Raw genomic sequence first — 111,683 nt, 5'->3', positions numbered from 1 at the left:
GATTTTGGACGTTTTGCCGATTGTCAAAAGTCGCGACTTTGATAGCAAAATATACTTTTCCCACAATTAATGTAATTTTACGTGGATTTATCTCGTCAGCTAGAATGTTTTAATTGATGTTAAACTATTTTTATTACTTGGTAATTAAAAATGCTGCAATCGGCACCAGTGATGATAATAAACACACTTGATTGTCATATTTGTTCGCGTGTTTGAAATTAGATCATAAGCAACAAATTATATTAGAGCTTGAAAAATTGCCTATTAAAATATCTGAATTTTAATATTATTATCATAATGAATACAAATCGCGGCAATGTATGCCCCCAATGAACGCCATCGTTATCAAGATAGACAAACAGTCAAACACTGGATGTAATATAAAGTTTTAAACGTCAGGCGTTGCTGGGAATAATGTTCAACCAATTAATCATCTAAATACCCAAACACTCATTAAAGGTTCATTATTTCCCATGATAATTATCTGCGCCAGAGAAGGCAGTGAGAACGCAAAAATATTAGCACTGACTTTTTCAACAATTACAAATATCAGCCTGGCATCAGCATGTACGTCACAAAATAAAGTTTCCACGAACAACTTCTCTAACTAAATAATTACGATGTGAGACACATCTTGAGTTATGAAAAAAGCCGAGATTAAGACCTATATCGAAAAATTAAATCCCAAAAAGAGGTTAGTTTCTGTTTCGCTCCAGAATTAAAACGCGCATCCTTGAGTAAATATTACGCTAAACACCGCTCTTTTTCTTAGGTTAAAGAGGTGACCTGCGCTCATAACACCCTAGCTTCCTCGTATTACCAGAAATAATTTGTGTCGCTCAGTGAAGCCAGCACACTAGACAGGCTCAACAGCGACACACACCTCCGACCCTCACTAAAACCGCCATTTTGGAAAATGACTGGCGCCACCTATAGTTAGTTGGAGCCGCGAATAGCTATTCGACTCGCCTGGTCCATCTACCTGAGTACGACTTTAAACCTACGAATCCCTACACGTGTTCAACTACTTCGTGAACGGCAAGGCATCTTCGACGGGTAACTACCTCCATCAGGAGCAGGAGATACGCGGCGAGCTTCCCCACAGGGTTCGCCAGCCGGGTCTTCAATTTAGAAAACAATCCTCGGAAAGGTTTTATTGCGCTTCCTTTAGTGCGACTCGACTCTCAGTAATGCAGAATTTTTAGTGTTTTTACTTGCGTGCTTTGATATTCAAGGTGTCTCTCCTAAAGCACCGTGCACCTTGCATTTATAGGTACCGTGATGGTCGATCGTTGTACGGAGTGTTTCCGTCGAGGCGCCTGTGCTCCGGCTCTGCGTTCTCGCGTTTGTCGCGTTGCGCCATTTGTCGGCAGCACATCGAATTTGGGTTAGGACTGTCTGCCACTGTCGTCGTTCTGCGATCGCTTCGGCTTGGCGGCGTCGGTGGCCGTCCCTCACCTCGAGATATTCAAAATAACTTCAGCTATGACGTTTTTGTTAGCGCCGGTACGCTTCGGTAACTTAGAAATCACGTTGCTGGGGCATTTCCAGAGCACTGCAGCTTGCTAGTGAAACAAGAGTCGCTGCGCACACACCTAAGCACACATAGGAGGATATTAAGTATTTTTCTCCTCCCGTCACAGCGGCCGGAAGTGACGAGCAAACCCTCTAAATAAGTATGCAAAACTTAGCTTATTTTTTCGATCCGAAAACTACGGATGTATTTTACCACAAACACCCATTATTTGTTTTACGTGCTACAATTATTGTCGCTGAGAAACCCATGGCGTGGAATATTGTGTTCACCTTCCAATGGCTTGTTGATTCGTCCTTGGGCATTTTTATTGGATAATACCGCATTCTGATTGGTTGCTGAGCGATAATGAGATGCTTGGTATCCACAACCCTCTGTGCTTCTTAGGCCGTCAGTGATCACCTTTAGCTGTTTATTTACCCTAATGATACTTTCATGAATTATTTAAGAGCGCTAAGGACCACCGTGCAGTAAACCGCATACCACATAATTTCGCAGCTCCGCACCTTGGTTGCTCTTTCCCGACCAGCTGCGTTTATGCCGTTGTCCTATGCCTGATAACGATCTTTCTTCTCATCTTCAGCTCTAGTATTATATACCGTGGCTGCCAAATTTGATCGTCGTGGCCGCAACATTAAGTTACGCCTTAAAAAAAAGCACCAGAGTCTTGAGTAGTACGGCAACGTCAAACAAAACAGTCAGAAAACTTCCTTTGACTGCCAGGATAAGACAAATAAGTCGCAAAACGCACTTTATTCAAAAATAATACTTACAAACCACGACGCGCAGTTTATTTTCCCGGCGGTTTCACCTTATTGGGTGTACCGGCGAAACAACGGTTTCTCTTTGGAGGTCACCGTCACAGTGGCTGCAATACACGAGTCATTTCGTAAGCCTCTCATCGGCCAGAAGGAGCGCTGAAAACGACACGCCACAGCGTACCTTTCGACCGCGTTTTTGGCCTTTCGCATTCTACCGCTGAGAAAAGATGCAATGGAAATCGAGGAGAGGGCGATGACCGTTGCAAATTCATAGTTTACTTCGTTTTACCGTAACTGGACAGAGCGCGAAAGCTACGGCCTCTTCGAGCCATAAGAGTGACGGAGGCGAAGCACGATACAGCCATTACCAAAGGTGAAGGGTGGAGGGAGCGTAACACAAGCAGTTGAAGAAAAGGGGAAGGAGGAACTCGGGCTCCTCGGACCCCCTTTTGTGCGCCCCGGACTTCGCGTTTTTTGCCCCAGAAGATTGGGCCATCGTTCAAAATGCCTACAAAAGCGGCTTTGCTGTCTTGCCCGTGGAAGGTCTTGACAGCAGTGCGCGCAGTCAGTCAGAGAGTATAGTCAGGTGTAATATAATATTTTTATTCATTTGCACCTATATCGCGCAGCGGGCATTAGAGTAAAGGGAGGGGGGGGGGGGGCAGAAATTGTAAAAAAAAAGCACAGAAAGAACAGCAAATAATAAATTACGAGACTGGACAAGATTTATGCACTCAAAACCAGACTTGGGAAGTAATTCGTTATTTTTTTCAAGTAATTTTGTAATTGCCACGTTACTTTTTTTTAAAGTAATTTATAATGTAATTTAGTTACAAAATATTAGTAACGGATTACTTCAATTACTCGTTACTTTTTAAAAATATGAGCATAATAAAGTAACTGAAGCAATATGAGCAGAACATTCAGCAGCATAAAGAGAGCAAGTTCAACAAAATAGAAAACATCAGGAAGGAGAGAACAGCCGAAAAGAAAACACGATTTTTTTGTATGACCGGTCACTAGAACCACTAGAAAAACGGGCAAGGCATGTACAAATATACGAAAGACAAAGATCAAGTAAACAGCGCCGAGTAGGCTCTCTGTCGCCTTCCACCGCGTTTTTTTTTTTTTTTTTTTTTTTTTTTTTTAATGCGAAAGCATTAAAGAGGTACGAAAACAAAACGCCAGCGCTCATTTTTATATCTTTAATGTGTTGCATGTTGCAGCATAACCTCGAAGATACCAGTCTTTTGTTGAAAGGCACAGAAAACTAATTTTAAAGATAATTAAACGATCTTTCAATGTGCACCTGGTGGATGCATGGGGAGACTATTTGGGAGGTAATCTAGCAACGTTGGGGAACTTGCTGCGTAGTCATGAAGCAGCAAGTTCCATCGGAGCAGCGCCGCTCTTTGGAATTCAACATTTTCCTTCATAGCTTTCCTCAACTCACAAAACGCGCATTGTACCAAACCCTCGTTTGTGCACCCGGGCAGAGCCATTGTTCCCCTAGAAGATTAGCCCGTCGCTCAAAACTCGGACAAAAGTTGCTTTCCCACCCCGTTCACCCCTAAGCTGACAGTGCTGTGGGAGCTACGTGCTCCTTATGCCAGCCTTGCGCTCGTCACCCCACGGGTACTTCGAACGGCTCGGTTGATTTGACACCACCACAACGCTGACAACCCCGCCAAGGGCAAAGCTCATAACAACGCCAGCCTTGCTACGTCACAAATCCGGAGAATATTTTTTTTTTTTTTCTGTTTTTGTTTGCGCCGGATATCCCCCACGACGCATCGCGCTCTTCGTTCGCTTCTATTCAAGCGCTTGCTCGAGTGCACCGTTTGGAACGACAAATACAGCCAGTCGTTCAAAATATAAACGGGCGATTATCATTTACGGCTATCATCCGTCGTGCTTGACTCATTTCAGAACGAAATTTGAATATTTCAGTTTCTGTTTCCGTAGCCTTTTAACTAAATTTATGACGTCAGCTCTCATCGAGCGAGCTGACGTCATCAATTTGAAGCGCGAAAACGGCACCTGGTGTCCCCGATTCCAAAGGAGCGAAGTAAAGCTGATGGATTTCGTTTTCAGTTCCATTGACTGGCGCGCGTCGACGGGGCTCCCATTGGCCGCTGCGCTCGTCAGTTTCCACGACCGCTCACCCCATGGCGCTGCGTGTCCATCAACGCACCGTTAACACGGAGCGTCCAAGATCAGCGTGCCCAGGGGAGAACGCGCGCTGACTGGGGACGAAAAGTACGCAGCAGACGAAAAAGGGAGCAGACGAGCGGCTTGCATGCTTTCGCATTGACAACTCATAAATGCTTAAGTGTACTTCGAGCTTTTTTCTTTTCTTTTTTTCTCCCAGGCAAGAGAAAGCTCTTCCTGTTTGTTTGTTTTCGTCTTTTACACCGTTTCACCCTTTCCAACTTCTTCGATGTCTCCCACCACCTGCACAGACATCAAACGCGGGTCCGCACCCCCTCGATTCGCGGGTTCGACTCGCGTAACAGACGATGTAGCCTTGCGCGAGGAAGTGGAATTCTCTTTGTCATTGACGTGCACAATTTTATTCTAGCATGCTCCTGAGGCACGGCTGAAAAGCGCCAGGCGGAGCATCCTCTTCGAGGGCTTGGACGACACTTCTTTTGGTTTACTTGTCTAGGCATGGTGGTCGAGTTCACTCCTCACTTTCTAGGCGGTGGTTAGGCCGTCTAAGGAGTGCTAACAGAGAGAGTGAGCGCGTAAATGTGGTGTGATCCTCTGCTGTTTTGTGAGACCGATGGCCACTGCTTCTCTCGCTCTCTGCCCTCCCCTCCCTTGTACTCCACGCATATTGGTATGAAATTGGGAACTGCTGAACGATCGATAACCCGTAGCCACCACTTTTTGTCTGACTGGTCGAGTTCTCGGTCATCAAGTGTCCGTCGTCTCCATGGCCATCTTTAATGAGATGATCAAAATTGAGAGCATTAAGAAAAACTGAATCCTAGAATTTCAGTGCATATTTTGCTTGCCAAAAAAAACGCATTGTCATCAGCAAGAACAACAAACTTTAACCTTAGAAAACACGTCAAGGTAGGCTGGGACACTTGCATTATGCAATGGCTATACATTGTAACGTTAGAACCAAAATTTTCGTTTCTTGTGAATAGCAGGCGAAACAGCCAAGTCAAAAGGAAACTTTCGTAAATCACTTCTTTAGCACCGAAACTCGTAGCGGAGGTAGACGCTGCTACTGAGCATGCGCACCGCTAGCTTTTTCTGCACAATTCCGGGAATCATTTCCGGAGGCCGTAAGCTAGCGGGATGGCGGGTCTGGTTGCAGCTTTCGGTTCCTTGTCAGCTTACTGGGGAACTGAGCGCGCCTACACTATTTCTCTTAAATGCAATATTTTATTTTTACAAGGACTACCATAATACGTGCGTATGAGAAATGAAAAGTAGTGTTGCAGAACATTTTTGAAAAAGTATCAAAACTGTTTCTATTCCTTTCTAAATAAGTGTGCGGACAAAGTAACATGAAAGTAATTTGTAACGTAACGAGTAAAGTAATCCGTTACTTTTCAGCGAAAATAATTTCTAACGGTAATCTATTATATTTGAGGCTCGGTACTTTATAATTGTAATCTATTACAGTTGGAGTAAGATTGAAGTAAGACAGCGCGCATTCAGCGCCAACTCCTTTACGAGCGCTTTGGAAGCCCCCGTCCGAGAGAACGCATGCTCATCGGGCTGTCGACACTTTCGCGCTTTCGCGCTTCACCGAGGGAGAGGGCTGCCGCCGACGCACCGAGATACCGGATTCGCCAACACACCAGGGGCGGACGTCTTCACTGTCTTGACGGGTTTCCAGGACGATACATGGCGGCAGTCACGCCGCCCAAATAGGGTGTCCACATGTCTGTGTGTCACAGGGTGAAAACATTCATCGGCGCCTTGAATGTGCTAGCGCGTGATGCTCTGGCGCACTCGGTGCGTGACTTGGGTGGTAAAATGGCGTCTATGCATGAGCCAAAGCTACGCGCTTGAGTTGAGTGACATGGGATTGCGCGCACTTCAAAATGCATAAAAAATTATTCGGCGGAAAAATTGCTGAAATGTCACCACTCAAGCAAAAGCGCTGCGTGTGTATGAAGGCACTCACTCCCAATTCAAAGGGGAAAACCTCGAGACAGCGTGCATGAAGCCGTTTCAAATATGCAAAAGCCGTCGTCGCTGAGGCTGTTGGATCGTCGGAGGTCCTCCAGGCCGACCCGCCCAAAGTCCTATCAGCACCCACGTGGCCTCAACGCTCCAATGGAAGCGCGGCGACCCCTTCCTAATCGTGGACGCTCCTCCGTCGTTCGACATATCGCACGACGCGAGAGTGAGATGCAGAAATATATATGCACACAAAACAGTTAGCAATACACTATTAAACGATGATCAAATATAAAGTAGAGAAATAAAAGCTAGATAACTATGGTTCTTAGGAAGATGGAGAGGAGGAAAACCGAAGTGCAGAAGCGGACGATGAGAGCAGGCGAGCAAAGGGAAGACGAGGCCTACTATATAGCTGGGGTCGTGAGTACAAAAAACTATTAGTACAGCGAGGTCTGTACAGAATGTACCTGAAACACGCTCTTTTTTAATATTGAAAATACAAAAACATTGATTTTGGATATCAGTACAATCTTTTATTTCAATTCGCTTTTCTAGTGAGACCGCTGCTGACGATTGTACGCCTTTGGCAGCCGTAAGGGAGTTGCGGGAACTCAGGATCGCTAAAAGGACCTTAACGCTAAATGCCATTTGAGTTGCCGTGTGGCACTGCTTAAATGACATTTACGCTAAAGATCCTTTGGCGTAAAGGTCATTTTAGGTGTCCGCCTGACAGGGGTATTACAGTGCGTCGCTATAGAGTGCTCAGAGTCGGGCTCATTCTTGGAACATTCCCTCTCGTGTTCACGCAACTTGTCGTTCGGGCAACTGCCCGTTTGCCCGATGTAATCCCCACCGTATGTCAGTGGCCCGGAATATACGCGTCCCGTCGCGCAAGCGACAAAGCCTCTCGAATGGATCTTTGAGCACTGCTCCCTTGGGGTCGGGGGATCATTAACCCGGCGGCACAAGGCACCCAAGCGGAACCTGCACGAAAAACGACATCGACGTCGTGCCGTCGTGCGGTGGCTTTCAGACGGTGCGAGGTGTTATGGTGGTAGGGCATGACTGCGAACCTTTTTGGCCGGGGCGGCTTTGCGCAGTCGGTCGGGGGCTGAGATATTAGAGATTTTATTAGGGGGGTGCTACTCAGGTCGCGTAAGTAGCCTGCTTTGTGAAGCCGAATGAGCTGAGAGTTTAGACTGGAGTGAGAAAGGTGGGAGTATGATTTCGTGCACGAATATGAAAGGACGTTCTTTACAATACGGGATTTTACAGTTTTTGAATGATGACTGGCGAAAGGCAGCACCGACTTTTGGGTGCGCCGCTGGAAGGTCCAGCAGACTCCAGAAGGGGTGGAGGTCAGTCGCAGATCAGGTAACTGCAGTCCCTCAGTGCACGGGTCCTCTCTCGTAAAAACGAGTCCTTGGAAATTTCGCGAGAACACCTGCTCTATGGAAGCGGGCGACACACACGGATCGTGGGTTACAAAATAGTCATTGACGTAGTGGAAGATGTGGATTCCGGGAGCCACAACACCAAGCTCTCTCTGAACAGCGCAGTCCACCACCGCCATGTAGACCTCGCTGAGGGCTGGGACCAGGCAGGAGCCAGTGCAGACCCCGAACCTCCGCCTGTAGACCTTGCCGTGATATTCAACCACGGTTGACTGCAGATATAGTCTGATGAGATAAATGAATAAGTCGATGGAGACACCAGAAGAATTTTTGAATTTGACCAGTCCGGATTTGGTCGCAGCCTGCTCAACACAGTCCATGAGTAAGTCAACATCGAGGCTATAGTACATGTCCTTGACGTCCAACGAAAAAAGCGCGACGTTGGAGCCCGACGAGTGCAGGTGACGGAAAGTCGGTATCACGTCAGCGGAACCACTCACTCGGAAGGGCTGTTCCAGGGGGACGGCCGAGATGTGTTTTTGGAGGTAGAGCGCCGAAAAGGCTTCTGCCAGCAGCCCTTTTCAGAAACAATGATCCTTAAGGGAATATCCGGCTTCTGTGTCTTGGCCGTGAAGAACACGCGCAGCTATTGAGAAGAAGGAGCTGACAACCTTGCTAAAAGGGACCCGGGCTGGTTGGCCTTGCAGAGTTTTTGGCCTCGACTGAGAGAAGCAATCCAGATGGTCTGTTTTTCAATGCTGTGAAATTTTTGGTGAGAACCGCGTCAGTTTTCTTGCTGAAGGAGGCATCACTCATAGCGACAAAGGTTCCAGTTTTGTCCACTTCCACTAGCTTAAGTTTCGAATTTCTCAGCTCTTCAACAACCTGCGGGAAGCCGATCTTGGATGGAGGTGTTCTTCAGTACCTGTGCACTTGCCGGGAACCACTGCCGAGTAACTCCAGCAGAGCAGGGTCAGGTATTTTTGACGCAACCTGGTGTAACGCCGCCAGGTGTTCAACTCTAGACGGAGCACAAGCAGGGGCAAACTTCGGCCCGTTTGATGGAACGGCTTCAGCGTGCGGGGAAAAGGGCTGTCGGATAGGTTAACAGGTGGATCCAGCTTGCAGGTCTGATTACTTCGCTTCTCAGCTGCTGAATTCACAATTACACGCCTTCAGGAGGACTCCAGAAGTAGACGAGCCGATCTGCCAATAAAGGTATACGACGGGTGCGTGGCAAAGTTAACCCCGAAGATGGGGATCATGAAACCGGGGAGAGACCTCTCCAACATCAGGATGTTTTGCAAAATCTCGTGGCGGGTGAGTTGCATGAACCGATAGTTGGCTGCCCAGCGGGTGGGGAGGAGCCCACACACCTGGTGCACTGGAGGATGGGTGATGTTTTTGCGCATGTAGAGGCCGAGGATCCTCCGGCGAAGGCATAAGAAAAATAGCTAGGACATGAATATCGAAGCTTGAAGGAACGTAGATGGGTCAAACTGCGGGGAACTAGTGCCTCTCATTTGTGGACGTGACATAATAGCTTGGACATGATATCGAAGCTTGAAGGAAAGTGGATGGGTAACCAGTGCTTCTCATTTTTGGACGTGACATAATAGCTTGGACATGAATATCGAAGCTTGAAGAAAAGTAAATGTCTTGTCCGTCTTTTTGCTTATTCTTTCTGATAATTTAGTCAAGAAAGAAAAGCTCCCCAGAGAGTGTCTACAAACCGCGCGCCTCTCGTAGAATATATTAGCAGTGTGAACGTTAGCAAGACGTGGCAGCTCGCAGCGTTCACTCTGATACGTACATCTTACGGTGAAACGTGGTATAGAAAGGTGTTGCGAGCGAATTCCACGGGTATACTTTCTGCACTGTATACGTTTCTCCAAAAAAATGCGTCTGTTTTACTGAAGGTTAAATATTTCGTGCGTTAGAAACATTCATTTTAGAACCAGAAACCAGAGTCTTCAGAACGTAAAATGCAGCATTAATGAATACAGTTCGAAACGTCCCTTAGACAAATAAGCGCTATGCGGACTTTGTTCGGTGTGCCACCGGACGGCACACACATCTAGAATGAACAAATTGAGTATGTGTTTACGCTGTGATTTCTTCTACATTCACTGGATACTGGGGGAAGTAGTGCCAAGCTCCCCGTTTAATCGCCATTTTTATTCGAGGAATGAGCTGATTCTTTTTGTCCTCTTCATTCTTGATTGGCCCATCTAAATTCGTTAGTGACGGGTAGCTTTATAGAGACGTTTTTTGAGTACCAGGATTTTGCTATCCACAACACAGGCCAAACAACCGTGCATCTTCGTACCACCTCCACATGCGGCGTTTCAACGATTAGAACCGTTGAAAAATAAATTGTACTGTCCTCAACTACGTAAGAAAAGCAATACGTTGTAACAGACATCTGGAGAGAAGCATGATTGATAAGTTGATTGAATCCACACTGCCGGAGAAGCCTACATTGGGGAGGAGCGCTTTCAGTGCGATGACGATCCGTGGCGATTTTAGTACGACTGGTTGAGAACGACCCTTTGGAAGTTTCGAATATATGAAAGGACAAAAAATGACAATATTAGGCAACGAGGTTTTGGTTGTTTGTGTGTTAGTATCTCTTTGTGTCCTACTAGCTGATAGGGTAAGGCGGTGGCAATACTTTCCCACGTTCCAGTGACCTTACTATGTACTACCCAAAGAGCTGAACGCGAGGTAGGAAATATCTATATGCGAATTCAGCGCGAACAGTGTTTAACAGCTGTTGCACATTAAAAAAAAAAAAAGATATTCGCTCCACATCTTGCCGCGTGTATGACTTAGAAGGGACGCTTCTATGTACACCTAAAATATTCATGTTTACCCTTACCGGGAGAGTAAAAGATAGGGAGGCCAGAATGGGGGCCTTGTCTAGTCAGTCTCACCGTAGCTCACCCCCGAATATTCTAGGTAGGATATTGTAGTAAATAAAGAGCCTAGAGCGGCTTTGACGACTCGCTGATACTCTCCCGACGGCGGCCCACTCTTCCGCCAGCGCTCGACTCTGCGTCTCCGCCTACTTCTACGCCCTGCGACGTTCTCGTTATCTTCATTTACCCCATTCGGTTGTTCATTTATTTTGGACAGAAGTTTGCCCATTTAAATGTTTACTTCAGTTCATTACCCATCGTCTCTTCGCCTTCACCCGTGACAATAGATTACCTAAACAGTAATTAAAATTATATTATTAAATCTTATCTACAATTTCGTGTTGTCGGTTTCTGACGAAATAAGGTTCTGTTCTTGAAAAGTCATTAGTGTAATCAGCAACAAGTCGCTTAGTGTTATTTGTTCGCATAAAAGTGAAAGCCTGACAATTCAGTGGCAGCTGCGATCGTGTTCATAAGTCAGTGCAGCTCCAATTGAATGCCTTAAACCCTATCATAAAACATAAACAACTTCACAATATTGGTGATGAAAAAAACTAAAGTTCTCTTTTCATTGACGTCTAAAAACGATCTTCAGCAAACGTTCCCATAATTTTTAGAACTAAAAGTGATACGTTTTTCTTCAGTCTTTAGAAACGTCATTTCTTTACTCACCGACGTGTCCTTTCTAGGAAAGTATTCAGTAAAACAAAAGAGTGCAGTGAACTAGAACAATAGAGCTTGTTCCGCACTATCTTTTGTTCATTTGTATGCGCGGGTCGACTCAGCAAACAATAGGCAACGGTGTGGAACGACTAAAGGCATACGGAAACTGAATGCTCTGGTGGTTCTAACTGAAGCCTGTCAATGCACACAGTATATCCAAGTTGCGTAGGGAGGTGGCTGACACCTCACGGCAACCGCATATTAAACGCAACCACTAGGGCGCCCTCCGTAGAAAAGGATCCGCCCATATCTCTTTGTGGCAAACCTCGCCCGGATCGTTTTAGCAGTTGCCTCGGCGAGGTCCTATTAATGACTACTACGGAGTGTGAAACAAGATATTTGTTCGCTCCAAGTCTGTGAATCACGAAGATGAACAAGTTTCGCCTGGCCCTGCTCCAGCTTGCAGTGACAGCCAACAAGGCGGAAAACCTCAAGAGATCAAGTAGGCTAATCAGAGATGCGTCTTCTGCTGGAGCCAAGATACTCTGCCTCCCGGAATGCTTCAATTTCCCGTACGAACCGAAATACTTCTCGAAGCACGCCGAGTCGATACCCGGCGTATCTAGCGAGATGTTGTCAAGATGCGCTGAAGAAAACAAAGTCTATCTCGTCGGAGGCACCCTGTCAGAGAGGGAGAACGGGAAACTCTACAACACCTGCTTGGTGTACGGACCGGACGGTTCGATGCTGGCAAAGCACCGTAAAGTACACCTCTATGACATCGACGTCCCAGGCAAAATCACCTTTCGGGAGTCGGACTTTTTGACGCCGGGCAACGCACTGACCACCTTTGACACTCCGTTCTGCAAAGTGGGCGTCGGTGTATGTTTCGATATTGCGTTTGCGCCCATGACTCAAATATACGCGCAGCTTGGTTGCAAGTTAGTTGTGTATCCTGCAGCTGTGAACACGACAACCGGTCCGTTGTATTGGAAGTTGATTCCGAGGTGTAGGGCGTTTGAAAACCAGGTTTACGTGGCAATGGTGTCGCCCGCAAGGGATGAAACGGCGTCGTACGTCACCTGGGGACACAGCATGTTGGTAGATCCGACCGCCAATGTGATACAGTCTGCGGGGGTTGGCGAAGAACTTGTGCTTGCCGACGTGGACTTCAGTTATCTGGATTGGGTGAGGAACCAAATGCCCGTGAACAACAAAAAAAGGGATGATTTGTACAAGGTGGTAAGCTGTAAAGATTGAAGAACTGACGTTTCGGTTTCCTCAAGACTGTTACCTGTGACAACTACAAGGCGGAAATGATTGGCCTATGCATTCTAGGGAGGATCATTCTGCTTCTTTGGGATTGGGCCATTTACTTTGAGCTCGTGGCGTTTTCTATCAAAGTGTGCGTTTTATGGGATATTTCTTATTCTTGAGTTGCTTGTGGTTAGTTTCTCAAATATGCAGAACAGTGAAATTTAGGCAGCTCTATGTTGCTTGTGAAAGCACATGACAGAGAGCTAGGAAGAAAAAATGAAAAAGATTATTTTCAACTAATATATAGTTTAATGAGATTTCGTTAATATTCATAATATTAATCGGTAGACTTTTTCTTTTTCTGCTATAGGTATATAATATTATAAAGGGAGATACGTTTTCTTCCTTGCTTCTCTCAATGCCTAAAGCTGTATAGTCTTGGTAACAAGGAACAATTGTCGTTGCTCATTGAAATGCTTTTTCTCTAATCAATCTAATTTTACAGTTCGATACAGGCTACTTGACGAAGAACAAAACTACCGGCTTCAAACGAAGCGCGTTTATTTTACTGACTTCATTACCTTGAGCTACTCTCCTTTCTAGGATTCCTCTTCGTTATCTAGATCCAGACAATGACTCCGTGACAGCAAATTTTCAGTGTTCAACACTCGCAGGAATGATATGTGTCTGGAAATGACAACCCGTGATCCAATTAGATGAATGTTTCACATGTTATTAATTTTGATAGAACTATAACTGTGCTTTCTTCGGATACAATGGCAGTTTCAGCAAGCGAACGATCAATCGTGCGAAATCGTGCGAGGAATACGACTTCGACCGTTTTCCTGCCGGTTACGGCGATTTCAAATAGTCGTTTCGGACACGCTCCGCGATAAGATTCTGAGCCAGCTCGAGGACAGTGGAACTTCGCGTTGCAGTCTTCTGAAGCTCGGCAACTCCGTGATCAGCACAGCCAGCAATCCAGTCTTTCTGCAGCCGCAGTCACTCTGCAGCCACAGGACTGAGAGCCTTAGCATCGGGCCAAAACCCCGGGTGTGACTCCAAGAAACCAGGCAAGACTCGCTCAAAATTAACGGAAACCCCGGTACAGAGAACCTGAAACTAGACCAAAAAACGAGACAGCACCAACACAATCACCGGCCTTCAAAGACGTCTGAAAGGAAAGGTACGTATTCAGTCACATATTATGAAGTTTTAGGTGCCATCGTAACGGGCTCGCGTCGACTCCTCAAAAGCCATCGGTTAAAACTCCCAATTTTCAACTCGGGAGAGCCTGGAGAATGCATCTGAACTCCACCATCGAGGCACCACGAATTCATGGTCGGCAACTGGCCAGCTGAAAAGAAAGGAAAATGCAATACAGTATACCAGTAAACACGATTGCAACCCCACCAATCTCCCGAGCGGACAGTGTAAAGTCCAGTCGAAATCTAGCAAATCCCATTCGACGGGATGCCACTTGCTCGAATATTGGCCAACTGAAAAACAAATAAACCAGGCAATACAGCGACAGGGAAAGTGCTTTACTTTCAAGAGCCGCTCGTTGAAACATTCGCACACTGAAAAAAAGTTCCCGAAAGGCAACTACACGGTTAAATATGCAAGCCCGCTATTCCCGGAAGCTGTGCGTGTTCGTGAAGGGAGGGGAGCACAAAACAAAAGCACAGAATATGCTTTTCCAACTTTTTATTATAAACCGGTACACATTTGTGAGGGAGAGAGATTTTGCGAAAGAAAAGGCTGCAACCTGGAACAAAACATTTCGCAGAAAGACTCGCAACTTAAAACAACGGTCCACAAAAAGAACGTAAAAAAATACGCGCAAGGAAATGCTGGGACCTCCAACAAAAAGCCAGGAAAGAAAAATCCGCAACCTGCGACAAAAAATCGCAAAAACAAAACAAAACAAAAAAAAACTCATGATCAAAGCAGGTTCGCTGCAAACAAGGATATACCTTTTTTTTTTTCCTTTTTAACTAATACACTTCAGTTGCGAGTACGGCTGTTGTCCTGTCGCAAGTGTTTCTTTCGTGGCAGGGAGGAAGAAATCGTGATATCCTCAATTAAATATTTCAGATTTATTTGACTTAATACAGATTTTTTTATTTGAATTATTCTAGCTAGAAGAAAGGAATTCATTAGTACGAAATGTATTCCTAAACATGCCAGATTGATTATCAATCCATTTGACCACTATAAACACAAAAAAGGACTAATGTCCTTTTTTGTGAATTTAATAATTTACAAATTTAATTTAATAATTTAATTTAATTTAATAAAGATAAATTTAATAAACAATATTTTATTTATGTAAACCCACCATACTAGAACAAAAGAAGCTTATTGCATTAATTAGTAGAAAACCTGTGCTTGCATTTTCTTTGTTTTTTCTGTTTGTTCCGAGGATATTCATTTTCTTGTTTTCATTGCTTTCTTCCGCGCTTTGATTTGCTTGCAGTAGCACCGGACGTAACTTACAAACGAATTGCAGCGTAGAAAAAAGCTCGATATTCTGATTTGCTCAGAATAGTTGTCCACTTGAATCTTTGATTTAAATAAAACAGAAGCGTAAATTGGAAGTATCAAATGATAAAAAAACAGTAAATAAAAAGTATTTTGGGGTGTTTTCTGCGAGAAAGCTTTAACTTAAATCATCACAGTAAAACTGGTGATATAGTTCAAGATTTATATTATGACTTGAATTATCTTGATTTTTATTCTCCAACCCGTTTTGTAGCCCTCGTGCTTTTTGTTGTTAATTTTTTTTTAACTGTTATGTTTATTATGTTAGATCCTGAAAAGATATTACTGGGAAATTCATGCGTCTTCGTTACCCGCTAATAAAGTTTGCTGTTGGCTCATCCCGCTTCAGCTACAGCCGGTTTGTTACTGCGACGTGAAAGAAAGGCTTCACTCCCATGTCGAAAACCTGCTTGCGACAAAGCAAAACATGTATCCCAGCTGCGCGAGCACACCGCGAGGGGAGTCTTTCGTTATGCCGCGAGTTAGCGTTAAATAAATAATAAATGTTGACGGTTGTTTTCACCCAGGTACTCTTGAATTTCAAATTTTGACAAACATTTTCAAGGTTGGTTCAAGCAGTTTCGTTAGTTCCTCTCGCAGAAATTTTGGTGAAAACCAGGACAGGGATTGTGCGACATACCTCGCAGCTTCCATTACCGCATGGTCGACTTTCAGTGCTCTCAGACAAAGTTGTTTTGGACTTAACTATGGCATCCCCAAGATTACTCGATCGTCGGTATACCAATCAGGGAACGGTTGTAGTAACCTTTCTTGGGCGGTCACTCTGCTCTAAAATGTTACAATGTTATGGTTTTTGTTGTTGCTTTTTCTTATATGACTGACGTTAGGAGACTTATTGCTGAAGGTCAGCAGGAGGTTGGCTTGACGGCCATTTTCTGTCTGGGAACATCGTTCGCTTAATAACTCGCCACGATCAAGAGCCTGCGCCTTATTGATTGCATCGTCTATAACTGCTTCAGGGTACTTCTGTTCTTATAATACTTGGGCGCATAATACACAATCAATTATCACCCCACATCAATTCTATACTTTCTTTTTCAACAGAGTATACAGCAGCTTCCCGCTGGCGGTACACTTCTTGACTTCGATAAAGCCTTCCACAAAGCGCCGCAATATTTACTGGTTCTACACCTTTAGAACATGGATATTTGTGTGTTTTGGTTGGATCTGAACTTTCCTCTAGCAATAAGCACAACATTTTCTTAAACTCGCGAGGAACGCCTTTCATGCGCCCAATTTCACTTTCCATTTCACTCCATGTTCAGTGTGATAAGTGCCATAAAAGAAAATAACAAATTTTCATCACTTGTACAGTACGGTTTATTTACCGATCGAATAGCTGCATTTCACCTGCGGTGAAAAACAGCTATTCGATCGTCTGCAATATATGCCCTCAGTCAACCGCTGGAGGGGACGCCAATCTAGATAAATTACTCAAAATGAACTAGGACATTTTGAAAGAAACTAAAATAAAGGTATATCCTTGTCACATATAACACACCCCAAAACTTCAGTTCGACGTGCCGCTCACGGACGTTGAACCGACGGTACCAACTTTTACGGGCGGCTTGATAGCGGAGTTGTAGAACTGGTCTCCTCGACCCTACTGCAAAACATCAGTCATGTTGTTTTTTTTTGTATTCTTTGATAGGTGCTTAAGTGTTTAATATATTATGTCGCACCGTCATAAAGCCTGTAAAAGTTGGGGCCGTCAATTCGACGTCAGTGCGTTGTACGTTGAACAGAAGTTTTGGGGAGTATTATATGAGACAATGGGTGTAATAGCTACACACTCTCTTTTTAGAGTGAATAGAATTGCAGATCCTCTTCTCCCTTTGTCACGCGGTAATTTCCGCTTATATAGACGGACGCTCAACCGCGCAGATATTGTAACCCTGCCAAGGAGTTGCTTCCGGAGGCAAGGCGTAATCATAACGGCATCCCTTGTTATTGAAACCGATGGCCCGGCTACCCCGTTTTTCCAAGAGCGGCCATGATCGAGGCGCCTCACGAAGGATTTCCTTCGTTGATAAGCTGTGGCAACCCATACATCCTGCGGTTGTTTACGTATCGATACGACTACGCTGATTCAGAGGTCTCTGCAGTTTCGCAATTCGTCGCATACATTCATCCATCATAACAATGGTTCCGATTGCGGACCGACCACGGAGTCCGCAACAGTGACGTAATGCGCATGTATTGTTCATCGGAAAATATCTGATTGGTGCCACCTGAGGGAAAACGCCAACCGTAAATAACACCTATACCGCCTCCGCTGAAAAAGGCAGCAGCCACATTTTAACTTGGCATGCTCTGAAGCACAACGTTGGACGGTGGTTCAGTGTGGTTGTTACTGGAAGTTGTCAAACAAGGCATTTTGTGCGTTCGGACTGAGAAGTCATGTCGATGAACACGTTTCGCCTGGCCCTGCTCCAGCTCGCGGTGACAACCAACAAGGCGAAAAACCTGGAGAGAACAAGTAAGATGATCAGGGAGGCGGCTTCTGCGGGAGCGAAGATGATCTGCCTTCCAGAATGTTTCAACTTCCCGTACGATCCGAAGGTCTTTCGGAAGTATGCCGAGGATATTCCCGGAATGTCCAGCGAGATATTGTCAAGGTGCGCCAAAGAAAACCGGGTCTATCTCGTCGGTGGCACGTTGTCAGAGCGTGACAATGGCAAGTGCTACAACACCTGCTTGGTGTACGGACCGGACGGTTCGATGCTGGCCAAGCATCGCAAGGTTCACCTCTTCGACGTCAACATCCCGGGCAAACTCATCTTCAGTGAATCAGACTTCTTAGCGCCGGGTGATGGACTGACCACTTTCGACACCCCGTTCTGCAAAGTGGGTCTCGGCGTCTGCTACGATATTGGGTTCGCGCCCTTTGCTGAGGTGTACGCGCAACTTGGTTGCAAGTTGCTGGTGTTCCCGGGAGCCTTCAACATGATTACAGGTCCGCAACATTGGGAACTGCTTTGGAGGTGTAGGGCGTTTGACAACCAGGTTTACGTGGCCTCGGTATCACCCGCGAGGGATGAAACAGCAAGCTACATTACTTGGGGCCACAGCATGTTTGTGGATCCTTCAGGCAAGGTGGTCAAGTCAGCTGGGTTTGGTGAAGAGCTCATTTTAGCTGAATTAGACCTGGATTATCTGGCCTCGGCGAGGGACCAGATGCCTAAGATTAACCACAAGAGAACTGATTTGTACAAAGTAGTGAGTTGTAAAGACGTGGGCTCTAACGTGGCGGCTTCGTAAAGACGGATCTAGCCCACGGCGTCTGCAAGCCGCTTCTCTCTAGCATTTGCCCTGCGTGACGAATCCAATGTAAGTAATCTTGTGATAATCACAGATTTTTGCTTTAAAGACAAATTTCGGATGTCATGTACTCGTTTTTGTTCTGCCCGTGGTCAAAGGGTCATGTCGTGAGAACAGACGTGTCTGAGAACACATATGTTCGTGTTTTAAATATTTTTTAGCTCATTCGTAGTGCACAATTTGCTGTCACACACCAATAAATTGACCGTAACACTTGACCTGGCGCACCTTGCAACGATTTTTTTATTTTTTTTTTTATTTACCATATGTTGGGCTTGTAGTATCCCCAGTTTCAGGACGGTACCAAGCGGGAAATAAGTGCACAGTGTCGACGGGAGTTAACGCTTTAATCGTTTCACGGATGTGGTGATGTCAGTGCGCTCCTGAATTTGGTCAGCAAGATAATAAAACGTTTTTGTTTAAAAATTATAATAGATATGCTTTAGTCCTCATCTTGTTTTGTAATGACTCCAGGAGTTGATCGCGCAATGTAGGTATCCTTGACAAACATCGCCATATTGGTAAACTCATGCTGAGGTGCAACGATGAGACGAAACAAGAGGGTATAAATTGGGGCAGGGCGGGCGCTGATTGCACGTTTGCAGGAAAAATTCGTGTATCGAAGAAAGTTTAAAATTGGGTCAACATTGAGGCACTAGCGATTTCAGCAGTATACGTTGCACAGCCCCTTTCTAAGAGATGCACCATAGACTACGGAAAACCTGAACCACTGCTTTTCGATCGTTCCTCGGCTGCAGAAATGCTTGCGATGTAGGTGGACCTATACATACTATCAAGATATTTTCACCCTTTAAAGGTATAAAGATGTGATAATTGAAATACACTTCTCGCTTTTATAAATGCGTTGAACATTATCAACATTCTTTGCTAATAACAATCGCACACTTGTATATTTAGATTTAAACAGATGACTATATGCTTCGTTCTAAACGGCCGATTCCATCCAGTGCTCGAAAAGCAGCCATTGGAAAGGGCGAGAGAGACAAAGAAGGCTTGTGAAAGAGGACATACTAACGTGTATGCCATAGCCAGGGGTCAGACGGTCATCATTAGTTGGGAGGGGGAGGGGCTAACAGCTGATAATTTGTGAAACCATGTTTCATCTTGGACGTTCTGGATCAGTATAACACGAGCCCACGGTCTTCAAATAAACCCTGAAAATCTGCATGATTCTCAGCGTTAATATGCTCGTCGAGTCGGATTTATCACAGTAACCCTCATTTTATACGTTGACGAAAAAAAACGGAATACTTCCCGTAATTCAAGGTAAAGTGCCAACGCGGCACTTTACCTTGAAATACGTAAAGTATTCCGGTTTTTTTTTTTTTTTGGCCAACGTATAAAATGAGGGTTACTGTGGTAAATCTGAATCGACGAGCCTATTAACGCTGAGAATCGTGCAGATTTTCAAAATTTATCCGAAGACCGTGGGCTCCGTTATACTGACCCAGTCGTCTTTCCGATGATTAACAAAAGGTGGTTTAGCCCCAACGTCCCTTCAGGACAACAGATACATATTGATATGTTCCTGTGTTTCTCCAAGCTAATTCAACCATGAGATTACATCCTCAACTGTTCCAGTGCAGTAGCAATTTCAATAAAGGCGCTGATCTGCCTCCGTGCTCTGGCATAGCAAATTTTCTTCATTCGAGTTATCGTTCAAGCACTGTGGCCCACTTCTTAAAAATGTAACCCCCCCCCCCCCCCCAAAAAAAAAAGAAAAACAATAAAAACCCTCCAAACGAACTCTTTGGAAAAAAGAATTATGTTTAAAATATAAAATGCAGAAAGTCATCACCAACAGAGCCAAACAATCACGCTGCTGCTACAAGCGCGATAAGCATCCGGCCAAGGTTTTTCGTCATCTGCACCAGTCTCCGGCAGCACCCTACAGTACTCCTTTGACACGCAGCGCCTTCTTACGTCAGCGGCCGAGGTTATCGTTGGAAAAGCCTGCGCAGTGTCGGTGCACGAAACACTGCCAAGGGCCACGGAAACAAAAGGGGGGGGGGGGGGGGGGGGGGGGCAACTGGGGTTTGAGCACCCGCTGACATTTTCCAGGGGGTGCTGGGCAATATGCTCAGAGCCCCCGTGCGTTTGGCTCAAGGCCGACTGAACAATGCCTACACCCCTCCCCCCCCCCCCTTCCTCCCTCCCCTCCGTGGTCCCGCTTTTGTTCAGCTCCGCCAAGCCACGCAATTGGCTAAGGGCAAGCACATGGCTCTCTTTTTGTTACGGCTGGTTACCCACCCACAGCAAAACCATCGCCCACGAAATTCCAGAAAAAAATTACGAAGAAAAGCAAAGTGTCAGTAAACTGCGGACGACTCAACAAAACCGAGAAAATTAAAAAAAAAAAAAATGAAAGACGCTTACAACTTCCTGTAACACCTATTTAGAGCCCAGCTCTTGAGGAGGAGGAGGGGAGGGTATGCCCCTCCTCCTCATCCGTACTCTCTCCCCCTCCCCTCCTCCTCCTTTCCCACGCGAATCGCGCGTCGTTTCGACGACGTTTCGGTGCGGTGCCAAAACGTCACATGACGATTCGGTGAAGTCACGTGACGTTTCACCACGTGACTTGCACCGAAACGTCCCGAGTGACGTTTCGGCGCGATTCATTACGGGGCGATGCGATTCATTACGGGGCGATACGAATGCAAAAGCGCCTGCCGAGACGTCGCAAGTGAGGTTTCGGCGCGGTGCATTATGGGACGTTTCCCATAATGCACCGAGTTGTTACGCTGACGCCGACGCCGACGCCGCTCAAGCCGGAAACGGGCGCCTAAAGCGCGATCCAAACCAACGCTTCTTTTTGCGCCTGTAGGTCGTGCGGCTGCGGATGTGACGTATTTTCGTGACGTCGCGCCGCTTCTTCGCTCCTTCCGGGCGCGCACAAGAAAGTTGGTTGATTTCAACTTCTTTCTCAACGCGCACAAAAACGCGCGGTGACGTAGAAGGGCGCTCCTGTGTCCCGGCCAATCGGTGGAGGGCAAGCTAGTTCCGGCTCCGCGTTTCTCGCCGTCTGGCTGCCCTCTCCTCCCCCCCTTTTATACTCTTCCAACATGACAACGCGATCTCTCTCTCTCTCTTCCTCTCGCCGTCTGGCCGGCCAGTCTGTCGCAGTTGCACTTTGCTTGTGCGCTCGTGCCGAAGTTTCGCCCGTCCAAACTAAAGCGCACGGTTCAGAGGCCAGATTCATAAAAAACCTCTTACCTACGACAACTTAGCTACGAAGTTCGTAAAGTTACGATCATCGTAAGATGAGACGAGAACGGTATTCGCAAACGCGTTCTTAAGTGAGAGGAGGAAAGTTACGACCTCTTACGGAGAAACGATGACTTCCGGTGCTGTTGTTATGGCAACGGCGTCTTCGGCAAAACGAACAACCAATTAGAGAGCTAGGCATAGTTCGGAGCACGTGGATTTTTAATAACAAACACAGGCTAACCACTCGTTGATAGACAGCTCCGTGTATGTCCTGTCCTGTCTGTGTGTAAATCTGTAGTGTTCAAGCTGATTCTCATAAACACGGGCGACCTTTCCACCACCGCTTGTCTGGGGTTCGTGTCCGTGCAGTGGTATATCGACGCTAACAGGATTTAAACGCTTCGTTGACTGCTACAAACTCGATCGCTACGAAGTCAACACAACTGTCATCGTTGGTAAAAGCCCCGTGCCAGTCGTTTGCAAAGCGACGTAGAAGGAAACAAACCGCCGCGGCGTTTCTCGCAGGCTCGGAAATGCAGGAGTGAGCCGACGTTAAAAAAGATACGTTTGAACTACGAGAGTGTCAGCAAGAGCCACGCAAATACCTGTTCACACTCGGAGCGGACGCGTGCGTTTGATCGAAGTGCTGGATTCAGACTGCGTTTCGGTAAGCGCTTCGGGACCGATCTTCTACGATTGCAACTCGATACTGACGTGACACTCGGCAAAGAAAGGTTGGACCGGCATCGCGTAGCTCCCACAAACTGATACAGCTCGACAGTTAAAAATGGCATACTAATAACAAAGTGTACATACCGTGTTGCGAAGGTAATCCATACGGCGTTTATTTGAGCTCTATATCACACAAAACAAGGAGATAGAATCGAGGAGTCCCTTTTCGACGACAGCGTTCGTCACCGCTGCCTCGGAAAACAAGGTGAGAGATGATAAGGGGAATCGGTTGACCTCTGAAATTTAGTTCAGCTATCAAACTATTCATACGGGGAGGGTCCACAAGGGTCGCGCGGGCATATTCCATTCAGCAAGCCAGCCGGTCGTGGGCAGACGGTCTTGGCCAAGGACCGCCTGAGCAATGCTGCGCCGGAACGGGTCGGAGTGCCTGCTAGGCCTATATATTCTGCGAGCTCGCTTGGTCGGTGGGATCGTCGCCTTTGTTGCCTTTTCCGGGTGTCTGGATCCAGCGTTCATATTCGTCGTGGTCGGTTTCAAGTACTTCTTCATTTCTTTCTTGCTGCTTGAAGTCGGGACGCGCAAGAAGAGCAGGTAGAAAAATAAATGTCCGTTGGGTCGTCGCGACCGAGCAACCGAGCGACGTTGTCGGCCATGTTAATTTGATCGACAGCTTCGGAGCTGTCGTAGGATTTTGTCGTAACCTGCGCAAAAGTTACGACAATTTCGTTTCGAGAATACGGATTTTCTCTCAAATTTGTCGTACGCATTTTTTTCGTCGTAAGTTCGCTTTGAGAATCTGGCCTCAGACTCAGAAAGCGCGCCCGGAAACAGCAAAAATGCCACGAAATGCGTCACATCCGCAGCCGCACGACCTACAAACGCAAAAAGAAGCGTTGGTTTGGATCGCGCTTAAGAGCTGCGCTATAGAAATAAAAGCCGGCGCCTTGGGCTTGCATTGCACAGTGAGGGAGATCTGCTCTCCTCACCTGCTTGGTCGTTTTCCTGGGGCCCTCCGATACTGCATTCGCGGATGGCAATGCAGGGGAACGCGCAGCGCGCGTTTTTTTTGTCCACCCAGCCAGCCGGCTTCTTCGTTTTGCTTCTATTATGGGCATTGTATGACGTTTCCCAAAGACCATAAAACTTTCTTCTAGTTGTTGTTTTTTTGTTTTTTTTTTCCTTGCAGCTGCGCTTTTCTTTTTTTTTTTTTTTTTTTTTTTTTGCTTTGGCGGTTTGAGCAACCACAAAGGTCGGCTAAGTGAGATGTTTCGTCCACTTCGTATTATTTTTTACTAAGTGACTTTGACTGAATTACTGGTTTTTCTTCATTCGCTGGAAGAATACCGGAACTAATGCGAACTCACTCCGAGGCGGCTAAGATATATGGCAAAAACGAATTTGCGACAACTAATCCTAGAGTGCCAAATAGTCTGCACAACACGCGAACACCCCTCGCTCCGCTTGGGGAAACTTTAACATAGTCACAGGTCCGAGATTGCACCAGTCCTGGACCGCCAAGGGCTCGGCAAGTTAAGGCTTTCATCCGGATACCGGTGACAATGGCGATGTGCGCGGACAGACGCTTACGACAAAACGTTGCAAGGTGTGCTCATGAAACGATCGCGAGTACCTTTCGATGAAACGAACTCTCGACGAAACGTCGCGGTATCGACGGAATTATCTGTCTATGAGACGTCGTTCGACGAACCGATGGCCAGCGCTCGGCAGGCCCATTGAAAGCACGGAGCTCGTTTTCGCAGCTTTTGCTGCGCTCAAATGCCCGCAATATGCTCGTGAAACATCGAAATATCACCACCAGGGTGAAGTTTCTCTGGTTTGAAAATTAATTAGTGTATATCTTCCTCTCCTTATCAAAGGGGGCCGATGTAAAGGATACAAGCGCGAGCGACTAGCCCTAGTAGGGGCTCCTACTGCAAAACATGAACAACGATGTTATCGCGGTAACCGCGGCAACTAAATCAAGGAGTTGAAGGGTCGGTTGTTACTTGCGATTGTTTGCTCTTCTTTGCTCTTCACTGCTATTTATTAGATCGGTTGCCACGCCGTGATTGAAAGGCACGATGCACGAGTTTCTGTGATCGCTGTTGGTTCATCGCTGTGAACGCGAAACCGACGACTCAGCGTGGGTTCGAAACTGCCCAGCATCGAAAACGTGTTGTTTTTGTAACCTTGCGGTTATACTTTACCTTCAGATTTCTACACACGGTTGTGCGAACCATGGTAGAAAATACAAATCAAAATGGTACAAATCGTGACTTTAAGCATAATGTAAATCGTGATATGCAAAAATAAACATGTTTTATTGCGATGATTTAAATCAAACCTTTCTTAAAAACAAAATTCCGATTATTTTTATTACCCTTTGTTTGTGACTTGATGGTTTTCATGCGCATTTATTCTGAATTTAATTTTTAAAAACATAATCGAAATAAGGTATTTCTCTGAGCAAATTGTACAGGTGAGCTTTGGTTCTACCTTCGACTTCATTCGCTCAGTTCCGTGGTCTCCTGTGCAAGCAAATTAATATGCGAATAGAGAAAACACACTCAAAAAGTGTGCGTACACGCACAAGCACGCAGACTGGTAAAGAGGGAAAGAGGGGGAAACGAAGAGAGAGAGAGATAGAAAGAGGGACCGATAGAGTCACAGAAAGGCCGACCGAGTTATAAACCTTAGGGTGATTTTGCATCCTCCAGTATATTTCTTGCTTCTTACACGAGCTTGCGGCTTCTCTTTTAAAGAACACAAGCAAAGAAACAAAAAGGCCGATTCTTTTTTTGTCTTGTACAGCCTGGATTGGGAAAGGAAGTCATAAAACAAATTTACAGCGAACAAGAAACGCCCCAGGTTTTGTCGCGCAACCGAAATCTCGGTTGCAGGGCGCGCCTTTTCAGTAAGAGGCCTCCGTCAGGTTGCGAACACTTAGGACGGGATTAAAACCTGCCCAATGGAGACTCGTAGGCCAGAGCTTAGCCTCAAAGCCACCGAGACCCTTTTTATATGTAATTTCTGCTAAAAAGTTACCGAGACGGCTATAAAACAAAATATAATCGCACCATTCCTACAAGCCATAGTGTGATTGCGAAAATATTTTCTGCAGTTGATAAGAGAAAAAAAAATTGAAGTTGCAAACACGGTGGAACTGCCCAACCGCCGGTATCCCTTTCAACGATGCACAGTGGAACGTGCGCAAAAGCACCTGTGTTTCGCTCGCAGCCTCGCGCTATAGCGCGAGGCTGCGATGTAAAATGTGAAATTCGATGCAAGATGTAAATGTAATGCGATGTAAATGTAAAATGTAAAATTCGCGGTAGATGTAAGATGTAAATGTAAAATGCGATGCGATGTAAATGTAAAATGCGATGTAAGATCTCTGGCTCGCTCACTGCGGGCCTCCAGGCATCTCACGCTCGCACATGCAATGCCATTTCTCTCACGTGGCGTTCAAAGCGGCACATGACGACAAATGCAAATCAAGCTATTCTTGAAGACGTGTCGCCAACTGTATTTGATATTAAAAACTGACAATTGCCATAACTGGATGGGAAATGTTTTAGATTGAATAGTGAACTTCACGTGTAATTTGTCGATATGTAGTTTCTGTAAAATGTAATATCAAGAGATGCTTTGTAATTTAAATGTCTCGTTACTTTGTTTAGTTGACGTGATTGCGTTTTATAGCACGATTTAGAACTTTATTTTTTAGTTAAAAATATACATTCTCTGTAGAGTTCATTGCTTACACTTTTAATTCAATACATCCAACATACCGTTCACGTAAATTATCGTGAACCTCGGGACGTTATAAATCGAGAGAAAATTTCTATCAATATGATACATAATCTAATGAAAGCTAAATAATAAACTAAAAAATAAAAATAAACGTAATATCGACACATTAAAATGTAGTAAAAAAATCACCTATTTAATTTAACAGAAATTTTATGACTGTACAATAAATAAAGTTATACACCGTCAAAAAAAAAAAAAAGCAAAACAACCTGCACGGTGGGGTTGCTCGATGAGCCTGCTCAGTAAAGATATGTGAATTTCTATTCATGGTGGAAGTGCCCAAATGAACAAATCGCATAAATATAACAAAAGGCACATTAAAAAAATAAGAACCTTCTTTTGTTAAAAAGTTTGTCATTGCGAAAAATTCGTTATCTACAAACTGTTGTAGTTGTCTTCAAAGAATTTGCGTTCATACTGTACACGTACTTCGTAACGTTACACATAAAAGGCATCATTTCATTTCTAATTTTTAGCTCTGCTTGGCCAATCAAGACATTCATCAAGGCAGACTAGATATCGGAATCAATTGGCCAATTCCTGAGCAAGTAACAAAGTCCTAGAGTTTACTGAAATAAAATGCGGGTATTGGACAAGGAAATTTACCTACATTTTAACATATCAACAACTCAAGCCAGAGACTCAAAACAAAAAACGGTTCGGTTGCGGTTACGGTAATTGTAACAAGTATCAAATCAATTTCTTTTCAGTTTTTAGGAAATGTGGGTGTTACTTAGCAAAGAAACTTATTGTGTTTTTATAGAGAAAAACCGACAGTTTTTTAGTGATTCCTATATTCCAAATATCTGTTATGGCTTAACTTCACCTTACCACAAGGTTAATTTATGTTCAAAATCAAAAAGAAAAACATGCAGCTGAAATCTAGTAAACCTAATGCTCGTTAAGCACATATTCGAACTGAACCGTGTTCCTACTTAGAACGATTTCGGGAGTTAGAGAGCTTAATGAGCATGGCTTTTGAATTGGTCCAGCAGGGAATCAACCCATCCACTACACCTCCGTTGACCGAATAAACTAAACTACTTTAAATAATTTTGGAAAATTGAGAAAATTGTGTCTTGTAAAATAAATAAATGGACATCATTTTTCATAAAGATACACGTTGAGTATTTTCTTTTTAATTTGGAAAGTAGTCCGCTTTAATCAAAGTAAGGTACAAAACACACGTACCGATTAGTATTTTTATTGGTTCCGAATTGGAACACAGCGCGCAAACGGCGAGGACCCATTGTAATCGAAGGACGTAGGACAGGGGCTGACTTTCAACTGGTACATTTAATGGAAACAAACACAACCAACCGCGGTAAACAACTCAGTCATGGTCTATCAGCGCACGTCAAGGAAGGAAATATCTTTCCAATGCAAATGAACCGATGTTTGGCTGACATATCGGTCCTCCCCTTCTTGTTTGATGGCGTTTGCTATTAGAATGTTTGATAGCAACGACTGGGAAGTGATCAAAGGAAGTCATTTTCAATATGGTCTCTTGGTGTCTGAGTTGCTTCTGGCACATAAAAAAAAGAAGAAAAGATGAACACGCAGAACCCTTGAGCTATGCATATTTTGCTCCTGCATTTTCTAAACAATGAGGGCATCGTTGGCGCAGCACGTGTTCAGCGGTGTCCATCGGTTGGTATCCTAGGGGCACCAGAAGCGGTTCTATAGCCAGCACTCATTAAACTCGTGAAATTATTCTTAGTACATGAGTGTTTTTTAGCGGTTTCACAAGCGAAGAGAGATATTCAGTGGTAGGAGGTGGAAATACAAATTTGTTACAACTCCGATTGTCACCAATATGTCGACAAGATAGTGTATACCTATTTACTAGGTAATTACTAATAACATTGGAGCAAATTACACTGAATTAATTCCTTTTTATCTGGTTTCACAATAGGGACTTTTAGCAAACGGTTACCCTGTTCCGCGTACCGTACTACCGGAGCCTTTGAAGCATGCTTTTAAGCGCGCCCCCGGGTGATACCGTGACCGCGGGGCACGCGCTTAAAAGCATGCTTCAAAGGCTCACGTGTTGCGGTACGCGGAACAAGGTGACGGTTTGCTTAAAGTCCCTAAATGTCTCAATAGGCGGGGCAATTGTTTTGAAGGACAAGCACATTCATATTTATAGTCAGAACAGAAATAGCACAGAATCTTCGTCTCCAAAACTTGCGATTGAAATTAATGCGAAATTCTATTCCTCGTGCTTTAAAACCTCCAGAATATCCTTACAGGCGCACACTATCGGAGAAACATCATTAAGACACAAAATTATGTAGCAAATATTATCACCACACTTTTCCCGGAGTTACATCATAACCCTCTGCATGCCTAATTTTAACTTCGGCATTTTTATTTTTAATGATTGTTTGCTTTACGTCGATAAGTTACATAGCCATCTCAATGAAAATTAAATTTTAGATGTTGAGGGACTTTTTTTTTTTCATTGTTTCGTTAAAAATGGCTAGTTTTTCTCTCGATTAATTTTGTCTTATTTCTGTTAGTCTGTTAAATGGCTCGTGAAACGAAAAAGAAATGCTTTTTTTTAACAGTCAGGTTGAAACACGCGTAACAAAAAATTAATTTTACGCGAAAAAGAAATTTTATAGCAATATTCACGCCACGAGATTTATTTTAAATTTTGCGCGCAATGTCCATGCCGTTACTGAATGCTCATACACACTTTCCACCTCAACGTGATGGTCATACTTTCGCTACCTCAGCGTGACGGCCAAGTTATCCACCTCTTTTCTAAGCGCCCGAAACGCCGAGTGAAAACAAGTGGAAAGGAGGTGACTACAGCTAAATCGTGTCATGCGTTGTCAATATTGCTGTAAAAAAAATTGTTTTGTAAAATTAGTTTTTTGACACGCGTGTCCTACCCAGACATTTTTAAAGAAAGTTATTTTAGGTTGTTGTTTTATTAAGAAATGTGTTTTCTTAAGTGTTTCTGGCTAGGAGGAGGAGTTTGGTGAAACTGTATAGATATGTTTATTTGCGTGCTTTTCTATTCCACATGAGATAAATGAAAAATATAAAATTGAAGTTCACTTCTACTGCCGTTGCTTAAGCACACGTCTCACCACGCACAACACGATCAACCCTCAGGCCGCACCGCAATCACCGTCATCGTGGTCACTGAATTAGTCACCTGCGACCCTAATCACATCGTAGAGGTCCTTCCTGTGGTGATTCATGATTGGCATCTGCTTCCTCACCGTCGACAGGTGATCCAAGTCCACTTCGCCCATCAGCACTGCCTCCTCGGTTCCCGCCGACTGGACCACCTTGCCCAGAGGATCCACCAACATGCTGTGTCCCCACGGAACATACGGTGTACGTTCGCTTCTAGCCGGAGACGCCAAAGCGACGTACACCTGACTATCCACTGCCCTAGACCTCTGGTGTAACTCTTGGTAGATGGGACCGACGATCGTGTTAAACGCGGAAGGAAACACCAGCAGCTTGCAACCGAGTTGCTCGTAGATGTGCGTCAGAGGAGCGAAGTGGATGTCGTAGCACACGCCAACGCCGACTTTGCAGAACGGAGTGTCGAAGGTGGTCAGTCTGTTCCCTGGCGATACTAGGCTTGCCTCACGGAAAGTCATCACTCCAGGAATGTCGATGTCGACTAGATGCAGCTTCCGGTGCTTGGCGACCACACTGCCGTCGGGGCCATAGACGAGACAGGTGTTGTATCTTCGACCCTTACCGTCGACTTCGGTCATGGAACCGCCTATAAGGTACACGCCGTTCTCCCTCGCGGACTGGGACAGCATCTCGCTCGTCTCGCCGGGAATGGTCTCCGCGGAGGCCTTAAAGCCTCGACCGCCGATGGGGTAACCGAAGCAAGCTGGAAGGCATACCATGTGGGCACCGCTGGTCGCAGCCTCCTTGATTTTCAGACTCGCGGCTCGGAGGTTTTCCGACTTGTTTAGCGTCGTAGCGAGTTGTAGAAGGGCCAGGCGAAATGTATTTGTTGCCATGATGTTTTCGAGTGGAGACCGGGAAACTGACTCGCTTTTCCAGCTATAGTGAATTCATTAACTACAAAAAGAACGGCGCACGAAGCATATCCGTCGGAAAACACAGGTGTTCCGCTGACTGGAGGACCCTTACAGCTTTGACGTGGAAGCTCAGGGCAGCGATATGCAGAGCTTCCGCTCGGTGTACAAAAACATACTCTTTTCTCTTGTTTTTTTGTGTTTTTTTTTGTGTTCATATAAAAAAATACATATTGTATATAGCTTAGTGCCCTTATTGGCTAGAATACCTCGAAGTCTACTACTGCTGTCAATATAAGTTAGAATGCCACGACGCGTGCGGCGCGCGGTACTATCAGAGCCTCCTGTCGTATACTGCTCGGTCAACTGTGACACGTGTTGAAGGCCAACTCCCCTGCTGCACCTGTTGCCCTTGTTATGCTTCCGGTTAGTCCGCTGTGCGCCGTTTCCATTTAGGTTCAACCAGAGCCGTATATTGGGTTCGACCGCAGCAGACACTAAGTTCCCATGAAGCCTCGGGCAGCGGCAAAATCGCGTCGTCACCGCGCTCATTGTCTTTGCGGGATGGCTATCACCAGCTGGACCAATCGCGCACAGAGGAAAAAAAAAGCGCATTATTGAGGCGCATTCGCTGCGCGCGGTTGTTTGCTTTAGTCGGTGATTGGAAAACGCGCAAAGGCAATAAACGCTGTGACGGCGCTTTTTCTTTTTTTTTTGCCTTGGCGAAACTTGGCGAGAAAGTCGGCGGTTACAAACGTCGCCGACTCTCGTGGCTTGCGAGCCCCGCAACTGCAATCATCAAAGCGCACCTTCTTGGGATATAGTTGCCGCTTCATTGTAGTAGATAAAAGCGAAAGAGGTATTGACCTTTCCATCGCTTATCACTCGACCGAAAAATGCTGAGTAACTGAGCTGTGGATGCAAATGTAGCGTCTGATATATACCGCACAGCAGAGCTATACAGCGCATGCTCGAAAGGCGTTCCACAGCCCAGCAGACAAAGATGGCAGCGCGGAAAAGCCGATTTTGCAAAGGTGTATAAAACGAACAAGTGGAAGAATGATGCACACCACGGAGCACACTTACAAAGTTGACTAAAGAAAATAAAAAAAGGAACATATACATCGTGTGGGCAACCTGGTGATCCCCAGCAATTCCACCAGGTTGGTCTCGCAAAAAAATCGTCTCTGGTCATTTCAGCCAAAAGAGTGGTGTACCGCCTCTAATAAAAAATAATAAAAAAAAGAAAAAGCTGGTACAGAGTTTGCACCAGAAACTTTTTGAATCCCAACAAAAACGCCGCTGACAAAAAAAAAAAAAAAGCGCTACAGAGATTGCGTTAGGGGCTTTCTGGGTCGCGGCTAGAGCGCGATGAGTCAATAAATGACTATACGTGTTGTTGAACCAGCGTTGCGTCGTGTCATACTCCGAGGCGGGCAGCAACAAGGGAAATCCTACACTGGTGCCCAACGTGGGGCCCGAATCCACGACCCCGGAATTAAGAAGCTCGTGTTCTACCGATTAAGATAAAAAAAGAAGAAAGAAAAACATCTGACTTAAGCAGCGCCAATAGTCTACGTCTTATCAACGTTACCTTAGCTCGACGATTACATACCAACCTATGACGCAGCGCCACTTAGATGCTTTCCGCTATGAAATTGAACATACGAATTGGTCTGTTATTTTTGAAGGTCCATCGGTAGATGATGCTTATAATTCTTTTTTGGACTTATATATTCGAATATATGGCAAATATTTTCCATTTAGAACCGTAAAACCCTCCAAAAACTCTAGCAAACCTTGGGTTACACCTAAACTTCTCCACTATGATTCGCACGAAAAACCACTTATATGGTCAGTTTTTAAAATCTAGGGAAACCTCGAAACTTGAGATTTTTCTGAAATATAGAAACAAACTAACAAGCATGCTGCGACAAGCGAAGGAAGATTATTACATTAATATGTTTAATATCGATGATATACGTCAAAGTGACGTGATGTGGCAAAGACTCAAAACATTGCTTAATTACAAACCACAGGTTTTTATGCCAGTTGAAATTAACATAGATGGTTGTATAATATCGGGGACGGATATGGTGAATGCTTTTAATAACTATTTTGTAAATCATAATACATCTCCTGTTTCTACTACTACTGTAAATAATGCAATTCAGTGCATGCCTTCACCCTTGCCTAATACTATATTTCTTTTTCCTACTGATGTATCCGAAGTCTATAGTATATTTATGAGCCTAAACAATAGTAGAAGTATTGATGCATACAATATACAAATAAAACCAACAAAGTATGTTCTTGATATCCTAGCACCATACCTAACTTATATATTCAATCTTGCACTCGAGTCCGGTGAGTTTCCTATCAAAATGCAGATTGCCAAAGTTAGTGTACTACATAAAGGTGGTGATTTAAATAATATTAACAATTCTAGACCAATTTCCATACTCCCAGTATTTTCTAAGCCACTCGAAAAAATAGTTTCAAATAGAATTGTCTCTCATCTTGAGAAATACCTTTTAATTACAAATTCTCAATTTGGTTTCCGTAAAAGTTATTCCACTGAGTTATCATTATTAAAACAAAAAGAAATAATATTAAAAGCATTAGATAATCACTTATTAACAGTCGGTATATATTTAGATTTCTCTAAGGCCTTCGACGAAATAAATCACAATGTCCTTATAGCAAAATTAGAATACTATGGCATTCGTGGGAAAACATTAAGTTTGTTACAATCTTACTTACAGAATCGTACCCAGTTCGTGTCGATATTTAACTTTAAATCTGATATTTCAAAAACAACAAATGGTGTACCCCAAGGCAGCATTTTAGGCCCCCTACTTTTTATTCTTTATATTAACGATATTGTGAATGTAAACCGTGATCTTAAAGTTGAGTTCATTATATATGCTGATGACACTAGCATCTTCTTTTTCGATAAAGATATCCGTACTCTAGTAACTAAATGTAATATCGTTATTGATCGTGTAGATAAATGGACAAAAAATAATCACCTTAAGTTAAATTCGCAAAAAACCAAAGCCATTTTATTTAAAAGTCAACATGCTACAGTTATAATCCGAAACCCACTGATTTTAAATTGAACAATGAAGAAATTGAATTTGTCGACACTATTAAGACTTTGGGTGTTTGGTTTACAAATAGTATGTCTTGGAATAAACATGTTGATAATCTTTCGTCTAAATTGTCAAAAACACTGGGGTTGCTCACAAAGTTTAAATCATTGCTACCTCGTTGTGTTGAGCTCCAACTTTACAATGCTTAAGTATATTCCCAACTTAATTATTGTCATCTAGTTTGGGGAAATACAACAAAAACAAATATAAATAAACTACATATTTTGCAAAAAAAAGCTGTGCGTGCTATTGCCAATGTTTCATACTATGATCATACTGAACACTTGTTCTCATTTGTTTAATATAAAACCAGTTTCAAATATTTACAGGTTCCGACTTCTTGTGGCGTACAAGAAGTCTACGCAGTTTAAAAATAAAGTTTTTGAGGAATTATGTAACCTAGTCCTTTTCACTTCCTCATATCAACTCCGCCCTAAAGAAAAATGGTTTGTTTCGTCATCACATACAGTATATTATAACCACACGCTAAATTACCAATTAAGTACTTTATTAAATGAATTATTTTTAAAAGGTGTTGATATTCATGCAATGACGCTGGCAGAGGTACGAGCACTATTTTAGGGTTGTTTTTTTAGGTACGGCTAAGGCAATTCGGATCACTGTACCATTGTATACCACAATGAATGTATTAATTTTATTTTTTCTCTTGTTTTTGTTTGATCTATCGTATGTACATTTAAAATAGTGTTCTTTCTTTCAATGTATCTATTTTGTTCGTTTTTGAAATTGCTTAGGAATCGCATGCTGTAAAGGGGGCCAGGACCTCCGTCAAGCTGCTGCAGCAGCTTTTTTTCTTGGTCCCCCGTTTCAGTGATGAAACAAAATAGAGATTTATTATATTATAATCCACAGTGAGCGATTTTAAATATGTCCCCTCGGGTGAGCGCTAACACATGTGCAATTCGTCACGCTTCATTACAAACGAACGCCTCGGATATCTCCGTCATCTTTCTGCTCTCGGTGTTCTGAGTCGAGACAATGGTGCTGCCAAACTTCGGTACACAATTAAAATTGTTGCATTGTATTGTCAAATTACCCGAGGGCGGCGATTTGAGCAAGAGATGGTGTTCCCTGGTCTCTCATATATACCATGGCGGCCCGATCTGGCCTATGTATACCCCGTCACAAAAGAAAATAATCTTATACACCACCCCTTCGCAGCACTCAATACACATTGTCATGTATTTCTTCTGACATGGCCTATAACGTCCCTCCCTTCGGCCGAATATTTCTGTCAGCTTCTAGGCCTCTCCCGTGTTCGTTATTTTGAGCAAATAAAGATTAAGATTACAAATCGGCGCACATAAACGTCGTGGTCTGATTGTCTCGGATTCCTCAAAGCGTTGCGTTTATTGGTGTTTCCTTTTCGCTGGGTACACACGAGCAAACAAAATGACATTTCAACCGGATGCTCGCTTGCGCATCCGGCAAAAAGCGGTATCCTCAATTTTTCTTGTTTATGTTCGACATCGCGGTTTTATTTCTTTCTTTTATAAAACGTTGTTGTGTTTTTTTCACAGAATCTGCGCGTGTGCAAGGGAGAAATACAGAGAGGTAAAAATGTGTGCGTGGTGGAGTGTGCAGCAGTGGCTCGGAGCCGATAACCTTAAAAAAAAAATATCTAAAAAGAAAAAGAAATCAAGCAGTCTTGTTGGGAGAAGCGTGTAAAAAGAAAAATTTTATGCGGAAAAAAAATATAGAGAAATATTGACAGCGAAAGATTTATTTGAAATTCTGCGCGCGAAGTTCATGACGTCACGGGTCATTGCGGAATGACCATCTGGGTCGTGAAGGCGAAACCGATTCACCTCTCCTCCACGCGCCCGAAATGCCGAGAGAGAAAACAAGTGGAAAGGAGATGACTACCGACTAAAGCGCGTCTCGCGCCGTCAATATTGCTATATAAATTATTTTCTTCGCGGAAAATTAATTTTTGACACGCCTGTCCCAACCAAACCGTTAAAAAAAAAATTTTTTTTTTCTTTTTAGGGGCCCTTTAAGCAACACCGAATGCTTTTCTTGAAGCGTAGTCTTCACGGCTTGAGTCACTAACAACTTATTAGGAAACGATTTTGAAGCCACACCAGTACTAGCTTAGCAGAAGTCCAGGTACGGAGGTGAAATTCTGGAGGCGCTCAAGATACGACATTTCGCAACAAAAAAAAAAAAAATAAAGAAATATCGGCTCCCGATCTCTTCATCAGGTCAGACAGTTACAAAGAACTGATTACACTTGTAATCAATTACATTTAATTGTAAATTTTTAACGCTTTAATTTTTGTTTTCAGTAACGTTTACTCTAAGTCAAAAACTATTTTTCTGTATCAATTTTATGTTTCCGAGGGAGATAAAATTATTGAGTTGAGCTTTTTTTTTTTACGTAAAAGAAGTGTTTGGAATGCCCGTGCTTCACTCGTCCATACTGCACCAACGTTGGCCACTTTTTTTCCTATCTTCAAACAACTAAAAAAATATGAACCAAGCTACCAGAATGATTAGAATGTCAACGGGCTTAACGACGTTTCGACTGACGAGCTCGACCGTCCAAACGTCGCTCGTTTTGCGTCGAAACGTAAGAAGATGACTGACGAGAACTTCGAGGAACAACTGCTGTTGAAGCTCAACGAGATGTGAATGACAAAAAGAAACAAAATGCAACTACTTCGAACATATGCATACATCTTTGATTTCGTAACAAAAAGTTAAAGAAGTAACCTGACAAGTAATCACTTACTTTATTGTAATGTTTCAATTACTTCTCTGATGCAGTAATTGATTGCTGTAATCAGTTACCTTTTCGGTAAATCTATTGTAATTGTAACGCGTTCCTTATTTTTCAGAAACGCGTACAAGACTGCCTCTGCTCCACTGTCTACTAGTCACCTCCTCTCTGTGTTCTCAGAGTCCTCCTTCATCCCTTGCCTGCTTTGTTTTTTCAGGCTTCCTTTTTCCTCCTCCTTCCTCGGAGGAACAAACGCTAGCACGACGGAGCGGATCATTAAACGTATGCTGCCAGTTTGGGAACGTATTAGCGAGTTTTAGAATAGGGGGCCCCACAGCTTTGGGTGCCCCAAACAGCATGGGGCGTCCCAGTGCGCATGCGCAGAACTTCTGCGCATGCCCATTGCGATGCCCCAAGCTGTTTGGGGCATCCAAAGCTGCGGGGCCTCCTATTCTAAAACTCGCTATTATCCGACCAAGTCTTTTGTGCTTCTTTCATTATTTCTATTTAGAATTACCAGCAAGCTCTCCTTTTAAAGTGGACTCAGATCAATGGACTTCTTCCAAAACCGACGCGCCCCATTGCGGCGAAACACCACGCCATGCACTCTGGGAACTAGTTGGCCACTCAGTTTCGGTTTCGACTGAGCAGCTTCATCTCATGCTATCACGCCGCGACCGAACGCGCTGCTTGCGTTTTTGATTATCTGACTTTTTACGAATGTACAATACACACATTCTCGAGCGATACAAAACGAAGACCGGGGCACTTTCCTTGGTTCCCAAAACACCGGATATTGTGTGTGCGTATACAAACGTAGCAAGACGTGGCTTAGTCACCTCATCCCACGAGGGCATCTTTGGGCTCAATTTCAATAATTCACCAGTGAACTACAACTGAAATTTGGTCACCTTGAGCCCTCCACATATTTTGTTTGCCAAACGTCCGCTTTTGTTACTTCATTGGGCGAAAAGCAAGCCGCATATCCTCACAGGAGTATCAAAGTTGAGCCCAGCGTTGACGCGTGAACTTTTAAGGAAACTCAATAAATTTGACCTCACTACTGCACAAAAGTTACTATGGTGTCTTCCTCGTGTCCTCATATATCTCCGACACAAATTTTATGCTGATAGAAGATCAAGTTTTTGCAAACGCTGAGATCGGCTAGCAACGACGGAGGCCCTAACAAGCGTCCCCTACTCCTCGCTAAACCTTTTTAAATGAGCTCTTACTGACGCCCAAGACCTGTGCCTGAACGGTGTGTCTGGAAATTATCTCGGCATACTCAGTCAGGAAGAAAGCAAACACATAACACATAGTATGATCATTAGCAACTGTCAAATGCGCTTTGAATGTTTTCGTTTGTTTGGCGCACCGCATAGGGGTTCGCGCCCGTCCGGCGCACTTCCGGCGAACGGTGCGACATTCTTCACATAAGTGCTGGAGTTTTGCTTTCTTTGATTGCAGGATAACTTTATGGGCATACGCGATGTTGAATATTGGTAGAATGCAAGCGGGTGGGGACTTCACTTCGTGCAGTGTTGCGGGTCAGTACAGATAAGAGATAAGAAGTATGTTAAAATTGAGCTTTTCAATGGCGCCTCCGAGTTTTACCTCGAAGTTATATTTCGTCTATGGACGCACGAAACGAAGAAACTTCCTGATCAACAACACTAATGTAAAGGTGCGAGCTCGATGTATGCATACCTATTGGTTGCCACAGCTTGTTGATTCGTCAGATCCCCGAGCTTCGCAAAGTCGAGATTCTCAGCATTGGCTCGTCCACATACCTCGGAACGCTAACAGAAAGGCTCATGTACAAAAATACAACAAGCATATGTTAAGACAAGCTATTCGTCTCGGGCTTGTGCTAAAGCTTCGAGGTCTGGCCATTTAGGTTAGTTTAGAGACCACAAATGACGCTCTCGGGACCAGAAAACTTGAGATAACGGCCGCTATTAGTCCACGCTGTGTATAATCTCTTGTCGACGTGTCGATCGAAACCGAAACCATACCACTCTCCTCCCTGGCCCACTAGTTCCCAGAATGCAAAGCGGGCCGTGTTGCATGCAGGGCTTTATGGAAGTAGTCCATTGTTCCCCTTCAGATGCGGTCAGACGTCACAAAAGACATTAGGGAGGAAGCTGGGTGCACGCTGGCCTTCACTCAAGGCCAAGGGAGCGTCGCAGAAAGTCTTCGAGTCGTTCATTGCTCAGACGTCTGCCAGCTTCAAACCTAGTTTAAACAAGCAAGTAGCCAGATTTGTACACGCCACGAACGTGTCGTTCCGAGCGGTTGAGCACACGAAGTTTGCTACACTCACGAACATGATGCGTACCGGGTGCAAGCTTTCCTCCCGGCATTTAGTAGGAGGAAACGCCTCGCTAAAGGAAATTTTCGCCGAAGCAAAAATTGCAAACGATCCCACAAAGTGTGCTGCGATTGACAGCGGTTGCTGCTGCATTCTAGAAAGGCATGTAGAAGGAGATTTGCCTTCAGACAGTGCGCTGTCTGTTTGAAATGGTTTCTACCTAGGCTTTCATTCGAATAGATGTAAGAGACGTGCTTGAGGAGATGTGTGCTATGGTGGAAATATTGTGCGAATGTTGCATGTGTTAGAGAAAAACACAAAGACGTGATTTTTTTTTTTTTTAACGTTTGAGTTTTTGTTTTAATTTGAAACCGCTGAGTTTTTTGGGTTTTTTTGCTTTAATAAGAATATACGTGACACTGCAGCAAAATATTAATTGGGCAGTCTCCTGACATTATATTAAATCACCGGGCGAAAACGAAAACAAATTGTGTATGTTGGGCGATCATTACGGTATCAGAAGACTACACAATAGATTTTATTTTTTTTGCTACAGCGTCGCATATATTTTTAATAGTCAAAAAAACGCAACTGCTCGAAACCGAAACTGGACTGGGGAGGAAGAAGAAATATAGAAAAGGAGAGAGCAAGTGGAAGTCACGTGGCTGTGCAACGTTTTTTTAATCAACGCACTTGCAGCTTTTTAGCCACAAAAAATGGCTATCATATTTATTTTTTTTAATATTGAGTGTGTGTCGTTGATGACCCACGACTTTGATTAAACTTGGTGGTTGTCTTTAAATCATAGAAAAAGGCACGTGACCACAAAAAAGAGAGTGAGGACGACTCAGGCCGGTCAGTTCTCGATCGGCGGTTTTTCGGGCAGAAAGAACACGAATTTCGAGCCGCAAAATTGTGTTCTAGGTAGTTGTTTTCTCATGTGTCATGTACAAATAAAACATAGGCGAGCATAAATACCATGTCAGTGTCCCTTAAAGGGGTACTACCACGAAATTTCGGCGCTTATTTTGGGTCTATACGTTTTCAAATGAGCAGTATCACATCGGACGCAACAATATCTTGATAAAAAAGACACGACAAGGAATTTTAAAGCAAATTAAACGATTAGCAAAGAGCACCTGGTGGATGTTGCTAAAGCCTCGTTTGTAATGCCCGACTAGGAACCTTGACAGGTGGTGATGATTACTGTCTCGCCAAGAACTATACGTGCTTTGAACCATCCCGATAGCTCTACGGCCAGCACATAAGGGAAGAGGGGAGGGAGGAATTCCCCACTCAACTGGACTAGCTCTTTTTAGGGGCGAAGCTCCTTAGGGGCTAGCCATGTCCGTATGTCCGTCTGCCGTCGGGTGCACGTGCTCCTGCTCTTAAGCTCACGCGCTCACGTGCTCACGAGCACGCGAGCACGTGCTTCCGTGCTCGTGTAGGGCAAAAAAAATAAACAACAACCGCATTTCCACGTGGTGAATGATGCTGATTGGGGCGAAGCTCTGGTGGTGCTTGTCTGCGTAGACGGTGAGCCGCAGCCTGCCGAGCCTTTCGTTCGTTTTCATCCATGTCAGAAAGAGAATGTGTGGTATGGAACGTGGTTATATACGCATCTGAGCATTTGACCGCAGCGTGACATGGATGAAAACGAACGAAAGGCTCGGCATGCTGCGGCTCAGCGTCTACGCAGACAAGCACCACCAGAGCTTCGCCTCAATCAGCATCATTCACCACGTGGAAATGCGGTTGTTTTTTGAGTGTCAAGCTTATAGATTAACCCGTCACTCAAAATTCACACAAGAGCAGGTTTGCGGTTAGTTGCGGTGGCCCGATGGCTGGCGTGCTTCGACCGCTTCGGTGGCTGGAGCGGCTAGGGCATCCTGACGACGTCACCCTCGCCGCAGCTTTACTCATCCCGAGACAGACTACGTCACGATTGCGCCGGATGTGACGTGCTCTCCGCTGGCTGCTCCCCGAGCGGTTGCCGGAGTGGGCCATTTATCACGATAAATACAGCCATCAGGCTCACGACGTGGGATTGTCATTTACTGATGTTTTGGATCATATTCAGCCTATTTCTGAACACGACGGGTACATTTCAAATTTTGTTGAAGTATCCCTTTAAAGCCTAACCAGAATTTTGAAATTGCAGTTGCTAAGGTACATTTCTAATTTAAGGAATTGACTTACGTTTTGTTGCGTGGCACATCACCTTTAACGCAAAACACTAGCTCATTAGACTAGTTTATGCACATCCAAGCGTATCTTGATTTATCCTTGAGGTGATAAAGCCATGAAAACAATTATAAACAAACGAGCATAAATATTTCTTTAATCTCCAGGAAACTTGTGCATCTACAAGTGAATATATTACACAATTGATATAGAAACAACCTTTTTGTTCTATTTTTTAAATGTTACTGACAAAAATACGCGAGCCAGTTACGAATTCATGCTTGTAAGATTTTAGTCAAATCACTGTGGGACACAAATTGAGTTTGTTTTTTTCTACAAAAGATACGATGGGCATGGATATGTAATAGTACGCCAAAACAACATGGTCGAAAAGGAAGGAAGAACTGGGCAGGACGCCCTTTGTTTTCGTCCATGTTGTTTTGGCGTATTACACCATGATGCAAAACCAACTAGCCATCCTTATACAGAATTTAAAATTGTCTTTTTTTCTCGTTTTTTTTCTTCCGTTTAATGGTTGTACAACAATTATCTGGCATTAATTTTCCATAAAAAACGCACTGCGCGTGTCAAATAACACCGCATATGGATATATCTGTCACCATACACGACCATATAGGCCATACAGTATATGCTCCCATTTGCTCCCTCATGTGGCGATATACTGCCTTTTGTTTCAGATTTAATAATATACTACATGGCCATATATAAAATATATCCGGTCCATATATGACAATTTTGCAAGGGGTTCTTACTGTACGCGGTAAATATCGCACCGACGCTGCTTCCACAGAGGTTCCTGCTTTCTCACTGAAGACAAGTGGTCCAAGTCCACCACTCCCATCACAACGGCCTCGTCGTGTCCCGCCGACTGCACCACTTTCCCCTGGGGATCCACCAGCATGCTGTGTCCCCAAGCAACATACGACAACAGTTCGTTCGTTGCAGACGATACCGTTGCCACATATACCTGGTTGTCCGCTGCCCTTGCTCTTTGAAGCAGCTCCCAGTGAAGCGAGCCCATGGTCCTGTTGAAGGCACCGGGAAACACCAATAGCTTGCAACCGAGGTCAGCGTATGCTTGCGCCAGCTGCGGATACCGAATGTCGTAGCAAATGCCGAGGCCTACTTTGCAGAAGGGTGTCTCAAAGACGGCGAGCTTATCTCCAGGTGTTATGACGTCCGACTCGCGGTGGTTTAGCTTGCCTGGGACGTCGATGTCGAACAAGTGCAGTTTCCGGTACTTGGCAACCAGCGAACCGTCGGGACCGTACACGAGGCACGTTTTGAACATGCTTCCGCCATCCTGTTCGATCATGGTACCACCGACGAGGTAAACGTTGCTTTCCCTCGCGGAGTGCGACAACATTTCGCTGGTTTCCCCCGGAACGGTCTCGGCGGACTGCAGGTAGTTCCGGCTGCCGTTGGGGCATGCGAAGCCCGCAGGCAAGCAGACCATCTGGGCTCCGCTGTCTGCTGCTTTCTTGATCGCCGTACTAGCTTTCCACATATTTTCCTTCTTGTTGCCTGCTAACGTTAGCTGCAAGAGTGCAAGGCAAAACTGGTTAGACGTCATTATAGATTAGAGATTGGGTGTGCTCTGAAGGACGAGGCTCCGATTCGGTGCGTCAAACATCTGTTGCTCTCAACAACAGATAAAAAAAATGTAGATATATTTTTTGTGTTAACAGCTGCAGCATACATGCCCCAGATCACGAAAACAGTCATCAGTGTGATGTAGGGGTGTGCAGCTTCAACGTCGCTCATAATATATACAAGGTGGTTGTTTCTATACAACTTTACAAACTGATAAAAAAAACAAAAAACATCCTCAACACGCAGGTGAGTTGCACGGTTGGGGCACGGTGTAAGATATATAGTATATATATATACAGGGTGTTTTTTTTTAAAAGCTTAACAGATTTGTTTAAAAAAAGCCGTGAAAGTTACACTTATGCCGCTTGTGGAGGTTAGTAATACGGCCTGGGGGACATATTATAAGGGGCTAATCATAACGATCAGTCGACTAATTAAGTAAAAGTCGTTAATTAACTTTTTAATTAATGAAAATAGACATGTGGTTCCAATTAGAAACTTTCTCAGCATCATCGAAAACCACTAAATCAGTAATTTTCAGAAAAACTTTGAGCGCGTGAGAAGCGTAGTAATGCACTAAAGTTACCACTCGTGGAGCAGGTACAAAGCTAGCGGTTGGGATAAGGCGCCCGCGCGATTTTTTTGTCTCTTATCTAGCCCCAGCCTTGTACCTGCTCCACGAGCGGTAACTTTAGTACAATACTACGCTTCTCACGCGCCGAAAGTCTTTCTGAAAATGACTGATTTAGTGGTTTTCGATGATACTGAGCAAGTTTCTAATTGGAACCATATGTCTCTTTTCATTATTTAAGTTAATTAACGAATTTTACTTAATTAGTCGACTGATCGTTACGATTAGCCCCCTATAATATGTCCTTCTGGCCGTATAACTCACCTCCACAAGGAGCATAAGTGTAACTTTCACGGATTTTTTAAAATAAATCTGTTAAGCTGAAAAAAACACCCTGTATATATATACAGTGTGTCACAAAAAATGTACAAAGTTTTTTTGTTTGTTTTTTTACCGCGAGAAAACAAAGCATCGCCGAACGCTCATTCTCCGCCCAAAGGTAGCGCTAGATTTCACAAAGAGATGCTAAAGTTTCAGCCCGATCCGATACCTTATTCAAAAGTTATAAGTGATTCTCTGAAAATATCAACGGGAAAATGACGGCCGACGGAGTTTTCGAATACACGGGGCTCTATAGCACCAGAAACCGGAAACGGGCAAAAATGGGCTCCATTTTCCCATTGAAATTTTCAGAAAATCACTCATAACGTTTGAGTAAGGTATCGGATCGGGCTGAAACTTTGGCATCCGGTTCTGACCTCTAGCGCTACCTTTAGACGGAGAATGAGCGTTCGGCGGTGCCTAGTTTATTTTTGCGGTAAAAAAAAAAAAAGCTGTAATTTTTTTACGACACCCTGTATGTAAGTATATATATATATATATATATATATATATATATATATATATATATATATATATACCGTGAAATACCGTGCATCCTCCTGTTTTTCAGTAAGAGCCCAACTCTAAATACTCGAACATAGGTTGAACAAAACTTCTGAAATTGTGCCGCTCACGTCAGGCTTCACCGCTTTGCAGATGGGTTCTCAGAAAAGCACCTGATGCGGCAAGGATGTTTTCCTAAGACAAATATTAAAAACAATAAAAGCAATGACAATTAATATATATATATATATATATATAGAGAGAGAGAGAGAGAGAGAAGAAGAAGAAGAAGAAAAGAACCCTTAGTGAAAACAGCAATTTAATCTTCGACGTTTCGGACGGAGTCCGGCCTTCGTTTTCTGACGAAGGCCGGACTCCGGCCGAAACATCGAAGAATAAATCGTCTGTTGTTGCTGCTTTCACTAAGGATTCTTTTCTTCTTCTATACCCACGCCTTCGGACCCCGCCACCATGCCCGTTGTATATATATATATATATATATATACATATATATAAGTCAAAGATGAGTACTGCCGGAGTTACTGATACGAAGTTTATTACGACGTTTCGATCGAGGACCGCTCTTTATCAGATGATAAAGAGCGGTCCCCGCTCGAAACGTCGTAATAAACTTCGTATTAGTAACTTTCACAGTACGCATCCTTGACTTATTAACGTTTCCCGGTCCACTGTTGTATACTTACCTTACTTCATATATAAATATATAAAACAATGGAAATTTAAATACACACATATATATATTTAAATGCCCATTGTTTTTATTGTTTGGAATATTTGCACTCTTAGAAAAACACCCTAGCCGCATCAGCGGCTTCTCCGAGCACCCCTGTGCAAAGAGGTGAAGCCTGACGCAAGCGGCACTTTTGTATAAGCTTTGTTAAACCTATGTTCGAGTATTTAGAGTTGGGCGCTTATATGTATACACCAACTCATCTCTGTGACATCACGGCGCGGTGGTGGCGCGTCGGTCGCACTTCCGGTCTGGGGCTGTGGGCAGAAGTCCCCATGGCAGACGTGTATTCCTGCGTTGCTTTGAAGGGAACCAGATAAAAACCTGCCTTCTCGTCAAAATGCCGGACCTGGGGCCGTACCAAAAGCGTCGAGAAAGGTTTGAAGGTCAGTTTTCACGTGCTTGGTTCGTCCGAGAATCTAGATATGTGCTGTGAAAAGGCAAAAGCAGACGCCGTCGGACAACGATTGCTTGGGCGGGAAGCACTTTGGGTTGAATTCACGGATACTTGCGGCCATCAGATTTATTTGTTTTGTTCCAACATGAACGCCAGAAAACCATTGTGCGGACCACCTGCGGACTACGTTCAGCGCGTCTTCAAGTTCAAACAGCCGCCTGATCGTTCGAACTGTCGTCTGCTCTTTCAAACGTTTCTGCTTGTCGTCTGCTCTCTTAGACGACGCCGGCCCGTAGACCAAATGTTGGCCCGGTACTTGCTATAAGAAGTAAGTGCAGGCCTCAAAAGACTTCAGTTCGAAGGCTGGTAAGCAGGCTCGATGTAAACAGTAAATACAAGGAAATGTTGATCATTGTTACCAGTGACCATCACTGACTTGGTATGCCTAATTGACTTGGTCCGATTCTGCTTGCGATTTTCAGTATCGACGTCGACCATCTCAGCTACGGTTCACACTTTTGCAGCCCGAGCGGCGTCGCGACTGAAAATTGCGAGCGAAATCTCATCACGCGAATCAGGTTTTAGCGTACATACTGCGGCGCCCACGCGGAATGAATCGCCACATGTCCCATTATTTACGCGAAGTTTCGCGGTGTAACGAACCTCGGTAATTTCGCTGACGCCGCTCAAGTAATCAGGCATTGCCAGGAAGACACAGAATCAACAATTCGAACGCGAAAAAGAGCAGGGGGACTCCCACCGACGCCGACAACATCACATTTCAATGGTTTATGGGCGACGGCGAGCTTCTTGCCCACACCCCCATCGCGCATGCGCGGCGCCGGTGGCGTCCGCTAGGGGCGCTCCAGTTTAACATGATTGTAAACCTGAGACTGGGGCAGGAAGAGAACACAACAGAAGGTAGTAAAAGAGGAGGCAACGTCTCAAACTCAGCTGCAAAGTTTATTTCGAACCCGCTTTATATACCCCATCTCTAACGTCGTCTCTACAAAAAAAAAAGAGAAAAAAACATGACAAGAGGACGCCGGGTAGCGGTGGTTATGCTAGAATGTGACTCTTTGTGTGAGTGTCCCACAGCCAAGGTCAAGTGTCATTGTCCTCTTGTCATGTTTTTTTTTTTTTTTTAGAGACGACGTTAGAGATGGGGTATATAAAGCGTGTTCGAAATGAACTTTGCAGCTGAATTTGAGACGTTGCCTCCTCTTTTACTACCTTCTGTTGTGTTCTTTTCCTGCCCCAGTCTCAGGTTTACAATCATGTTCAACTTACACCTGCTCGCCTGCACTCTGACTATTTTTTCGCTCCAGTTTGTTTGTAAACATGATTTGGTGTATATATACCAGGTGTTTTTGATATACATTAACAGATTCGTTTTAAAAAAAAAAAGAAAGGTGAAAGTTACACTAACGTGGTTTGTGCAGGTGAGTTATACGGTTAGAGGACAGAGTATAGTTGGCTAATCGTAACAACCAGTCGGTTAATTAAGATTCATAAATTAACTTTTTAATTAATGAAAATAGACATATGGTTCCAATCAGAAACTTGCTTAGCGTCATCGAAAATCACTAAATCAACTCTTTTTAGAAGGATATGACGCAAAGCAGTATATTACAACGTTCCGTAAGAACGTTTATTTGGACTCTAGGTTTCGCTTTCTTATCGGAGCGCACCTCTGCGCCCGCTGTCCTGCTCCCCAGTCGCTGAGAAGCGCAACACACGTGCGCTCAACTTCCCTCGATGCTACGAGGGAGGCGAGGGGTTGACTTCGCGCCGCGACCACCGGGGGGCAGGACTGCGGGCGCGAAGATGCGCTCCGATAAGAAAGCGAAACTTAGAAACGCGTCCAAATTGAGCGTTATATCCTTCTAAAAAGAGTTGATATAGTGATTTTCGATGATGTTAAGAAAATTTCTATTTGGAACCATGTCTATTTTCATTAATTAAAAAGTCAATTTACATATCTTAATTAATTAGCCGAATGATCTTTACGATTAGCCCCCTATACTATGTCCCCCTGGCCGTATAACTCACCTGTACGAACCGCATTAGTGTAACTTTTACGGCTTTTCATAGCAAATCTGTTAAAAAAAACTGCATATTATATATACTATATATATTCCTGCAAAATAACTTTATTGACCGCGGCGAACGTCAGGGCACAAGGATACGAAAAAATTAACAACTTAAGTAAAATGCGCAAACTAACCTTTAAAGTATTTTTTATTTAGCTGGCATATTTCAATTCGAGATTTGTAGCCGGTTGTTTATTTAGGCCAAATAAGTGGATAATAAAAAAAAAAAAATCTTCACGTGGCAAATCACCAAAATTCGCCCCCATGATAAATAGAAGAATTTGATTTTTGTCAAAAGTACCTTCTTAACAACCTGTTAAAAAAGTACTTTTTAACAAATGTTGTTTGTTGGCACACACGGCCGACAATCATAATGTAGGACATTTACTTCACCCCAGCAAACTCACAAGGCCAAAAAAAAATCTGTCTGAAACTTAAATAAGGCTTACCTATGTCAAATATCTATGCTCAATAAAATTACTTAGTGATGACTGTGCTATTTACCAAATAATTTCTAAAGATTCTGACTCAAAACAATTACAGCATGATATAAACTATATAACTAAATGGCGTGAACTGTGGTAAATGAAACTAAATACTAATAAATGTAAATTATTGCGTGTGGCTCGTACACCTACTTTTACTACTGCTTATGACCCTAAAAACGCAGCATTACAACTTGTAGACTCGTACAAATATCTGGGCGCAATACTAACCTCTGATCTCACCTGGGACGAGCACGTTACATACATGGTTAATAACGCCAACCGCATGCTTGGTTATCTTGAACGTAATTTATTTTAGCTCCTTTATTGTTAAAGCCTTATCTTTATAAAGTATTGGTGCATTAAAAACTTGAATATGCAGCCTCTATCTGGAATCCCGGTACTATTTCCTTAGACAGTCGCCTGAATCCGTCCAGAACAAATTTGTATGTTTCATATTGGCGAACTATAATTGCACCACTGGTATAACATCAATAAAAAAAACAGCCTACATCTTCCCAGCCTCGCACATCGCCGCAGAATCACAAGCCTGTGTCTCTTTTACAAAATTTTTTATCATAACTCTGTGCTCAGAAATCAGCTAATTGATCCTCCATCATTTGTTTCAGCATGTCCTGATCATCATCATAATGTTGCCATCACATTTTGTCACTACAACAGACTTTACTCATCATTCATTCCTAGAGTATCAAGTGACTGGAATTGCCTACTTACTACATCCCATGCATCAATTGTTGATTCCGTTCTTTTCACTACACCTAGTAATCATGTGTTTTCTTTTGCGTAATTATTGTTTTTGTGTTTTCACTGTTTAACTAAATATATTTTGCTCCTATGGTTATAAAATTTGTAATTTTCTCCTCTGTTTATATTAAAAAAAGACACCACTCGTGACTCCCCTTTGTATTGTTTTTGGCCCCGAGAGTAAAATTAATAAATAAATAAATAACAAATACCTCAGCACCTTATTTTTTTTCTTTTATTTTGAGCGGACCGGCATGCACATGAACTAAGTTTCTATGCTTGAGAACAACTCTCTGTGGCATTTTCGAAGATACGAGGAGTGCACATGTGCAGCTCAAGGTGCACAAGCTTTCAGATGAATTCACGGGTGAAAGAGAAAAACCGTTCCAGGCTAGATCATCATCATGCGGAGGGCTTTGGTAACTGAGTGAAATAACAAAATGACGAAGAAAAGACGAGGGCATGTGCTTCCTTATGAAGACAAACATATAAGAGTGTTTATAAGCAACGTCTACAATATCTTTTCCTGAGACTCATTATATTTATTGTTCACAACTCAGATCATTCAATACAGACGTTCCAAATAGGCGTCCGGACGAATATCAGTCCTTTTTCCGTCAAGCATCCACACAAACACACATGCAATCGCGAAGGACCAAACAGACGGCATAGAAAAACACACATACAATCCGAAAACTAAAAGGAAACTAAAAGCACTTGTTCGGAAGCTCATTCTTTGGATGAGGGCAAAAACAAAAAGAAACGCACGTAAAACAAAAGGGGCTGGAGGCAGCACGAAAGGGTCCTAGAGTTCATCGGTGAACCTGCTCGTATTGTGGAGGTGCTCTCCGTAGTCGGTGGCCTCACTTCCGACGAAGAGGTCGTGGTGGTCGACGATCTCGCGGATCGAAAGCTTGCCGTCCTTGTCAGTATCACCGTTCTCGAGTAAGTGGTCCGCCTCCTGCTCTGCTATCTCCCTGCGAGCGAAAAAGCATCCCACCTGTAGTCAGGACTCCAGACGTAGTACGGATAAAGCCAAACAAAATCCGAAAGAAATTTGCCGGTACTGTGGAGTGATGGATGGATGGATGCTAACACCTGTACACTTCATATCAGGTGGTAGCAATCGCCACCTAGATTACAAACTAAAAACCAAAAGCGTGACTCTCTCATTCTAAGCCAATTTCCTTCCCTTTCACGATGTTGTAACTATCACCAGGCGGTGTGGGACATCACCAGGATGACCTTTGGGGGATCAGGCAAAAAATACTAAAACATCACCCCCCACCTCTTCCCCCCGGCGAGGGAGTCGCCAATTTTCCTTTGCTCGATGCAGAACGACTAGTGTTGGCAATCTAGCGTTTTTTTTTTTTTTTAGATGTCTGGTGGGAGAAAGTCAGGTCAGCATGCATTTTTGCTTACTCTCACAAAAATTGTTTGTTCGTTCGTTCTTAGCCTGTGCCTTAAATTTAGCGGTCCTTAGCATGTTTTTACTTTTGAGTTGGCAACACTGGGAACGAAATGGGCCTATCTAAGTATGAGTGCAAGATAGATTTGTTTAAATTTTCCTTCTTCCTAAGGATCATGCACGACTAGAATCACCTACAAAATGAAAATCTTACAATACATGACAATGCATCATTCTCATGCTAACTTTCTCATTATTTGTTGATAAATGTTCTCTTCATGTGTTCGGGCCTTGTGAGGTACAAGTTTATGTGCCCAAACGTATTTTAAAGGATAGTGTGACCAGTGTTTTCTGAACTGTATATAATGAAGTTTTGCCCGAGCTGTTATATACATATATCCTGTTCTAACTGCTGACACTGTTATTTTTCTATTTTAGCATTGAAACTATGTTCACAAAAATTATTTAGTTTTTTGTCAAACCCAAGTATTGAAAACTACAGAGATGTCGTGTTAATATGAACATCTACTTCCCATCAAATATTGTCTGTAGTGCAAGTCATACATAATAATGAGACAAAACTGCACGTATTTACCTAGCTTGTTCCCGAAAGTTTTATTCATATAGGTAGAAGCTTCCTTAGGATGTCATCTGAAACATCTGGCGTTGATAACTTGTAACATCAAGTAAATATTGTGCATGGTCCCCACTAACCGCGTTTCGCAGTGTCGTACAGACATTCTCAAGCTTCACCTTAAATATATTCAAAATTATATCATTTTTTTTCCACTTTGTCTAAAAATAAGGGCTTAGAATAAAGACTCTACATATATAAAGTGTGGAACATAAATGAGTCTATGTTTATATGAGCTGGTTTCTGCAAAAAGAAGTGCATTACAATTTACATGCCGTATTTACTTGCATAATGAACACTTTTTTTTTCCCAAAAACATTTACACTTATTTGTGTGTGTGTGTGGGGGGGGGGGGGGGGGGGCACATTAATTACGCGGGGTCATATTTTTTCATTTACACACTTCGTGAAAATGTCATATTAGGTGCCAATATGACACTGCGAGGTACTGTGGCAAGTCTCCACTGATGGAAGTGCACCCACGGCTGGTTTAGAGCGCACCACGGTAGCCATGCTTTATAAATTGCAAACCTCGGGGGATCAATGGCTGAGTGGGCACACACCAGCTCGGAGCACGTAGAGCGAAAGCTCCCGCTACAGAACCCAGGATCCTGGGTTCAATCCCCACCCCTGCCCATTTCGATCTGGATGAGCATCATACCCGCATGCAGTTGTCTATCACTACTGCATGATGCACATTAAAGACTACAGGCTAGCGGTTCACTGCACCGGCTCAATTGCTCATCTACAGCTGGGAGAATCATCGCCCGTTGAGGCAGACCAAGTTCTAGGCTGTATAAACACACACACAACCCAATTTTTTAAATTGCAATTCTTTTAGGGCGCTTTCGGCGTGCCAATTGCCGAAAGAAAAGCGCCCTACCAAGAACACTTAGCACAAAGAGCAACACAGGCTTAACCGCTTCATAGGCTTAACCTCTTTCACGATTTCACTGTCCGAAAGCGAACCACAGATGACAGCGTGCTTGTTGACCTCAATGCGTCCGATAGGCAAAAAATGTCCCCGGGCTGGGCAATTCCTCGACCCAAGCTTCATGTAGTGCGCGTGCAGCTCGGTTTCAAGGTTGATCAGTTCCGCAACTCAAACTTGCAGCCATTACAAGAGCGGCTTGGCTTGGCTTGATTTGGCCTGACCGCCTGGCGGCAAAAGAATATTGGCTTGGTGGCTAGCTAAATTGGACGCAATTTGAGACTCGCGGAACCAGAAATTGGTGGTGCATCTTTACAACAAGTACCAAATATTGGTAGTCGTTGCGGACGGTGCATTCATTATGGAAGTAAATATGGTACCTTCGTTTCCTCAATTCCCTATTTCTCGCTCCCTTCCCCCCCCCCCCCCCCCCCCTCTTCCAGAAGGTGTATTTCGCAAAGTATGTGAAATAAGTAATGCAACGGGCCAATTTCGGCACTGACTGGGGCGTTTTCATGTACGTCACTCTTTAGTGTCCCTTAAAAACAAACTAAAATAAAAAAAAAAAAATTTGAAGGGTTCACAGTAGAATTTTGATACTATATGATCACAGCTTATCCGAATTTAGGGATGATACAAACTTTTCAGAATCCCCGGCCAAAGTCCCTCAAAGCAAATGCGTAACTACTCGGAATAGTATAAATGCCGTCTCAGGCCGCGGTGGATTATACGAACGAATGTGCAGGTCTCGAGAATGTAGCATACATTGTTTACGCCTTCTCTAGGAGACGATAAATGCCGTCTCAGGCCGCGGTGGATTATACAAACAAATGTGCAAGTCTCTAGAAGGTAGCATACATTGTTTATGCCTTCTCTAGGGGAAGGGGGATCACTTGGCTTCTACAGCCGTTGCAAGCGATTTTGTGTCATTTTTCTCACTGTTCTTTCTGCATACCACATACCTGAATCTAACGCGCATCTTTTTTCCGGAGAAATAGGTTCAAAAATTGCATGCGCACTAGAATCGAGCGTGACCCAAAACTGTGCTACCATATCGCCATCGACATTTCAAAATGGCCACTCCATTACGGCTGAGAAGCTGTGTAGCCAGCTCGTGTGTTTCTTGCATTAGTATCACCATGGAAGTTCCCACTGCAAAGACACGCCGCATTCACCATGATGCTGGACTCAAAAGAAAAGTGATATTGTGTGCGGAGAGCAATGGAAATCGGGCCGCATCACGTGCGATGGGTGAAAGATGCGTGGTGCATAATCCTGTCTGCCATGGTTATCAAGGCCTTCAAGAAATGCGGAATTTCTAACGCTATGGACGGCACCGAAGATGAAATGCTTTGGGCCACTGACAGCGATAAGGAGTCATCCAACAACAATGACGAGTGATGCATACCGCCCCACGGGCGCTGCACCGGACCGTCGTCGTGATGACGACTTTGCCGGCGAGAGACAGCGCTGTTCATTTCATCGCAAGATTAAAGCATTTGCAATAAACCTTTATTGTTCCAAGTTAGAAAATGTTTCATTTCTGTATCCAACCTACAAAATCTGGTGCGCGTAACAATCAAGGTCATCGCATTTTTTTTTTTTTTTTTTTCGGACCTCGAAAAATGGGTGCATGTTACAACCACGGCAAAATGGGTGCGCGTCACAATTTAGGGCACGTTAGATTCGAGTAAATACGTACATGCCGTGCATTCACATTGGTGACTGCATTCGAAAATTCGAAAACATGCCCAAGTGCGGCACTGCTCCACTAACTGTGTTGTCACGGGATTCAACTTGCTTGAATAACTCCCATTCACCTACATGCAGGGTTGCTGCTTTAGTTTTGTTGTCGCATAATAAGCCGGCTTTAGTGACTCTCTGTCGCTCGAGTGAACATGAGAAGAGACATTTGGAATCAGCAATGATTACATGATTGCCGAAGATGGCAGAACTGTCCGTCAAACAATGAACTCTTTTTTTCCTTTTTTTGAACCCACTTTCGGAAGGACGTTTATCGTCAGCCCAGCATGTGAAAGGAAACACGATTCAACATGTCTCACAAGAGGAAAGCGCTGTCCTTCAGGGAGAACCTGGAAGTTTTAAGGAAAGTGGACGAGGACTTGAAAAGGAAACGCGCAATCTTAGCAAAGGAGTTAGGCCTGGCACAGTCGACCCCCTGCACCATCATGGGTCAACGAGAAAGGATAACGAAAAACGTCCAGCATTTCGGCGTGAATGTGAAGCTTGAAGAAGTCCTATTGATGTGGTTTAAGAAGGTGACGACACATGCACACGTTTTTATACATTCCAAAAGTGTCTCCCGGGTGACATTGAAAACAAAAAAAGACCCAGAAGAAAATTTGTGACTCCTTTGGCTGGGAGTATGACCAATAAATGGCAAATATGCCTCCAGGCTCCTTTTTGCTTTGATGTATTTGTTTTGGCTTGTCCGTTGTTCATAGAAATTTCGGATTATACAAATATTTTCCGCAACCCCGTAAGATTCGTATCATCAAAATTCTTATTTGAAAAACGTGTTTTCTTTTTCTTAATTTTTTCACGAAAAATAACACTTGTTTGCACAATATCCACGCTGTTGCACGCAATTTATGTGGAGGTAGCCCGCTCTGGGCTTCGTCCAGGAACGAAGCGAGCTATGTTCCGTTTCTCGGCCCTCATTTGACAAAGAGATGGTTCATGTGTAGAATGCTTGTTCTAAAATTGTGTCTCCACTAGGGATGTCGCGAACCACCCTAGGTTCGATTTCGAAAGGTTTCGATATTTGCGAAGCGAACTGAGGTTTGATTACGAAAAATTTCGATATTTTCGTACCGACCGAGGTTCGATTTCGAAAAATTCGCAACTTTTGTCCACAGCGGAGTTTCGAATTCGAAAATTTCGAAGCTTTCACGGTTTCTAAAATTCCGAATTCGAATATTTCGAATATTTTTTTACTTCAGGTTCGATAAATTCGAAGATTTCGAAATTCTTTGTAAAAAAAAATTCGAAAACTTCGAACGCTTCGAATTTTTATAGACATGAAGTTCGAACAATTCGAAGATTTCGAATTTCTTTTGGCATAAAGTTCGAAAAGTTCGAAAGTTTCGATTCTCTTTTAACACTAAATTAAAAAAAAAAAAAAAAACTTTGAAGATTTTGAATTTTTTTTAATCCAAGTTTTCAAAGGTTGAAGTCCGATTTTCAAGTTTTTCTACAGTTTCAGTTTCAAATAACGTTTTCACGACTCACTTGTTTTCACAAAATCAAGTTTAGAAAAGTTTGGGCATGATATCTAGATTCTGCGAAGTTGGTAAGGCAATTAAATGAGACGACGAGTGTCCCGGACGTGCTAGAATATTTGCCAGTGCAGAATTGTGACCGCCAGCCCCCGGGGGGGGGGGGGGGGGGGGGGGTCTTTATCACGCAGTAGTGATTGCACGAACACACTGTTTTACGAGACTCATCCAGTTCGAAACGGCCAGGGGCGAGCAGGAGGTTGAGGCTCAGAGAAACCTTGAAGCGACCTGGCAAACTAGCTCGCCACCCCTTGCACGCTGGTAGTAATCCGATCCGGTGAAGTTTATAATTGTACTGGAGGTTTATTTTCTGGGACGGAGGAATCGCCTCGCAAAAAGCAGAAAAGCCAACACAACTCGAGGTCGAGGAGCGTTCTACCATACAAGTGGCGTCGGAAGAGGAAAAACGGGGGGAAAGAGAGTTGCGGGGGGGGGGGGGGGGGGGCTTCAGCCTCCTTCTCCCCCTTGCAGGTATTTCGGACTGTTAAAGAAAACAATACGGGGAAAGAGGGCGTGGTCGAGCTTATTTTAATCTGAAATTATTTATGCATATGTATGGCTACTGTCGCTCTTCACTGCATAAAAGGTTGCGTAGATGGTCATTGTTAGAAACTCGTTGTCAGAAGGCACTGCTCGTCACATGCTTAGTGGTTCGGAAGTTCAAAGCTGTCTTTTCGACCTAAACACCTGTGCCGATAGTAACAAAAGAAAAAAAAAAGAATAAATGCGGGAATAAAAAGCAGGAGAAAAAAAAAACTATCAAGAATTCGTCGGAAGTGTTCTATTCTTGCATATTCAGAGGTTCAGAACTTCGAAACAAGTTCTAGAAATCTTCTGCCATGAGTTAATTTATTCCTTAACGTGAAAAAACAATAAATATATTATTTTGTATTCTGCAGATGGCAATGATATGTACTGTCTGTGGTGTTAATTTAAATGCGATACCTCAAACAACTTAGACGAAAATAAATATCAAGTTTAGGTCATAATTGCATGCAGATACATGTTTGGACATTTCTTCGAAACTCACGTTGATAACAATAATCACATCTTAAGACGGCACTTACCTACGCTATACATAGATCATTCTTAAAAAAAAGTATAACATATCTACCATAAATAGCTCCGGCTGCAGCGTGCTTCAAATCTGGCACAAACGATAATCGTCAAAAACCCGTCGTCCGTCCTCGCCCCTTCGGGGATTTATTTCTTTAAACCTAAGCATGCCAGAACATTGAAATAAATGACATTGTCTTTCGTAAGGAACGCAGCACCTCGTGTAAAAGTTCCAGAAAAAAAATTACGAATGTACCCCACTACTTGAAATCAAATGAAACCGTCCAACGGTCTTTCGAAGTTCGACGAACGTCAAACTTTTACCCTATAAGTTCGAAGTTCGTCGAACTTCTGACTTTTCAGAAATCGAAAGTTCGAAACTTTTCGAATTTTCTTGATAAATAAGTTCGAAAGTTCGAAATTTATCGAATTTTTTGGTCAGTCAAGTTCGAAAGTTCGACAAGCATCGAACCTTGCAGCGCAATAAGTTCGAAAGTTCGAAAAAGATCGAATTTTTTAGCGTAATAAGTTCGACGGTTCGAAAAGCGTCGAACTTCTTAGCTTAACAAGTTCGAAAATTCTACCTCCGTCGAATTTTACGATATAGACAATTCGAAAAATCGAAATCTTTCGAACCTTTCGAACCGCTTGATTCGATCATCGAAACTTCGATTCGAAAAAAGTTCGCGGCATCCCTAGTCTTTACGCCGCAGTTTTATTAAACATCTTTTTACAGCGATAGCTGTTACGGGCTCTTCACACCACTGGAAATGACGTCTATTGTTGATGCTGTAGTTGTTGGTGTTGTAGTTGTAGGTAGTTGCTGTTGTAGTAGTAGTTGTCATTGTTGTAGTTGGTGTTGCAGGGCATCTGTCGTCTACGTTGCCAAATCCTTGAAAACGCTCGCCCGCCGCTCGCAGGAATCGAACCTGGGTCCGCGGCGTGTGAAGTCGATGTGTTACCACTGAGCTACACTGCGGCGTCAACAACCCACTCTATACTTCGGCTTTTCATAGTACCCGATGCCCGCCGCATGCGCACTCTGGATAAAAAAAATAGTCGACAAACAAAATGTTGTAGGAATGTCAAAGCCAAAAGCTTGTGACGGGAAACACACTTCTGTGCGCTGCGGAACAAGGAAGAAACAAGAGCGTTCGGAAAAGAAAGGTTAGACATCTTTTTTTGTTTTTGTAGTCTGTCCCCGATGCTTACTGCATGCGCTCTCTGGAAAAAAAAAAAAAAATAGCCGATAAACAAAATGTTATTGTAGCACTGTCAATGCCAAAAGCTCGTGCCAAGAGATGCACTTTCACGTGCTCCAGAACAAAGAAGAAACACAAACGTTAGGAACAAAATGGTAAGATGTCTATTTTGATTCAAACGCTTTTGTTCCCGCACACTATGGCGCGTGAGTGCAACGCCGACACTTAACGACTTCGTTGTGACCTGTCACAGCTATCGCTGTGACTCTACTGTGGGTTAACACACGACTGCTCGATTTCTTCATGTTTGAGAAACAATCCATTAATGATAGAGCCCTCACTGTTTTCAATAATATCACGAGATTGTCGTTTCCACTCTGGTTTCAAACAAAGACAAAAATGGCTGCCGGCATTTGCAGCTAGCGTTTTCACGCACCGCAAAGCTCGTTCAACTCGCCCGTTTTTACGAGTGCGAGTCGTTTCACTTTCACCGAGGTATTTAGAGGAAAATATCCTCAACCAATGTACAGTAATCCCTTGTTATAACAAAGTCAACAGGACGGCAAAAAAATTCTATATAGGCGGTAATTCGATAAAAGCGACAGAGCCAAAAAACTAGTGCCAGCAGCCTTGAAGGTGGACAGGAATACTGTGGAACACTTTGACCATATATTTAGTCAAACAAACCTTGGTTATGAACATCCCGTGGCAGCTTACCGAGTAAAAAAATAAACGAGTGGAGTTTGCCGATAATATCATTCGGGCATCAGTTCCCCTCAAGTACTCCAGGCATCGCAAAGAACACTGTCACCGCCACTGCACTGCACATTGTTTCGAAGCAGCCGTAGGAGGTTTTGCGTTTCCACAGACGTCGGCGTTTCCGGAGGTGCATCTCCGACGTTGCTTAGCGTTTACCCTGGCCGCGCACAAGATCTACGATCGCAGCATCCGTGGCAAGAGCGACAACGGGAACGTCCACATCGACAGGTGCGAACCAATCAAAGTTATCCTCGGTGGCTTTGCCAACACGTTTTCACACACTCCTGTAGAGATCGTTGCCGCTATGGATATCATGTGCCGGCTTGGCAAGCATGCTCGCGAGAGAAAATCCGACCTGCGCGAAGCAGTTGGCGATTGTCCATCTTTGGGTTGAAGGCGCACTTTCTCCGGCATGAGGAACTTCTCGACCCCGTCCAATATGCCTTGCTTGTTCTGGGAAATGGTGGACAGTGTCGAACAGCCAATGACAGAGCGCCATTTACTACCTCCGTTTTCCCAGTTTGCCGTTTCCCTCAGTGAAGGGGGAGGGAACACATAGGTCTCCCCTGCACCTTCGTGTGGGCTTGCTTGCTTTCGGCGCCATGGCCTTCGTAATAAGCGTGGTCGGATGCCGATACACTTCGAATAATCCAGTTAAAAATGTGTGCATTTCGGTCAAGACCACGTTGAACTTCAATAGAAGCAATAATTTGAAAAAAGCGATTCCGTTATAACAAGGAATTACTGTAGTTTGCAGCAAACGACTGTCGCAGGTACAAACCTTCAGAAGCGCTACGTGGGTGTTTCTTTCCGTAGAGGGACTAGCCTCCCTCATCATCTATTTTGCCAGATCTGGCTTGATTTGTTTGAGTGTTTTGATGCTGAATAAATGTGTCGACTCCTGTAAAGGAAGGTCCTGCTCCTCTGAGAACTATGCAACTGTCGTGATTGCGACCATAGTTTCAGTACTAAGAGGTAACCTACAGAGGTTAGAAATTTGCAAGCCATTTCACTGGAAGCTCTCAAACACTCGCCTCGCATTAGGTTTGCCCAGGTATGTTTTTGTCATTTCACTTCAGAAGGCCAATAGCTCTCAACTTTTGAGCAGTGCACCTGGCTTGCTAAAGCCAACATCCTTATGTCGCGTTCTAATTGCGCGTCATGATGCTCACCCAGCTTGTTCACAGAATCTATGCAAGAAAACAAGAATAGAAAAAAATACAGGAGGACACTCAAGACTGCTAATGTGTAGGAAGGCGAAAGCACTCATTTTTCGACATTAGTCGAAAAATGTTTTCGACTAATGTTTCTATACATATCAAACTTTAGGACATATAGGACGATGTCCTAGAGACTTCCACTAAGAATGGCATCTAGGGTGACCTCTAGGACGATGTCCTAGAGACAGACGCTAAGTATGGTGTTTAGGATGATCTCTAGGATGACATCGAGGACAACGCCAAGGAAAATCTCTCGGACATTGAGGATGACGTCAAGAGCGGCGTCTAGGACAGTGTCTAGGACAACTTCTAGGATGACCTTTAGGACAACGTCGAGAACGATGCCAAGAGGACGGCTGGGACGACGTCGAGAACGACGCCTTGAAGAGGACACTTAAGGAGGCAGTGGCGTATTTGCACGGGTGGCCCCATTTGCCTGCGGAAGCCGCCGTAGACGCAGACACTGCTGCCGATGCTGAGGCCGTAGATGTAGACGCGGTTGCCTCACAGTCCATCACACAAAGCACACAACGAGCGCAGAGGAAGTCTGAAGCGTATCTTTTGCATACGACGCTCCGGCGGTGACATCAAGCTCCCACATTTGAGCGTGAGCGGCGCATGCTTGATGACATATTTTTATGGCCATCTCCCAGGCACAACGGCGCCGCTTTTTCACGTAATGGGGCAAGTAAGGTCGTAATAGAAGTCTAGGTAAACCCCTAGGACGACCTTTAGGATGGCCTAATACGATTAAGCAGCGCGTGCCGCTCAATCATATTTGTATGGCAATATACGTCGCTTTTCACTCGATGGAACAAGTAAGGCTTTCACCTTAAAACAGAAAGGACTGCTTTATTATTTTGTGGATTTTTTTTTGTCCTTTCGGTCATTCTTTACCGCACATCGACAGACGCTGACAGACGCTTGTATTGGACTGAGGCTCATGCACAATAGAACACTAGGACGCCACCTTCATGGTCGCGTCTTGACAGCATGAAAGTGCTCGCAAGATGAGCTTTAGACGCGGGCAGAATAGCAGACGGACGCAAGCGACGGAAGATGCGGACACACTGCTTGCGTGGTTGCGTTTTACAGGCATTGCAGATCACTGATCTCTATTGCAGTAGGCTGGATCGTGCATGGAGGCTTGTCTCACTGGAGTCGAGTGGAACCACCGGCAAGCACCACTTGTTTCCAGCTAATGCATGGGACTCTATAGTTCAAACGAATAAAACTGCAATTTCTTGCCTTTGTACCATCCTATCCCGAGATATGCCCCACCCCAAAAAGATAACCCACCTTTATTTTTGGCTTGATTTGCTATTTTCTTTTAAACACCAAAAGAGAGCCAACTCCTATCAACCATGGCCCGGTGTGAATCCAGCTGGTTAGTTATGGCGGGATATGAGCAAACATTGCTGACCGGGCCATGGCCCGATCAGCAATCTTCGCTTCGTTGTCCCGCTCTGCGATAGTAAGTTCGACAAAAAAAAGACATGATCTAAAACTAGTTTTTTTTTCAACTTTTCTTGATATTGCACCGAAAATCCCACTCCTTAATTTCACCCAATCCGCTCTAGATTTTAGGTGGGCTATTTCTCAGGATACTAAGGTAGGTTGCTCTCGGTGATGAAACTTTTATTGTGTTTTATGGGAATGGCAGTTGATCACGAGCGCTAGAATACAAATCTTTTTTAAATAAATGTTTTGCGGTTGAGGGTCAAGGGTCGCGACATTGTTAGGCGTAAACTGTAATGCGGTTCCATGAGACAAGGGTTGCTGAGAGTCATGTGGAGTCGTTCGTGATCTCAAAGTCATCAGAACTCAGCAGACGGTAAGTTAGAAGGCCTTTACTAGGGACATTCACATCGTTTGAAGCACTTGCACACGGTACTTCTGGTGCAAGCTTTAGTTTTGAACTGCAGTGAGTACTTTTGTGACGAACTAAAGCTCTGACCGTGTCGTTCATTTGTTGAATGTGTCATTTATTTAGCAACTGAAGCAAGCAACACTGGCATGATCAACGGTGTGCGGCACATTTGATTTTCTTCAATCAGCGTTCGAACACTTGACGAATGCCGATTCAATCTCCAAACACCCAAAAAAATGATGGCAGCACACCATTAAATACCATACTTGGGTAGCAATTCAATTACAGTAATTGAATTACTGTAATTTAATTACTTTTTCTGGTAATTTGTAATTGTAATTAATTACTTTTAGCTAATTGTAATTTAATTACTTTCTAGCATCAGTAATTGCAAAATTTCAGGCACAATTACAATTACTTAGCAAGATTTTATGGCGCCGGGGCTTTTCCTCCCCTGACCACGGGGACGGCAGTACAGCCAAAGTGACATGGGAGAGAGTGTATCCCAACCTGCTCAAAAAAGGGAAAGGAGGAATGGGAAAGAGAGGCTAGGATAGAACGAAATGGACGGTTTTGTAAACTGTAAAACGATTTAATGAAAAACAAATGAGAAATAATTTTGTAAATGAGGGCTACATTCCCGTCGGGTTTCGTTCGGATCGCAGTTGAAATCTGTCTTTTCGTCTCGTTCGCTTCCTGTTGCTCGCGTTCCTAGGGGTGTTTCTTATTTCTCACTCCCATCAAAGGGCATCGGGGTTCGAAGTCGAGCAGGTTGGGCTCCGATGACATCATCCGGTCGGGGCGGGGAGATTCGAGGTTCTCCTTACGCGTCTTCGTCACTAATATATTCGCTTACATATTTCAGTCACAGGTTGGGGATGTTATTGTCCATGAAGTTATTCTCTTTTCTTTATGAGTTATTCATGTCTCTCTACTCTAGCTTGCCTGTTGGTACCACTTACAGTAAATTGTGCTACTCTAACATCGAGGCGAAGAAGCAGCAGGTCTCATTAACACGACTCAGCCCACCTTACATCCAACCGTTGTTGCTACATTGCTCTTCCCTCTCCCAATCCTCGTCTACCTTTCTGCATTAATTTTCATGATTTACTGTTTGCTCCAACCCCTAACCCTTTCAACCGTTTTTCAACCTGATTGGGCGAGATTCAAAAACTCTACAAACCGCGGTTCTAGACTGTTAAGGGCTTGTTTTAAAATAAAATAAAAAATAATAAATATTTATTTTTATTTATTGAGAATATAAGAATGTAGGAGTTAAGTATTCCAAACTATTAAGTTCTATAATTCATTTAACAAATTTAATAAAAGAAAAGTACAATATGTGACATTTATACAGCGGCCATATAACTCGTTTAAAGTTACATGGCCCAAGGCGGGTAGCTCTCAGAAATAAGTAATTGTAAAGCAATTGCATTACTTTTTAAAAGTAATTTGTAATTGTAACGAATTATTTTTGTGTAGTAGTAATTTTAATTGTAGTTAAACTACTTTTGGAGCAAAATTGTAATTGTACTTAAATTACCTTTTGAAAGTAATTTGCCCATGTACGTTAAATACTCGCCTTAAATCATCGCACACAAGCTTCATTGTTCCTATTTCTGCGTGTGCCTTCAAGACATGCTTGAATTGCCTGGTGTGAAGCAATGGCCGATGGTGGTGCCACTGATAGGCTCCCCATCTGCTATCTAGCCTCCCACAATAGAGATCAGTGTTGCAGATGACGATAAACGGTGGTAGAATAGCAGACGATGCTGGAGACTGCCACGCGTCTGCTCGCATGACTGGCAGGGGACGTCAAACACCAGACAAGACGGACCGGATGTCGCGAAACATACAAACTAGGCTTGTGAGCATGTTCGGCCGAGCAGCCAAGCCAGTCCAGTAGTAATGAGCTTGGCTTAGAGCAGGCCGTGGCCTCCACCAAAATTGCATCTAAAAGCGTAAATATTGCGTAAAAATATTTTGCTCCCTAAATGAAAAAAAGTGTCAAATTCCTGCCTATAAAAAAAAAAAAGATGAATTATTTTTATTTTAGTGTTCTTTTAAAGCGGGGGTTCTCAAACCTTTTGGTCCTATGGAACCCCAGGAAGCCTCAAAAATTGCTGTAGAACCCCTGCCCCTTCCCCCCTCTACATTTGCCAATTGAGAAGCAACACAAGCACAATCGTAGGTAATTTTGCTTGTGTTGCTTCTCATATATCCCCACCATGTCAATTGCAATGTCAATACAAAGTGAGATGAAGGCACTTAACACGGTCCTGCAGTGCAGCCCGCAATGTGGGGGGGAGGGGGGGGGGGGGGTGTGCAACTTGGGTGTTTGCGAAACCCATAAGACCAGCTCGCGGAACCCCTGTGTTCCACGGAACCCAGTTTGAGAACACCTGCTTTAAAAAAAAACGCTGACATTCCCCAAAATATATTTTTTTACATTATTTTTAGGAGATTTAATATGGTGTCAGAAGACTACCCAATCAATATTTTGCTACAGAGTCACGTATCATTGTAATAAAGTAAAAAAAAGGCAACTGCTCTAAACCTAGACCAAAACTGCAATGGGGAGGAAGAAGAAATGTAGAGAAGAAGAAAATGTCTGGAAGTCACGTAACTAAACTTGAACACTTTTTTTTTCTTCTTTTTTGTTGTGCGAAGCAGAAAACAAAAACAAAAAAGTCAAGCACTTTGTGCTTTGCACTTGCACGTTTTTCAAGCTCTTACCAATTCGTGTTCGTAAGGCGAGCAATGCCCTGAGCCAGGAGAAGGGAAAAAGGCTCGGCGATGTCTTCGTGCAAATCAGCTCGGCGGTCGGGCATGTCGTACGGAACAAATCTTAATTATCTTGATCGGTAAAAGATTTCTTTTTCAAAGCTATACAGATTCCCTGGTACCACGAATGACAGTTGTAAAATGGAGGTCCCACGCCCGTCGTCCGCCGCCATCGCTTTGTTCAGCCGTCCAGCCCGCAACTCAACACCTTGTTGAGAATTACACAGAGCGCTTCCAGTTCTCTGTGACACTTTCTTTTTTAATTACAGCACTTGCAGCTTCTCAGAAGCCAAAAAGAAATGGGTATCATATTTGTTTCTCTTTTTTATATTGATTGAGTTTCTTCGAAGACCTACGACTTTGATTACATTTGGTGCGTGTGTCTAAACCAAAGAGAATGGCACGTGACCACGGAGCGCGACTCAAACCGGCCAGTTCCCGATCAACGGTTTTCGGGCAGAAAAAAAAACGAATTTCGAGCCACAAATTGTGTTCTGGGTAGTTGGGCTCTCGTATGTCGCGTACAAATAAGAGCCTTGGCGAGCATAAATAACCCAGTCAGTGTCCCTTTAAGGTCCTTCGAGGGTTTTCCAAGAGTCTATCGAGCTGAGCACATACTCGTTTCCGGGGAGCAGCCAGTTGAGTGTTTCCTGCTTGTCGAGCTTCTTGTCCCCGTTGCGGTCGTAGTCCATCTCGAACCTCTCCTTCTCCACCAGGAACTGCTCGCTCGTCAGGGGCTTGTCAGCGTCCTCCGACGCAAACTCCTCCAGGGACAGGTAGCCGTCCCGGTCGGCGTCCTTCTTCTTCATCGTCTCCTCGTACAGTATCTGCATCGCACAAAGTGCCAAGGGGTTTTGACGAAACCTTTCGCGATGTTGCCACTATTAAGTATACCTGCTGGTCAAGTCAGTGCCTTCAACCACATCAACAAAAACAAAAGAAACCTTCTTGAAGTACAACCACGAATGCAATTAGTTAAACCAACGCAACCCTTGAACGAACCAGGCCCGTGCATCGACGAGTAAAGAGTGCACAAGCTGCACTCACTTAAACAAGCAAGCCGCACTGTCACCCTGACCATAGCTATGAATATCTCAAAGTCATAAGTCATAAACATCCTCAATAGCATTTAGACCAAAGTCTTAAAATGACTATGGACCAGAAAAGCAACCGAGCAGACACTCCACAGGGGCCATTAACATCCAAGACATTGATAGAAGCTTCGAATGGAGCTGCACCGAATGTTGACGGCACCTGGTCAAATCCAGAATAAAGTGAGAAAAGCATGGCTTATTAATGAGGGTCAATTGCCAAGTGAGTTAATGCACCGCGGCTCAGAGAATGTGAAGCGAGAGCTCGCACTGCAGAACCGAGGAATCCTGGGTTCAATCCCCACCCCTGCCCGTTTCGGTCTCAACGACCACCCCACCGGAGTGCGGTTTTGTATCACAACTGTTAAGGATTCAAGGCTAGCAGTAACACTGCACTGGCTAAACTTCATCTACAGTGGAGACACCGAATGGCCTTTCGGGCCAACTTCTTGCTCTCCAAACAAGCACACACAACGTAATTACTTTCCATTCTCTTGCCTAGCGGCATCTGGTGAAAGGGGAAGAGGCCCACCTCCTACAAGTATGCAAGTAAGTCTAATGCTGCTTTACAGTAGTCTGGACACCCCGTAAGGAAGTAGATCCAGCTGCTTTTCTACGCCTTTGGGTAGCTGAGACCACGCGGCATACCAATGCTCTTGTAGAGTCGGGCATTCCAAAAGAAGCGCCTGGAGTATGGCAGTTGGGGCTAAAATAAGGTCCTTACATGCTGAAAGGTAGCGCAAACCATTGTCTGAAATGGGGAAGAGAAATTCCTCCTCGCCCATGCCCTTTCCCTCTAAAAATCTTTCTGTCCTGAGTTTGCACGCATTGTGCTGTTTTTTATTTGTCTAAAGCCCAGTTCACACATCTGCATCGGTTGTGTCCACAGCGACCAAACAGACAGCACCAACCTGGACACCAGGAAAAACATGGCACATTATCGACTATCAAATCTACCTTCTGTACTTGCCACGTTGTGTACGGGAAGCACTTGCCCCGGTGACTTCGTCTTTGCTGTCGCTTTGAACGCAACCAACGCACATGTCAGAGTGAACCTTAGGTCGAGTGATTCTGAGTCTGCAAATGCACTTCATTTAAGATAATACTACCGTAATATCCCGTAAGAACGCCCACACAAAATGAAGAGATAAATGGTGAAAAACATGCAGTGGGCTATCATTGGGGATGCCACAGCAAACTTTCATCAAACATTAATGATAAGCACAGGGCACCCGCTACAAACCACATGACGCGGGAACTGATACCGCAAATAGCGGACACGGCAAATTCGCGTTTCACGATGCGATAAACACGTGGGAATTCGCTACAAACTCCCGTGTCACGGGAAGGAAAACCGCAAGTGGCCGACATAGCAGATTCGCGTTTCATGGTGCGAAGGGCTCGCGAAACCTGCCAAGAACTAGCATCTCACAGGAACGGATACCACAGATTGCGGACGCAGCAGATTCAAGTTTCATGGTGCAATAAACATGCGGGAACCCGCTACAATCCTGTCTGTCACAGAAACCAATAGCGTGCGCGCAGATTGCAGACAATAATGCAGGAATACGCTACGAACTCGGGAACAGATACCGCAAATCGCGAACGCAGCAGATTCGCATTTCACAATGCAATATACACGCGGAAACAACTCGCGTGTTATGGGAGCTGATATCACGCGCGCAGATGGCAGACAAAAACGCGGAAACCCAATATGAACAAACATCTCGGACACCGGTACCACAGATCGCACCGTTGATGCGTGATTCCCGTTGGACATCACTTGATGTCCAATGCGGAATCGGGGGGTGGGCGATGTTTCGGAATTTTTATGTTACAGATATTTTAACCAGAAAAATGGAATGGGTGATCTCTCGGGGGAAGGTACCCTTACGTGATTTCATGGCATACACAAACTCAGCTCTGTTACGTCACGGCACGGTGGTGCGCATAGGGTGTACTTCCGGTTTGGAACTGTGGGCAGAAGTCACCCTGCACAACGTGGATTCGTGTGTACGAAACCAGATAAAATCTTGCCTTCTCATTAAAGTGTTGTGACTGGGGCTGTACCAAAAGAGTTGGAAAATGCTTGAAGGTCAGTTTTCACGTGTCTTCTGCCTGCTCGGTTCGGCCAAGTACTACGTGGATATGGCCGTGAAAAAGGAGAACCAGACGTCGTCGGGTCAAGATTGCTAGTGCGGGAAGCAGTTTGGGTGAAATTCATGGATACTTGTGGTCGTCAGATTTTTTTGTTTTGTTCCAACTTGAATGCGGGAAAACCGCCAAGTTATATTGACCCCCTGCAGACTACATTCAGTGCGTCTTCAAAATCAAACGGCCGCTTGATCGTTCGAACTGTCGTCTACTCTTTCAAACATTTCTGTGTGTTTTCGTCTGCTCGTTTGAAGTTCAAATGACAGCGGCCCGTAGACCAAACTTTGACCCGGTAATTGCGATAGGAACTGCAGGCCTCAACAGACTTTTATGTTTGAGGGTTGGTTGGGGTAAGTAGGCTCCGTGTAAACAGTACATACAAGGAGATGTTGATAATTGTTACCAGTGGCCATCACAGACTTGTTATGCCTGATTCACTTGGTCCGATTCTGATTGCGATTTTCAGTATCAACGTCGACCATCTCAGCTACGGTTCACACGATTGCAGTACGAGCGACTGTGATGCCATCCTTTGTATACTTCGTTTCAGGTTTAGTCCAGATGTAGCCGGTGCTACAAGCACGAGCATGTGGCCCTGAACAGCACTTGCACTGCAGAAACGCGCGTGCTTGGCAGGGACGCTGAAAGCCTGGAGCTCAGTAGCCGATGCCGGCAGCATGTGCTCGCAGAGAAAATACAAACAAATCGCCAAACACAAATTGTCGCCGTAGCTCAGTCAGCGCAACGAGTGCATGCAGGGACACGCTATTTGACGCACTTCAGAACAAAAATAAAAATAAGCATTTGGAACAAAATTGCCAGATGTCATCTCCCCAGAAAAAGCGCACATGATAGACACCCTACGATTCACTAATACTGTCTATTTACATGGAGGAAGAGGTGCATCCTATCGTCTGCTTGCTATCAGAACTTGCTGCAATAAATGGGTAAATGCGACATATTTTTGCAGTGCATGTCGATGTCCCAAAATACTCAAGACCACATTGGCATTTTGTTTTTAGATCATCCGCATTCAGCAGAATTAGAACAAGCTTGTCTTCACACCTGAGCGACTACAACTCTGCTTGCATTATTATATTTGCCAATGTTTTCACATCTTAAAAACTGTCTTTATATCTTAAAAAAATTTTCTGCAGTCCGCCCAATGCAAGAGCAAACAAGCACAGCCAGGCACACAGAGGCACGCGCCTACGTGCTCCTTGTGGGCCTTCACGAAAATGGCAGCGGAGGAAGTGGCTGGGAAGAAGGACGAGAAGGATCGCCTACAATCGAAAGAAAGAAAACGCGAAGAGGGTGGGAATCAAGCTACCTTTCAGTATATAGGGAACTTGGACTTCAAGGACACAATGCGTGCCGCAATTCTCTTTGGATAGGGTGTATCGCAACCCTCCTCGGATCTCCCCTCAACAAGTGCTCGTATTGTCGATGTATCTTCCAGAGCCGAACGCTGCCCACCGGCTGTAACCAGGCATGAATGGATCCTCCTCCTCTTTCCCCAGAATCCAAATACGAAGGCAAAAAGAAGGCTTTAAGGAACCGAATAGTGCTTCACGCCGTTCTGTCCTCGCAAGCCACAGTGCCTCGGCGTAGCCGTGGCATCCTTCCTGCGGAGCTTCCGGGCAGCTACTTTTAAAGGGGCACTTGTTAGCTTGGCCCAGCTCGTTTGTCTACTTGTTTGTCTTGCCTCGGCGGGATCTGGATCCTCAATACGTGATTTTTGCGAGTGCACGGGGTTGCGGGCCCAGCTTGTTTACGCTTTGCGAGAGCGTGCACTGAACTTCGCCCATAGCGCCTGCCTGGGAAGGGGGCACCGCTTGTGCCTGCGTGGGAAGAAACCTCACACAGAACGATTGGAGGCACGCCACGTAAAGCACGCAAAAGAGACCTTTCCATGAAATCAGAAGTTAATCTAGTATAATAAATGCTATTTCACTTGCTTCTCAAATCAATGTCGCATTATTAAATAACAAAACGTCAGCACCCGGCCACCGCTGACATGGCGCAGTCGACAGGATTTGCAGAATCCAACGAAACCGGTGACCACGCCCTGATCACGGACTCCAACAAGGGAACGGAAACCACCAATCAAGACACCGTGCATCAAGAGATACAAGATATCAAAATTCAACTCCAGCAACTAATCCTGGCCTTCAACAACGCGTTTTCAATACGACACCCAGAAAATGGCGTCAACGTGACGGACGGAAACGGACTAGAACGAGAAGTAACCACGACGGATGCTTCTGCGCTGGGCACGACAACGCAGGTGAGCGGCAATGCAACAACGGTTGATTTGCTGTCGGTCATCGTCCAAACGCAACAACAACTGGCCGAGACCCTACGACAGTCCACGAGGACCCTCCACGTCCACTCCACGAGCGACACTTCGCACGCGATTCCCACGTTCGAGGGGGAGTCATACAAAAACATCGCTGAGTGGCTTCGAGAAATCGAACGGGGGGCTCTCCTTGCAAACTGGACACCAAACCTCACTCTGCTCAACGCCGTCACCCGCCTTCACGGTGCCGCACGAGACTGGCACAAGTCATACGGTTCCCGGATCGACGACTGGAAAGTATGGAAGGAAGTCATCAAGGAACGCTTCCAACGAAAAATGGGACTTCAACAATTTTTTAGAGTATTAACAATGCCGACAGCTCTGCTACTACGAGAGCATTGTGCAGTACATCTACGTGAAGAATGCCATGCCCGAGCGAGCTCCCTGTGAGCTAGGAGCCAGCGAACGGATCTCCTTAATCCTACACGGAATCACCGAGGACAAGTGGGCCAATCCCCTGGCAGCCCAAGGCTGTAAATCGGTCCTGGAGCTGATTGACTGCGCGACGGCTTTGGACCACCGCTGTCCCAGAGAAAAGACTCAACCACGCAAACAAGGCACGCACGATCATTCAACATCAACGCAGCAAACGACAGGCGCCCCAACCAGCACCCTGACGAATGCCCTATCACCGAAACCCTTCAAACGCACGAGGCAGAGCAACTGTTTTAATTGCGACCAGCCCGGTCATTTCTCCAGGGACTGTCCAGAGCCGAAAACTGCAGCGACCATCCGTGCAGAAAAGAAACGCGCACAAAAGGGCACGGGTCCAAACGAGAAGAATGTCCACTGCTTCTTGCGCACGACAGGAGATTCTCTCCCCATCGTCACCGCCTTCACGGAGAACCGTCCTTTGAAGGCGTGCATCGACACTGGGGCCAACATATCGATCATCGATCCCAGGGCACTACCCCAGGACGCTTGCGTATCGTCGTGGTCCCGAGCAGAGGAATTCGTCAACGTTTTGGACAACAAGCTGACGCCTGAAAAGTGCACGTCTCAGACGATCAGCGTTGGATCAACGACGGTCAAGGTACCGGAAATACTTATTCTTCCACTCCCCAAGTCAATTGACCTACTTCTCGGATCAGATTGGCGCCACCTCGCTAACGTGGAAGTCACGTTTCACGTTTCGAACGACATAACCATCAGTGAACTACCTAAACGTTACGATTCGCCCGCCGAGATTCCAAAGATGACAATCTCCGGAGAAGCTCTGGTGTCCAACTTTCACGAGAAACTGCCCCAAGCCGAACGCCTGGCCATGTTCGTGAAGTTCGAGCCAACACGGAATGACATCGAAGCAGCCCTAATGCAACGAATCCACTCGGCTGCGGACAGCATTACCGAAGACGCTTCGCCGGAAGAACGCGAAAGACTTTTTGGGATACTCACAAAACACCACGCTGCATTTACGACGGTACCTGCCCACACGCCGAGCATTCCATCGAGCTACGCGACGAGATCCCCATGGCGTCGCGGCCCTATCGATGCTCCCCAGCCGACCGGGAATTCATCAAACAACAGGTCGAAGACTATCGCGAGCGTGGAATTGTTCGCGAAAGCCAAAGCGAATATGCTGCACCGACGCTTGTGGTAAGCCAGCCGAACCATCCCTCGACTCCCAGATGAATGGTTCACGACTACCGAAAATTGAACGCCAAAACAGTCAACCCGCTGTACCCCATGCCTCGAATGGACGACGCGCTCGACGATGTAATGAGAGACGGCTCCCGTTACTTCACTGTTATGGACGTCAAGACCGCATTTCTGACCATCCGAGCGAAGCCGGAAGATGTTCACAAAACAGCCTTTGTCACTCCAGATGGCAAGTACGAGTATCTCCGCATGGCCTTCGGGTTCTGTAAAGCGCCCCAAACTATGCAAATGGTCATGCGAAGAACTTTCGACGGACTTCCCCGAACAGCAATGTACATGGATGACGTTCGCCAGGCTCTGGAACTTCTAGACGAAGCCCTTTGACGCATCGTTGTGAACGAACTCCCCATGGACATCGCAAAGTGCCAGTTCATACGAACCAGCGTTCAATTTATCGGGAATGTGATCACGGCGGAAGGCAGAACACCCGATCCTCAGCATGTTTCTGCAGTCGACAAGTTTCAGCCCGAGAGGGAGGCAAAGCATCTTTACTCATTCCTACAGTCCCTAAATCACTTTCGAAAGTTCATCCCGGACTTCGCAACACGATCATCACCGCTGCGTAAGCTACTGCTGAGGGACGCGAGCTTCGAGTGGTCTGACGAACATCAAAGGATCGCCGACGACCTGAAGCATTGTCTGAAGACTCCGCCGGTTCTGGCCACCTTTCGGAGTGAGTGCCCCAGCACGGTTCACGTGGACGCGAGTCAAACGGGCTTTGGAGCGATTCTGACGCAGAGACACGACTCGTGCGACAAGGTAATCGAATACGCAAGCAGACCTTTGAACGCGCACGACAGCACCCTGCACATTAAACTTCTCGAGTGCATGGCGCTACACTGGGCCATCACGGAAAAGTTTGCAATATACTTGCGCGGAGGACAACGATTTGCAGTCATTACGGACAGCCTGTGCCTCACATACCGTGTTAAGAACGGCCTGACCAACCGAAGATTTGCACGATGGATCCTCGACCTCTCTGACTACGAGTTCGAAATTGTACACCGACCGAGTAAATCCAACAAGGCGGACACCCTCTCACGTCAGTACGACCCGGAAGACTCCCAGACTGTTCTCACCTTCGCCGGAGCGATCAACCCCTCCCCATCTGCTTGAATGCGCAAGTGAGCACGAACAGTCGCCTACGGGAACAGCAACAGATCGACCCGCTGTGTCAACGACTAGCGTCACAGCCCGGAAACGACTACGGACGGTCGCATGGGATCTTATTAAAATAGACGAAAACTTCAAGAGAATCGTTGTGCCAGCCACGCTTCAAGATTCTGTTATGAACATATGTCATGACTCGACTGGACACATGGACGTCGAGCGAACGACGGAACAAATCAAGAAGAACTACTGGTGGCCTCAGATGTCGCGAGACATTCGGGAGTACGTTTGACGCGAAAGACAACTTGGAAAACTCTCAAGCTTCGGCCAAAAGCCGTTATGACACAAGGAGCAAGACTCTGAAATTTAAAATCGGCGACTCCGTTTACTGCAGCATCGGAGCGAGGTCAAGCACGATGGACCCGTTCTTCGAGGGCCCGTTCGAGATCAAGTCCTTTCCGACCCCAAACACGGTGGTCATCAAAAGGCTGCATTCCATAAAACGACAACAAAACGAAAGAAAGGCAAACGTCGAGCAACTCCGCCGACACAATACACGCACGCCAGCGGCACCGAAGTTATCCGACACCTGTGTCGGCAGAGCCTCCGGTCGCGCAGATGAAAGCGATGAACGTGAAGACAAGGACGGATCCAAGGCCCCAACGCGCGACAAAGAAAACTACGGAGCACGCATCAACATCGAGGATGACGCTGCAGGGCAGCAACTGTCAAAGACGCGCAGACCTCCGGCCTAACTTGCGGATTACGCGTTGGAGTGATTTGAGGACAAATCAATTTTAAACCGGGGCGTGTTAGCTTGGCCCAGCTCGTTTGTCTACTTGTTTGTCTTGCCTCGGCGGGATCTGTAATGGATCCTCAATACGTGACTTTTGCGAGCGCACAGGGTTGCGGGCCCAGCTTGATTACGCTTCGCGAGAGCGTGAACTGAACTTCGCCCATAGTGCCTGCCTGGGAAGGGGACACCGCTTGTGCCTGCGTAAGAAGAAACCTCACACAGAACGACCGGAGGTACGCCACATAAAGCACGCAAAAGAGACCTCTCCATGAAATCAGAAGTTAATCTAGTATAATAAACGCTATTTCACTTGCTTCTCAAATCAACGTCGCATTATTAAATAACGGAACGTCAGCACCCGGCCACCGCTGACACACTGACACCCCAAAGGTCGTATCCTTTTTGTCTAAAACAATGCAAGTTGTAGTCATAGACACGCAAAAAAAAACAAAAAAAACATTGCAAAAAAAAAAATTTTCTGCGCGCGTGCCTGCCGTTTTATTTTTGCCGTCTATGTCTCCCGCGCTCACCTCCTTGCTTCTTTTGATCGGTGACGTCAAAAACCATGATATTTAGAAGCTTTCTAGGCGACATTTCTATAACATTTAATAACGGCAATCGTAAAACATGTTTTTTAAGGCAATTGCGAACGCACTACGGCCCCTCTTTTTGAAATACCAAAAATCAGATTTCGGTGTGATATCGCTTCCTGGATTTGTATCCTCCCTCGGAAAACTTGGCGGCACTCGAGCAGAGGATTATCGGCGAGTCGGGGAAGAAACCGTATTTTTCCCGTGCGGGGTTCTATCCCGCCTGCTCACCTTCTCCTCGCTTCGGGTCGCTGTGGCAACGGCGCTTTGCTTCATAACGGGAAGCGGGGGTCCGAAAGAAAGTCGAGTCGCAGGAGACCGCGAAATTTGACTCACTGCACTGGCGCGGATCGCGCGGGAACTTCAAATTCGGCATTTGGAAATTGTTGTTTTAATTCAGAAATACTGAATTCCCAAGTTTCGAATTTTGAGGGTAATGTCCTGGCATCGTTTTCAATCGTTATGGATAATAAAAAAAAAAATTTATTATTTTGATTCTTAAGCAAGTTTTGGAGGTTTTATTCAAAGCCCCCCATGGTGCATTCTGGGGTCACTTGTAGCCGTAAATCAGGAAAGAAGGGCATTCCAATAGAATCTTTCCGCAATTAGGTGCCATCTAGTAGCTCAAATAGTAGTCTTAACTTTGCCATACTTACTGCAAACATGGAAATAAAACTAATTTCAGAACTGAAATAATGCCTTTAAATTAGTATTTATTAATCCGCAAACGTGGCACCCTTGCCTAGGTTCATTACTGCGAACAGTTGCGTGGCAAGTTAAGGAAGCAATGTCTGCTGCGACCCACCACATGTGAATGGGCCACGGAATAAAATCACTGTCATGTCCTGCGGGCACAGTCGTTTCGATGATGTAGGAAATATTCTGGTCCTTTGCTCTGTTCCCGTTGATTTCCCACAGATGTCTTCGCCCACGGAATGATGTTGTCCCACTTTATCAGCGGCAAGCTTCACGCTCGTCCAAAGCCGACGTTACGAAGCAGTCGACGCACTAATTTCTCTGTTTGAAGAATTGAAGTAGGTGCATAAAGCTCGTAGGGGGAGGTTTTCCTAACTTCAAGACTTGTCACTCACTAAAGTAACATTATCAGCTTAAACAAATACCTCATTTTGATGATTCTAGCACGTAAGAATCCTTAAACTTCCACTTACACAAGCCAAATCACACTCAATCTATTATGGCTTTCTTATGCGTGCACATCCTCACAAACGTGCATTGCAACACTAACGTGACACTAGCTTTTTTCAATCCGAACTTGTACATGTGACACACAGTTTCTTGCCCGTTTTAGTACCATGCAGGAAACATCCCTGGACAGGTGTGAATATTGGACCAAAAAAAATGAAAGCCGTTTACAAATCCCTGTAATGCCGAATTGGAGCGCAGCTCTTGAGGAGGAGTAGGGAAGGGTACTGAGGGGGGTCACGTCACCTGCGGGTAGTCACGTGACCCCAGGAGGGTCACGTGATCTTGGGGGAGGGGGGTCACGTGACCTCGGGGGGGGGGGGGGGGGGGTCACGTGGTCTCGGGGGGGGGGGGGGGGGGGGGGTCACGTGACCTCGGGGGTGGGGGGTCGTGTGACCTCGGGGGGGGGGGGGGGGGGGGGGTCACGTGACCTCGGGGGGGTCACGTGACCCCGGTTACGGCGACGCCGACGCCGCTCAGGCTGGAAACGGGCCACTAAGAGCTGCGCTCTAAAAACACCCGACAGCAGTCCCCTTGCTGGAGCACGGACGTGCACACGAACATCAATCTAAACAGGTTCCCAGAAACATGGGGACTCCCCAGAGTACCCTCAAAAGCTCCCCTCCCTCCCTCCCTCCCTCCCTCCCTCCCTCCCTCCCTCCTCCTCCTCCTCCTCCTCTCCTCTCCTCCCCTCTCTCCCCCCCTCCCTCCCTCCCTCCTCCTCCTCCTCCTCCTCCTCCTCCTCCTCCCCGAGTCCCCAAATTTTCTCTATCGTCCCGGAGGAAACTCTCGGTAATTCAAAGTTTGCTTTATTCAAACAAATTTTCGATCCCCTCGATTCCGATTTAACGAGATTCGACTTTAATATGTCTTCAGAGTTTAAGCATCATTTCAGCAATACTAGGCCACCCGTCCACACACGCCTATGAGCCAAACGTTCTGTAGTAGGTTCCTTATTGTTTGAAAGCTCTGCAGGATCCTCAGCTACTTTATTGCGACAATGCCGAGGCTTGAATCGAGGTTGAACGTGCAATACTCGAGATTGAACATTCCGAGAATCCCTCATTGAACGGTACCCCTTTTCTCCACTAAAATCACTCGCTCGGAGAAAGAGGGATCATTGGTAATGAAACGACTTGCAACTCACATTCTGCATTTCCGGGAACTCGGACGGGTGGGAGAACTTTGGGAATTCTTCCTTGTCCAATGCGCCATCCTTGTTGGCGTCTGCTGCCTTGAAGTAGCGGTCGTCCTCTTCCATTAGCTGGAATACGGTGAGATCTTGGTAGACGGAAGTCAGTACAAAGGAACATGCCACTTAAATGAAACAGCAGCCTTAGAGTTTTGTACACACCAGTCATTTGTAATAATGTTTATCAACATGATTTAAGTTACAAGGTTTCTTTCATTTTGACCCTCAGTGGCCATAAAACAAGCGCACAGCTACACACTGGCAACACATGCAACGTAAAAGCTTGGCAACACTGAAAAAAAAGTTTTTGCAACAATGTTTGCACAAACAACAATATCATTGTCAGAAAACAGTGGAGATCAGCAAGATTAATTTGATGATTGTGTATACAGAGCCGAGAGTGGCAAGGAACACTTTCAGTATGATGACGTGCCGTCTTGATCTAGGCACAGTCAATTCAGAAAGGCTCCTTTCAAGCTTAGATGCTATGAAAGGGCCAAAACGGCAATTGTTGTGGAAACAGATAATGTTAAACAAAACGCCTTGCAAAGTTTTTGGTTTTATGTAAGCATATCATAATATCCCGGGACCTAGCCCACCTCAAAACAAAAGCAAATTGGCTGAAAATAAGGAGTACGCTAACTTTTGGTGTGCGTTCAAAAAAAGTGAAAAAAAAGCTAGTTTTAGATTTTGTGACCTGCGATCACAATTTTCAGAGGTCACAAAATCTAAAACTAGCATTCTAGAGTGCAGCTCTTAGGCGCCCGTTTCCGGCTTGAGCGGCGGATTATGGGTAAATTTCCCCGCTAAATTTAGCAGAAAATTTTCCCCGCTAAATTTAGCGGGAAAATTTCTACGCTAAATTTAGCGGAAAAAATTCTCCGCTACATTTAGAGGAAATATTTCCCCGTTAAATTTAGCGGAAAAATTTCCCCCGCTAAATTTAGTAGAAAAATTTCACTGCTAAATTTAGCGAAAAAATTTCCCCACTAAATTTAGTGAGAGAAGAAATTTCCCCGCTAAATTTAGAGGAAACATTTCCCCGCTAAATTTAGCAGAAAACTTTCCCCGCTAAATTTCGCCGAAAAACTTCCCCGCTAAATTTAGCGGAACAATTTTCCCGCTAAAATTAGAGGAGAAACTTCCCCGCTAATTTTGGCGGAAAAATTTCCCCGCTAAATTTAGCGGAAAAAAATTCCCCGCTATATTTAGCGGAAAAAATTCTCCACTAAATTTAGCAGAAAATTTTCCCCTAAATGGGAGGCAGTGTTGTACGGAACGGCGTTCCAAGGAACGGCGTTCCTGGAACGCGTTACTTTTAGGAGGAACGAAGGAACGCCGCCGTTCCATTTTTTATCGGTGGAACTGGAACGGGAACTCATTACATTTTTACAGGAACGGAAAAAGGAATGGCGTTCCCTTTTTTTTTTTGGCTCAATGGGGTAATTTGTATTTTATTTCTAAGAAGAAAATTCTAAAAGTATAAAAACCATATCTTTACAAAGAGCAGGTTCTCGTAAAATTTTTAGTTACTTAAGGTTCATTTTGTGTAATCCTCGCTTGGTAACAGTCGGGTGCAGGCGAGCTAGTGGACATTTATTATTTTTGCAGTGCCTTCGACTAAACGCATAACGTTTAGTCGAAGGAAAAGACACAGAAAGAGGGACGTTTTAAACTTAGCCACTTTCTTTTCTTCCACGAATACTCATACACCCAGAAATCTAAGGCTGACTACAGCCATCACTGAACTTCCACAAACAGACCTACAGTTACAACAAAAGGACGGCTACCTGACATCGAACGCACCCTTGTATCCCGAATATTGGTAACTTAAATGATACAAAAAATTAATCTTTACTTCTCCCCTTGTCCCCAACCTTCAAACAGAAGAACGAATCTACACTTCACGGAGAAGGACTTGTATTTTTCAAAAATGACCTTCAAAAGCCGTACCCTCTTCTTTACTTGCTCGTCTTGCGGACGCCAACATCGAGAAGCAACCTTTGTTAAGTTCGAACAAGGTACTTTGTTCGATTGAAACGTGCGAAGTTGTTGTAAAAAGCTCGTGCGATGTGGGGTAACAGTACATTTGGCTCGTCTGAATCGCCCATCTCAAACAGGAATATGGTAAAAAGATGAGATTTTTAAAGGTGCATATATCAACAAAAAGAACCCTGCTGTCGTGTGTCTTCCTAACCAGTTGCCCTGCCATCACTGCATTCAAATTCGTATGTTGCCATTTAAAGGGGATAGATTAAAAAAAAGCTTTGATTGATCTAATTATAGTAATAAAAAAAATGTGAATGTAGCGTATACGTAACAACATGTTCCATTTTTAAACTGTAACGGGAACGAGTTCCTTTCTCACAGATGGAACTTGTAACGGGAACGCGTTCCGAAAATCAGAAGGAACGAGGAACGAGCTTTCGTTCCTTTTTTTGAGGAACGTGTACAACACTGATGGGAGGCGAGCAGGAGAGGAGGAGGGGCATAGCCTCCTCTCCGTGCCTTCCCCTGCTCCTTTTAAGAGCTGCGCTCTAGTTCGGCGTTACAGGGAGTTGTGAACGACTTTCATTTTTTTAGCTCTTTCAGAGGCAGCAATGTTTACTCATCTCACACCATGGCTAACACCATTTCTGCAGAAGCCACCATTGGGCAAAGCCCTGCAATTATTAAAAGTGGGCTATCGTTCAGTGTTTCTAGAAAAATAGCAAATCATGCCAAAAATAGGGGTGGGTTATCTTTCGAGAGTGGGGCATCTTTCAGGATAATTATGGCAGTATCTGTCTGTGTCCTCCTAGCAGGCAGGGAAGGCAATGGCGCTACTTCACCAGGATCGAGAGAGTTTGGGCAAAAACATCTCCAGTGTTTCAGGTAGTTAGAAGTGGAACATTGCAAAGGCTGCACTCACTCTCAAGTCATCCTCCTCGTTGGGGTCGGCATCACGGTGCGAGGACCCAAAGGCCTCCCTCACATGTTCATCCCAGGTCACCTTTCCGTCGCCATCCTTGTCCTCGTCTTCAAACCGCTCCGCTGCCTCTTCCTGGGTCAGCAGTCTGGAAGGCCAAATTTTTGCCTCAGCTGAGAAGCAAGCAAGTGAGAGTTGGTCATGCAGGAACCCCTTTGGCCACAAAGGTTTCTCTCTTTAAAAAACAAAAACAAAGGGAAATAAACTTTTTTTTTCTTCAATAGCCTGGATGGGAAAAGGATGTCATAAAATGAATTTACGACAGAAAGAAAGCTTTTTAAAACTATATTTACGGCGCAAACCGATCTTTTAGTGTGCGCCCGCAGGAGCTCGCAGAAAAATGGATACTAGAATCATGTGACGGACGTCACTATAATCACGTGGTGTCTGCACTCTTTTGGGAGCGTCCTATGTACTAAAAGTTACTTATTAATCTACCGCTAACTTGACTCAGCCGCAGTCACTCTTAAAACACATAACAAATGGAAACACGAACAGAAATATTGAAGGCCACATCCGGTTTCCCAATACCTGACAAGGCAGGCCCTGGCAGTTTGTGATTTCTTCTCCTTGGAAAGAACTCAGAACTGAAAGAAAGATGACACCACATACAAGCAGAATGCTGCTTTTGTGGGCCAGTTCTTTACTTTGTATGACTTGATCTAAATATAAAAACTGAATTGAATTGAAATTGAATTGAATTGAATTGACTATTGCCACTGCCTCAGCATACGACACAGAGGTGGAGCCATGGCCGAACTACGCAGAATGCTTGGAGCAGTTCTTTATCGGTAATCAGATTATCAACGACAAGCAGAAGACCGGAATCTTTCAGTCTTCCATATGACCGAAGACCTACGGGTTACTTCGAAGTTTATTGACTTCCATAAAGCCAAGCACAAAGACTTTTGAGGAGTTCCCGGAGACCCTGAACCAGCACTTCTCACTAAGACAATCCAAAATAATGGAATGGTATAAGTTTGTTAGCCATTCCCAACAAGAGGAGGAGACCATTTCAGAATTCTTGGCAGCTCTCCAGAAATTCACCGAGTTCTGCAACTTCAACAACACCCTCGACGTTATAATCCGGGATCAACTCTTGTGTGGTGTGTGCGATGTCGGAGTGCAGAAGAGACAGCTGGCAGAGTTGGCGCTGACCTTCGGGGAAAAAAATGCGCATAGCACTGGTTGTGGAGACCGCTAGCAAGAATGCACTGGACTTGAGAAGACAAGGCTCGGACCCTCCCAAAGTCAAGAACTTGAGCAAACGAGGTGTAAAGAATAAGCATGTGGGACGCTTCCCATGAAGCAAGGCACCTCAGCCTCAAGGGCAGCAGCACAACAATTGCGGACGGTATGGCAACAGCAATCACGACCCGAAAAAGTGCCCTTTCATATCAAGTGCGTGCTTTAAGTGAAAAGAACGGGACGTCTCACAAGGGTGTGCAAGTAGCGTTCTCAAGCAAGTTGTTCGGCCCGCGGTGGTCAGGCCAACGTCATCGCAGCAGCACGATCGAAACCCGTAGAGGAATCGGATTTTCGCGCGATCAACAGCGTCAGTGAGCTGCCGATGCACAAGTCATGGGCCATTCCTCTGGGTTGGAACGGAGTTCTTGTAAACATAGAAATCAACACCAGTTCCCCAGTGTCGGGTATTTCAATGAGCGTTTATTAAGAGCACCATCAGTCATGGCCAAAAATGACCTCTTGCCAGACTATGCTATAGTGCTACCTGGGAGCCCTATTAGTAAAAGGAGTTCCCCACATAACAGTGGAACACAAATGACAGAGTGCAAAGGCGTCAGTCTACGTCTTGGGTCAGTCTAGGTCTTGGGCTGCAATGAACCGAGTCTGTGAGGCCACAACGTAATTGAAGCGCTACGTCTACTCCAGACGATCAACTTTGCTGAGGCAGAAGACCGGGTCTCCGAATTTAATACGAGATTGGCATGTCGTTCAAGCCTGGAATGGGCCAAATGGAGGGACCATCAGTACACCTGTACCTTTGCCAAGACACAAGACCAAGTCAATCACCGACAAGCCCAGAGCAAGTTGCCTTCATGGAGCAACTGGAGACAGGACCACTTAGGTGAAACAACTAGCAGATTTGACAGCTGAAGACACGGAGTTGGGTAAACTTCAAACGACTATCCTGGAAGGATGGCCAACTCAGCCACAAGGTCCCACTCTCGAACCCTACTGGACCCGTAAAGCAGAGATGATGGTGGAGGCAGGACTTCTGGTGTGGGGAGAAGAATGGTGATTCCACAAAAGGAAAGGCGAGGAATGCCGCGGGAGCCACACGATGCCAACCCCGGGATGGCTGCGATGGAGTCCCTGGCCAGATCACTCTGTTGGTGGCCAAACATGGATCGCGACATCAAGAACATGGCCCGCGACTGTCATCAGTGCCAGCAAGCGCAACCTATGTCGCCCTCAAGGCAGTCACTGTTGTGGCCAGCAGCGACCATTCCCCAGTCAAGAATTCATATGAACTTAAAGGAACCATGAAATGATTTTAAAATCGAATTTCATCCACCGCTTGCCGTAAAAGGCGTGAAAAGAAACACAAAAACACAAAAATAGGGAGCCCAAAAAAATTATATGCTATAGGACTTTCAAAAAGAAAACTGGACACTTTTGCGCCTTCTTTCCTTCCAAAGCTCTCTGCCTTTTCACTACGATGCATCCGCGGAAACGGAGCACGTCAGCCGAATCCACGTCGCCTATTGGGTAAGAGCCTACCTCACCAGCACCGCGATCGTAAACAATAAATAGCCGGCGAATGTTTCCTAGAAGTTTTGTTAAATAATGTTCAGATCCACATTTTGTAGCATAATTAGAGATGTGTGGCAAAAATTGCCAAATTTGATAATGCTGAGAGCCAAGCGCCATCTATCGTGTAGTAAACGAAGCAACAACTGCGCGTGCGCAGTAGGGCAGGGCCAACTTCAGTTACTTGGGTCGCGGCGATCGACAAACGTTTATTTCCTTTGATTTCCTTTCTCTCAAAACTCTGACTGACTGAACGTTTATTTTTCTATGTGTTCTTGAGCGTGCCGACTTCAAGAAGCAAGAAAAAAAGTACTTAAAACAGACCACGACGAACAAGAACGCTGGATCTACAAACACCCGAGAAAAGCGACAACGGCCACGAATCCACCGACTCCAACGAAGCGAGCTGCTCAGAATATAGGCCTAGCAGGCACTCCGACTCAGCGCAGCATTGCTTCGTCGCAAGACCGTCTGCCTACGACCGGCTGGCGTGCTGAATGGAATATGCCCGCGCTACCCTTGTGGACCCTTCCCGTTTATAGTTTGATCGCTGACCTCAATTTTAGATTAAGAGGTGAGGTTAATCTCTTCCCCTTGTTTTCCGAGGCAGTGTTGACAAACACTCGTCGAAAAGGGACTCTCGTCGATTCTATCTTCTTGTTTTGTGTGATATAGAGCTGAAATAAACACCGTATGGATTACCTTCGTAACACGGTATGTACACTTTGTTATTGGTATGCCATTTTTATTCTGACAGACTGCACGTCACTGTCGAGCTATAACAGTTCGTGGGAGGTATACGTGCAATGCCGGTCCAACCTTTCTTTGCCGAGTGTCGCGTCAGTATTGAGTTGCAATCGTAAAAGATTGGTCCTGAAGCGCTTACCAACAGCGCAAATACAACACTTCCATCAAACGCGCGCGTCCGCTCCGAGTGTAAACAGGTATTTAGGTGGCCCTTGCTGACACTCGTAGTTCAAACATATCTTTTTTAACGTCGGCTCGCTCCTGCATCTCCGAGGCAGCGAAAAACGCCGCGGCAATTTGTTTCCATCTGCGTCGCTTTGCAAACGACTGACACGGGCCGCCTTTTACCAACAATGACAGCTGGGTTGACTTCTGGAGTCTTCACCGGGAGACTCGCTGCACTTCCCAACAGGCATACCGGCGTATGGGACTAGTCCCATGCTGTCGCTGTAGCGCAACATATCTCATTGAATTTCGCTCAGCTGCGATGCGGCGATGAGAGGCCGATTCAGAAAATACGTCGGTGACATCGGCGCAGTAAAACCTACCGGCGCACCCCAACTCGTCGCCGCTAACTCTCCCATTCTCCTACTGCCGAGAGAACTTCCAATTCCGGAAACAGCGTACATCACGGCTTGTTTTGCGGTCAGTTGGAGAGAAAGAAAAAGTTGATATTTCATTAATTTTTTGTGTAGAAGTTAATAAACCAAGACGAAAATGAATGCCTGTTCGGCATTCAGTGAACATTGACGGTTATGTAAAAGTTATCTGGAAAAAGAAAAAAAGGTCATTTCATGGTCCCTTTAAGGGCCCAGGGATGTGATTGGCCTAAGCTGTTTTGGAGCACCTTTTGAAGCAGCAAATGTGGCCTTTGGAGCAACCAAAACAGTGTTTTGGAGCAGCAGAAGTGGCTTTTGGAGCAGGTATCCTTAGAAAAAAAATATATACATTCGTTCTAAGTGCTGTACAAATGAAGGGATTTGTGTTGTGTTGTGTTCTGATGTGACGTGCTGTGATGGAACTTGCTGCTTGTGCTTTTACTGCTGAGACATCCCACAAGTGTATACAGTCCTGTAGGTGTTGCCAGGCAATTAAAAAAAAATACTTGTTACCGTTTTACTGGTTCCCAACGTGCCAGATATTCATCAAAAGTAAGCAAAAGTAAAATAATGGACTGCAAGTGTCCCGGCTTGTGCGTCTATCGTGCAATCATGTTTGCATGCACGTGAGGGCAACTTCTGCAGGCTTGCAATTGCGCGTGCTTCATTGCGCGAGCGGAGACAACGGCTGTTCGATCAAAATCGAAACCATGCCACTCCGCTCCGTCGCCAACTGATTCCCAAAACTGTATTCAAAATTTAACTTTCGAGCGTACGACCAAAAACAGCCCAGCGGCGTGTGCTTGCCAAGCCGGCAAACAAAATACAAGCTAAACACACAAAAAAAAAAAAAAGAACCTAAGCGCATCGATGCAAGACATCGCGAGCCAAAATCAAAAAGTTCTTGGACCGCTTTGTGCAATGACTGAACTCGAGACAAACAAGTGCGCTGTGCGGGTTCAGCATGCAGACATTACCTTCTTTGCTTTAGTTCACTTCCCTTCACCAGCTTTCTTTCACGGCAGATTTTTCACGTACTGGGGTCCCTCTCGAAAGAAAGCCCACCGAGAGAAACATAGGTAATCAATACTTCGTCACAGCAGTCTCCGAGTTAAAGAGGGATTTTTGTAGTAACGTATGTGTAAGGTTCCGGAACCTTTTTATTTGTTTTCTTACTTCGTCTAGAGGCCCTGCGCGAACGATTTTGGGGAAGACGTGTGCCGTCTAGCCCTGGGCTCAGAGCGCCAGATGAGAATGTTGACCCCCATGAGAAAATGAGAAAGAGGGACAGGCTGCTCTCGATAAGAGCACAGGCGAGAAAAAGGAGATGGTCTTTGGTTCGGTACCGTTGGAGAGAAAGGAGCCGCTCTCTAACAGCGGCCAAGTCCGGGGCTCGGGTTGTCGATGTTTGTATCCCTGTGTCCTGTATGTTAAATTGTCTTTTATTAAACTGTTGCAAAAAAGCATTTGCGTAAGCAGTTGTCTGGCCCGAACTGCTACACCACCGCCACCGTCCAACGCAAGCCATCCTCCTCCACACCATCGAGGAGGAACCACCGTCTACAGCCTATCAAGAACCTTACTGTATGATTTAAACAAGAACAGGAATGTTGATGAGCATGCGGCAGCCCCTAGTTTCATTTTATAAAGCGCCATATCTGCACTGACGTGGGGCTGCAACACTCGACGTCGCGCGACCACGGTGACTGGAAGGCAGAGACCAAATATACTTTTTCCACGGTTGTTGCTTTCAGGAGCGAGTGCTTCAGCTCACAAAGTAACTCGTGCCTTGCAAAAATGTGGTTTCGTTTCACAGCATGACAGCATGGCTGGTACCCGGCACGCTAGCGTCGGACCGTCTGCACACACCCGCGTCTATCGTTGAATATATTTTTAAAAAAGACGCGAGACGAGACCCACGAGACGACGAGAGCGCGAAACGCGAGACGGCGGGAAAACTATGCAAGACCAGAGGAACAATTAATGCAGGGTACATCGTGTCGGGCGGCCGCTTACGCCACTTAACAGATGCATGCTCAGTTGCGGTAGTCAGTTTAGTTTCGGTCTTGAAAGGCGACCGAAATTGTTTTTTTGGCGCAGGCTCGGTGCAGATTACCCATATTTTGGCAAAATGCAGCAGGATCTAGCAGGGTCAGCCAATTGGTGCAATAGACCTTTTGCAGTATTCCCAAGCGCCCCGGCCCGCACTCAAGGAATCATGGGATAGGTGTTCCTTCAGCTCCCTAGTGATCACTAATTTTGGACCAACTCCATAATTACACAGTTTTGAGCGTAATTCGGGGTCACCCTGAACAAGCACCTGATATACCCCAAGGAGCTGATATATCACTTTTAAAATTGCCCGTCAACGTCACCATTTTTGATACTGCGCATGCGATCGACCTTTCAACCTGGCTGAGCTGCAAAAATCTCATTCAATATTATCATTCTCATGATTGTTGTTTGAGCAGAAATTGCTTAGAAAGTCGATAATTCACATCAACAAAAACCAGGATTTCGCTCGAAGCCCGCGGGGCTGTTTGTAGCATTTTTAGCGTTTCTAACTTAATATCAACATGATAATAATGTAAGAGATTTCTGCAGCTCATCCAGGCTGAAGGGTGGACAGCATGCACAGTATCAAAAACGCTGACATTGAGGAGAAATTTTAAAAGCAATGTGACAGGTCATTGGGGTATATCAGGCGCTTGTTCAAGGTGACTCCGAATTACGCTCAGAACCTGTGTAACCAAGAATAGGGTCGAAATTACCGGTCACTAAGGGACTGAAGGAACACCGTTCCCATGATTCTTTTAGCGCAGGCCGGGGCACTTGGGGATATAGCAAATGGTCTATTGGTGCAGCAATCACACCACTGGGGGCCAGTCAACAGATAATTTGTGCAAATTGTAGCAGACGGCTATAGACTAAGTGGATTGAGGCTGTTTTGGTGAAGAATGCTACTTCAGAAAAGACTGTAGAAGTAGTGCAACGGCTATTTGCTTGTTTTGAATTACCATACTGTATCCTTTTGGACAATGGGACTCTTTTCACCGGACAACCCTTCAAAGATTTCACAACCCAGAACAATGTGTGACACATTCGCACCGTACACCATCACCCACAGTCGAATGGACTCATTGAAAGGGCTGTGCGAATGATGAAGTTGGTGCTGAAAAAGATTCTGGCAAAGACCTACAAACAAAGCTGGACCGTCGGTTCCTTTCATACCGGCGAACACCCAACAGCATATCAGGAAAGTTTCTGGAAGAACTCTTGGTAGGACGTCAGCTATGTTCGAGATTGGACTGCACGGCTGGAGAAAGAAGAAAAACAACAACCTCAGACCACTGCTGGCAAACGACTTAAATGAGGCGAAACCGCATAATTATCTGCAACTACAAATCGGGTTCCCGGTGCGTTCCAGCAGTCGTAACAGAGGTGAAGAGAGCGTGAACGGCAATTGTTACTATAACTGACGGCGATGTCGTTCAACACGCCGACCAGATCAGGCTCCGCAAATGGAATCACCAACTTCTGAGGATGACACGTGGATGGATGAAGTCGGCATTTCCGAGGCACCAAACATGCCCGTGCCAAACAGACCAACCTGTCCAAGATGGACGCCTTCGTGATATCTAAGGGTGAAGTGCTACGTACGCGCCGTATGAGACAGCAGTATGAGCCATGTTCTCCGACAGACGGAGAATCATTCGACACCCCGGTTTTAAGGGATATTCACACGAAGGAGAAATCCCCCACTTCGCTCCGCGGAGCGCGCATCACGTGAGACAGGGATGAGCAGTATTTCAAATACAAGTAGTATTTGAAATACGTATTTCAAATACTTTGTGTATTTTGCATTTGTATTTAATTACAAATTGGGTATTGTATTTGATGTGTATTTAAATACTAAAACGTGGGTATTTCAAATACAATTGTAATTAAATACAATTTTATGGGCAAAAATACATCCTTTAAATTTATTGTCACTGTCCAGAGCAGGAAGAAAACTATGTTCTGCACCGAATGCAGTCTCTCTCAATCAAGCACAAGTGTTTAGTGACTTTGTGATTACGGTGGCAGTACAAGGCCAGAATAGTGACGAAATCGACATTCACAGGCAGACTGGCTAAATAAGTGCCTGTGACAACTTGTGATGCTTTCCAGCCTGATTTCCATCCATATTTTTGCCTGGAACATTCTAAATGCGCAGGTCGTCCAGATTTTTGTAACTGGTGCGAGTTGCAACAATAAAAAATTCCGTAGGTAGTGCTGCGCGTCTTGGTCGTCTCGGTTCTTTGTTGGTCTATACCAAAATGTAATCGACAAAAAAGCTGCTTGAAGCTCTGTACTTTTTTTATTTACCATGAACGAGCTGATTACATTTTTTGTGATTATATTTCTATTACGTTACTAGAGCCTTGCACATTAACTCCCGAGTGTGCAATGCAAAATTAAAATGAGATACCCAGAAACCCGTTGCAGCTGCCCTGAAGTCGCTGACGCAAATTTTGAGGAATGTATTTGGAAAAGTATTTGGAGGAGACCGAATACAGTTGGTTGTATTTGTATCTTGTACTTAAACGCTCTTTCAAAATGTAATTAGATCTGTAATTAAATACATTTTTGACGAAGTATTTTGTATTTGTATTTCGATACATATTTGCATGTATTTTGCCCATCCCAGACGTGAGACATACGTCATCCCTTCTTGATGCCTCGCAGCGCCGTCCCCCTCGGTAAAAGCACAGAGGGTTCACTCTCTCAGCACGAACGCTCCACAGGTATGCAGCAGAGTAAGTTGCTTTTCGCTGCTTTTAGCGATACTCTTTTGCCTCACCTGGCCACAGGGGCCTCTGCATTCTTTTCGCGCTCTTTGGAATCGCCTGCACCATTACTGTTGCCACCACATTCTTTTTCATTTCCTTTGTTGAGGAGTTCCCGGTGTTGTGGGACACAAGCAGCATGGTATGGAGGAATGGCGGCTAATACGGCACCATGTATAGCGTAACATGCAAGGTATCTATTGTGAACAATCTGGTACCTCATCTGTGAGTGGCATAAATGGGAATCCTAGTCGCCCTCCCACTCACTTGAAAGACCGTAGTATCCACTCGATCAGCTCCGTCCTGTCCACGTAGCCGTCGCCATCTTTGTCCATCTTGACTGCAAGTTCCTGGAGCCGGCGTTTCGCTTCCTCGGGACTGAGTTGGTCATATTCATCGGCGGCATCTCTGCTGCCTGCAGTGCAAATCAAATAAAATTACTTGCCACAAAAAGAAAAAAAACAGTTATACACCAAACATAGATTTTTGCACCTCCACAGCTGTTTGCGGATTAAATTTTAGGGAAGCTGAAGAGTTCCTTGAAAAAAACAAGTTAGTGGCGAATTCTAGGGTATTTTTGTCCCGTGAATCTTATTGCCACGTTCATTTTCCCCGAAGATGTAACTAAACGCAAGAGAACGCAAGAAATCTCCGACCAGTCGTTATGCCATAAAAGGATCATTCAGTCGCCAAGCATGTTTTGCTCGTGTGGGCAGCACGTGCAATTGCAAGCTTGCCTGGTATATTCCCCTGCACTGACACCAATTGTGATGTTGTTTTTTCTTTTTACCTTTTTAAAAATAGCGAGGGTGCACGTGCACAGCTTTGATATGCGCTGAAGATGCACGGGAGCAGATTCCGAGAACTCCTTTAATGGCGGCATGCTCCAGGAAGGTGGGCTTCAGTGGTACTTTGAATATGGCTTTCTGCAGCCACCATGCACCAAATTAAAACAATATCAATATTTTGATCCTGGGGGTCAAATAAAGACGATTTAACAACTCTTGTTACTCAAATACAGAACCGATTTCATTTCCCTTTAAAGCTCAGATGTCAATTTATTTTGTTCTAAAAGGAGACCACGCTGAGTAGATGTTTTCCACCACGTGCAATAAAAAACAAACCACGGAATGCATTGAAAAGAATATATGGACCAATCATGTTACACATGCAGGGGAAAACAACATCCATTAGTGTCGTGGTACCGAGAGTCACATTTCAGAGCGCACCGTTTCTATGACCAGCAAAAATATTCTTGCGCCACGATGTGGCCGTTGTTTGCGATTAGAACATGTGTCTAGTTGCCGGCACGATGGGAACAGCAGGGATGTGCCTCAGTCGTCCTGCCTCCAACATGAACTTCCTACCGTCAACGACACATTGGCACCTCAGCAGCTACGAACGTGCAAGCACGCAGAACCAAAGCACAACGAAAGGTGACGAGCACGCGTAGGAGGCAGGGCATCCGAAAAGGACGCCTTTGTTTTGATAGTGACGATCGTTCACAGTCATTAAGAAAATGCTGCAATTAACAAACCATATTTGAAGCAAAACAAAAGAAAATATTTGCTTAGCCAAAATAGCGTTGCCTGACTTCAAACGATCCCAACATATGTAATAGAGTAGAATGTCATTCGTGTGCACGAGGGATCGGTGCACATAATGACGGCAGGCGAGGCTGCCTCCAGGGACAGTTGCCTAATCAGCAATATCTACTAACCCACCAAGTTTTAACTACTGGTAAAGACCTCCAGAGTCTTTGCTGGCAATCAATATCATTAACCTATTGCCTATTTATTAACATTACCAATCAAGATTAACATTCAACGAAACCGAACCCTCTCTGCTTAGATATCTAACTCTGGAGAGTGGGGAAACGTGGGGAGAGCACAGCACGAATCTCTGAATTGGTGGTTCGTCTCTTCCTGTTCCTGTTTCCCGAATCTTCAGGGTAAAAAAATGCTGGTTCTCAACCAGCTCGCCTGTACCCTTGCATTAACTTTCTGTTTTTTTTTTTTTGTTGTTGTTTTTTTTTTTCTTTGTTGCTTACATAGAATTTTTTATCTAAGAATGAGGTTTGTATCATCCGAGCAGATATCTCTTTTTTCTTTTTCCTCGGCTTACCGGCAGAGCAGATATTCTTGAACGTGGCATAGTCGTAGCACCCGAGATTCTAGACAGGCGATCGCGTACAGACACTTTCCGGCACGTCGTTTCTCCTTGATTCCATGCCAACCAAGCATAAACTTATTTTGATATGTCGCAGCGCGCGACCAAACGATCACTTCGATCTCAAGAATGGGTAGCCCACGATCGCGTTACGAGTGAAATTCGAGAAGCGTTCCACGATGAGAGTTGGCGGAGGAGCTCACCTAAAATCGCCTCGTGATCGAAATCAGTCTCGTGAATATCGTCGCGTAGATGATTTTGGGCCCTCGACGCAAAGTTTCCGTCCTGTTCTCTCTCTCCGTTGGCATGGTCACTTTTGGGGTGCGTGTGAACGTGGCTCGACACTTCCAGAACGCACAGGCACAGATAGAACACCACTGCAAGGAGAATGACGTGAAGAGGTTTCTTCTCCGTCCACATCGCGACTACGGACTTTAACGATTTGTAAGACACGGCTTTAGCGGAATTTAGAGGAATTTTGTGACGCCCACCGCGCCGTAATTTAGGGAACCGTGAGCGCGGGTGTATTTCAGGCGATTTTAAAGGGCACCGAGCTGCCGGCCGATGAACGAATTTTCCGAACTTTGTGCTCGCGACGCCACGTACGAGCACATTGGCAACCTTCCCGCACGTATTAATATATAACACAAAAGAAACAAACAGTTGTTGACAGTCATTTTACGTAAACCACTTAAGAACTATTATTGAATATTAGTGCGTTTTATTTTATTCAAGAAAATAGAAGATACAATTCTTCAGCCTCACTTGCTATTAAGATTTACATTGGCATCACCATCAATCAAGCGCGCTCGATGCGTTCAATTGTTCAGTTTCAGACTCGGTGAGTTTTAGTTCCAATTTCCAAAGTGTCAAATTTACCACAACAAGCTTAAATATAAAGGTTTGTCAAAAGGCGTTTGAATAAGTTCCAAATATTCAGCTCAACGAGGCCCCTCTATCTCGTCGATTGAGCTATCGTTATTTTTTTATTATTATTTCCAGTGAAGTACAGCTCTACAAACGTCATCTTGAACACCCGAACACGTCCTACTCACGTCAACAGAAATCTGCGGGTGGTTCGATACGGTTCGACAGGCTCGATACGTTGGTACAAGGTGCGTTGGAACCACGGTTAACAGTGTGAAACATTGCAGTCAAGAATCATGTCAACCAACAGGTTTCGCTTGGCCCTACTCCAGCTCGCCGTGAAAGCCAACAAGGCGGAGAACCTCGAAAAAGCGAGTAAGCAAATCAAGGAGGCGGCTTCTAGGGGTGCTAACATGGTCTGCCTTCCCGAATGTTTCGGTTTCCCGTATGGGACGCAGTACTTCCCGCAGTACGCCGAGACCATCCCCGGCGAGACCAGCGAGATGCTCTCGCGCTGCGCAAGAGAAAACCAGGTCTACCTCATCGGCGGCTCCATGTCGGAGAGCGAAAACGGGAAGCTCTACAACACCTGCCTCGTCTACGGACCGGACGGTTCGATGCTGGCCAAGCACCGCAAGGTGCACCTCTTCGACATCGACATCCCCGGTAAAATAACCTTCAGGGAGTCGGACTGCTTTACGGCGGGCGACGGACTGACCACCTTCGACACTCCCTTCTGCAAGGTGGGCGTCGGGATATGTTACGATCTTCGGTTTGCACCTTTGGCTCAGTTGTACGCGCAGCGCGGCTGCAAGCTGCTGGTGTACCCTGGAGCGTTCAACATGACCACTGGTCCGCTGCACTGGGAAATCCTTCAGAGGGGTAGGGCGGTTGATAACCAGGTTTATGTGGCGTCGGTGTCGCCCGCGAGGGATGAAGCGGCATCTTACGTCGCGTGGGGACACAGCATGTTGGTGGACCCGTCTGCTAAGGTGGTTCAGTCGGCCGGAGCTGGCGAAGAGCTCGTGCTTGCAGAGGTGGACCTGGATCATCTGGCTATGATCAGGGACCAGATTCCCGTGACCAAACAGAAGAGGGATGATCTGTACAAGGTGGTGAGCTGTAAGGATGGAGAAAATAATGTCCTGGCTTCCTAGAAGACTGTGACCTGTGACTTCAGCAAAGCGGTGATTTTTTGCCGTCTGCACTGCCAGGAGCACTACAAAAGTCTCGTCGTCTTATGCATGACATCTTTAGTTACGGTTAGCTACTGATGCCTGATAGGATAAGGAATTTAGTGGGTGTATATTTCTCTTCTTTTTTTGTGTGTATGATTTGTTTTGTATTCATTAGGAGTAAACTGTACGAGCTCAGCTCGTGAGTTTAGGGTCTACAAGTTTTTTTGTTGTTGTTTTTTGCTTCTTTTTTTTTTTTGCAGCTCATGCATTCTCTTAAATCGGGCATTAAAAAATACTGGTTATCGATTAACTAACCTTCTTATAGAGGTGGATGAATATGAGATGATGCAAAGTTTGATCATTTTGTTTCTAGTGTTCCTTGCAATGTCAACCAAAATCTGCCATAAAAAGCAGCAAAGACAAAAAAAGGAATTGGCAATGCCTATTGGAGCTAATGTGAACTGTTCGGGCACGCAGTGGTGTTTCTAGTGCACTCAATCTAATTGACTCTCCTTGGAAGGGTTTTCCTATCATTTCAAACAGTTTTAATTTGTCACAGTATGAACCTTGAGCCTCGCAATGCCACAAAATGTTGCTTATGTGTTGAAGCAAACAATAATAACTGGACGAAGTAGTGTCAGATGCAGGTCTCCGGTACTTCACAGCAATACCGTGATTAATCAGAGGAAAGTACCTTATTGTGTAAACATAACAGTTATTAGGAAATTAGTGCTGGAGTATATCTCACTTTCTAAATTAAAATTGCAGTGCAGTTATCAACTTTTTGGGGAATTTGGTCTTCATAAAAATACCCAGACTTTACAATGTTTCCAGTGAAATCGGTCTCCGGTGTAGTCACCTCATCAACAAATGCTGCTGCTCACAGGTTCCGGATGTGCTATAGAGAATAAACAACAAGAGGAAGCAATCGTGCACGAAATGGGAGCAGCTGCTTATTTGGTTGTCATAGGAACGAGAGAAGTAACTCGTTCTGTTCTAGGTGAAGTAGCATTTTCTTTTAGAAGCTTCGTAGCTAACTAACATACCTATTTCTGAGGGAGTAATGGTATTTAGTTATTCTTTTAGTAACATGTAAATTTTCACATATATCTGGTTGATAAGAAAGAAAAAAGATGCTGAAATTCTTTCAGTGTGGTTCACGCTGGGCTGTATACGATACAAAATACAACCGTACATAAAGGGATCATTCTCAAAACGCGACCGAATTTACCATGCCCGGTTTGCTTGCACGAAAAAGAAGTGCAGCACTCAATGTGGGTTCGTATTCCATCTGCAAACATTACTATTGAGGATGAACTATAATTCCCAAATGCCACAGAACTTGCACGTATTTGGGCAGTAGGTATACAGGAGCCACGAATCTGGACAATATCTGTGAAGTAAAAGATATCTTTTAGAGCAATATTGACGGCGAGAGATTTATTTGCAATTCTGCGCGCAAAAGTCCATGACGTCACGAAATGGTCATTCGTTGAACGAGATGGTAATTCACTCTTTCAACCTCGTCGTGATGGCCAAGCCGATCCACCTCGCCTGCAACTCTCCTGCTCACCTCTTGTAAAATTAAGCTGATGCACACGTTTAGTTTGTGGCATATCGCAGTCTGCACAACCTGCTGCAGGCCGGGATCTATACGCTGCCTAGATAGCATCGACATCCCTGCAGCTCGTCTTGCAGCGTCTAGAGTTCGTGTATAGGCTCCCTACGGTAAAAATTGGGTTGTGTATGTTTATACAGCCTAGAAGTTGGTCTGCTTCAACAGGCGACGAGTCTCTCTGCTGTAGATGAGCAATGTAGCCAGTGCAGTACAACTGCTTGCCTGGGGTCTTTAACGTGCATCACGGAATGGCGATACACGACCGCACGCCGGTGCGATGCTCATCCAGATCGAAACTGGCAGCACGAGCTTTCGCTCCACGTGCTTCGAGCTGGTGTGCGCCAGTGTTGCCAACCTATTTTTCGAAAATACCCCACGCCAACGTCCAGAAAACCCTACATTACCCTACGAATGTTTCTTATTACCCTACAATTTACCCTACGAGCAAATCTTTGTTCAGATATTACTGTTGCATGGATTATCATGATATAGGGTAATATTAATACAGTACAAAGCGACAGGGCACGCATGCGCGCGCATACCTGCGTTATTCTAGAACGTCTAGAACACCATGCTTGCAGGTGCGCTCTGTATAATCAGCACAACATTGATGTAGCGAGCGCACACATATCCCCAACCAACATGTTTAGCCGATTAGTCGTCAAATTTAAAACTGGGCTACGTGGGACCAGCACTCGCAACGACAGACAAGGCGGCTCATTACAAAAGGAAGCTAATCCGAGCGGCATATTAGCTTCTTTGGGTGTACCGCGCCTAGGGATTCGTCGAACTAAGGTACTATTTCGACAAACTATGCTATTGGGGAGGATAGGAAACTGGCGGCTCTTCCGTATTCGCCAAAGTGTCATTCAATGAAACGTCATGGCTTCTGTTTCGTTTGCTAAAACGTTGCTAAAACTCGTCGATAATCGGTGATCGACGCTCTATGGGCGTGCTAAGGAAAGTGTTAATTGCAACGCGCCATAACAAAAGAGCGCAGAGGACGAGTGGTAGTTCCAGCTATTGTTAGTCGTAGAAAAGCTCAGTTGAACAGGTGGCTGCCGGTTCTGGTGGGCTCGGGGTGATTTCGCCCGTGGTGCCACGTGTTTCGCAGGTGTAACAAGAACCGCCGGATGTACCAGAGTCATTAGAGAAAAATTGGCGGGAACATGTCCACTGGGAAGATACCTCCTCTAACTCCACACTCCCTCCGCGCAACCCCCACTCCTCCCACCTCTCGCACTTGCTCGTTGCTCCAGCTCTCCAATACTCTCCAGCTTGGTGTGTGGTGAACTCTGTTAGCTCGTCTTGCAACTTGGATGCTTTCGTTCTGCATGATGTCATGGTGTGGCAGCACACGAGTTTGCAAAGCTATCAAAGCTATGCAAAACCTGCACGGGAGCTTTTTTTTTTTTTTTTTTCACTTTCTGAAATTACCCTACTTTTGGCGGGGAAATGGCCGGACGGCCCTACAACCCTACAATGTACCAAAGATGCCTAAAATACCCTACAAGTAGGGTAACTACCCTACGGTTGGCAACACTGGTGTGCGCTAGCCCACTCGGCGACCCGGCCACATAGAGATCATACATACTAACTCTAGAGGAAAAGGTCCGCCATTTTCCCATACATTCTGGCTGCCGCAAGCGGCGGATCATGCAGGCAGACCCTCGGGGTCCCAAACACGGTTACATCATCAGAGCAGTTTCGTGAACTTCAACAATCCACGAACTTACCGGTGGAAAGATATTCGCGTTCCTTTCGAAGCTTTCTTTTTGCACAACGCGCAGATGTACGGCCTCGCGTTAACGCTAAACTAAACCATATACCCGGCTTCGCCAGTGCGGCGCGGGTGGGCGCGGTTGAGGAATACGAAACTGCGCAACCACCAGATTTCCGAGATTTCGACAGAATGGAAGTTAATGCAGCGTAATGACTTTATTGCTTTTTACAAGCGTTGGAATGGCTCAGAATTTAGTTTACAACGTTAAATTATCACTGTTTATATTGCTGAGAGTTTTCACTCTTCGCGTTTACCATGGCAACGTTGCTTTCTTTCTCTCGTGTTTTGTCGCTCTCTTTTGCGATCGTTCACTCGGGACCCCGGGTGTCGGCGCACGGGATTTGCCACTCCTCCTCACCCACCTTTACCCCCCTGCCCGGCCACCGATCCCTCGCTCCCTGAGCCAGAGTTGCGCATCTATTTTCCACGGGTGCGTATTTTCGGCACCGATTTGAAGTCCAGGGGGCGCGGCCAATGACGTCGCGGACGTCCAAATTCTATTTGGTGTTTTTTGACGTAAACACGTTTTATTTTGGATGCCGCCGACTGCATTTTGAAACGTCGGTCGGTCGGCGAGTGTGTGCGCGTGGTAGGGTGATCGTCGACGGTGTACTCGCTGGTGTGTGGACGTGCCGCCTGTGCCGTCGGTCGGTGCCGTCGGTCGGTGCCGTCGGTCACTCCTGCTGCAAAAGAAAATTCGTAGTGACATACAGTACCGTCCGACGGCACTTTTGCAGAGCTTTCAAGTGAAGTCCGACGGTACTCCACCGTCGGTGCTTCGCGTTAAGAAAGTCTCGTATAGAATGAATTGTCAAAACGACATTTTTGAAACTGTAGGGTAGCTTAGCGGTTAACATCTCTTCCTGATACGCAAGTGGTCGTGGGTTCCATCCGCGGTGGAGGTCTACTTTTCTTCTTTTTTTTTCGAACATTTTATGTTATTGGGACTTTTGGCGATATTTACGACATTTGTTTTTTACAATTAACACTGAAAAAAAAATGGTGTCGCCGACAGTGCTAAAAACGCGAGCTAGTTGCTTTGGATCACGCGGCACGAGCGCTCCTACAGCGGGTGCAGTCATGCCAGTCAAGGCTACTCACTCGCCGCTTGCACGGCCTTCGCAGCTATTCTATGCAAGGGTAATAATCCGTCGTATTACAAACAGGTACAGCTCGGGAAAAATCCGCACGAAATTACTGCGGCAGGGCTCTGTCGCCTCCGCTACACGTAATCTTCACTTGCAACAGGAGTGACGGACGGCACCGGGCGAAGTTTGAAAATGGAGAACGCTTATTTTGATGTTCCTGAGAACGCGACGAGTACAGGTGGCAACGTCGACAACACGCACGAGCGTGGACACCGCCGAGCCGCCGAGCACCCGACCACACACACGCCGAGCGACCGACATTTCAAAATGCAGTCAGCGGCATCCAAAGAAAGCGTTGTTGACGCCAAAGTAACTAAGACGTCAAAATAAAAGCAGGTATTTTGATGTCCGTGACGGTCATTGGCCACGCCCCATAAACACCAAATCGGTGCCGAAAATACGCAGCCGCCAAAAGCTGATGCCGCGATGTTACAGTGTCTTAGAGCGGGTGTAGCGGCAAAAGGGAGTCCAACGTCAATGGGAGGCGCTGTGCCGAAAAAAGCGGACGGCCGCATGTGGCATTACAGTCGACAACTGGAGGAGAAAACTGCTGCATCGGGTGCTCCATTCGGACGCCGCTTGTCCAAAAGGTTGGATGTGTTGATCACTACAAAGTACTTACTGCTGAAGTGATGGCAATTTATGTTTCCACGAGGCTGCATTTCTTTGTTAAGTGACCTAGTTTTCCATCAGGAGTATATGTTACTTTCAGAATCTTCAGCGAATTCTACGTTGGCTGGCCTCAGCTTTTCAGGGCCCCGAATACAGGACTGTCCAAAGAGGACGCTCGTGTTTGTTTCTCTCTCTTGTGTCCGTCTTTTTTGCGGAAAACCATGTATCCAAACGTTCACCAACTCTCCCAACAACAAACTATTTTACAGGACACTTCAAGCACGCGTGGTGCGGTGTCCGAACAGGATACTCCAGAACGCGTGAAGGGCCGTCCACACAGGGCACATGAGGCTACACAACTCCGTCATATGAAGTGGAAGTTGAAGTCCGGCAGTCCGTTTTCTGTCTGGACACCTCCAGGCAAACATCATGACTTTCCTCCACACCTCCTCCGCCTTTCGGCGACCTCGGTGCTCGTCAGACTTGACGTCAACGCCACCTGCCAACGGTGCGCCTGTTGCCTGTAACAACAGGTGCCTGCGGCAACAGGTGGCCGAAAGGGCTAGCGCACACCAGCTCGGAGCACGTGGAGCGAAGGCTCGTGCTGCAGAGCCCAGGGATCCTGGGTTCTGCAGAAAAAAAAAAAGAAAGAAAGGGGTGGGGATCCCCACCCCTGCCCATTTCGATCTGGATGACCGGCGTGCGATCGCGCATCACTACTGCATGGTTCACGTTAAAGACCCCAGGCTGTCGTACTGCACTGGCTAAATTGCTCATTTACAGTGGGTAACAAGGTCGCCATGTTTTGGAAGACTGAACTCCTGCAGTTTAAACAACTAATTTGTTTGTTTTTGTTCTTAATTCGTGAAATAACCTCGACAATTCCCAAACACATCTTTAGGATATCCTTAGGACGTCCCAGTCGGGACGTTTTTACATCCTTAGGTACTCCCAAAGTCAACCTCAAGCAGTCCAACTACGATCCATTTGTCTGTCCAACTAGCATGCTCAGAACGTTTCCTGGATGATTCATCAGGACACTTTTCGTTCTTTCTTGGCGCGTGTGCCAACAATTCTTTGTGTATATACCCCGATGCTAATGTATGAGCATGTAACAAGAATTAGTGATAGTATATATTAAAATGTGGTTCTTGCCTGCACTAAAAGCATGAATTGTTGTATTTGTAGCAGTACAAATACAGTAGTTCGGTGTCTTAGTACAGGCAAGAACCACATTTAACTTAACCCTATCACTAATTCTCAGTGATACACGCAATTGCAGCCAGCGAATTATAGGCGCATCCTAGCAGGAATTAGTGCCGTTCCCGCTGCTCTGACACAACGACTCTAAGCCACCGGTCTTCAAACAAGGCGCCCTATTGATTGAAGACCGGTGCACCTTTCCAAAAAACACTCGACCCCAGGGGCAACAAACCGTTTTCGAGCCCAGTCTCTGAGTTTGAGGCTAGACTCTCACCGGCGTCCCTCCTAACCCTAACCGATTGGTTTCACTAGGCGCAGCCTGCGTAGGCGCAGTTTTAAACGCTGCTGGCGGCTAAATTCTCGTATTTTCTCGCCACATTTTGTTTTTTATGGTACAGGTATGTTCCCTAGGGGACATTAAGAAAGCATAGTGCCACATTTGAAAAAAAAAAAAAAAAAAAAAGCTGTAAACTATTTTTGTTGGGTACGCGCGCGACAGAACGAATGCGACTGGAATGTATAGTTCTAGTTATTTGTTTTTTTTCTTACGATAAGTTTTGACGGCGCCGCGGGATCCCTCACATGTGAAACGACAAAACGCTTTGCTGTCAAAAATAAATTGCAACAGAAGGGGGCCGAAAGTCATGCATTTTTCACGCTCACAAATAACGTGTTTACCGATAGACAGGACAGGAAGTGTTAACATCCGAACAATAGGCTCTGGCCAGGGTCCCAGAGAGCGCCACCGTCGGTTGGTCATCAGCGCCACCGTGGCCAAATGAGGCAAGACTGGGACGGCTAAAATCGTCAGCGCCGCCAGCATACCCTTGCGAGATTACGTTATTACGAACTCCGAGTGTTGTGTTGTCGCGCGTTACACTACAGATTATTTTAAGAATCTATCAAACGTTAAATATATAAATGTGCATCCGTGTGTGGTTGTCTCCTTCTAGCATTAGGGAGTTTTGGCAGGTACCTTCCTCGATAGGTAAAGACAACCCGAAACGGGAGCTAATATTGCGGTCAAATATAGGTAAAAGCAAATAAACAAGGACAGTTTTTTTTTTTTTTTTTTTTTTTACGTTGTTTGCGCGCGTTTGATGATAACAAAAACGAAGACTTCGTCCAGCTTCCCTTCTCTACAAAAGCGCACTGCAAGAGCGGAACTGAAACGCATCCCCTCCCTCCCTCTCATTCTTACGCACCCTTTTTTCTTAGTGAACTCTTCCCGCATGAAGAGCTGACCTCGTCGCCTTGTTGAAGACGATTGTGGTGTCCGAGAAATGTGTTTTTCGTGCAAGCTGGATGTAGTTTGGACGGTGTTGTACGCAGTTGCTCGGCGCAAGGGGATTCTCTTTCTCTCCGATTGAATGTGCTGTTCACTTTTGCATAAATCAAAAATAAACGCCTCATGGATAACCTTTTTTCATGAGGTAAGTACATTTTTTTTTTGTTATTTCTTCGGTAGACTTTTCTCGCAGCGGGGACGAAGTTAGGACCGCTTAGACACGGGTCGAAGTAGAGCAACCATCTTGGGCAGCTACGCGATCAGCGCAAACGACAGTTCGTTCTGCCATCGGCGAAGCGGAGAAAGCGCTCACTTCGGTTTTTGGTAACTACGATCCACACAACGTCGTTCGATCAAGATCTGTCCGCGGAGCAGAGAGCAATGAGATTGTCAAAAGACTGGCCTGATAAGACAACGCCGGGCTTTGAGCGCATTAATTTCAAATATCGAGTCAAATAGCGCGTTTAGAATTGCATCTCAAGTCAAGCAATGTGAACGGAAGGCTTATTTTACACGCTTTATGACATTTATTCATATCCGACGGCGTTGCATCTTCCACGGTTTCGACGGAAACCTGCGGAGTTTCACGTCTTGTTGCGCACCGCACTGTTGCGTACCGCGACAGTGCGGTACGCTACAGTGCCTAACGCTTCGGCGTTTGCTCTTCTGGGACATCCGATAGCAATGTCAAGAATAAAAGACCAAAAATGCATCAACCAACATCTTCAACTTGATGCGTGAACAGCCTCAGGAGTAAAGAGGCTGGCGGAAGGGCCGTCTCAGTGTTGCAAATATTTTGAGCTAGATGGCGATGCAGCTTTATCTAAAAGAATTTATTTGAGAAAGATCTCAAATAACACAGTCACAGTCGACGACAGTCACATCTTGACGTTAGGACGGAATCCGAGATGACTTTGTTTTGGGGCACGTTTTGGAGAGAGCTTCTTTTTTTCACAACTGCACCAAGGCAAAGAAACCAACGCGACTGACCCGTTTCTCACCCCAACCCGGACAACTAATTTTGGAGATGACTGAGGATTCTACGTGGATTATCTCTGGGAGGGGGGAGAACAATGTTCGCAAAATCGCGTCGAGGGTCGTTCGACCTCCTTCACCTCCTTCGTTTCCCGTGAATGTAAAGCAGAAAAAACTTGAAAGGCAGGCACTTACTAGGCTTATTTCTCACAATGGAAGATAACACAGAAAGGGTACGTAGCACGCATAAAAAAAAATTAAGTGAAAACTTTCAAGAGGGGCGAGAAAACGTCGAATGCAAAACCGCAAAAACGTAGGTAGAGAACCGCGCTGAGCGGGTTTTCACAGTCCCAGAGAGTGGCAGAAAATTTCTAGCTGATAGAGGGCGCGAGAGTCGCATCAGCCGCATCAGCATCAGCAACATGGCGCCGGCCTAGGAACGTTTTCTGAAAAGGTTAATAGCTTCGCTGCGTTTCCATAGGAGTTAAGCCTTTTTTTTTTTTCTTTGCTTTTTCCTCAAGTGAATTCACTCTTTGCACAATTTATCGAGAAAAAAAAAAGAACCACCTGTGGACAACGCTGCACTAAATCGTATTGCGATAGGTTAAAAAACCTAATTTCGCGGTCGATTAACGAGTCTGGCCGCTATTTGAGACAGCCGATATAAATATTCTACCACCGCTTTTATCTTGCGAAATTTCTCTTTTATTTTAGCTTATATTTACCTTCCCTGGTCGTAACTTTAGCTGTCGCTCCTAAAGTATATAATTTGGAGGTTAATTGGACTTATAGTGAAAGCCTCTCCGGACAGTTTCTGCGAGCGAAATTGAACCTTTGTACTCGAAGCGACACGATTCAAACCAACGCGTTTTTGTGAGCGCGAAAGTCGTGCGCTTCCCGGAAATTGCGTATTTCGTGACGTTTTTTTTTTTTTTTTGTTTCCTGTGCGCTTTCTGAGTCACAAGCGCGCGCGTTGGTTAGGACGGTGCGCTTTCGGGCGAGCGGAGAGCACCTGCGCCCGACGGCGAAGAAACGCGGAGCCGGAACTGGTGCCCTCCGCCGATTGGCCAGAAGAGGATATGGGAGAGGGGCACCCTACTACTTCCAGAGGTCGGCATTTTAGGTCGCCCTCACTCACCCTCACCCTCACAGCCACACTCACCTAAGCCCCTCACTCACCCTCACCCTCACAGCTACACTCACTTTCAGCCCCTCACTCACCCTCACCCTCACGGTGACACTCACCTTCAGCCCTTCACTCACCCTCACTGAACCTCACGGCCCTCACGCACTCACGGCCCTCACGGCCCTCACCGCCCTCACGGCCCTCACGCCACTCACGCCCCACACTCACTCATGGCCCTCACGCCACTCACCGCCCTCACGGCCCTCACCGCCCTCACGGCCCTCACCGCCCTCACGGCCCTCACCGCCCTCACGGCCCTCACGCACTCATAGCCCTCACGCCACTCACCGCCCTCACCGCCCTCACGGCCCTCACCGCCCTCACGGCCCTCACTGCCCTCACGGCCCTCACGCCACTCACCGCCCTCACGCCACTCACCGCCCTCACGCCACTCACCGCCCTCACGCGCCTCACCGCCCTTGCGGCCCTCACACCCCTCACGCCCCTCACCCACTGATGGCCCTCACGCCACTCAGGCCAGCTTCAGATGGGGCAATTTCGCCCAGAAACTTTACGTCGCAACACCAGCAACACGGGCCGCCCGCGATCACACGCAGCAACGAATTGCTGCAATTTGCCATCGTCATCATAAAATTTTATTTTTCTTGCACTATTTAGACACAATTACGCGTTATAAACGTGTTTTTATGCATTTAAATCTCGTTAAGGATACTAATGCACCTTTCTGAAACAGTTTATTTCCAAAAAAAACGATCGATTTCAAACCAGAACCAAGTCTTTCGGTGTCATCATCACCGGCACGAGGTATCACATGAAAATTTTGCGTCCCTGATTGGATGCAGCCGCTTCAAATGCATTCGAATTGCTCCGAGTTGCATGGCCCTCACGGCCCTCACCACCCTCACGGCCCTCACGGCCCTCACGGCCCTCACCGCCCTCACGGCCCTCACCGCCCTCACGGCCCTCACCGCCCTCACGGCCCTCACCACCCTCACGGCCCTCACTGCACTCACGGCCCTCACCGCCCTCACGGCCCTCACCGCCCTCACGGCCCTCACGGCCCTCACCGCCCTCACAGCCCTCACGGCCCTCACTCACCCTCACACTCATGAATTTTCCTGGTTCAGAAACTCACTCACCCTCACCTCACCTGTGAAGATGAGGGTGAGTGAGGGTGAGTGAGGGCCCTCATGAGTGAGGTTTGCCGAGGTATGACTACTTCACAGCACGCTTTTGTGCGCGTTCAGAAAAACTTAAAATCATCCAACTTTCTTATGCGCGCCCGGAAGGCGCGAGGAATCAGCGCGACGTCACAAAATACGCAATTTCCGGGAAGCGCACAACCTACGGGCGCAGAAAAACGCGTTGGTTTGGACCGCGCTTTAGGCAGGGGCGCTAGGTACTTCCTTGTCCCCATGGAGCTGGTCACGGGACATAAAAATCCCTCTGGGCCGCAACCGCGGCCGTGGTTGCGAGATGAGCAGACCGCCCCTGGGGACAAGAGTAAACGAAAACAGTAATGTAACTCAAGAAGGGAGGGCGAGGGAAAGGAAGGTGGGAGAGGAGGAAACAAACGCAACGCTGGCGAGGGAAGTAGGAAATCCTAGAGTGCCTTCATGTGCGCTTCGCATAGAGTGATGCCAACTGCCTGTTTCCCTTTCCCACGTACACCCTCTTCCACCGCCGTTTTGTTTCTCTCATTGTTCCCCGTGCGCCGAAAAGTGACCTTTGTGTCCATCGGTAATCCCATCCGAGGGGGAAAATGCTAATCCTCCCTCCGTGGGTTCCACAACGCTGCTCCGAACTTCTGAGATAAGGTGCTTGTTTCCGGGAGGGTTATAAGCCCCATGGATTATCGCCAAGGAACAAAATGGCTGCTGGTTTGTCGGCGAGTGGTATTACAAAGGGTGGCATCACCCTAGCAAAGCGCACATGAAGGCTCCCTAGGAAATCCCCTCCCCTCGCCAGCGTTGCGTCCGCTTCCTTCCCTCCCAACTTCCTTTACCTCGCCCTACCTTCTTAAAGGGGTATTCACACGAGGGAGAAATCCCGGGGATTTCTCCCCGGCACGCGCATCCCACGACGAAAACGTCAGGCTTTGCGATGTGCAAAAGCCTCGCGTTTTCATCTCGTGATGCGCGCGTGTCGGGGAGAAATCCCCGGGATTTCTCCCTCGTGTGAATACCCCTTAACCTGCAACATACTGTATGTCTAAAAAAAAAAATCTATTTTGAACGTGTTGAGTGCCCCCATGAGAACTAGACGATAATCTCGTCAATTTCAAGCAGGGAATCCTGTCAAATTTTAGCGTACGTGACTCACTTTGTTTTTGGGTGGCTCCATTTGCCACTACCATATCTGCGCTCGTGGAGGAGTGGAGTTTACGCAAGTGTGATTTCAAACTTGCTTATCTTCGCATGCATGCCGCACGTGCTTGCGCAAGAACAGTGCTATCAACTGGCTATCAACAACGCAGGAGGAAGACGAAAGAAAGGATCACGACGCTGATGCAGAGCCACACTTTGCTGGAGCATCTTCTCGAAGACCAGCAGCGGAAGCCCCAGGGGCGCTTCAGTTATCTGAAGGGGCTTCCGTTTCGAATGAGCGAGTCGACGGCCCAGACCACCACCAACAGTGCCGATCACGAAATTCGGAACTTTGTGCTGTTCGCGTGTCTCGTCAGCTTTGTGTTACTGGTATCCTTCTTTGCCGTGCCGAGTCGACAGAAGACCAGGTCCAGACCTCCGTCGCTGCCCGCACTTTCGTTGTACACAGGGCGTGTCAAGGGTGGCGATGTCTCGTCCCAAACGGATCGGATGTCTCCCCTGCCGAAAAACGTGGTTCCTCGTCACTACGACCTAGAGCTGGACGTGAGCGACCTGGACAGAGCGGCAGCGTTTACCGGAAGGATGAACGTCGTCGTCGAGTGCGTCGAGAAGGCGACCATGACCATCGTGATGCATTCGATGAACCTGACCGTGCGCGACGCGAACATCAGCACTTTCTCGGGGAACCAGCAGATCAGCAACGTGGGGGTGAAAACGCAGCAGTCGGAACCCGATCTCGAGGACCTTGTGATTTTCGATTTGGGTTTTGAGCTGGTGAGCGGTACTGAATACAATCTGTCCGTTAGTTTTGCTGGTCCCTACAGAAGCGAGCTGTTGGGGTTATCGGTGCGTAACTATACCAATGAACACGGCAGTGTTTCTAATGTATTGTCGTCTCACTTACAGTACGGAAAAGCCAGACTAGTGTTTCCTTGCTTCGATGAGCCTAACCTGAAGGCGACGTTCAATCTTTCCCTGATAAGGAGGAGAGGATTCGAGTCGCTCTCGAACTGGGACGTACAGAACACCCTAGAAATTGACGGAAGCTTGCGGAGGGACACCTTTGAACTCTCGCCTCAGATATCACCATCCCAACTCGCCTTCTGCGTTTACAACGGGTTTCTGGTACGCTATCAGGGTTACTCCAAGCTGTATTCCCTGAAGTCTGACGTGACCTTTTTGGAGATGACACTCCGATCTTTCTTAAAGATGATCAAGTATATGGAAACATTACTGAATGCCCCTCTCCCGTTTAGAAAGTACCATTTGTTGTCCCTACCAGATGTTGAGCAGAGTATTTCTCCCAGTTGGGGCATCGTGGTGTTTGGAACGCCTATGCTGGCTTTTGATGAAGAGACTCAAGACTGGAGTCGCCGAGAGGAAGTCCTCTCAAGACTCGCGCACGTTGTGGCCCACCAGTGGTTTGGTAATCTGGTCTCACCGCGACGCTGGGACGACATTTGGGTGTACGAAGGTTTGGCATTCATCTTTCAGAGGATCATTCTGGACAACGTTTTTGGCGATCAAATCTCAGAGAGCTACCGCGGACGGCGAGTTCGCGATGTCCTCCGCTCTGAAGACATAAAAAGACTGACGACTAAGCCGCAAAAATGGCTTCCGACGACGTGCGATCATCCGCTGATGCGCAAGGCGGAGATTATCATGGACGTGATGATGCAAATTGTGTCGCCGAGAGGATTCATTGAATCTGTTTCGTCATTTCTTAACCAGTCGCGTTTTGCTGCCACAGGAGTCAAGGATCTTCTCATGACACTCAGAAAGCAAAACAGCTCTTCGAATTTTGTAGAGAAAATCGAAACGTGGATCAACCATGTCGGCTATCCCCTCTTGAGCGTCAAGCGAAAAGCCCGCCGGGCTAACACTTTCGTCCTGTCGCAGACGACAATGTGCTATGGTGCCACCAAATGTTTTAACCAGACATGGCGCATTCCAATCAGCTACACGATATACAAAGACACGGGCGAAAACTTCACAGAGAAGCTTTGGTTGACGCAACATGAAACCCAACTTCAGCTCAATGTCTCCGATAGTGATGTTGTACTTTTCAATACCAGAGGGTGGGGCTATTACCGAGTTAACTACGATTCTCTAGAGTGGAACAAGATAATAAAACTGCTAAGCGTCCCCGGCTTCCTGGACTCCTCCACAAAAGTACGTGTGTTGGACGACGTTTATCAGTTGAGCGAAGCTGGTGTTATACCCTACTCACTCTTTTTCGATGCTGTGACAAAGCTTCGTGACGAGTGGGAACAAAACATTTGGAGGACATACTTTGAGATTACAACTGACCTGGACAAAATGCTCGTTCACAGTCAATTGGACAAAGCGTGGCGCAACTTCAACAGCGATCTGCTGACCACCATCGTGTCTCGTATAATGAAAGCTGAAGAGCCTTCTTCGAGGAGGTTCCAAAAGGAAATCCTGGAACGCGCCTGCTGGTACGGCCAGCCACAGTGTATCCGAGTTGCAAAGGAGACGCTGAACGCTTACCTGACTGAAAACAAGACAAGGACTCCAACCATCCTTCCTGCCGGCGTCTCACTCTGTTCGGGTATCCGCCACGGACCTGTCGAATTATGGGACATGCTCTGGTCCAAACTTTTCTCATCGTCCATCACGCTAGGCACGGCCGTTTTAATGGATCCCATTTTGCAGGGTCTCAGTTGCACGTCAAATGAAGGGAGGCTTTGGAAGCTTCTGAACGAAACCCTAGTGTCTTCTCTGCTCAAGAAACAGCAGGACTTTGTCTTGCATTGCGTGGCGGCTTCGGGTGTTGCTAGAGGTGTCCTGCTCGAGTTTGTTCTCAGCAATTGGAACAAAGCGATTGGCAAGACCGGGTCTCACAACAACGGCACCTGGGATGCCATCTTTGAAAGCGTTTCTCGGGATGCCAAGACGTCGAGAGAAGTGAATCTGCTGTCGTCACCTCAAGCGAATGCAACAGACAGCAAGGTGATTGGCGCTGCTCTTACAAGTGCTCTGGAGAGAAGGAAGCGCTACAAAAGGTGGCACAGGGAACATGACGCCGATCTTTTCAAGGCCCTGATAACGTAGTGCCGCTGATCCTTGCTCTTGTAAATAATCGAATCACTGTTTTTTCTATTCATTCAAAGGAGCTATGTTGTAATATTTAAACGTCTCTTGTGCTGTGTGATCTTTTTAATATATTTACCACTTTCAGTTTTTTTTTTAAATATTGCTGATGATTTTTAGAATCCTTGCGGCGACGAACGAGCTCTTCTGACAAAGAATCCGGGAGCGCTAAAGAGCGCTGTTTTGCGTCACAAGATGTGAAAGGGGTCCCGCAAGGCGGTTCTGGCCATATTTTAATTTGCATCGCGTTCGCTTGAACTAGTGTGTGGGAGTCTAGCAATACATTAAAGTTAGGACAAAGAAGATATTTTAAAATTTTGAGCATATTTTTTATTCTTGATGACGTCATAGGTCTGAACCAATAGAGAACCGAAACGAGAGCGTGCAACAGCCATGCGTGATCTTCATAATTATTGGAATTACCATTGAGTTATTTCTCCATAGCCTTTGCACCGCAAATGCTATGAATGACGTTGTGCTGTACAAGGGGAACAGCGCACCCGCTAAATAGTTACTCAATTCCACGCACAGAAGAGAGACTCACTTGCGCAGCCGTGACCAAGAACTCTTCGGTATATTTCCACTTTCGACTTCGTCTTCTTTCAGTATTATGGATTAGGGCCGTGGAGGATAATTTGGTCTTTTACAGCGGAGCTGTTAAGAGCTGGTATCCGCAGGATCGTGTCCGCCAGCAAATAAATGTCGACACAACACTTCGGACAGCTACCGTCATATATAAGCGACGGTGGCAACCTATCCAGCCTTTCCAATCTGGCTTGCCGACTTGCAGCCGGCCATTACTTCATTCCCACCATAGTACAGCTTCGCTGGTATTTTTTCTTCAACAGGACGATAAACCATAAACTAAAAACTAAAATTAAAATTAATTTTAATTTTAATTTAATTTTAATTTTATTTTTAACTTGCGAGCGGCCGGCCGCTCCGGCCGCGCCGAGATGGTCGAGCGCGCAGCGCTAGTTAGAGTTAAAGCCCCTTCATGTTTTAAAAGTAGCGCAAGGTGCGTCGATGCACGAGGCCCGTGCAACGCGCAGCCTTTTTGTAAGATCATGGCGGCACAGCGGCAGCACTGGTAGTGTTCTAGAGGGTGTAGTGGCAAGAGCGGCGCCCGCTTACAAAGAAGCGCGTGAAGACGGTCGATGTAGATACCGCGAGTGGCGCCGGAGTTCTGTGCCCTAGGAAAATTAATGGCACGTGTGCGATGAACGAAGAAGACGACGAGGGTGACGCGGTACGCTTCTCCGAAATATAGCACCGTAGAACTTCTTTCGCAGCCTGCAGCCCAAGTGATAGCGTTGCTGAACGATGTGTCAGTACTGGGGGGGGGGGGGGGGAGTCGATATTAATTAAATAATCTTCCTCAAAACACGGGAATATTTTAAGTAGATGATAGCACACACTCTAGAGGCATTAGTCCAAAGGCAGAACTACAATTTACTATACTTCGTTTCACCTTATGTTGTACCGCAGCGAAGGCTAAAAGCGCGAGCTCATAGCGTTGGCAGCTGCTCTTAATTCAAGAGAGCGTGTGCCGCCGAGATGTGCCCCAGAGCAAAGAGCTCGCGCTTGTAGCCTTTCCTGCGGTACATCATAAGGTGAAACAGAGTATACAGAACAACATTAGCAGTTGTTTCGCACCGCAAAAAGCTCCAGTCAAACCACAGTAGTAAGCGCCTAACAGCGCTGATGATGGGGCTGACTGGGGCGCGCTCCTAGGGCACAGAACAGCAGCGCCATGGTGTCGTCTATGCGCAAAATCTTCACAAAGTGGCTTCCGCTCTTGCCACTACAACCCCCTCTAGAACGCTGTAGCACTGGGCTAGATTTCAGACGCCATGTTCTTCCCAGAAGTGGCGCGCGGCACGTGTCTCGAGCATTTTCACAGCAATGAATGGCGCCACTTTTCCCAGGATAGAGGGACTTTAGTTAGTGTTCGAGTTCCTGTATAGGCTGGGAGCCAGAGTTGCGCGTCCGTTTTCCACGTGCCGCCGCGCCACTATTCGCCGAGATCCGATCACGTGAGAAGGCGGATAAAAAGTTGTGCGGGAAAGCAGACGTAGCCCGCGCCCCTTCGTACGTTCCCCTGCTTCGTTGCGCGCTGCGCGCCTCGAATGCGCGGAGCCGCTATTCGCCGAATTCAGTCACGTGCCAGAGCTGGATCAACATGCCGTGCAGGAAAGAGGGCGCTACGGGGATGAACGCGCAACACTGGCTCCCGTAGGGTTTATACAGGAACTCAAGTTGTATGGCGCAATCTCTTTGTATCGAGAGTCTTGTAAGACGATGATGATGATGATGATTGTGATGGTTCGCGACTCTTTCCTTTTGAATCGGGCGGTCCCGCAAAGTCATGGGACCTAGCCAGTGGGGATTCGGTTATTCCCGTTGGTGAACTATCATCCACCAGTTCTCTAGTCTTCGCTTCGTGGTCTCCACCAGCTCGGGCCACCCTCCGCTGGTCATAGGTGAAGCATCGGCGTTGTTGTTGCCGTTAGTCCCACCCGCAGTGTCTGCCACTGAGCTGGAAGCAGTCCCAAAGCCGAGTGCCTCCGCCAGTGCGAGCTCCCGGGTTGCCTGTCCCCACTCTCCCGGCTGAACTGGTTTCAGACCGATGCACGACAGTGCAATGTGTTCAACTGTCTCATCTGCCAGACAACACACTCGGCATGCTGCAGATTTCACCGTCTGCTCGAAGCCCTCCTGCAAGTGACTCAAAGAGGATCCGGTTTGCCTAGGCTGTTATCGTATGGCCTAGTCTCTACCAAAATTTTGTGCTTATATCAATTTCACATATGGACTTGGACTTTGCCATATCTGCCCACCGAGCTGCCTCTTCCTCTATCACCCTGTTTCGTATCTCCAGTTCCCACTTCCTATCTGATGTAATAGTTACAGGGGTTGAAAAGAAGCCGTATTTCTTCTCTAACTGATACAATCACTTCCTCCAGCCAGTCTGCACTTCCGTGAGATACGTGTAGACGAAGAGTTTTTTGGCCCACCGGCCGCGGTCCATGATACGGAGACGGCGGTCGGAGGTTATCTTACTGGTCGCTTCCCTGGCCTCAAACGACGACCACCCAACATCTCCCTGGACTGCTTCGGTGGCCATTCCGTGGCAACCCAGAGCCTGCCTCTCCCGACCTCTCGTTGACGATGTTCCATGACTTCCCGCACTGTGCCAGGGACACAAAGAACCGCGTTGGCGAAGGTTAATCCAGGCACCACAACCGCCTTCCAGAGTTCGCGAGTCACCAGAAAACGATTGCAACTCCGAAGGTTACATTTTCGGAGTACATTCGTACCACGCCTGTCGGAGGTGAGCATAATGCTGCGACAAGTTCTCCGGCTTGTTGGTCAGTACAACTCCCAGGTATAGTTGTACGACTCCTGTACCTGAGCTTGCTCGTCGTTCAGCACCAGACTGTTTAATTTAGCCTCTTCTGACCCGGCTAATTGAAGGACTGCCGACTTTTTGGTGTTGAACCGAAGGACCAACGTAGCCGCCTCCGTCTCACATACATATTAGACGCTGCAAGTCCTCCCCCGTCTCCGCCGTCGATACAATATCGTCCGCATAGGTGAGGCCCGGCAGCATCCACTTCACCTCTGCGCCTCCTTCCATGTGTGTCAGTGAAAAACCCACCTCCGACTGGATCAGGCGTTCTTCCAACCCTGACACATACAGAATACGAAGAAGCGGGGAAAGTAGGCGTCCGTGTCGGAGACCCCTGGTCACTGCGACTTGCTCTGAGTCGACTCTCTTCAGTTGCGTCATTACCTGTGAGTATAGGCGCCGTATGACAGCTAGCCCCCGAAGAGGAAGGTGGAGCTCCTCCAAACGTCGAACGAGATGCACGTGCGATTCGCTGTTATGTGCTTTTGCCACATTTATAGAAAGCAGCACAGCAGTCTTCTTCCCTGTTTTCGGGCAATTTCAATACACTCCGTGAGTAAACAGGTTGTCTTCCAACCTTCGACCCCTCCGAAATCCGCCCTAAAGTTCGGTGAGAAGTTTGTTCTCTTCTGCCCATGCTGCCATATGTTACTTGATAATGTGGGCGAAGGTCCGGTATACCGTAGAGGTCTCGGTCAGTTAGAGTCGGAGGCGAGCGTCATCGCGTGCTGTTTGGCTACAACATGATGGCTGACCGGCCGCAATGGGAGAGCGAGCGACCTGACAGGCATCTTGGTACAGAGGGCGTTTCCCTGGCCACGGTGGAAGAAATACACTTATGGTGAATTCGGGTGGTCGCCTCTCTCCTCTGACCTCGATTCAGCAGAGCGCCCCCTCCTCGCCGCCAGAGCTACTCGGGATCCTTTTCAGCCGATCACAACTGCTGGCTTCAGAGCGCTCTGACATTCTCGGACCAGTCACGGAAATAATATTTCTTGACATTGGTAATGCATTAAAAACAACATGATCTTACAGCGTACGGTGGACGATTGAGCAAAATTTACGCTCGCAACGTAATGAAATAACGGTTTTGACGTAAATTGTTTTACTCATCGGCATGTAAAAGAAAGAAAACAACAGTATGCGAATTGATGTTTGCAGAATGGAACGAAAGCCAACGCTTGGAAACAGATGTAAACTCATCGCGTTTTAGAAAGTGAACGCGCTGCGATACCGGTCATGCGTACGACTGAGCAGGCGAATATAAAATGGTTAATAAACCGCATTTTTCTCACGGCGAAATATCGTGCAAGCATCGCAATGCGACACAAAT

General features: G+C 45.8%; 7 protein-coding genes across 7 annotated transcripts; 4 read left to right on the top strand and 3 right to left on the bottom strand.

The window, feature by feature from the left end:
* Positions 1–11,851: 11,851 nt before the first annotated feature.
* On the top strand, positions 11,852–12,682 carry LOC120846005 (omega-amidase NIT2-like). Its single transcript, XM_040217586.1, has one exon. It carries the CDS (start codon positions 11,852–11,854, stop codon positions 12,680–12,682), a length of 831 nt encoding a protein of 276 aa, XP_040073520.1.
* Positions 12,683–17,189: 4,507 nt separating this feature from the next.
* LOC8031203 (omega-amidase NIT2-like) lies at positions 17,190–18,783 on the top strand. Its single transcript, XM_040217580.2, has one exon. It carries the CDS (start codon positions 17,645–17,647, stop codon positions 18,503–18,505), a length of 861 nt encoding a protein of 286 aa, XP_040073514.1. The 5' UTR covers positions 17,190–17,644; the 3' UTR covers positions 18,506–18,783.
* A 10,506-nt stretch (positions 18,784–29,289) lies between these two features.
* Positions 29,290–30,721, bottom strand: LOC8031204 (omega-amidase NIT2-like). Its single transcript, XM_040217576.3, has one exon. The coding sequence runs from the start codon at positions 30,301–30,303 to the stop codon at positions 29,461–29,463; it is 843 nt and encodes a 280-aa protein (XP_040073510.1). The 5' UTR covers positions 30,304–30,721; the 3' UTR covers positions 29,290–29,460.
* A 10,538-nt stretch (positions 30,722–41,259) lies between these two features.
* Positions 41,260–42,420, bottom strand: LOC115330946 (omega-amidase NIT2). The gene has a single exon (XM_029992973.4). The coding sequence runs from the start codon at positions 42,306–42,308 to the stop codon at positions 41,484–41,486; it is 825 nt and encodes a 274-aa protein (XP_029848833.2). The 5' UTR covers positions 42,309–42,420; the 3' UTR covers positions 41,260–41,483.
* A 6,376-nt stretch (positions 42,421–48,796) lies between these two features.
* Positions 48,797–90,276, bottom strand: LOC8052620 (reticulocalbin-2). Its single transcript, XM_029992972.4, has 6 exons — positions 89,882–90,276; positions 87,777–87,924; positions 78,503–78,647; positions 75,547–75,663; positions 64,056–64,264; positions 48,797–49,252 (listed from the first exon to the last, which is right to left on the bottom strand). Exons 1-6 carry the CDS (start codon positions 90,096–90,098, stop codon positions 49,081–49,083), a joined length of 1,008 nt encoding a protein of 335 aa, XP_029848832.2. The 5' UTR covers positions 90,099–90,276; the 3' UTR covers positions 48,797–49,080.
* Positions 90,277–90,489: 213 nt separating this feature from the next.
* Positions 90,490–91,941, top strand: LOC8028100 (omega-amidase NIT2). Its single transcript, XM_002410510.4, has one exon. The coding sequence runs from the start codon at positions 90,842–90,844 to the stop codon at positions 91,700–91,702; it is 861 nt and encodes a 286-aa protein (XP_002410555.1). The 5' UTR covers positions 90,490–90,841; the 3' UTR covers positions 91,703–91,941.
* Positions 91,942–103,914: 11,973 nt separating this feature from the next.
* Positions 103,915–106,899, top strand: LOC120846035 (thyrotropin-releasing hormone-degrading ectoenzyme-like). Its single transcript, XM_040217649.1, has one exon. The coding sequence runs from the start codon at positions 103,915–103,917 to the stop codon at positions 106,897–106,899; it is 2,985 nt and encodes a 994-aa protein (XP_040073583.1).
* The last annotated feature ends 4,784 nt before the right edge of the window (positions 106,900–111,683 follow it).

This window comes from Ixodes scapularis, unplaced genomic scaffold (genome assembly GCF_016920785.2).
Source record: "Ixodes scapularis isolate PalLabHiFi unplaced genomic scaffold, ASM1692078v2 PGA_scaffold8__174_contigs__length_109621045, whole genome shotgun sequence".
Lineage (NCBI taxonomy): Eukaryota > Metazoa > Arthropoda > Arachnida > Ixodida > Ixodidae > Ixodes > Ixodes scapularis.
Note: the sequence above shows the minus strand (reverse complement) of the source record. Positions and strands in the feature narration are given on the sequence as shown.

Coding starts and splice junctions, on each gene's coding strand:
- LOC120846005 (XM_040217586.1), top strand. CDS start 11,852: ATGAACAAGTTTCGCCTGGCCCTGCTCCAGCTTGCAGTGACAGCCAAC.
- LOC8031203 (XM_040217580.2), top strand. CDS start 17,645: ATGTCGATGAACACGTTTCGCCTGGCCCTGCTCCAGCTCGCGGTGACA.
- LOC8031204 (XM_040217576.3), bottom strand. CDS start 30,303: ATGGCAACAAATACATTTCGCCTGGCCCTTCTACAACTCGCTACGACG.
- LOC115330946 (XM_029992973.4), bottom strand. CDS start 42,308: ATGACGTCTAACCAGTTTTGCCTTGCACTCTTGCAGCTAACGTTAGCA.
- LOC8052620 (XM_029992972.4), bottom strand. CDS start 90,098: ATGTGGACGGAGAAGAAACCTCTTCACGTCATTCTCCTTGCAGTGGTG. Junction 78,648..87,776: donor TGGATACTACGGTCTTTCAA/GTGAGTGGGAGG, acceptor TTGGCCTTCCAG/ACTGCTGACCCAGGAAGAGG. Junction 75,664..78,502: donor ACGAGGAGGATGACTTGAGA/GTGAGTGCAGCC, acceptor ACCGTATTCCAG/CTAATGGAAGAGGACGACCG.
- LOC8028100 (XM_002410510.4), top strand. CDS start 90,842: ATGTCAACCAACAGGTTTCGCTTGGCCCTACTCCAGCTCGCCGTGAAA.
- LOC120846035 (XM_040217649.1), top strand. CDS start 103,915: ATGCATGCCGCACGTGCTTGCGCAAGAACAGTGCTATCAACTGGCTAT.